Here is a 144179-nt window from a genome sequence, read left to right as displayed (position 1 = left end):
CATTTAAATTCAATTCTAGACATAAGAACATAAGCATTGCCTCTGCCGAGTCAGACCATAGATCCATCATGCCCAGCAGTCCGCTCCCACGGCGGCCCCATAGGTCAATGACCTGTAAGTGATCTATTACTCTAAAGAGTTTTGTACTGTACAGTAACCCTCTAATTGTACCCCTCAATCCCCTTTTCCTTCAGGAACTCGTCCAATCCCATTTTGAAACCCATTCTCATATAGAGACTTTTCCAAACTGGAGACTTCTGATATCTCACCATACTTCAGCCCTTCCATAACCATTCCAAAATTCACAACTATTGAAGAACAACTTCAACACTGGAACTCATCCCTAGAATCTATTGTAAATACTAAACTACCACTAATCACTAAAACAGTATCCATTCGAAAATTTAAAAACCCCTGGTATTCCAAAGAATTATCTCAACTAAAAACACAACTTCGTGCCTCAGAAAGGAAGTGGCGTTCTTCCAAAACTCTTATTAATCTCCAAAAGTTCAAAGATAACGCTTCTTATTATAGAAGCAAACTTACCCAGGCAAAAAAATCTTATTACAACAACAAAATTCAAAAAGCTAAAAACACTTCGGTATTATTTAATATTTTAAAATCTATTAATCCAGAAAAAAAAAATGAAAATATCTAATCCAAAATCAACCCTAACAGCACAAGAACTAGCAGACTATTTCTGCCAAAAGATCGCCATGATTAGACAAAACTTTACAAAAAATACAACAATTTCATCTGCATTGGAAAACACAAACACAAATAATCTCATTCCTACTACTAAATGCTCAAACCTCAGGACACCATCCTTAAAAGAAATAGAAGGACATCTCAAATCAATCAACTTAAAAGATTCTCCTCTAGAACTTTTTCCACCATTCTACCTGAAGAAATTCTTTCATAGCTTTGGCCCTTTTATTCTGTCCCTTATCCAAAACAGTTTCGTTTCTGCAACCGTACCTACCTCTTGGAAAACCTCTATCGTCACACCAATAATAAAAAATTCCAAAACCGGGCAAGACGACATATCTAACTACCGCCCCATTTCTAACTTACCTTTCTTAATGAAACTTTCCGAAAAACTAGTCTTTGAACAACTCTCAGAATTCATAGAATCTTCGAACACATTACATCCCAACCAAACTGGCTTTCGAAAACATCACAGTATGGAATACTCAATGATCGGTCTCGTAACAAATATCCACTACTATCTTGACCAGCACAAATCTGTAGCTCTCATCTCATTAGACTTATCTGCTGCATTCAATACAATTGACCACGAACTTCTACTAAATCGAATGCATTCTTTAGGTATAGAAGGTCAAATCCTTAACTGGTTAACTTCTTTTTTATCAAACCGTACATCTCGAGTTAAATTTAATGACGTATATTCCGCAAATTTTTCTTCTACTTATGGGGTACCTCAAGGATCAATACTATCACCTCTTTTATTTAATATTTTTCTATCACCTCTCATTACTATTTCACAATCACTAGGCTTTACAGCCTTTTCTTACGCAGACGACATCCAACTCATTCACCCTCTCAATCCGGAAAAAAAGGAAGAAATAAAAAGCATCAATGATAAATTAGAACTAATAAAAAACTGGCTAAACAATAATAAACTAGCTTTGAATACTCAAAAATCAAAAATTATGCTATTTACTTGGAAAGGAAACATAACTTCAAAAATACCATTCATACTGGATAACACTCCTCTAGAATCTGTATTTCAACTGAAAATTATTGGGGTAATAATAGATGTAGATCTATCATTCCACAGCCATATTAGCCAAATAGTTAAATCATGTTTCTACAGACTTCAGCTTCTTCGTTCAATTTCTACCTTTTTAGACCCTAAATCAATTAACATTTTGGTTCATTCTTTAATCATCTCAAAATTAGACTATTGTAATTCCCTCTTAATTAACATAACCCAGAAAGAAAAAAGACGGCTTCAAATGATCCAAAACACAGCAATTACATTAATTTACAAAGCAAAAAAATACGATCACGTGACCCCATTATTTATCAAATCTCATTGGCTTCCCATCTCTCACCGAATCACTTTCAAAATTTTATTTCTGGTTTACAAAACACTAATTTCCAACGAACCTTTATTTATATCAAAAATGATTATTCCATATAACTCTGCACGTACTCTAAGATCATCCTCATCAAATTTACTTTCAATCCCCTCACTGAAAATTATCGGCACCAGACGGAATGATATTTTCTCCGTTATGGCCCCTACATTGTGGAACTCCCTTCCAAATTTTATTAAAAGCGAAAAAGATCTAGTCTCTTTTAAGAAAATTTTAAAAACATATCTATTTCAAGACGCATTTGATATATGATACGATATAATCAAATTTGATTCACGATACGATATACTCAAAATTCTTACATTTTACAATAATTAACAAAATTTTACCTTACCCCTTTATTTCCTACTGTTTTTTCCCTTCTATGTAATTTCTAACATACAACAAAATTGTAACTTTCCCCTTTCTCCCTACTCATTCATGTCTGTCTAAAAATTGTCTGACTTATTTAAATTTTATGTAATACCAATATCTGATGGTTTTTAAATTGTACATCGCTTAGATATTGTAATAAGCGATTCATCAAATGTGATTAAATTTGAAACTTGAAACTTGAACTTGAAAATCGTACTCTGCTCTACCACCTCCTCTGGAAGTGCATTCCAGGTGTTCACCACCCTCTGAGTGAAGAACTTCCTAGCATTAGTTCTGAACCTATCCCCCTTCAATTTGTTTGAGTGTCCTCTAGTTTTTGTTGCCCCCGCCAGTCTGAAGAATCTGTCCCTCTCTACCTTCTCTATACCCTTCATGATCTTGTAAGTTTCTATCATATCCCCTCTAAGTCTCCGCTTTTCCAGGGAAAAGAGCCCCAGATTCTCCAGCCTCTCAGCATATGAAAGGCTTTCCATGCTCTTTATAATTTTTGTTGCTCTTCTCTGTACCCTCTCGAGTATCGCCATATCCTTCTTGAGGTACGGCGACCAGAACTGAACGCAGTACTCCAGATGTGGTCGCACCATTGCCCTATACAGTGGGAGGATAACTTCCTTGGTTCTGGTAGTGATACCTTTTTTGATAATGCCCAACATTCTGTTCGCCTTTTTTGAAGCCGCTGCGCATTGTGCCGCTGGTTTCATTGTTTTATCCACCAAAACCCCCAAGTCCTTTTCTAGGTTGCCTTCCCCCAATATCATCCCTCCCATCATGTAGTTATACATCGGGTTTCCTTTCCCTATGTGCATGACTTTACATTTTTCTACATCTGCCATTTATTTGCCCACTCACTCAGCTTGTTCAGGTCCCTTTGAAGTTCTTCATATTCCTCAACAGATCTAACCTTACTGGAGAGTTTTGTGTCGTCCACAAATTTTATAACTTCGCACTTGGTCCCTGTTTCCAGGTCATTAATAAATATATTGAACAGCAGTGGTCCCAGCACTGACCCTTGCGGGACACCACTCGTGACTCCTTTCCAGTCAGAATAGTGTCCCTTTACTCCTACCCTCTGTTTCCTGTCCGCTAGCCAGTTTCTGATCCATCTATGTATGTCCCCTTCCACCCCGTGGTTCCACAGTTTCCTTAGTAGGCGCTCGTGAGGTACTTTGTCGAAGGCTTTCTGGAAGTCCAGGTATACTATGTCAATGGTTGTCACCTTTGTCCAATTGTTCGCTTATTCCCTCAAAGAAGTGCAGTAGGTTCGTTTGGCAAGATCTTCCAGTGCAGAAACCATGCTGGCTTGTTCTCATCAGCCTATTTTTTTCTGTATGTTCATTGATACGGTCCTTGATTAATGATTCGGCCATCTTCCCCGAAACCGAGGTTAAGCTGACTGGTCTATAATTCCCCGGGTTGCCTCTGGATCCCCTCTTCAAGATAGGTGTAAGATTCGCTATCCTCCAGTCTTCCGGGTTTACCCCTGTTTTCAAGGATAGGTTGCAAATCTGCTGCAGTAACTCCGCTATTTCGCCTCTAAGTTCTTTTAGTATTCTCGGGTGGATTCCATCTGGCCCCAGAGACTGAAGAGGTAACCAGTGGAGAGTTCTCAGAAGAGGCCTAACATGTTTAAATTTTGTTTTACCAAAAATCAGGTAGAGCAGCCATATTTTGTATCAGCTGCAACCACTTCAAATGTCCTATATTCAAACCACAGTAAACAGCACTGCAGTAGTCTAATTGTGGCAAAATAACGGATTGGACCAAAATGGCAAGATGATGTTGAGAGAATAAAGCACGTATTGATTTAAGACAGTGTAGTCTCTCAGAGGAAACATTTTCTAAGCTATATTATTTATCAGCTACTAGAAGGAGTCTAAAATGACACCTAATACTGTAGAAGATCTTTCAACAAGCGATGGTTCACCAGATTCCTGAAAAACTTTCCTCTCCCCCTCTCCCTGCGCTAGTGGCTTCCGCTGCAGTAATAGCCCTGAAGCTGTAGGGATTTAAAGGACTTTGGGGCTTTTGTCGCATGGCAGCCACTAGCGTGACTTTGTAAAAAAGGGGGTTTATCAGGAAGATCCTGATGCTCTGGCCTGAACTAAAATAATTTAGTTTTGGTTGTATTCAACTTTATCTGGATGGAGATGATCAGTCCAGTATCCTTGAGAACTCAGAGCCAAATTTCCTGTAATATGAAGATATCATCAGCACATGTAAAGAGAAATTCCCCTTGGCACCCCAAAAAAGTATTCCATGTAGTCATATATATGTTAAAAAGTATTGGCAACAGTGGGGACCACTGAGGGACACCATAGACTGGAAACCAGGTAGAGGATTGGAAGCTGTGGCACAAAAAGATAGCCTAGACATAATTGGCATCACAGAAACATGGTGGAACAAGGACAAAGTCTGGGACACTGTACTACCGGGATACAAGCTATACCGTAGAGACAGAGTAGGACAAAAAGGTGGGGGTATTGCCCTAAACATAAGAGAGAATTGAGTCTACCAGAGAGAACACGCCGGAAACGAACAATAAAGTAGAGTCTCTATGGGCCAAAATACCAGGAACAAATGGAATGGATACGAAGATCGGCGTCTACTACTGACCTCCACGGCAGTCCGAAGAGACTGATGGAGAAATGACGGACGAGATTAAACATGAATGCAAGGGAGGCAACACAATTATCATGAGCGATTTAAATTATCCAGGGATAGATTGGAACCTAGGCAACTCTAGCTGCAGTAGGGAGCTGGATGCTGTAGGCGATTGCTTCCTGTAACAACTTGTCATGGAAAATATGAGAGGAAATGTAATTCCGGACTTAATTCTAGATGGACTACGAGGACCAGCACAAGGTATAGAAGTAGAAGGGACGCTGGGAAACAGTGGTCACAACATGATCCACTTCAACATAAACACAGGAACAAAAAAAATCAATCCAGAATGACAGCCATGGTACTAAACTTCCAAAAAGGGACCTACAAAGGGATGAGAGTCATGGTGAGGAAGAAGATTAGGAAGAGGATAAGCTGTAAATACGCTAGATCAAGCATGGTCCTTTTTAAGGACACAGTCACCAAGGTGCAAAATATATATATACTGCGTATCAACAAGGGTTCCAAGAGGAAAAAGAACAAGGAACCGGCATAGCTCACTGTAACAGTGAAGGAAGTGATCAGGAAGACTTCGTTTAAGGAATGGAAAAGGCCGAAAACTGGAAAAAGCACAAACAACATCAAGTGCCATAAGGCGGTAAGAGGGGCCAAAAGAGACTATGAGGAAAAAATAGCCAAGGAGGCAAAAAATTTTAAGCCATTCTTTCGATATATTAAGGGGAAATGACCCGCAAAGGAAGCAGTGGGGCTATTAGATGACCATGGAATAAAGGGAGTACTAAAGGAGGACAAAGCCATCGCCAGCAAACTGAACACATTTTTTGCATCTGTATTTACCAAAGAGGATATATCCAATATACCAGAATTCAACAGGCTATACACAGGAAATGAAGATGGGAAACTGACAGGGTCAACGGTCAGTCTAGAAGAGGTATGCAGACAGATAGGCTTAAAAATGATAAATCCCCGGGACCAGATGGCATCCACACGAGGGTAATCAAGGAACTTAAAGGGGTTATAGCTGAACTGCTTCAACTAATAGCCAATCTGTCGATCAAATCAGGAAAGATTCCGGAAGACTGGAAGTGGCAAATGTTATGCCAATCTTCAAGAAAGGTTCGAAGGGAGATCCGGGAAACTACAGACCAGTGAGTCTGACTTCGGTACCAGGAAAGATGGTAGAGGCACTGATAAAGGAAAGCATCATCGATCACCTTGATGGACACAAACTGATGAGGACCAGCCAGCACGGCTTCAGCAAAGGAAGATCTTGCTTGACAAACTTACTGCACTTCTTCAAAGGAGTAAATAGGCAGATAGACAAGGGTGACACAGTCGATAACGTATATCTAGATTTTCAGAAGGCATTCGACAAGGTCCTGCATGAAGGTCCTGCATGAATGTGATATACTCACGTGGATTAAAAACTGGTTGGTGGATAGGAAACAGAGAGTGGGGGTAAATGGACAATACTCAAACTGGAAAAGCGTCACGAGTGGAGTGCCGCAGGGTTCAGTGCTCGGGCCTGTGCTCTTCAACATTTATAAAAGACCTAGAAATTGGCACGACGAGTGAGGTGATTAAATTTGCGAACGATACAAAGTTATTCAGAGTAGTGAGGACACAGAAGGATTGCGAAGACCTACAACGAAACATAAACACACTCGAGGAATGGGCTGCGAAATGGCAAATGAGGTTCAACGTGGTTAAGTGCAAGGTGATGCATGTCAGTAACAAAAATCATATGCACGAATACAGGATGTCTGGTGCTATACTCGGAGAGAGCTCCCAGGAGAGAGACTTGGGAGTCTTGTAGACATGTCACTGAAACCGTCTGCGCAATGTGTGGCGATGGCGAAAATGGCAAACAGAATGCTAGGAATGATTAAGAAGGGGATCATAAACAGATCTGAAAAGGTTATCATGCTGTTTTACCGGGCCATGGTATGCCCCCACCTGGAATACTACGTCCAACACTGGTCGCTGTACATGAAAAAGGACATAGAGCCAGATTCACTAACCTGCCCGATCCGGGCAGGTCCACTGATTTCAGCAAACTCCAACATGCAGATGAGGGCGATCGGAGGAACGCCCCCGTCTTCAGGCATGGATTGCTCTATAGCGATCCCCGTGCATGTGCAGACCATATGTAGATGGTCTGAGCATGCGCTGGACCTCTGGGCCGTCAAGCGTTTTGGGGTTTTTTTTTTTCTTCTTCACTTTTAAATCTGAATGTATAGGGGAAACGCGCTTTGGCTAATAGATTTTTTAAAATAGGCGATCAAGGAACTTTTTGGAGCCCGTGGTTTTAACCCGCTTAAGCCCACAGGTTAAAACCATGGGCTTGCAATGCGGGGAAGGGTGGGAGACTCGGGGCAGGCAGGCAGGATGTTCGGATACGGGGCTGAAAGGCAGGCGTGTTTGGGGCGGGCAGGCAGGCAGGGGCGTTCGGGGCTGTAGGAGGCATTCAGGGCTGCAGGAGATCAGGGCTGACAGGGCAGAGAGAGCAGGGTGGCAGAAGGCAGGACATTCGGAAAGGGCTTCAGCGACAAGTCCTCAGCAGTCGCTTTTTTTTTGATCAGCCAGCCCAGTCAATGTTGCAGGGTTTTGTTTAGTGAAATCACATCCCTGCCTACTTTGCATGCTGTTGTCCTCATTTGCATGCGCGGATCGGAGGATGGTCGGAAGACAGGTAAGTGAATCACTGAGTCACAAAACAATCGGTACATGATCGGTTTGCTTTGTGAATCTAGCCCATAGTACTACTCGAAAGGGTCCAGAGAAGAGCGACAAAAATGGTTAAGGGACTGGAGGACTTGCCTTACAATGAGAGGCTAGAGAAACTGGGCCTCTTCTGCCTTGAAAAGAGGAGACTGAGAGGGGACATGATTGAAACATTCAAGATATTAAAGGGAATTGACTTAGTAGAGACAGGGAAATTGTTCACCCTCTCCAAAGTGAAGAGAACGAGAGGGCACTCGCTAAAGTTAAAAGGGAATAGATTCCGTAAGGAATCCGTAAGGAAGTTCTTCTTCACCCAGAGAGTGGAACGCTCTTCCAGAGGCTGTTATAGGGGAAAGCACCCTTCAGGAATTCAAGAAAAGGTTGGATAAGTTCCTGCTGGAACAGAACATATGCAGGTAAGGCTAGACTCAAACAGGTCTTTGACCTAAGGGCCGCTGCATGAGCGGATTGTTGGGCACGATGGACCACTGGTCTGACCCAGCAGCGGCAAATCTTATGTTCTTATGATGGTTTTCCATTAAAGTTAACTATATGTGAAGTACAAGATAGCCAGCCTCAAAACCAGATCAGCTGTTCTGTGGAAAGTACCAAGTTCACCACTGAGAAGTTCATCCTGGAGCACCACCACCATCAGTTCTCCCACACCGAAATGGAAAAGAGTAGTCAAATTTCAAAGCTTTGTTACTAAAGGGACCAGCAACTCAATGACAAGTCTTGAAGTGGTCTGTGTGCTCTCTCCCAAGGTGCCAGCTCCAAGGTTGTGGCCATTAATTCCCTAAAGTAAGGTAATCCCAAACTCTGTGAGCTTTCTGGGCACACATGCTGTGGGTTTGGGTAAGGAATCTGGAGATCCTCTCTTGAGTCATGTTATGGGCTAAGCTCCAGATGAGCACTTATGTTTACCTATAGAAACATAGAAAGATGACGGCAGAAAAGGGCCAAGGCCCATCAAGTCTGCCCACTCTATAGACCCTCCCCTTAATATTAGCCAATGTTCTACCCTGATCCACTTAGGGATCCCACATGGGCGTCCCATTTATTCTTAAAATCTGGCACGCTGCTGGCCTCGATTACCTGTACTGGAAGCTTGTTCCATTGATCAATCACTCGCTCCGTGAAGAAATACTTCCTGGTGTCGCCGTGAAATTTTCCGCCCTTGAGTTTGAGCGGGTGCCCCCTTGTGGTTGAGGGGCCTCTGAGAAGGAAAATGTTATCTTCCACTTCTATACGTCCGGTGACGTATTTAAACGTCTCAATCATGTCTCCCCTCTCCCTGCGTTCCTCGAGAGTGTAGAGTTGCAAACTGTTTAGTCTTGCTTCGTACGAGAGACCTTTAAGTCCTGAGACCATTCTGGTGGCCATCCTTTGGACCGACTCGACCCTCTGCATGTCCTTGCGATAATGTGGATTCCAGAATTGCACGCAGTATTCCAGATGAGGTCTCACCATGGTCCTGTATAATGGCATTATGACTGCAGGCTTTCTGCTGACGAAACTTCTACGGATGCAACCCAGCATCTGTCTTGCCCTTGATGAAGCCTTCTCCACCTGATTGGCAGATTTCATGTCTGCGCTGATGATTACTCCTAAATCTCGTTCTGCTGAAGTCCTGGTCAAGGTCTCCCCGTTCAAGGTATAAGTTCTGCACGGGTTTCTGCTACCCAGGTGCATGACCTTACACTTTCCAGCATTGAAGCCCAGCTGCCAGGTTGAGGACCAGCTTTCCAATGTACGTAGGTCCTGCGCCATACTATCTTGTAGCTTGCCCTCGCTTACCATATTACATAGTTTGGCGTCGTCGGCGAATAATGTTACTTTACCATGAAGCCCTTGAGTCAGATCTCCTATGAATATGTTGAAGAGGAGTGGACCCAAGACCGAGCCCTGCAGCACCCCGCTGGTCACTTCCGATGTCTCAGAGAAAGTACTGTTAACCATCACCCTCTGAAGTCTGCCACTCAGCCAATCATTGACCCATGCCGTCAGAGTCTCTCCTAACCCCATCGATTTCATCTTGTTTAACAGTCTGCGGTGTGGGACGCTGTCAAAAACTTTACTGAAGTCCAGGTACACTATGTCCAGTGATTCTCCTTCGTCCAGTCTTTTTGTTACCCAGTCAAAGAAGCTGATGAGGTTTGATTGGCAGGACCTACCCTTGGTGAATCCATGTTGATTGGGGTCCCGTAGATTCCCTTCGTCCAAGACCGTGTCCAATTGGCGTTTGATCAGTGTTTCCATGAGTTTGCATACTATCGATGTCAGACTCACCGGTCTGTAATTTGCAGCCTCTGTCCTGCATCCCTTTTTATGTAGAGGAACGACGTTAGCTGTTTTCCAGTCCAAGGGGACTGTCCTTGTACTCAGTGAGAGATTGAAGAGCACGGCTAACGGTTCTGCCAGGACATTACCTAACTCCCTGAGCACTCTGGGGTGCAGATTGTCCGGTCCCATGGCTTTGTCCACCTTGAGTTTTGTTAGCTTAAAGTAAACCTCGCTGGGTGTGAATTTAAAATTCCGAAACGGGTCTTTTGTGTTTGACTGTGGCTTCAATTGAGGGCCGGACCCTGGCGCCTCGCAGGTGAAGACCGAGCAGAAGTATTCATTTAGTAGTTCGGCCTTTTCGGGATCCGATTCTGCGTAATTCCCGTCCGTTTTTTTTAGGCGTACTATCCCGTCTGTGTTTTTTTTCCTGTCACTGATATACCGGAAAAAGGATTTGTCCCCTTTCTTAATGTTGTTTGCAAGAGTTTCTTCCACTCGTAGTTTGGCCTCCCTGACTGCCGTTTTGACCTCTGTGGACTTGATCCTGTGTAGCAGTTGATCTTCGCTTTTCCCCGTGCGTTTGAAGGAAGCAAATGCATTTTTCTTCTCCTTAACGAGACGCGAGATCTCTGCGGTGAACCACTGGGGTTTTTCTTTTCTTCGCCATTTGTGTGATGATTTTATGTAACGGCCGGTTGCCTCGTGTATGACAGATTTCAGGGATGACCACATATCCTCCACATTCCCTGTCTCAGTTTGGACCTGGAGCGCCTGATGGACGAAGACTCCCATGCGTGCAAAGTCTGTTCCTCGGAAGTTGAGTACCTTTGTTTTAGTGTTTGATCTATAGAAACCTTTCCTCAGGTGGAACCATACCATGTTATGATCGCTGGAGGCTAGCTTATCTCCCACGAAGACTTCTGAGACGCTTTCCCCATTGGTGAGTACTAGGTCAAGGATCGTTTGGGCCCTAGTGGGCTCCATTACCATTTGATTGAGGCGTGCTCCTCTTATGGAGGCTAATAGCCTCTTGCTGCCGCTGGTTGTTGCTGAAGGTGTGCTCCAGTCTACGTCCGGCATATTGAAGTCTCCCATTAGTACAACGTCCCCCCGTAGAGCGATATTTTCTATGTCTTCGATTAGTTCCGTGTCCTTGTCTTCCGGTTGTCTTGGAGGTCTATATACCACACCAAGATACAGGCATTTTTCTCTCCCTCTGGCCAGGTTCACCCAGAGGGATTCCCCGGTGTACTTAACGTCCGTGATTCTGGTGGTTTTGATGCCTTCTTTAATGTATAGTGCTACCCCTCCGCCTACCCTGCCCTCTCTGTCTCGACGAAGTAAATTGTAACCCGGTATAGCCATATCCCACCCATGAGAGTCCGTGAACCAGGTCTCGGATATCGCCACCACATCTAGGTCGGCATTCACTATCTCGGTCTCCAATTGCAGAATTTTATTGCCTAAACTGTGTGCATTGACATACATGGCCCTCCATCCCTTGTGTTTGCTAGGGCTGTCATGCGTATTATGGGTGCTTACCTTGGACTCAGAAGGGCGGTTGTGTTTCGCCTCCATAGGATGATTCCTTACTGCTCTGGAATGTGAGTGGATACCCTCCCCCAACTTACCTAGTTTAAAGCCCTGCGAATTAGGCGGGCTAGACGGTGTCCAAGTACGTTTTTACCTCTTCTGGTCAGGTGAAGTCCGTCCGGTCCCTGCAGTCCCTGGAGTGCCTTTCCATGGTCCAGGAATCCAAAGTTCATCTCTATGCACCAGTTGCGAAGCCACTCGTTGGTACGTTGGATGCGTTCTTCCCTGGCTCTTCCTCTGTCTCTAACTGGGAGGATGGATGAGAAGACCACCTGTGCACCTGTTTGCTTCAGCTTCCTACCCAGGGCTCTGAAGTCATCGGGTATGTTCTCTGAGGTGTTCCTTGCAGTGTCGTTTGTACCTACATGGATAAGAAGCATAGGGAAATGGTCATTAGGTTTTAGTAGTTTATCGAGACAGGTGGTGACGTCACGAATCCTGGCTCCAGGGAGACAGCAGACCTCCCTTGACTGCAAATCTGGTCTGCAAATTGGACCCTCGGTTCCTCGCAGCATGGAGTCCCCAATGACTACCACTCTGCGTTCCTTCCGGGGGGGCTGATCAGCGTGCTTTGGAGTCCAAGTTGTGCGCAGGGTGTCTTCCCGAGCCTCTTCCGCTACCTCCTCGGTAGTAATGTCCTGCAAGACGTGGTATCTGTTTTTCAGGCTGAGTTGTGGTGAGCTACCCTGTTTGGGACAAAAAGAAGAAAAGGGAAGTGAGAAAAGGGGGTGGGTTTCTCCGTTTTCCCGTGGAGGAGGTTACCAGTTGCCAGGGACCGGCATCCCCTATCATTTCTTGCACCCCTATCGTGGAATTTATAACTGGAGACTTGGGTGTCTCGAGGATGGATCTATCGTGGGTCAGCTCTGCCAAATGGGAAACCTCCTTGATGGCTCCGTCGATGAAGGCCTCGTCCTCCCTGATGCTCCTTAAGCGCTGCACCTCCTCCCTGAGGCTCCATAGTTCCTGTAGGATGTCTTTGTTCAGCTGCTCCATCTCCTCTGTCTGAGTAGAAACTGTAGCGTGGTTTGGGGGGGCGGTCTCGGTCTGCACAGCAACCTCTGCCCACTGCCCTCCTCCTTCTGCACCATCCCCTGGATCCCGCCGGACGTTGGTGTGATGAACTGGATGGTAGTCTTGGTACTCCGCGTCCTCCCTGCCATATCCAAAGGTAGAAAGTAATGAGAATAGGGAGTTGGAGAGAGAATAGAGAGTGTCAGGAGAAGACTATCTGCCTGGATGAGAGTGTGTAAGAAAAGCGTATGTGGAGAGAGTGAGTGTGTATAAGAGTTTAGAGTGTGAAAGAAGTGTTATAATTTTTTTTTTTTTTTTTATAAAGAGTTTAGAGTATGGATTCGGCCTATTAGAGGCCCTTCTCAAGGCCCTTCGCCGCGCGCCGAACGGCTGCGCGCCGTTGGCTCGCCTCCTTTTAAGGAGGGGGGCCCGGGCGCCTACTGCTGATGTGGTGGGGGTGGGCGGAGCTACTCTCGCCTACCCCGACTCGATGAAAGGTTTGCCGCTCGCCTTCGCTGGTTCCCCGAGTCTCAGCACGCTGCTGCTGAGACTCCCAGCGCCTCCTTTCTATCTCCTGCTCTGCCCTCGCTGCCTGTAAGCAGTGGCTGGACCGTCGGCTTGCCTCCTTTTAAGGAGGGGGGCCCGGGCGCCTACTGCTGACGCGGTGGGGGTGGGCGGAGCTACTCTCGCCTACCCCGACTCGATGAAAGGTTTGCCGCTCGCCTTCGCTGGTTCCCCGAGTCTCAGCACGCTGCTGCTGAGACTCCCAGCGCCTCCTTTCTATTTCCTGCTCTGCCCTCTGTATAGATTCCTCCTCAATTCAAACGGATAGTAAAGTCAAACTTCTTGGAGTCATTTTAGACAAGGACTCACCTTTCACCAACAAATTAGTGCAGTTATGCAGAAATGCTTTCATAATCTTAGGCTCATTCGCTCTATTTCTTCTTTTCTTGATCCCCCCTCTCTCAATATTCTAATTCCCTCTCTTGTAATTTCAACCATTGATTATTGTAATGCTCTTTATCAAGGTATAACCCAGAAAGAACTCTGCCGTCTACAACTATTGCAAAACACTGCTGTCAAATTAATCTATCGCACAAAAAAAATTGATCACGTCACTCCTCTCCTCCATAAAGCACATTGGCTACCTATTACTCATCGTCTCACTTATAAAATATTCCTCCTCACCTTTAAAACAAAAAACTCTAACCAACCAGCATTTATAAACAAACTTTTGATCCCATACTCATCATCCAGGACCCTCTGATCTAACAATCAAAACCTATTTTCCATTCCGTCAATTCGCGAACTGTTTTACGATTCTACTCGTAAATCCATTTTTTCAGTTCTTTGTGGAATGCCTTCCCATTAGATGTTCGATTAGAGAACTCGCTTGGAAAATTTAAAACCAAGCTCAAAAATTTTCTCTTTAAAGATGCCTTTACTCTTTAGTACCAGCTTCCACTTCTCAAACTTTTAATTTCTGTGAAGGTCTGAAACAAACGCTTCTTCTGAAGCAATCCCCTCCCTAATGTCTTGCCACTCCCATTTTTTAATTAATTTTACTTCGATGTATTTTAAACAACTTCTCCTCTCCCAGCTTCCCTTCTGTCTCATGCATGTTAATATGAATTTGCCTAGTATTTTAATATATGACAAAATATTAGTTTTATTTACCGTACTCATTTTAACAGTTTTCTACATTTTTTTTTATATTGTACACTGTTTAGACATTTGTTTTGATAGACGGTATATCAAAAAATAAACAAACTTGAACCTGCTTTTTGTGTAGTTTACCAGCCAGCCTAGACCCTCCAGGATAAAATAATCATTGAGGGTAGAGGGAAGGGAAGGAAAGGAGAGAAATGCCAGACCATTAGGGAAGGGAAGAAGATAGATGCCAGACCAATGGGGATGGAGGGAGAGACAGATGCCATATGGAAGGGGCAGAGAGAAGGCAGACAATGGGTGGAAGAGAGTGACAAGATGATGAGGAAAGCAGAAACCAGAGGTGACAAAAAAAGAAAACCTTTTTCTATTTATTTTCTTGTTTTAGGATAAAGTAGTATTGTAGCAGTGTTGATAAACATTTATAAATAGAAAATGGAAATAAGGTGATTCTGTTATTGGACTAATTTTAATACCGTATATATTTGAATATAAACTGGGATTTTTGGGCCAAAAATGGGGGTCCCCGTATATAATTGAGTCATCCCCCAGTGACCACTCGAAACCCTCCCGGAATTCCTGTAGGCCTGCCTTAGGCCGGGACAGGAGGGATCCCTCCCGTCTCCTGCCCAGGCCAACACTAATAATTACCACCCTCCCTCACGTACCTGTTCCCAGTGGTACACCCGGGCCGGCACACAGGAGCGAACTTTTCATACTCCCGGCCGGCCCTGCACTGCTCCTTGATTGGCTACCATGAGAACTGCAAATCCCACGAGAACTTGTGGTAGACTATCAAGGAGCGGTGAAGGGTCGGCCGGGAGCACGAAAAGCTCGCTCCTGCGTGCCAGCCCGGGTGCACCGCTGGCTACTATCTTTACAAAGGAGGATTTTAGCGCATATACGTTGGACCACCAGGGAACAGGTACGCGAGGGAGGGAAGGAGGGAGGGTGGTAATTATTAGTGTTGGCCAGGGCAGGATACAGGAGGGATCCCTCCTGTCCCGGCCTACCACTAGGTGGTTTAAGTTAAGGGGAATGGTTATTGTAATCTGCTGGCTGGGCTAGAGGGCAGAGGGAAGTATGGGACAATCAAGCCATTGTGACATCACTGATGAGGTTGGCTCTTTCTAGGGAGAAGAGGGTACAGGGAAGGAAGGTGGGACAGTGTTCAGAGCCTGGCAGGGAGGGGGGCTTGGTTCACAGCCTGGTAGGGAATGGGGCTGAGGGCAGGGCATTTGAATATTAAGCCGCCCAACTTATATTCAAGTCAACCATTTTTCCTCCTTTTGGGGGGGGGGGAATGATGATCTCGACTTATATTCGGATCGACTTATATTTGAGTGTATATGGTACCTTTTTTACTAATTCATAGACCAAAAAACCTTTCCTCGGGTCAGGACAGGATGCCTACCGTACAGCAGTATACCTTACTGACCTGAAGAAAAAGCTTTTGGCCTCTTCTGAAAGCTAATTGAAAAATGTTATTAGTACAATAAAATGGTATTAACTTATTTTCCATTTTTTATTTTGCTCACCTGGGAAGTAGCGATCATCAAACGGTTTGGTTTGATATAACGGCTAAAGTGGAGAGCGGCCGAACGATACTTAAAGTCCTAGATTTCAAACGTACGGACTTTAATGCTATGGGAGAGTACCTGAAGAAAGAGCTGTTAGGATGGGAGGACATAAGAGAAGTGGAAAGACAGTGGTCTAAGCTGAAAGGAGCGGTAAAAATGGCTACGGACCTTTATGTGAAGAAAATCAATAAAAACAAGAGAAAAAGGAAGCCGATATGGTTCTCCAACCTACTGGCTGAGAAAATAAAGGCGAAAGAGTTGGCGTTCGTGAAATATAAAAAAAACCAAGAAGAGGAGAGCAGAAAGGACTACAGGGTGAAACTGAAAGAAGCCAAGAGAGAGATACGTCTGGCGAAAGCACAGGCGGATGAACAAATGGCTAAAAATGTAAAAAGGGAGACAAAAATTTTTTCAGATATATTAGTGAAAGGAGGAAGATGAAAAATGGAATTGCTAGGCTAAAAGATGCTGGGAACCAATATGTGGAGAGTGATGAGGAGAAAGCGAATGTGCTAAACAAATACTTCTGTTCTGTGTTCAGAGAAGAAAATCCTGGAGAAGGACCGAGATTGTCTAGCAAAGTTACAGGAGAAAATGGAGTAGATTCTGCGCCGTTCACGGAGGAGGGTGTTTATGAGCAACTTGAAAAACTGAAGGTGGACAAAGTGATGGGACCAGACAGGATCCATCCCAGGATACTAAGGGAGCTCAGAGAGGTTCTGGCGAGTCCTATTAAAGACTTGTTCAACAAATCTCTGGAGACGGGAGTGATTCCTGGGGATTGGAGGAGAGCGGATGTGGTCCCTATTCATAAAAGTGGTCACAGGGATGAAGCAGGAAACTACAGGCCGGTGAGCTCACTTCAGTTGTTGGAAAAATAATGGAAGTTTTTCTGAAAGAAAGGATAGTGTACTTCCTTGAATCTAATGGGTTACAGGATCCGAGGCAACATGGCTTTACAAAAGGTAAATCGTGCCAAACGAATCTGATTGAATTTTTTGATTGGGTGACCAGAGAGCTGGATCGAGGACATATGCTAGATGTAATTTACTTGGATTTCAGCAAAGCCTTTGATACAGTTCCTCATAGGAGGCTGTTGAACAAACTTGAAGGGCTGATGTTAGGCCCCAAAGTGGTGAACTGGGTCAGAAACTGGCTGTCGGACAGACGCCAGAGGGTGGTGGTTAATGGAAGTCGCTTGAAGGAAGGAAAGGTGAGTAGTGGAGTCCCTCAGGGATCAGTGCTGGGGCCAATCCTGTTCAATATGTTTGTGAGTGACACTGCTGAAGGGTTAGAAGGAAAAGTGTGCCTTTTTGCAGAGTAGACACCGAAGAGGGAGTGGAAAATATGAAAAAGGATCTGCAAAAGTTAGAGGAATGGTCTAATGCCTGGCAACTAAAATTCAATGTAAAGAAATGCAGAGTAATGCATTTGGGGATTAATAATAGGAAGGAACCGTATATGCTGGGAGGAGAGAAGCTGATATGCACGGACGGGGAGAGGGACCTTGGGGTGATAGTGTCCGAAGATCTAAAGGTGAAAAAACAGTGTGACAAGGCAGTGGCTGCTGCCAGAAGGATGCTGGGCTGTATAAAGAGAGGCGTAGTCAGTAGAAGGAAGAAGGTGTTGATGCCCTTGTACAGGTCATTGGTAAGGCCCCACTTGGAGTATTGTGTTCAATTTTGGAGATCGTATCTGGCGAAGGACGTAAGAAGACTTGAGACGGTCCGTAGGAGGGCGACGAAAATAATAGGAGGCTTGCGCCGGAAGACGTATGAGGAGAGACTGGAAGCCCTGAATATGTATACCCTAGAGGAAAGGAGAGATAGGGGAGTTATGATTCAGATGTTCAAATACTTGAAGGGTATTAACGTAGAACAAAATCTTTTTCAGAGAAAGGAAAATAGTAAAACAAGAGGACATAATTTGAGGTTGAGGGGTGGTAGATTCAAATTCAATGTTAGGAAATTCTACTTTACGGAGAGGGAGGTGGATGCCTGGAATGCGCTCCCGAGAGAGGTGGTGGAGAGTAAAACTGTGACTGAGTTCAAAGAAGCGTGGGATGAACACAAAGGAACTAGAATCAGAAAATAAGATTAAATATTGAACTAAGGCCAGTACTGGGCAGACTTGGGAGACTGTAGGAGCTGTGCCTAGTCCTGAGCACATGGTAGCAGAGTTCTGAGCACATGGCAGAACAGTGAGCGGAGAGTGTGCTAGCAGGAAGAAGCAGAGAGAGGAGCAGAGAAGGCGGTGCTAGCAGGGGAAGAGGCGAGAGCTAACTCCGCCCACCCCTGACATCACCAGCCAAACTCCCCCCATAAAAGGGGACGAGCCAACAGCAGAGAGTTCACAGTGCAAGGCTAGCCGAAGGGAGACTGTAGGAGCTGTGCCTTGTCCTGAGCACATGGTAGCAGAGTTCTGAGCACATGGCAGAACAGTGAGTGGAGAGTGTGCTAGCAGGAAGAAGCAGAGAGAGGAGCAGAGAAGGCGGTGCTAGCAGGGGAAGAGGCGAGAGCTAACTCCGCCCACCCCTGACATCACCAGCCAAACTCCCCCCATAAAAGGGGATGAGCCAACGGCACGCAGCCGTTCGGCGCGCGGCGAAGGCGAGGCCTTAGCGAGAGCGCCTTTGCGAAGAGCCTTTGCGAAGAACCAAACTACATAAGACAACGATACCTTAGGGCAACAAGCGGACCTCTCAAACACACTATCCCTTCACCCTAATCGTACAGGCTCTCATACTAACTCACAGACAGCAACCCTCTCAGACATCTCAAACTCTCAGTCTCTCAGACACCCTTATCTTTCAAGCACTAGATACCCCAATCTTCCAACTCTCAGACACCTAACTTTCAAAATCTCACACCTGCTCACAGACAGATTTTTCTAATTTTCCTAATTCTCTTCCTTACTGACAGGCAGACCTCAATTACAACTCAGCAATGGCAGGGAGGACAAGAAGCGCAAAGTCTACAATCAAGACCAGTATTCCAGTTGCTACGGGGATCCAGGAAGCGACCACGGACTGCGTGCAGAAGGAGGAAGACCCAGGTCTCTGCAGACCGAGACCATCCCCCAGCGCTACACTACAGTCTCTACACAGACAGAGGAGGCTGCGCAGCTGGATGGAGATCTCATGCAGGAACTAAGGAGCCTCAGGGAGGAGGTGATACGCCTGAGAAGCATCTGAGAGGACGAGGCCTACATCGACGGAGTCGTCCAGGAGCTGTCCCAAATCACCGAGCAGGCCCATGACAAGTCCATCCTAGAGACACCCAAATCATCAGCTTTGAAACCAATTGGGATACAGGAAATGGCTAGCGGCACTGACTCCTGGCAGCTGGTGACCTCCTCCACGGGCAAACATAGGAGACCCCCCCCCCTTTTTCAATCTCTTCATCTTCTCCTTCTTCTTATAAACAGGGCAGCTATACATCAACCCCTCAACTCGCCCTGCGGAACAGATTACAGATTCTTCAGGAAGGAACTGCCGATGAGGAACAGGAACAGGAGCAGGCCCAACACACAGCTCCATCTCCAGGGACAACTGACCGGCTCCCCCCAAAGAAGCGCAGAGTAATGGTCATCGGGGATTCCATGCTGAGGGGCACCGAGGGACCAATTTGCAGACCGGATATGCAATCTAGGGAGGTCTGCTGTCTGCCTGGAGCCAGGATACGAGATGTCACCGCCAGTCTGGATAGACTACTCACGCCCCGAAACCACTTTCCTATGCTTCTTGTCCACATAGGAACCAACGACACTGCCAGGAACACACCGGAGACCATCACCAGAGACTTTGGAGCACTGGGTGAGAGGCTGAAGCGGACAGGAGCGCAGGTGGTTTTCTCATTGATCCTCCCAGTTAGAGGCAAGGGAATAGCCAGAGATGAACGTATCCTGAGGACGAACGAGTGGCTACAGGGATGGTGCCGGGATATGAACTTCAGATTCCTAAACCATGGGGAAGCGCTACAAGGGCTTCAGGGACCAGACGGACTCCATCTGACCAGTAGGGGTAAGAACGTCTTCGGACACCGACTAGCCCGCCTGCTTCACAGGGCTTTAAACTAGGTAAGTCGGGGGAGGGTACCCATTCACATATTAGTGCAGAAAGGAATTATCCTGATGAGGTGAGTTGAAACTCCGCTTCCATGTCCAAGGAAGTACCCACATTGCAAACAGTTCTTTGGGAGTCATACCGACTCGGGTAGGATACGCCTCACAGGGACTTAGCAAACACAAGATATGGAGGGCCATGTATGTCAATGCACACAGTTTAGGTAACAAAATTCTAGAATTGGAGGCTGAAATAAGGAATGCCGACCAAGATGTGGTGGCAATATCTGAAACTTGGTTCACGGACTCACATGGGTGGGATATGGCTATACCGGGCTACAATCTACTTCGTCAGGACAGAGAGGGCAGGTTAGGAGGGGGGGGTAGCTCTATACATTAAAGAGGACATCAAAACCACCAGGATCACAGATGTCAAGTACACCGGGGAGTCCCTCTGGGTAAACCTGGCAAGAGGCAGAGAAAAATGCCTGAATCTATGTGTGGTATACAGACCCCCAAGACAACTGGAAGACATGGACACAGAATTAATTGAAGACATAGAGAATATCACTCTACGAGGAGAAGCTGTACTGCTAGGGGACTTCAATATGCCTGATGCAGACTGGAACTCATTTTCAGCGACAACCAGTGGTAGCAGGAGGCTCTTAACCTCCATAAAGGGAGCACGTCTCAAACAAATGGTAACGGAGCCCACTAGGGCCCAGGCGATCCTCGACCTGGTACTCACCAACGGGGAAAGCGTCTCAGAGGTCTCAGTAGGAGATACGCTAGCCTCCAGCGACCACAACATAGTATGGTTCAACCTTAGGAAAGGCTTCCCTAGATCAAACACGAAAACAAAGGTACTCAATTTCCGGGGCACAGACTTCGCACGCATGGGAGATTTCGTCCATCAGACGCTGCAGGACCAAGCGGAGACCGATGATGTAGAAGCTAAGTGGTTAACACTGAAATCAACCATACATGAAGCAACTAGCCGCTTCATAAAATCAGTAAATAAATGACAAAGAAACAATAAACCCCAATGGTTCACCGCGGAGATCTCGCACCTCATTAAGGAGAAGAAAAAAGCGTTTCTCTCCTACAAGCGCACGGAGAAAAGAGAGGCAAAAGTAGAATATAGGACCAGGTCTACAGCGGTCAAAATGGCAGTTAGGGAGGCAAAACTTCGAGTGGAAGAAATTCTGGCAAAAAACATTAAAAAGGGGGACAAATCCTTCTTCAGGTATATTAGTGACAGAAAAAGGAACACAGGCGGGATAGTACGCCTTAGAAGACCGGATGGAAGTTACGTGGAAGCAGATTCCGATAAAGAATACTTCTGCTCAGTCTTCACCTGTGAGGCACTGGGACACGGTCCGCAGTTGAAGGCAACACAAAGCACAGAAGACCCGTTTCAGAATTTTGAGTTCACACCAGGTGAAGTTTACAGTGAACTGGCAAGACTCAAGGTGAACAAAGCCATGGGACCAGACAATTTGCACTCAAGAGTGCTCAGAGAATTGAGCGATGTCCTGGTGAAACCGTTGGCTGAGCTATTCAATCTCTCCCTAAGTAAGGGGAAAGTTCCCCTGGACTGGAAATTAGCTAATGTCGTTCCTCTGCATAAAAAGGGTTGCAGAGCAGAGGCTGCGAATTATAGACCGGTGAGTCTCACATCAATAGTGTGCAAACTCATGGAAACACTAATTAAAAGCAAATTGGACACGATCTTGAATGAAGGGAATCTTCGGGATCCCAGTCAGCATGGATTCACCAAGGGTAGGTCCTGCCAATCCAATCTCATCAGCTTCTTTGACTGGGTAACAAGAAAGTTGGACTTGGAAGAGTCTTTGGACGTCGTGTACCTGGACTTCAGTAAAGCTTCTGACAGTGTCCCACATCGCAGGCTGCTAAGCAAGATGGAATCGATGGGGTTAGGAGAGACACTAACTGCATGGGTCAATGATTGGCTGAGCGGCAGACTTCAGAGGGTGGTGGTTAATGGTACCCTCTCTAAAACATCAGAGGTGACCAGTGGAGTGCCGCAGGGCTCGGTCCTGGGTCCACTCCTTTTCAACATATTCATAGGGGATCTGACTCAAGGGCTTCAAGGTAAAATAACACTATTCACCGATGACGCCAAACTATGTAATATAGTAAGTGAATGCAGTTTACAGAATTATATGGCGCAGGACCTGCTTACATTGGAAAGTTGGTCCTCAACCTGGCAGCTAGGCTTCAATGCTAAGAAATGTAAGGTCATGCAGCTCGGAAGCGGAAATCCATGCAGGACGTACTTCTTGAACGGAGAAACTTTAACTAGGACTTCAGCAGAACGAGATTTAGGAGTAATCATCAGTGCAAACATGAAAACTGCCAATCAAGTGGAGAAGGCTTCATCTAAGGCAAGGCAGATATTGGGTTGTATCAATAGAAGTTTCGTCAGACGAAAGCCTGAAGTCATAATGCCTTTGTACAGGGCCATGGTGAGACCTCATCTGGAGTACTGTGTGCAATTCTGGAGGCCACATTACAGTAAAGATGTGCGCAGAATTGAATCGGTTCAACGGATGGCCACCAGGATGATCTCGGGGCTCAAGGGTCTCTCGTACGAAGAGAGACTGAACAAATTGCAGCTCTACACTCTTGAGGAACGTAGGGAGAGGGGAGACATGATCGAAACATTTAAGTACCTCACGGGACGTGTCGAAGTGGAAGATGATATTTTCTTTCTCAAGGGACCCTCGGCCACAAGAGGGCACCCGCTCAAACTCAGGGGCGGAAAATTTCATGGCGACACCAGAAAGTATTTCTTCACAGAGAGAGTAGTTGATCATTGGAACAAGCTTCCAGTACAGGTGATCGAGGCAGACAGCGTGCCAGACTTTAAGAATAAATGGGATACCCATGTGGGATCCCTATGAGGGTCAAGATAAGGAAATTGGGTCATTAGGGCATAGACAGGGGGTGGGTAAGCAGAGTGGGCAGACTTGATGGGCTGTAGCCCTTTTCTGCCGTCATCTTCTATGTTTCTATGTTTCTATATATGGCCGTTTGGTGGAGGATGGGCTGGGGAGGGCTTCAATGGCTGGGAGGGAGTAGATGGGCTGGAGTAAGTCTTAACAGAGATTTCGGCAGTTGGAACCCAAGCACAGTACAGGGTAAAGCTTTGGATTCTTGCCCAGAAATAGCTAAGAAGAAAAAATTAAAAAATTTAAATTGAATCAGGTTGGGCAGACTGGATGGACCATTCGGGTCTTTATCTGCCGTCATCTACTATGTATGTTACTATGTATGTTTTTATTGCTATTTCTCAGGTTTTTTTTTCAAATTTACATCTGCTATCTTTATATTTTGCACAGTATTTAGGGACATGCAACTGTTTCTGTGGTATTGCATTACATGCAAAGTCTGACTTCCTTGTGGTTCACTTTAACTTTTGTCTACATATTTCTATTTTTAGTTTGTGATTACATATTCCATACTGGGTGTGGGTGTTTGTTCTGTGTGTATGAAAGATATGGTTTTCTGCTAGCATTGTCTGTGCAGGAACGATCTGTACTAGCCTGGCTTGTTTACTTTTACAATCTAATCTAATCTAATGCTTGGCTTTGTATATGGAGACTTTTTCAATCCAGGAAAGCTCGTCTAGAAGGACAGGATAGTTTGAGTTGTTGGTCACCCCTTGCAAAAGAGAATCTATGAAGATTCCAAGATAAAAGGACTAAGGGAGTGAAAATGCCATGAAGAATGGGTATATCAATGGGTATACTGATGTTCTGCTGATTGCAGTGTTTAAGATGCTGCTTTTTCCTAGCTGCACTCTTATGCAACATGTGGATTATTACTAAAAATCATGTTTTTCATATAAAGGAAGGGATTTTTAAAAATGATCAGCCCCAGTTGTCACATATGCTAGGTATGCCACTAATTACAGATGTCCTTATATTGTTTTCAGTTAAAAAAAATAATAATAATAAAGGAAATTAATTCCTGTTTTTATTTCCCCAGTGTTGCTGTACTTGCAGAGTTTAACTTCTTGGGGTTCCAATTCAATTTTTGCCTTTGTGTTTCTAATTTGTGATCCCTTGATCTGTATTTGATGAGGGCCTGTCTTCGCATGTAAAGAAGTCATTTAAATTTGTTTTATGTGTGGTGGTAATGGCAGTTAAGGAGATTGAGGATGGCCTCCTTAATTTCTGCCCTGGCAGATCTGTTTGACTGAATTTTAGGCTGAGGTTTTGATTCGTATCTCACTGGATGCAAGGCCTGAACAAGTTTCCTTCTACTGGAGAGACAGCTTTTGTGTTCTTTAGTGGTATACCACAGTGGAGAGCTGGAAATACCTCAATGCAAAAAGAAAATGAAAACAAGTTCTTGCAAGCAACAGTTTGAATCTAGGACTGGGGTCTAAATAACTGCTGCGAAAATGTTCTTTTGTTTCTGACAATGCTTTCCCCTTTCTTCTTCTTAATCCATACTACTTAGTGCTTCACCCCATCATTACGCAAATTTTTTAAAATTTGAATTTATTCCTCTTTTAATACCTTCACCCAGTAGAAAGAAGTGGTTTCAGCAGAATACTGTTGTTGCAGCTCTTGTTCCATCCTATATAATAAAACCCTAGCCGCGCATGCGCACTCATACCTGCGTGCTTCCGTGATCTCTGATCTGTGAGATGTAGGTCCATGGCCGCAGGAGTGTGCATGCGCGAGTCCCCAGCCTTACAGCATCTACTTACACTCGCTGGCGCTGGACTCCCTGCTCTCCAAAAGATTGCGGTGTCAGCTCTTCTCACGAGCCGCACCAGCGTCGGAGAAGGCTTCTGATGCTGGCGGGGATTGAGAGGAGCCACCGCAACAACTTTAAAACTTAAAAAAAAAATTCACCCGGAGCAGGCCAGACTGCGGGGCGGGCAGGGAAGCACCGACAAAAAAAGACTACAGCCACGAGCCGCTCAACGGGACCAGGCAGGCAGGCAGCCACGCGAGGGACGGCAACACAATTTAAAAAAAGGTAACGTGCATGGAGAAACTGGGCCTGCCTGCGAGGAACACAATAAGGGAAGGGGGACTCTTGGAGCAGGCTAGACCACGGGATGGGAAGGGGAGGGGCCAAAAAGAGCAGGCCACATCGTTGTAAGAGTAGGGAAGGGAGGAGGGGGAAAATGCTGCTATTGCTACACACGGACCTGGAGGGGAAGGGAAATACCGCTGCTCCACAGGGAAGTGGGGGGGGGGAGGGAAATGCTGTTGCTGCTGCACGGGGAAATGCAGGGAAAAATGACAGACAGAAAGCAGGAGGGAGGGAGACAGAAAGAAAGGAAGAAAGACACAGGGGCAGGGAGAGGGTCAGAAAGACAGAGAAAGGGGGCCAGGGAGAGAGAGAAACAGTGGGAGGGAGAAAGAAAGAAAGACAGACAGACATATATTCTAGCACCCATTAATGTAACGGGCTTCAAGACTAGTTTATTAATAATAATAATAATAATAATAATGTTATTCTTATATACCGCCAAAGCCATAGTAGTTCGAGGCAGTTTACAATAAGAGAAGCTGCACAATCAGCGAAGATAGGTACAAAGTAAGGTTTTAAAGTACATGAAGCGGATACAGGGAAAAGAGGGCTGGAACAGGCTGCAAACAATCAGCAAGAATAGGCGCACTGGACAGTCATCAATACATGTAGGCAGAGAACAGAGCGGGAATGAGAGATCGTGGTAAAAATCAGATGGAGTAAAGCGATAGGGCAATGGGAGCTTTTAGGTTACAAATGGTTGAACAAGTTTGTTTTTACTAGCTTTCTAAAACTTAGATAGGATGAAGAGTGCATTATTAAGTTGCTCATATTAAGTTATTTAAGATAACAGAGTTGTTTTTTATTGTGTTTTAACCAGGAACCTTTACCTACAGCAGCAGCCTAGGCTATACTTCCATCTTTCTTCTCCCTTCTTCTCTCCCTCAAAAATTGTGAGTTCATTTTTCTTTAATTTTGTAATTTTTCTTTTTCTCATCTCCATTTTGGGATACTGGAATCCTTTTCTGGCTTCTTCTTCCATGGAGGTCTTCTACTTTCATTTAGGGATGACCTTTTGATTGAGGATTTTGTTTGTTTTGGAGTTTTTTATTTACCAATGTCCAAGCTAACACAAGAGTAGTGGAAGTCCAAGGTGAATCTCCAGCCTGTTAACCCCACAATTACCTTTCAGGCCCTTAGCCTGTAGTTCTATCTCCCCCCCCCCCCCCCTCGGCTCCCAGGACTAACTCAGCAATCATGATCATCATACATACATCCTTTCAAATGCAGATTACAGTATGTGCTAATGATTGTGTTATTTGATCTCCCTGCTTCTCTTTGGGGCCAACCAACTCTCACCGCCCGACGTCAATTCTGACGTCGAAAGGATGTTCTGGCTAGCCAATCGCTGCCTGGCTGCCCAGAATATCCTTTCCGACGTTAGAATTGATGTCGGGCGGCGAGAGTTGGTCGGCCCCCTGGAGAAGAGAAAGAGGGAGATCTCGTCCTGTTCCCAATGGCGGCAGCGGCAGCAGCCTATTCCCCGGCGGCGGTGGCATGGGGGAGGGCAGGAAGGAAGGAAGAAAGAAAGAAGGGAGGGTGACAGGGAGCCAGAAACAAAGCAAAAAATGGGACACGGAATTAGAGAAAGACAGACATAGAGAAAGAAAGAAAAAGTTGGGGGAGGGAATGAGGCCTGGAGGAGAGGAAGCATACAGGAGGCTGAAAGAAGAGAAGAAATATTGGATGCACAGTCAGAGACTGATGAAATTACCAAACAAAGGTAGGAAAATGATTTTATTTTCAATTTAGTGATTGAAATGTGCCAGTTTTGAGAAAGAAAAGATATTCAACTTTAAATGTGAGGGCTGCAGAAAAAAATAGAGTACTTGGAGGGCCGCAGAAAAAATAGTTAATGTCTTATTAAAGAAATGATAATTTTGCATGAGGTAAAACTCTTTATAGTTTATATATCTTTCCTTTTAACTGTTAAAGGAAAATTTTATAAAGTATAAAGAGTTTAACCTCATGCAAAGTTCTTAAATAAGACATTAACTATTTTTTCTGTGGCCCTCCAAGTACTTACAAATCCAAAATGTGGCCCCGCAAAGGGTTTGAGTTTGAGACCACTGGCATAGAACTTAATGGTACTGCGGTATATAAACTGTTATTATTATTACCACTCAGCCCCCAATTACACTGGCTCTGGTCTCCTTTCATTCCCATCTCTGACCTTCCCATCCGTAAAGCAAAACAAAAAATACCTTGTAGCCTAGATAGGCCTCCCCGATCCACCCCCCATCAGCACAAAATCACTGGCCCCCACCACTGTGTGGATTCACTGTGCCGGGGCAGGGTGGTGCCATTTTGAAGATGAAGGTACCAGAAGGAGCAAGTGGCTATCACTCCTGCCTAAATGTTTGGCGTGGGGTCTCGGCGGCTTGAAAAGGGGTTAGGGTGTCACTAGAATCAGGGAAGTTTCTTTTACAGTCAGGTAGGTTACATAAGAACATGAGTTGCCATACTGGGACACACTGAAGGTCCATCAAGCCCAGTATCCTGTTTCCAACAGAGGCCAACCAAGTCACAAGTACCTGGCAAGGAGTAAAACAGTTTTTATGCTGGACCGACTCCATCCTTTTTTATCTTTTAAAAGTGCAGCCTCCAGAATTGTACACAATATTCTAAATGAAGTCTCACCAGAGTCTTATACAGGGGAATCAATAGCGACTTTGTCCTACTGGCCATACCTCTCCCTATACACCCTAGCATCCTTCTAGTCTTCACTGTCACCTTTTCAACCTGTTTAGTCATCTTAAGATCATCACAAACAATTACACCCAAGTCCCGCTCTTCTGTCATGCACATAAGTTCTTCACCCCCTAAACTGTACCGTTCCCTCAGATTTTTGCAGCCCAAATGCATGACCTTGCATTTCTTAGCATTAAATTTTAGCTGCCAAATTTCAGACCATTGTTCAAGCTTTATTTTCCAATGTTATAAGTACCCTAGAATGTATTCCATCAGGTCCAGGCAATTTGCTACTGTTCAATTTGTCAAACTGTCCCTTTACATCTTCTAAATTTACAGAGATTTGTTTCAGTTTCTGTGACTCATCAGCACTGAATTAGTGAGTTGCGCGGGGACAGAAATCCCACCCGTCCCCACCCATCCCCGTGAGGAATCCCACCCGTCCCCACGAGGAATCCCTCTGTCCCCCTGAGAAATCCCCTCCATCCCCGCCCGTCCCTATAAACTTCAGAAATAGTTATTTCATTTAATTATGCTACTGAATTAAAAGCTCTTGTAGAAACCCATTTACACATAAGCAAAGAGACTTTATTAATTTGGAAATAACGGGAAGAATACATACTTTGTAAATGGGTTTCTACCAGAGCCTCTAATGTAGATATAAATACTCAGCTGATACGAACCCCCAAGCTGTCAGCTGAAGACTTCCTTTGCAGTTGGCCGGGGGTCCCTTTTGCCAAGCTTGGCAGGCAGCAGTAGGGTCCCTGAGTCACAGATACTGGCACTTCTTTATCATGCCTAGCATTCTATTTGCTTTCTTTGCTGCCGCCGCACATTGCGCTGACAGTTTCAGGGTCCTATCTATCAGTACACCCAGGTACTTTTCCTGTTCGGTCTTTCCCAGAGTTACACCTGACATACTATACTTGTGATCTTTATTTTTTCTACCTAAATGCATCACTTTGCATTTTTCCACATTAAAATTCATCTGCCATTTATCTGCCCACTTCTCCAATTGATTCAAGTCGCTCTGGAGTTCCTCGCTGTCCTTCTGCGATATGTTTGCCCGGCATAGCTTTGTGTCGACTGCAAACTTGATGATTTCACTGGATGTTCCTTCTTCCAGGTCATTTATGAAAATATTAAATAAGATGGGTCCAAGTACCGAGTCTTGCCTACTGGTTGGGTCAGCCTTACTCAGGGGCAGATGGAGTAGAATGGCATACCTCTTTGTAGTGACTAGATTTTAAGCGCTGGAGGGACAGGGGCTGTCTCTTCCATGAGTCTGCATTGCGTATACCTAGAAGGGCCGCAACAGTATTAGCTGTTTCATATTGCTTTATCATTTGCTAGAAGCAGTTAAGGCAGAAATGAACTGGAAAAGGATGCTCAAGGTTTATTTTGTTTCTGTGAATTATGTCCTCAAAAGGCTCCTGGCATCTGTGGACAGTGAATTTCTGACATCTGCTCCTCCTGCTATTGAGGACATAACTTACAGAAACAACGACACACCCCGGGCATCCTATTCTAGTTCCTTCGTGCAGTAACTGCTTCTGGCAAATGATAAGGCAATGCACAAGCAGAAAGCTGAGCTGGAAGCCACAGGGAGCCCCTGAAGGACACAGTTAAAACTGTGTATAGGGAACGTGAACTTAAACCCAGCTGAAGTGGTGTCCTTGCACAGCCCTGGTTTTTAACTGGTTTATATTCGTTCACAGCGCAATCGGAGTTTCTCCCTGTTGGCAGCGCCATCGCAGTACCACCACTGTTATGTCCATCCACCAATGCAGAGCTCACAGTTTGATTTTCTGCCGACAGGGCAGGGTTCTTAAACTAGTCTTCAGGATATACCCAACCAGTCAGGTTTTCAGTCAAGCAGCCCCTGTTTTTTGGAAAGCTCGGTTGGTCTTCTTTTCCCTACCTGCCCTGCTGCAGCACACAGCGGACCGGAAGTCTTCCCAATGTCAGCGCTGATGTCGGAGGGAGGGAGGGCTTTGCTTAAGCCCTCCCTCCGACATCAGCACTGAGATCGTGGAAGGCTCCCGGTCGGCTGTGTGCTGCGGAAGGACAGGTAGGGAAAAGAAGACACGCCTCGCAGCTCAGTGCATCGGAACCCCGCAGGATCCCTGTGACCCCAGGAGGCGTCCCCACAGGATCCCCGTAACCCTAGGGGGCGTCCCCACGGGATCCCTGCGACCCAAAGGGGGAACCCGCGGGATCCCCACGGGTCCCGCGGGATTCCCGTCATCCCCATTCCCGTGCAGCTCTCTACACTGAATACCATTTCTGCCAAGCAAATAAATAATTTAATTTCTCAGCTTTGGCCTTGGTTTCCTTCCCTGAGTGCCCCTTTTACCCCTTGGTCATCTAGTGATCCAACTGATTCTTTCCTGCCTTCTTGCTTTTAATATACCTAAAAAAGATTTTATTATGTATTTTTGCCTCCAATGTAATCTTTTTTTTCAAGGTTGGAATGGGAGAAGGAAGGTTGGAGGGCACAGTAGACCACTAAGGATTATTGTGCTGATGGGGGCAGGGAGCCCACTAGACCATCAGGCATTTTGGGCTAGAGGCATTAAAGATAGTGACTCGATCACTGTTGGCCAATTCTCCAGCAGCGATTGATGAGTTATCAAGTTTACATGCAAATGCAACTGATCAATTGCTCAGTGAGCGATTGATAGAAGCGTAGAGCCCTAACAGCAGTGACAGGGGAAGCAGACTCATATCACTGCTGTTAGGGCTGCTTTTTTGTTTTAAGGACACAGATGTTATGTGTTACACATGCACAATCTGTCCCATTATTAAAAAAAAAGCCCCCCTCCCCACACCAGGTACCCCTAGCCACTGTCCCCCCCCCACCCCGAACCCAAATAAAATGGCAGGAGGGATGCCCAATCGTTCCTGCCATGTAGAACACCCCCATGCCATGGCCCCCTGTGCTAGGCACCCTGGAACCACTGCCCCCCCCCCCGAACCCCAAAAAATGACAGGAAGGAAGGCCACTCTCTCCTGCCACCAGATGTCCCCATACCTCAAACCTCCCAGTACCTTTTTTAAAACGTTGGAAGCAGGAAGCCCGCTCTCAGGCTCCTGCTTCGGTCCCACCTATCTAAATGACAGGCCTTCCCCTCCCTGGTGTATCATGTAATACACGGGGAGTGGCCAAAGGCCTTGATTGGTTCAGATGCCTGGCCCCTCCCAAGGGATGGGGTCTTAAGTGTCTGAGTCAATCAGGGCTTTAGGCTCCTCCCTCAGTATCCCGGATATGGCCGAAGGGTAGTTTTTCTATTTGGAAAACTAGGATGATTGTCAGTTACTATTTCAGTGTTTGTTTTAGGAAACACACTGAAAATAGAAGGCATGTAAACACAGTACTGCTTAAGTTAAGGCATTTATATTTCTGGTAGATGTACACAGCCCTTTCAGATTAGAAAAATCAGCCCCTTGGTCTGTTTGTGTTAATTTTGCCTGGCTGGAAAACCTTGGCATAACAACTCTTTCCATCGAAACCATGGTATTTCATTTAAATTTGACATAGGGATAAGGTGGTGTACTAAAAGTCACATTAGTCTTGAAAAAAAACTTTTGTAGGTTGACATTGGGTTACTAAGGAACAAGAATGGAGGAGGGGGATATACTGGAAGTTGTGGAATCATGTGGGAGAGACAAGGTGTCAAGGAGATGAATGAGAGGATAGTAAGTAGAGAGGTGTAAATGAAAGATATAGGGGGACAGGAGGCTGGGGAAGGCATGAGATGAGAAATGGGAGAGCTAAAGCATGAGAATGGGAGAAGGAAAGTTGGTAAGAAGCTGAAAAATAGATAAGGACAAGGGTGAAATTTTAGTGGATGGAAAGGCAGAAAATTTAAAAAGGGCAGGAAGAGCTAAGAAGGAACGATCAGTACAGGTCTCCCTCCATATTCACGGGTTTGGCACTCGCGACTGATAATTATTCGTGGTGACATGATAGAAACTTTCAAGATCATGAAGGGCATAGAGAAGGTAGAAAGGGACAGATTCTTCAGCCTACTGGGAACCACAAGAACAAGGGGGCAGTCGGAGAAATTGAAAGGGGACAGGTTTAGAACAAATGCTAGGAAGTTCTTTTTCACTCAGAGAGTGGTGGACACCTGGAATGTACTTCTGGAGGTTGTGATAGGACAGAGTACACTACGGGGTTTCAAAGAAGGATTGGATAAATTCCTGAAGGATACGGGGATTGAGGGATACAGATAAAGGTAGGGATAGGTTATGAAAGGGTATAGATAGAATGGATAAAGGGGATCCAAGAGTGTAGACAAGGATCACCTTACAGGTCATGGACCTGATGGGCCGCCGCGGGAGCGGACTGCTGAGTGCGATGGATCTTTCAGTCTGACCCAGCGGAGGCAACTTCTTATGTTCTTATGTTTTTCATCTTGCTGACTCCACCCCTAAGTGACATCATCCTGAGGTGCAGAGAGAAAAAAGTTAAGCGCTTTTTTCAGCATGGTTGGGTAAACGCCAGTATCAGAGAAGTGTGTGTTTGTTTGAGCGTGGTCAGGCAAATGGAAATGTTGGAGAAGTTTGTGTTTGCTTCAGTGTGGTTGGGCAAACGCCAGCATCAGAAAAGTGTATGAATATTTCAGATCAGTCTATGCTTACAAATACCATGTTTCCCCGAAAATAAGACCAGGTCTTATTTTGATTTTTGCTCCAAAAAAACGCATTAGGGCTTATTTTCGAGGGATGTCTTTTTTTATGTATACTCAAAACAGAAAAAGGCACCAAAGTCTAGTTTCAAAACAATAAATACCAGTGCACCACTATTCATGTGTTCAAATCACATGTTCCTCAGAATGCCACACGATAGAATTGTGTGGTAGCCGTCCTCATTGGAACTTTTTATGTGATATTATTGAACTCGTGTGCAATTATTTGCATAATATAATTTATAAAGTGTCGGTGCTATCTAAAACCAAACGTTTTAAGATATTCCATATGTGAAGTTAACTTAGCTTTAGAACCGGGTCTGCTTCATTCCCCACCGTACTTATTGTAGCCCCAGATAGTATCACTATGGATTAGCGTTATACTACAAATCTCGGATAACTCTGCTCTTCATATCCCCGACCCTGAAGAAAAACTTGAAACACGTTAGTGGGGAATGAAGCAGACCCAGTTCAAGTAACTTGCTAATGTTAAAAAAAGTAAAAAAAAAAAAGGCAGGCAACACTTTCGGCGGGGATTCAGGCTGTGCCGAGTCAGCCCAGGAAATCTCCAAGCCGGTGAGAGGGTTTTTAAAAATGTTGAGCAGCCAAGACAGCAGCAGGATTTGCGAACGAGATGACAGCCGGGCGGTCATCTAAATTAGCCGGGCAGAGCGGCTGGCTAAAAGGCCCTAGGGAGAACACTTCATTAATAAGAAATTAAATAGTGGTTTTTAGTCTTTCCTCATACGAGAGGACTTCCATCTATTCTACATCTCTGACTATATGTAAACCGAGTCGCCCTCCAATGAGAGATGATCTGGTATATAAACCGAAGACTAGATTAGATCCCCTTTATCATCTTGGTCGCCCTTCTCTGAACCTTTTCTAGCACCACTATGGGCTCCTTTTACAAAGGTGCATTAGGGCCTTAACGCGTGGAATAGCGCGCGCTAGCCGCTACCGCCTCCTTTTAATCAGGCGGTAATTTTTCAGCTAGTGCGCGCTAATCTTGTGCTTGCGCTAAAAACGCTAGCGCACTTTAGTAAAAGGAGCCCTATATCTTTCTTGAAATAAGGAGACCAGAACCGATCGCAATACTCCAGATGTAGTTTGCACCATGGAGCGATACAGGGGCACTATAACATTCTTAGTCTTGCTAACTATCCGGAGAATGTGGTGAAATCAATTAGATCAGTGGGGTTTAGAAAAGGTTTGGATAATTTCCTAAAGAGAAGAACATAGGCCATTATTCAGATGGCTTGGGGAAATCCACTACTTATTCCTAGGATAAGCAGCATGAAGTCTGTTTACTACTTGGGATCTAGCTAGGCAATTCTTATGTTTCATTACAATTAGTACTAGGAGTATTATATATATATATTATATATATATATATATATACTCCTTATATATATATACTAGTGTTTAAGCCCGTTACATTAACGGGTGCTAGAATATATGGCTGTCTGTCTTTCTTTCTTTATGTCTCTCTCCCTGCTCCTGTTTCTTTCTTCCTTTCTTTCTCCCTCCTGCAATTTTTTTCTCTCTCTCCCTGGCACCCTTTGCCTGTCTGTCTTTATTTCTGTGTCTCTCTGGTCCCCTGTCTCTCTTTATTTCTGTCTGTCTCTCTCCCTAGCCTCCTTTGTCTGTCTGTATTTCTTTCTGTGTCTCCCCCCCCCCCCACTTTCCTTTGCAGAAGCAGCAGTGCTATTTCCCTTCCCCTCCAGATCCCTGTGAAGTAGTAGCAGCATTTCCCCCCACCCACCCCCCATTCCCTTCTCTCCCCCCCCCACTTTCCTTTGCAGAAGCAGCAGCGGTATTTCTCTTTCCCTCCAGGTCCTTGCTGAAGCAGTAGCAGCATTTTCCCCCACCCCCCATTCCCTTCTCTCCCCCCCACTTTATTTTGCAGAAGCAGCTGTGATATTTCCCTTCCCCTCCAGATCTCTGAGAAGTAGTAGCAGCATTTCCCCCACCCACCCCCCATTCCCTTCTCTCCCCCCCCACTTTCCTTTGCAGAAGCAGCAGTGCTATTTCCCTTCCCCTCCAGATCCCTGTGAAGTAGTAGCAGCATTTCCCCCCACCCACCCCCCATTCCCTTCTCTCCCCCCCCCACTTTCCTTTGCAGAAGCAGCAGTGCTATTTCCCTTCCCCTCCAGATCCCTGTGAAGTAGTAGCAGCATTTCCCCCCACCCACCCACCCCATTCCCTTCTCTCCCCCCCCCACTTTCCTTTGCAGAAGCATCAGCGGTATTTCTCTTTCCCTCCAGGTCCTTGCTGAAGCAGTAGCAGCATTTTCCCCCACCCCCCATTCCCTTCTCTCCCCCCCCCCACTTTATTTTGCAGAAGCAGCTGTGATATTTCCCTTCCCCTCCAGATCTCTGAGAAGTAGTAGCAGCATTTTCCCCCACCCACCCCCCATTCCCTTCTCTCCCCTACCACCACTTTCCTTTGCAGAAGCAGCAGCGGTTTTCCCTTCCCCTCCAGGTCCCTGCTGAGTAGTAGAAACATTTTCCCCCCACCCCCCATTCCCTTCTTACCTTGAGCTGCCCTGCTCCGTTCGGCCCCTCCCCCTTCCCTTCCCGTGTGCTGGCCTGCTGCGGCTGAAGGTTTTTTTCGGCGACTCCTCCTGTTAAAACTCCCCCCCTCCTCCTCCCGCAACCGCTCCTGTTCAAAACGGCCTGCTGAGGTTCGCGGCCGCTGTAACGAACCTCGCAGGCCGCTCTCCAACTCGGTAGCATGTTCCCTCTGACGCGATTGCGTCAGAGGGAACGTGCTACCATGTGGAGAGCGGCCTGCGAGGTTCGTTACAGCGGCCGCGAACCTCAGCAAGCCGCTTTGAACAGGAGCGGTAGCGGCTGTTGCAGGAGGATTCGGGGGGGTGTGAATTCGTGAGCGGCGGCAGGACCATGAGGCGGGATTGAGTTTTTCGGCTTCCCCTATCTGGGGAAACCGCCGTGCCAAACTGAGCTGCGCGTGGGGCCGTAGTAAGCGCGGGGCATGCTGCAGTCTTGGCGGCCACGGACATACGGATCATGGAAGCACGCTGATAAGACTGCGCATGCGCCGCCTACGGTTTTATTATATAGATATATATACTCCTTATATATATATACTCCTTATATATATATATATACTCCTTATATATATATACTCCTTATATATATATATATACTCCTTATATATATATATATATATATATATATATATACTCCTTATATATATATACTCCTTATATATATATATATATACTCCTTATATATATATATATATATATATATAAGGAGTATATATATATATATAAGGAGTATATATATATATATATAAGGAGTATATGTATATATATATATAAGGAGTATATATATATATATATATAAGGAGTATATATATATATATAAGGAGTATATATATATATATATATATATATATATGAGTATATATATATATATATACTCCTTTTATATATATATATATATATATATATATATATATATATATATGGAGTATATATATATATAAGGAGTATATATATATATATATATATATATAAGGAGTATATATATATATATATGAGTATATGTATATGTATATATATGTATATATATAAGGAGTATATATATATATATATATATATATATATATATATATATAAGGAGTATATATATATATATATATATATAAGGAGTATATATATATATATATATATGTATATATATATATATATATATAAGGAGTATATATATATATATATATATATATATATATATATATAAATAATACTCCTAGTACTAATTGTAATGAACATAAGAATTGCCATACTGGGACAGACCGAAGGTCCATCAAGCCCGGTATCTATACAGTACAGTATATAGATAGATATTGCAACATATTATAAGAAGGTATCAGACGATTAACTTTCATCTAAAAGAGAACCCACAATCATTTTAACAGTTTGGCAGCTATGGATTGGCGCAACCCTGCAACCGAATTTGGAGTAAAAGCGGCAAAACCAGATCACGGTAAAGGCAGAAATCAACAAAGGGGTGGGAGTAGCCAGTACTAGAGCAACGCAGACAGGAAGAGAAGATGAGCGTTAAACACTGCGGTCATGTCCCAGCGAGCGCTCACAGCAACGATGCTGTAGTTGGTAGCTCAGCCCAGAAGGGAAAGAGGCTCTTTCATAAACAAATGAGATCGGAAGAGGGCGGAGAACGGAGTCGGCTACCTGCTTCTCAAGCCGAGATTTCAATTAGGTGGGGCTGGAGAGGGGGAAATAGCGGCTGTTAGCAGAGATGCAGAGCGAGCAGGTGGCTGGCGTGGACCCGATGTGGGAAATTAAAAGAAACGCAGAGCATGTGAATCGTCAGCCAGACACATCCCGTCAGGGTTTCCCAGAAGAGTAAAAAAAAAAAAAAAAATCGTTTACACATCTGCAACCATTGCTGGGGACTGTCCGGGAGAAAAAAAACCCAAAAACCACCCACAGCATCAGTCAGGCGCTGATCAGAAGCCGCCCTTTCCTCGTTTCCAGTCTACGGTTGCAATGAGCTGCTGGATGCGTTGCGCCTTCCTCGCGCCCGTCCTGCTGGTGGTATCGCTCTTCTTGCTCTACGCTCGCCTGGAGGAGCGAAAGCCGCGACTGGCGGCGAATCAGCAGCACCGAGCAAATAGTACATCGGAGAGGCGCGAGCTGGTCGCTACTTGCGCCGCCCTACTGCAAGGAGAGACAGCTCCTACTCGGGCCGCCGGCGACGGCGACCCCGCGGTCATCCTAGAGCCCGCCCCCGCCGGGGTCCCCTGCGGCGAGTACGTGACCGAGAGCCATTACGTGACAAAGCCGCTCTCGGCCGAGGAGGCCGCCTTCCCGCTGGCCTACGTACTGACACTGCACCACGAGTTCCGCACTTTCGAGCGCCTCTTCCGCGCTATCTACGCGCCGCAGAACATCTATTGCCTGCACGTGGACGAGCGGGCGCCCGCCGCCTTCCAGAAGGCCGTGCGCGAGCTGGCCGCTTGTTTCCCCAATGCCTTCCTGGTGTCGCGCGCCGAGCCCGTGGTCTACGCGGGCATCTCGCGCCTGCTGGCCGACGTGAACTGCCTCCGCGACCTCCACGCCTCCGCGGCGCCCTGGCGCTACGTGCTCAACGTCTGCGGCCAGGACTTCCCGCTGAAGACCAACCGCGAGATCGTGCGCCACCTAAAGGCGTTCCAGGGCCACAATCTGACGCCCGGGGTGCTGCCCCCGGCGCACGCCGTTCCGCGCACCAAGTACGTGCACCGCGAGCACATCGCAGCCTCGGTTCCCTCTATGCTCCGCACGCAGACCCTCAAGGTGCCGCCCCCGCACAACATCACCATCTTCTTTGGCTCGGCCTACGTTGCTCTTAGCCGCGACTTCGCTCGCTTCGTATTGGAGGATCCGATGGCGATCGACCTACTCAGATGGTCTAAGGATACCTACAGCCCGGATGAACACTTCTGGGTTACGCTGAATAGAATCCCTGGTAAGTGCTTTGGAAGGAGTGTCTTCTCTTTGTATTGTGCATGGGTGTTTATGCCCCCCCCCTAAAAAAAGTGATATATTTTTTCACCTATTTCAGATATACAACAATGTAGTTTTGCAATGTCGTGGTTGTGTTCATGATGTTATTATAAGGTCGCAGGCGATACATTCTTCTGTGTTGCTGAAATGTTGTCACCTTTTGTTCGGTCCTTGAACTTTTAAACGGGGAGGGGGGAGAGATTCTACTCATGCCTCGTGCTATTTTGCTCATCGTTCTGGGGACTGGAGAATGCTAGCATAAACTCAAATCTGTAACAAATTGTTAACTTTGCATCGGCCTCATCTGGGTTTAAGGAAAGAGCCTCAGACTCCCAGCCTGCCACTGCTCATTAGCTTTCAAGCAGGCTGTATTCATGAGCTACCTCATTGGCTCAAAAACCTCCTTCTCCCTATGTTTCTTTATTAATTTTATAACTCCCTATCAATTTTATAATTTCATATTCAAATAATTCATTTTATAATTTTTAATTTATAATTTAGTAATAAATCATTTTATAATTTTTAAATAAGTTTATATATTTAAAAAAACTTCCTCAGAGCTAAACACAACACTTATTTCTATCCCTCACAGTTCAAGGTATCGTCAGCATGCCACACTCTTGTTCAAAAACACTAGGTCTGCTAAGTCCTTGAACCTTGATATCTTGAACTGCAAGGGATAGAGGAGATAAGTGTTTGTAGCTTAAGGCTTTTATGCATATTTTATGCTAGCACTCATCCGATTGCAGTTCCAACCCACTAGCAGGAAGTGATTTTATGGTCACTCTCGAGTACCTCCAGCTTAAGAAAGTAAGTCTGGAATGTAGTGTTTAGCTCTGAGGATGTTTTTTTAAATATGAAAGTTTATTTAAAAATTATAAAATGATTTATTACTAAATTATTAAATGAATTATTTGATTATGAAATTATAAAATTGATAGGGAGTTATAAAACTAACAAAGAAACATAGGGAGGAGGAGGTTTTTGAGCCAATGAGGTAGCTCATGAATACAGCCTGCTTGAAAGCTAATGAGTAGTGGCAGGCTAGGAGTCTGAGGCTCTTTTCTCCTTTCCTTATGGTATCCTTTGAGCTGAATACATTATGATAGCATAACACTATATTGAAAGTTAATTCCTTTTTAATTAGGGAACAAGTGAGTATATTCCCTAGGTGTTTGGAGTATTGAATTGTTGGTTTCCTTGGGGTTGTGTGATTGTGGAGTGTTTCACTTGGTAATTAGGATACACCCCACCATTTATCCTTCCCCATTCAAAATACTGACTATTTAAACCTACTCTCTGTTTTCTGTCTTCATTACTTCCTTTCTCAGTGTATCGCCAACTATCGGCTCCTTTTACTAAGGTGCGCTAGCAGCGTGCACTAAACGCTAACGCCTCCATAAAGCTTGCGTTAGTATTTTTCGTTTAGCGCAGGGTTTGCACGCGCTAAAAACGCTAGCGCACCTTAATAAAAGGAGCCCTATGTGCCATGGTGAGATTCTAGGGGTGCCGTGAGACGCTGGTGCCAACTGACTGCTTACAGGACATGCCTTTTGTCGCACTGTAGGCAGTCAGCCGGCACCTCTCCTGCTGCACCCACCACCAGCGTAGTGATAGTATGCTCAGGGCCTTGCCTGGAGGGCCTCCGTGGATGTCAACGTGAGGATGTCACACATGTGCATGACATCATTGTGTCGATGTCCGCGCACTTGCAAATGCCCTCCAGCCGTGGGCCCAAGTTTAGTGTGCCGTGGCATCAAAAAGTTTGTCCTAGCCCATGACTTTCTAATTTCCTCAGAAGTCTTTCATGAGGTACTTTGTCAAATGCCTTTTGAAAATCAAAATACACAGTATCAACCGACTCACTTTTATCCACATGTTCATTCAGTCCTTCAAAGAAATGCAGTAGATTGATGAGGCAAGATTTTCCTCAATTAAATTCATGTTGGCTTTCTGTCATTATTCCATGCTTACATATATGTTCTGTCATTTTGGTTTTTATAATATTCTCTACTAGTTTACCTGGTCTATAATTTCCCAGATCACCTCTAGAACACTTTTTTTAAAATTGATGTCATATTGGCCACCCTCTAGTCTTCTGGTACTATGCTGGATTTTAGAGAAAGATGACAAAATTATTAACATTTCCGCAATTTGTTTTTCATAATAAAATCTTATTAATACATAATGGTAACCACAAAATTAAACTACACAAAGCATGCTCTTTTTCCCCTCCCCACCCCTGCATAGCATTTCTTCCTCTCTTGCACCCCCATGTGCAACGTCTCCTTCTCACTGTTCACCCTCTCTCTCTCTCTCTCTCATTCCCTCCCTTGCTGCAGTGGGGAAAGAGAGAGGGATCCAGGGTGCATTTCTCCGACTCCCTCTACTGCCACATCCAACATTTTTCCTTCTCTTATAGATCCTGGTTTTTGCATCTTAAATTTATCACTGAAAGGATGATCATGCAATCTGATATTCAGTGTGATTTAAAGTACTTAAGTAAAGGTAAATGCATATTTTGATACTTAAAAGTTTAAGTAAAAGGCATAATGAAAAACAAATTAAAAATTTACTCAAGTAAAAAAAAAAAAAATCCTAAAATAATACTTTTTGAATAAAAAGTAAAAATACTGTAGCTACAGTGCCTGTTCATCAAGGATTGCTACCAGCTTTGTCTCCACTTTGAGCCAACTCATCTAACCAGTTCAAACACAGGCAACTCCACTATTCTTACAGGTTATATTCACACTGAACAGCAACATTTAAGATGAAATGATCCACTGTTTGCATGATAAGGTTTGCAATAGTAAAATCCAGTTCCCGGTGTTGCCATTTCATTTGGTTTACTAAGGAATTGTCATGTATATCTCCCTTCCACTCTTACGTTTTACTTTTAACTGCAAGCATCAAATGTAACTAGGTAAAAGTAGTAAAAACTGGCAAAATTATTACTTCAGTAAAAGTAACAAATGTTATCCTGTACTTCTTTACAAGTAGAAAGTATTAAAACATTTACATAAGTACAGCAATTGCTTAGTTACTATACAACACTGCTGATATTGCTACAGTAAGGGCTCCTTTTACGAAGCCGCGGTAGCGTTTTAACACGCATAATAGCGTGCGCTAAACTGCCGGCCGCGCTAGCCGCTACCGCCTCCTCTTGAGCAGGCGGTAGTTTTTCGGCTAGCGCGGGGGTTAGCGCGTGATGAAAAGTCCCGTGCGATAAAGCTGCTAACGCAGCTTTGTTAAAGGAGCCCTAAATCTACAATCTTTACGCTTTTTAGCATTTAATTTGGTTCTTTTGGAATGATAAGGTGTGGTCTTGGTAGCTCTTTGATCTCTCTCTCCAAATGGTGTTTATAGCTGAAGGAAGCCTGACAAGCGGAATGGATTTGTGGAACTTAATAATTTGTTTCTCATGGTCAATGGCATTCATTTAAAAAAAAAATCTTTTGACTTGGAAAGAGTAATAGAACGATATCATGCCACAATATATCATAACCAGGAGATGTCGCTGTTATTAGATTTCAAAGGATAGTTTTTACAGTTTAACTACATGGTATTACTGACCTAGGGCAATGGGTATTGCTGGGCTTTTCATCAGTAGCAAACCACATGATTCAGTCACTAGGGGCCCCTTTTACAAAGTCACGATAGCGGGTCTGTGCCAAATGCAACACAGCCCATTCAGTTTCTGTGAGTTGTGTCGCATTTTGCCATGCAGCTTTGTAAAAGGGGACCTAAGTGTTAGCATACATAGCATCCATTAAGAGAGCTTACAGATTTATAACAAAGGAAATGAAATATGCACCTGAATCGATAAGAGCTAACCTAATAGGAGTGGGGTGTGGTAACAGGGCAGGAGGGATGCGTGTGGAGAAAGCACACCTCATGGAATTATTTCCAGTCCAGGTTCACACTGTGTATGTGTGGGTTCATTTATATGTGTGTGTTTGTGACCGGAAGAAGTGTGAGGCAGTTTGAAAGGAGCGATTCTATAGTTCCTCTCTTATCAGTGGGTCCCTTATTAAGTGCATTGGGTCATCTTTGGAGCCCTGGTCCAGTCTGGCTCATTTTCAGATGTGATGTGTCTCTTTAGGATCTCTCTCTCTCTCTCTCTCTCTCTCTCTCAGTCTCACTCACTTTCTGTCTCACTCACTCTCTGTCTCTCTCTCACTCTCTGTCTCACTCACTCTCTCTATCACTCTCTCTCTCTCACTCTCTCTCTTTCTCTCTCACTCTCTCTATTACTCTCTGTCTCTCTCTCACTCTCTGTCTCACTCACTCTCTCTATCACTCTCTCTCTCTCTCTCACTCACTCTCTGTCTCACTCACTCTCTCTATTACTCTCTGTCTCTCTCTCACTCTCTGTCTCACTCACTCTCTCTATCACTCTCTCTCACTCTCTCTCTCTCTCTCATTAATGTTTTTGGGTTGTGGAACAAATTGTCTGAGTTTCCATTATTTCCTATGGGGAATTTCACTTTGATATACGAGTGCTTTGGATTAGAAGCATGCTTCTGGAATGAATTATGCTCGTAAACCAAGGTTTTACTGTACCTTGAATGGAGTGGCTTCTAAACATAGATCCAATCGTTTCTTCTAGTATATCTACTATAATCTCATATATAAAGGCTAACTTTAGATCAAGAAGATCTTTACTCAATAATATCAGGAATAAAGACTGTAGGTCTCTAGTGCCCACGGTCAATTACCAGAACTAATCTTGGTTAATTGGCCATGCATGCGAGCTATCATTGATCAGAGTCTTTCCCTTTTATTCATACATTTTTCATATTTATTTAATTGCTGTTTAAACCACTATTTTGTTACTATTGTTCTTTATATTCAATAGTGCTATATGATACTTAGCTCGGGTGTTATGTATCGCCCGGCTTGCTCCACTGTATGACGGAGGATCTCCGTTTCACTCTCATGTAGTACTGAGAGCTTATTTAGGACTGAGCGTTGTATTTTACAAATTATTCTGAGAACAAAAGAACAAAATATTTTTATTTAATTTTTATAAAAATACTACTATACAGTGTTATTTTTTAGTTATTCTAAACATAGAGCCATACTGAGCTAGTATGTATGTGTACCTCATGCAACACGCCCCAGCGGCAGTCCACCTGCCCACTTTGCACTGCTATTATGAGGAGATATTGACTGAGGGTGATTGTATGTGGTTGCATCACTCTCGCAAACCTTAGTATGGCACTGCCTCAACACATTTCTGGACATCTACACTTTGAATGGTGTGGGTTCGGGATATGAATAATATGCTATAAATGGTATTATTATGCTAAATTTTAGCTCTAGCACTTAGAAAGTAGACCATGGTGCCCTGAATTTTGTCCGCCAAAATAGTGCTTACACACCTGGCTGCCTTGCCTGCAGAAAGGGCCTTTTCTTCCATTTGTGCTGTACCACTGCTGAACTGTCAGTGAATGTGAGCTGCATTGTACAAGAAGAGATTTGAAAAAGAAAATGACACAGGGACAAATTTTTCCCTGTCTCCGCGGGAACTCATTTTTCCATCCCATGTCCGCGAGTTCTTTTCCTGTCCCTGCCCCATTCCTGCAAACTCCGTCCTTATGTGCACAAACTTCAAACACTTTAAATCATAAGTATTTGAGACTTGTGTAGTTAAGACAAAGCTTACAGGAATGGGGCAGTGACAGCGACAAAACTCACAGGGGCAGAAAGATTGAGTTCTGCAGGTACGGGGACAAATTTGTCCCTGTATTATTCTCTAATTTGAAACTACATGATCAACCAGCTCTTCCTTTACTCACAGCTTGGATTCATTGAGAGCTCAGTTGGCACACACACACTTTTTTTTCCGTGGCAGATCGGGTATAATTAGAGATAAGGGGAAGTAGCGGGTATGCCTATCATAAGGTGGCTTGTGGTTAGCTAGCTGGGTGAAGAAACTGAAGAGTGAGTATGTTAATACTTCTGGGCTGTGGATGATTGAAACGTGCAAGCTGATGTGGAGAGATTTATGGAAGACTGATTGAGGTAATGGGTCGAGAGAGAGACAATGATGAGGCCTGGGCTGTGGTGATAGCTGATGCCAAGAGGCAAATGCCTCAGATCCAGCTATCAGGGGGGATGAAGGAATATAGTTGACAGCACACTTTGGGGGGTGGGGAGGGAGGCCTGTTCATTTCTGCCAGTTCTGTGCAGTGTCGCTCTTTCACAGAGACAAGATTTATGGCAGATTTAAGAGGGAATTCCCCTAACCCTACCTCTTTAATGTTAGTTAAGAAAATGGTGGGGGGAGGGAGCGGCAAGACCTGCTGGCTCCTAAATTAAGAGAAAATGTATTGAGCCTTGTTATACTATAATCATTGTGTAAATTGGTTTTCTTCAATTCAGGGGCCAGTGGTAGCCCCCATTGAATCTAGGTGCAGCTTCCTAACTCTCTTCTGTAGGTGCATATTTTCTCCCATCTTTTCCAGAGGATGCTGCTGGTTCTGTCTCCAGGACAGTTGCTCTGTTTTCCTTCAGCACTGTGTGGTTTTTAGTGAGTTTGAGTTGCACAAAACACAGACTCCCATGCAAGACTGCATAAAAAGTGAAGTTGTGGCATCACGTGAAGAAAACAAAGTCCTATCCAAGGAGACAAGTGCCTGTGGCAAGAATCTGGGAAAGGTCAGGGGCATTAAAAGACTAGGAGGGGTGGTGGAGAATAGGGGGGGATTGGAGGGATGGTGTCTGACTGAGAGGAGAGAATGGCGGGCATTGAGAATAATTGATTGAAATATGATTGGAGGAAAGTGTGGATTGAGGAAATGTAGTTTGAAAGAGACTTTATGGCCCAAAAGACAAACTTCACTTTATTTACACAGCTGTGAGTGCGCTTCAGTAGCTAGATTGGCACACACATTTATTGCTCAGGGCTCTGGTCACCATCCACTTTATCCAGTACTGGTCTTGGTTCTCACATTGAAGTCCTTTTGATAACGTGGCCCCTGCTTCAAATTCAGTGAAGCTCACTGGAATAGGGATTGGTATGTTGGTGGCTAATCAAATTTGAAACTTTAAACTAGAGCATATTCTGAATTGTAGTTAACCTTGGCTTGTCTGAAGATTGTGTTCTCGTGATTAAGTGATTGGCTTCTCTTGACTTAGTCCATTAAATTGCAAACCATTAAAGTGTTCTCCCCAGAAATTTTTGTCCAGCCGGGTGGCATGAAAAAGTAGCCAGGTGGGGTGGGGCGGGACAGGGAAAATTAAATATGTACTATTTTTATTAGTTAATTTATTATTATTATTTTCCAATGCTCAATATGACTTCCTTTTTTAAGGTTTGACATTTGTGCCAGAATACTTTTACTAAATTTAAGAAGTATCCAATTCTAGAAGTGAATAATTAGATATTTGCCCTCTATGAAATGGTATAGAGGTTTAAAAAAGGGAAATGCATTAATGAAGTCATTAGGTTCAATCTAGCCATTTATTTCTGCATGAATTTAACACAACAACAAAAAAAGATAAATATAACTCATCCAGTCCTACAAGAAATGGTTCTATAGCACCTCTAATAATGTTTTGATCACTAGGTTCCTTCCTGAGGTCTCACTGAGGATATGAAATAGATGCGATCCCCACTTCCAGACCTCTTTCACATAATTTATGGAGAGATGTTACTGAGCCTTGAAGAAGACCTGTGTGATTGCACTACAGCAAAACAAAAAAGTAGCAGATAAAGATCAAAGTGAGAGCTAGGGCAAAACAGTTTAGGTAAAGATGCAGGTAATAATTAGCAATGTATTAAAAATATTTTATTTTTATTTGCTTATAATGTCATTTGAAAGCTGCTTGATGTTAATACAACTTTAATTTAATTCTTTATAGTGTGTGTGTGTGTGTGGGGGGGGGGGAAGAACACCTACGTCAACAGTAAAGTTAGAATAGGGTCATTAAATCCAGTGGCGTACCTAGTATATATGACAGCCAGTGCTGATCATTTTTTTTAACAACCCCCTCTATATAAAAAAGTTATTTTTACAAATAATCCATAAGTCACACAAGGGTGTACCTAGGAAAAGGCAGCATCTTAAACACTGCATTGAGCACTAGAACACCAACATATGCATTGTAAAACTAAACTAGCCAGATCATGCACAGTCAATTGATCCTGTACAGTCCTCTCTCTTTGCCCCTTCCACCCAGCCTCTGCCCTCTCTCTCTCTACCCCTTCCATCTACTGTCCACCCTCTCTCTGCCCCTTGCATCCATTGTCCACCCTCTCTGCCCTTTCCATCCAGTGTCCGCCCTCTCTCTGTTCCATATGGCATCTTCCCCCTTTCTATGTCCCTTCAATAAATTGTATATCCTTTGCCCTTTCTCTCCTTTGTACATGATTCATTTCAGCTTCACCCCCTATCCATTTTTTTGACTCCACCCCCTTCCCTATGCTCTGACATCTCTCTCTTCTTTTTTCCTTCCTTTTTCCCACTCCACCCCATGGTCTGGCATCTCTATCTTCCCCCCTTCTCTCCCCCATGCCCTGGTATCTCTCTCCTCTCCTATTTTTCCCTCTCCCTCCTTCTCTGGCACCTCCTCTCCTTTCTTTCCCTCTGATCTGGCATTTTATGTCTCCTTTGTTTCCCTTCCTTCCCCCATGCCCTGGAATCTTTCTCCTCTTCTTCCATCTCCCACTCCATTATCTGGCATCTCTTCTATATCTTTCTCTCCTTCCTTCCTTTCACCTGGTCTGGCATCTGTCTCCTCCCCCTCCCCCTATATGCTCTGACATCTCTCTCCCCCCCCCCCATGGTGTGTTAGCTCTTTTCCTTTCCCTCCCTCCCGCCCATGGTCTTGGCATCTCTTTCCTCTCCTCTCCCTTCCCTGGTCTTCCTTATCCCCTCTCTCTCCCCAATTGGTTTCAGCAGCAGCAGTTCTCTTCCCTCCCTCCCTCCCCAGTTGGGTGCAGCAGCAGCATTTATCTTCCCATCCCTCCCATCTCACACACCTGTCGGCAGAGTCGCTACAGACTAAGACAAGTTTTAAGCTTCCCTCCATCACTGACCTATCTTCCATAGGTCAGCGACAGAGGGAAGCTTACAACTTGCTGCTCTTGCTTGCTTAAATCCTTCCTCATTGCCAGGTCTTGCCTTCATGGAAACAGAAAGTAGGCAGGACCCGGCAGCAAGGAAGGTCCGAAGCAAGCAAGAGCAGCAAGTTATAAGCTTCCCTCCATCGCTGACCTGTCTCCCGCCTTAGCCTGTAGCAAATTCATGCTCCAGGGCTCTAACGTGTGCGTGCCAGCTTCCCTTCTCTACTCCCCCTCCCTGTTATAACTTCCAGTTTCGGAGGGAAGAAAATGGGAAGCCGATATGCACATGTTAGAGCCCCGGAGCATGGGTTCAAGTAACTTTCTAACGTTAAAAAAAGTAAAAAAAAAGGCAGGCAGGAGTCAAACACTTTCGGCGGCAATTCAGGCTGTGCCGAGTCAGCCCAGGAAATCTCCAAGCTGGTGAGAGGGTTTTTTAAAAAAATGTTGAGCAGCCAGGGCAGCAGCAGGATTTCTGATCGAGATGACAGCCGGGCAGTCATCTAAATTATCCGGGCGGAGCACCGTGCTAAAAGGCCCTAGGGAGAACACTTCATTAATAAGAAATTAAATAGTGATTTTTAGTCTTTCCTCATACGAGAGGAGTTCCATCTATTCTACATCATTTATGTACACTCTAGTCTCCTGACTATTTGTAAACTGAGTCGAGCTCCGATGAGAGATGACCCGGTATATAAACCGAAGACTAGATTAGATTAGATCCCCTTTATCATCTTGGTTGCTCTTCTTTGAACCTTTTCTAGCACTACTATATCTTTCTTGAGATAAGGAGACCAGAATTGAACACAATACTCCAGATGAGGTCGCACCATGGAGCGATACAGGGGCATTATAACATTCTTTGTCTTGTTAACCATCCCTTTTTAAATAATTCCTAGCATCCTGTTTGCTTTTTTGGCTGCCGCTGCACATTGAGTGGAAGGTTTCATTGTATTGTCTACGATGACACCCAGATCCTTTTCTTGGCCGCTAACCCCCGAGGTGGACCCTAGCATCCGGTAACTGTGATTCGGGTTATTCTTTCCAATGTGCATCACTTTGCCTTTGTCCACATTAAATTTCATCTGCCATTTGGATGCCCAGTATTCCAATTTCCTAAGGTCTGCCTGCAATTTTTCACAATCCGCATACATTTTAACAACTTTGAACAGTTTAGTGTCATCTGCAGATTTAATCAACTCACTCATCGTTCCAATTTCCAGATCATTTATAAATAAGTTGAATATCACCGGTCCCAGTACAGACCCCTAAGGCACTCCACTGTTTACTCTCCTTCATTGAGAAAAATGACCATTTAACCCTACCCTGTGTTTTCTATCCGATAACCAATTCCTAATCCACAACTGAACTTATCTCATGACTCTTTAATTTTCACAGGAGCCTCTCATGAGGAACTTTATCAAAAGCTTTCTGAAAATCTAGATACACTATATCAACTGGCTCACCTTGATCTACATGTGTATTCACACCTTCTACGAAGTCAAGGTGGGAAGAAGTGTTTTCAGCAGCAGGCTGGCTAATCTACTGAAGAGGGCTTTAAACTTGAAGCGATGGGGTAGGATGATCAAAGCCCCTGGGTGAAAACAATTATAAAATATAAAATTGTGGAACACATACATAAACATGATTTAATTATACAACATGAGTTCAGACAAGGAAGATCTTGCCTCAGACAAGGAAGATCTTGCCTCAATTTGCTTGACTTCTTTGAAGGTGTGAATAAACGTGTGGATAAAGGTGAGCCGGTTGATGTAGTGTATCTAGATTTTCAGAAAGCATTTGACAAAGTTCCTCATGAGAGGCTCCTGAAAAAATTAAAGAGTTGGTTATTGAATAGAAAACAGGGGGTAGGGTTAAATGGTCATTTTTCTCAATGGAGAAGAGTAAACAGTGGAGTGCCGCAAGGCTTTGTACTGGGAATGATGCTATTTAACTTCTTTATAAATGATCTGGAAATTGGAATGACGAATGAGGTGATTAAATTTGCAGCTGACCCTAAACTGTTCAAAGTTGTTAAAATGCATGTGGACTGTCAACATTGAGAAGCAGCGCCAAAGTGCGCTCCCGCTCAGTACTGCTTAGCGGCTGAAGCCTGAACTCACGGCAGTGACCGACCAAGTGCGCAGCGGGGTAGGAGCGTAGAAAGCTCACTCTTGCCTGCAACACCTCTGAACTACCAGGGATTCCAGCGGCAGAGGAGGTAAGTTGGACAGGGCAGGGAGGGGGGACAGGTTGGAGAGCCTGAGAGGGAGGGAGGGAAGGGGGATGTGTGCAATGCCTGGCCGGGAGGGAGCTGGGAGTAGAGCCTGATAGAGGAGAGAGGGAAGGGGGCTTTGTGCAGTGCCTGGCAGGAAGGGGGAGTGGGTGTAGAACCTGACAGGGGAGGGAGGGGGCACTGGATGCAGGACACTTGAATATTAAGCCACCTGACTTATATTCACGTCAACTATTTTTCATCCTTTTGGGGGGAATGGGGGTCTCGACTTATTTTTGAGTATATACAGTACTTTTACTGCACTAATAATGTTTCCTGTAGTTCTTTACAAGTAAAAGTGACAAAACATTTACTTAATTACAGTAACTATTTACATGCATTCAACCAGTCTTGTATAGTCTTTACCCTAAAAAGCAGACCTGTTAGGGGAGCCTGGAGGAAATAGACTTCACAAAGTTTAGAGCAAGCTTGATAGCTATCACTGCAGATAAGACCTGAAGGTGAAGGAGAAAGGCAAGTTACAGCAGCTGTGTTTGAAGGCAAATACAAAGAAGAAAAAGCAGCATATACTACAGGAAAGTAACGAAAAGAAAATTGGATAGGGAACCGCTGGGCCATTTATCCGAGTTCCAAGGCTAGAGATAAATCTCATAGCAACTGCAGATTGGAATCATGGGAGAATTGTTTTAGAGACTTTAAGCCACTGTTGTACTCTGTTTCACTCTGTTCTCTTCGGAGAGCTCAGGTTACAACAGCAGCATCACTTCCTTCTCATTCTGTACATCTTGATTGAATGCTTTTCTTGGTAGTCCACTTGTTTCTAAATATAAGTAAATATACAATTTGTCATGCTATAGGTTACTAGGATCCAAATTAGTCATCAAAATTCAGATGTCCTAAAGGGATTTTCTCATATGCCCCTGGAAAAAATGCCTGGCTGGCCATTAGTTTCCATAAGATTCATAACCAGATTTTTAGAGCTAAATTCTCTGTATCTGTGTAGTTAATTCCCCAATATAACCGCCTAATGGGTCATTCCACATCAATTGGACCAATTCTGAAATTTGTCCACGTTCAATCTCCTCCAAATTAAATAAAATTTTATATGGACATTCACTAGGTTCTCAAACTAAATCTGGATTTCTATTGGTTTGAGATTTACAGACAGCTGAATGGAGGTCACCTTCAGAGTACCATGCTCCGCATAACACAAAACAGCCACTTTGTCCAGGCGTTGCAGCCCAACAAAACCTATCAAAGGACTGAAATTTTTTGGATTAGAACAGCCCCTGTAAAGTTTAGAATCTAACATGAGATTGCCTCGCTTTTTATAGGCCAGCAAAGTATGTGAAAAATGTTACAATAAGAATTTAAGGCCTATTTTGACTCCTCATTGCTCCTGACCTATATTTTGATTCAGGCCATAACTGGACCAGTAGTCATGGCCCATGACTCACGTCTTGGATTCACACTAGGAGGCTTTGCAGCCAAATGGAAGCAAAGATGTAATGACAAAGACGTGATGTCACTTTTTTAATGCAAATTTTCACCATTTTTGGGTGCAAATATGTAGTTTTTAATTTTTTTTTTTTAATGTCATTTAAAAGAGCATCTTTTTTGCTGCATAAGCCACACTGTTTCATCTTGAACCTAGCTTAGGTCAGAATTAAAATCCCCAAGACGTGCATCATATGCATGCGCAGATTTATTATTTACTTAACAGTTTATATACCGCATAAAACTATGCGGTTTACACATTGCTTACATGCATATTATCCTGGTCGCTCTTTAGTCGCTGAACATATGACACAAATCATAAACAAACGTAAATTTCCCATCCCCCTTCAGGAAAAATGACATAGTATTAGTACAAAAATAAATGTAAACCAAGAAAGGGTGTCAAATAAATCAATATAGAAAAAACACACCCTTAATGCTCAAGATTTCATATCGAATCTTCCCTAAAAGGGAGAAAAGACCTCGGTGTCTAGGGGCTCTCAAAATAGCTACCCACATAGACAAGCTGGTTTCAAATAGAACTTGAAGCCAGCAGACACATCCTTGGTCAGAAAAACTCCCAGAAAGGATGAAGACGCGATTTCAGTGACACTTTCTAAAAACAGTCTATTTCAATAATAATATCAGTCTTATCAGTCTTAACACTCGGGTCACTTATCTGAAACACGCTGTCTTCTCAATATCTTCTCAATCGATAATATGAAAACTTGGGGCTTGAACACAGGAAAAAAACGGTTTTTTTCCTGTGTTCAAGCCCCAAGTTTTCATATTATCGATTGAGAAGATATTGAGAAGACAGCATGTTTCAGATAAGTGACCCGAGTGTTAAGATTGATAAGACTGATATTATTATTGAAATAGACTGTTTTTGGAAAGTGTCACTGAAATCGCGTCTTCATCCTTTCTGGGAGTTTTTCTGACCAAGGATGTGTCTGCTGGCTTCAAGTTCTATTTGAAACCAGCTTGTCTATGTGGGTAGCTATTTTGAGAGCCCCTAGACACTGAGGTCTTTTCTCCCTTTTAGGGAAGATTCGATATGAAATCTTGAGCATTAAGGGTGTGTTTTTTCTATATTGATAGTATTAGTACAAACATTGTCAAATCATAGTTTCAACAACTCCAGACTCCGTCCCTTCTACCTTGTTGCACCGTATGCTTGGAACAAGTTGCTTGAATTCTTACAGTGGACTCTGTCTCTGGCAGTGTTCAAGGCCCAGTTAAAAGCCCACCTCTTCCAGACTGTTTTCAACTCTTAACTCCTCACCTTTGGGTTCTGCATCCGTAACCCTATATGTCATGTCTGTCTGTCCAAGTTAGATTGTAAACACTTCTTAGCAGGGACAGTCTATTAAATGTCAAAATGTGCAACTTTCAGCACTATATAAGTGTAAATAGTAGTAGTACTAGGGAATGGCTTCGGCCTCTACAGAGCTGCATTTTCCCCACGCAAGAGAGGATTTGGAGTGTTCCATGGCTCCTACAGTTAGTGAGCCACAACTTGAATACTATGTGCAGTTCTAGTTGCCATATCTCAGAAAAGATATAGTGGAATTTGAAAAGGTACAGAGAAGGATAACAAAAATGATAAAAGGTATGGGATGCCTTCCCTATGAGGAATGGCTAAAGAGGTACTCCTCAACTTTGAGAAGAGACGGCTCAGGGGCGATATGATAGAGATCTATAAAATACTGAGTGGAGCGGAAAGGGTAGATGTGAAACCTTGTTCACTCTTTCCAAAAGTACTAGGCTAGAGGGTATGCAATGAAGCTACTAAGTAGTAGATTTAAAATAAACTGGAGAAAATATGTGTAATTAAACTCTGGAATTCTTTGCCAGAGAACGTGGTGAAATCAGCTTGACAAGGTTTAAAAAAGGCTTGGATAACTTCCTAAAAGAGAAGTCCATAGGCCATTATTGAGATGGCTTGGGGAAATCCACTACTTATTCCTAGGATAAGCAGCATTAAATCTGTTTTACTGCATGGGATCTAGCTGGGTACTTGGGACCTGGGTTGGCCACTGTTGGAAACAAGATACTGTGCTTGATGGACCTTCGTCCATGGCAATTCTTATGTTCTTGATTGGCTCCCATGGGATAGATCTGTCACTGGAAGTTTTTGTGAGACAGGATACTGAGTCCTCTGCCAGTGACCATGTGGCTGATGCTCAGGGCTTGGACCCTTGGTCCCTCTGGAACTGCATGTGGGGATGAGATATCAAGAGCCTTTCTCTCTGGCGTTCATATTACTCCTTCATCCAACATATCTCCTCAAGCACTCCCAGCCCACTGTGGGTGTCCCAGTTGTGCCTTTGAGTGTACAGGTAAACCGTTTCTAAACAGCACAAGCTAAAGGGGTCCTCTCATGGTGACCACTGTTCACCTCTGTCTCCAGGGCCATCGAAAGCTGCAGGCTCGGTTCTTTCTTACTCTTTTCTTTGCCTTGGAATTTTGGAGGAAGAGGAGATTCCAGGAGATGACCCTTCTGTGGTATAGGTGTTCTACCGAGAGGAATTGCCTTCCCTTATCATTTGGGCCTTGGAAGTCTTTGACATCAGCACTCCAGACGTTTCTTCTCCCACTGCCACTAACCCTAAGATGGTTAGCACTAAAAGGCATTTGAGCTCCTTTCCAGTGCATGAGGCCATAGAAGAAATGATTACTGCACAATGGGCTTCTCCAGACTGTGGTTTGTAGATAGTAAGGATTATGTCTCACCTCTGCCCTCTTCTGCTGGAGGAATTGAATAAGTTGCCCAAGGTGAAGTCTGTGGCAGTGTTCAATAAGAAGACCACTGTTCCAGTGAAAGGTGAAACAGAGGCCATGTAGGGCTTGAAGAGCAGTGCTGGAGTTTTATTGTGGTGTTTACTGCACAAGATAAATGCTGGTCTTAAAATTTTGCGCTATCTGCTTGCATTTAAATTAACTTACTATTGAATTTTGCTTTTTGCATTTTCACATTAAGTATAACATGGGGTTTTGACCAGTGATGATCTGCTTCATTTGCTAACTTTAAGCAGCATTGTGGCTTTTTTAAAAGTCTCTGAGGTCTTTTCATCCTCTAATAAATTGAAGTGGTTTGAATCATTATATGGGTGTGTGTGTGTATGTTGCATTTTTTTGTGAATATACACTTTGAAGTTCCATATCCATGCATTATTGAATATGCCCATTGTGGACTTAGATGAAGGAGTGAATTGATGGTGTAGATTGGGCCTTACTTCTGTTCAAATAGTTTTAGCATCCACATGGAAGCAGCAGTGCACTCCTGATTGGAGGTTGGTAGTTGACAAATTAGAAGCTTGGTATGGGATGTATAAGATGACTGCCATACAATGTCATTGTATAGGATCATTTAATAGTACTTGGCGGTGCTTCCCGGATTGGAGACACTAATGTAACTGATTGGTAGGCAATGTAATGTTGTAGTCTCCCCGTCTTGATGTGCTAGAAGGGAAGGGTGGGGGAGTACAATATTTACTGTTTGGCTCTCTGTTTCATTATGGCGAGCAGGTTTATTGATAAAACCCTTGCACCTGCTATGTTGACAATGTCTTCTTGTGTCTTTGGCATTTTTGTATTTTTGACTGCTAATATTTTAAATAAAAATAAGTAAAAAAAAAAAATATAAAGATTCTCAAGATCCAGTCCAAAGAACAAAAATGTCTGCTGTAAACTGCATATATAGTATTGTTATCACAGCTATAATTTACTATTAATGGTGTTACCGTCCCTCTATTACTTTAAATATTATAGTGAAGTGCTCAGACCAAGTAACCTAAAATATAGTGATGTCACTACAATGAGGTTAACAAGGGGACCATCATCGCCTTCACCTGTCCCCTGCCCTCCCTTAATGACCACAAATATTTTCAGATAAACTTGATGTACTTATCTGAATAGGGGGGTAGTCGTTTTTCGTTAATCCTCATTGATGACTATGTGCTAATAAATTTCATGTGCTTTGTTAAAATCCTAGAACTGTTCATTCATTCGTCCAATCCCATCCCCCCGACTCGAGTTTCACCTCTTCATCAAGGAGGGACACTATTGAAAAAAATCAAAGCCAAGTTCAAAATTCACAACTCGAACTACTTATTACATGTTATAATAAATCAAATCAACCCTGATATTTCTGAGTACCATATACTAAATGCCTATATACTCGCTTACTCTTAGAACTCTTAAAAAACCTTTTTTTCCTGGTAATGGCTCACTGAGACAAGTCTCAATCAAAGCAACATGCCAACTGAATTTATCTACTCTGCTCCTAAACTTTTAAAGGGAGCTAACCGAAAGAGGCTGCCGATATGAAAACCAGAAATAAACACTAAGAGCAACCTGAAGTCAATGGAAAATGCAGAATGGATGTCAAACTATTAAACTGCTAACCAGTCTATATCTAATTTTAAACCCTTTGGCAACAGGGTCTGCCAGTTATATATGAAGCGTTGTTCTTTTTGGAGTAATATTTTGGATATATCACCCTCAATATTGTGTATTTGAATCAATACTGTGTATTTCAGGTCTTCTAGTGAGTGTGACTGCTCCAGCCAATGGGAAACCAGGGGGGGCGGAGATTCGACTCGTCCTGATGTTACTTAAATGTTCTATGATCTGAGTTTTGATCATACGGATCGTTTGGCCTATGTATATTTTCTTACATGGGCACTGAATATAATAAATCACCCCCCTGGATTCACAATTGGTTCCTGTGTTCAAAATGAAATGTCGTCCACCTGAACACGGTATTTCCACATAGGAAGCCTCCAATACATAACGGCAGACCCTGCACTTACCGCAAGGTTTATGGGGGTTTATGCTGTAAACTGCAGCCATAATTTTATGTATCGAATATGGATTGACCTTGCTCCAACAATCTTCAAAAACTTTCATAAAGAGATTGGTTATAGATGAAGCAATTGTAGCTCCCATAGCTATTCCAGATATCTGTTGGAAGACGCATTGATCAAAATGAAAAAAAAAAAAAGTTGTTTTCCATTGCTATGGTAGCTAGATATACCAAAAAAGTGGTTGGAACCTTTCTGTGCACTTAACCTCTCAACATCCAAGCTGTGAGGGCTAACATTGGCTTCCCTGAACTTGCCTGATAATGTCCCAATGGTCTTGTTGACTGTCAAAAAGGATTCCACTAAAATAATAATAATAATAATAATTTTATTTCTTATATACCGCTATACCATAAGTTCAAAGCGGTTTACAACAAGATACATACAATGAGAGTAAGAGATGTTTACAACAAGAAGTAAGAGATGTTTACAACAATATGCATACAATGAGTGTAAGAGATGTAAGGGGAACAGAAAAAGTACTTTCTGGGATACAAATTGCAAATGGAAGAAAACCAAGATGGTTTGAATCAAAAGGAAGTATCTAGTCAGAGATTGGGGTGCAGGGGAAAACAATTTGGGTGGAATACCATTACAAATGGGAAGAAGGATGAGTTAATCTAAAATCAAGAGAATTGGGGATTGGGATGAGGATAGCTGAACAGATGGTTTTGAATGGAATAGACTTGCTGTCTGGTGTGAGGGATGGACTTTAGATCCTTTTACTTGCTTCCCACTTGAATTCCATCTACATTTGTCAGAGGTGGCTCCCAAGTCTTTCATTTGAAAGGAAGCTCTGGAATAAGAGAGCATAGATGAAGTTAAGAGGTGATAGGCTCAGGAGTAATCTAAGGAAATACTTTTTACAGAAAGAGTGGTGGATGCGTGGAACAGTCTCCTGGAAGAAGTGGTGGAGACAGGAGACTGTGTCTGAATTCAAGAAGGCGTGGGATAGGCACGTGGGATCTCTTAGGGAGAGGAAGAGATAATGGTTACTGCGAACGAGCAGACAGGGCCATGTGGCATTATCTTCTATCATGTTTCTAAGACCGACTCTGTTGGGGCTTGCTGGTATGTTAATGCAGTTGGAGTTTATCATTATGATGTGGAAGGTAAACCCATCTCTGTATAGCCTTTAGTTCATTTTATGTGAGGATTGCTTCTATTGAAGTCCCCCACTATGTCATGGGACCTTAACATTGTACTTACCCAGCTGATGAAAGCAGGGCAGGATTAATTCATTGAGGGCCCCTAGGCACATAGGTACACTGGGCCCCCTGCCCCACCCCACTCCGCCATGCGCCCAGGCGGAAACAGGAAGCTGCGTCGGAGGGAAGCTTTGGGCAAGCAGCACCGCTTGCACAATTACAGTTCCTGTTACCTTTCTTACCCGTGTTGCTTGCTTGTCTTACTTTCCGTTGATGGGGGGGGCTCGAAATGGTCAGGGGGCCCGATGAAGGAGGGCATCAACATTGTTTTTTCCAAACGGCGATGGGCCCCTCCAGCATCGATCGGCAACGCTGGCGAGGAGGAGAGTCGTCTACGCCAGCTGACTGCCTACAGGACGTGCCTCTCGAGGTGAGAGGCACGTCCTGTAAGCAGTCAGCCAGCACAGATGACTCTCCTCCTGGCCGGCGTTTCTCATCCTCTCCCCGCACCTCCTGGATCCCTCCACCAAAACAGGTCATGATCAGATGGGCCTCCAAGCATTTGCAGAGGTTGACACGATGATATCACGCATGCGCATGACATCATCGCGTTGACAAACGTGCACTTCCGGGTGCCTTTTGGCTGGGGCACTGGATTTAGTGTGCCACCGGCTGGAAAGTTTGTGAGACTCTGGTCTACATTTGTATTTCTAGTTTGAGGCTACTTATTCTGTATTTGGTATTTGTGCTCTGTGTGTGTGGCCAAGGCTAAGTATTCTTTTAGCATAAATTTTCCATGTAGTGATCTGTAGTACAGCAGAATCAATTAATCAGTAAGAAATCAACCAGCAAAAAAATTTGCTGGCAAAAAAAAAATAAATTTATCTCTGAAGCAGCAGCAGCAACTGTCCTGAGCTGCAAACCCCCTCCCTCCAGCCCCTAAGTAGCAGCAGCTGTGGCAGTGGTTCTGAGCCTTGAACCCCCTCCCTTCCCTCCAACCCCGAAGCAAGCAGCGGCAGTAGTCCTGAACTGCAACACCCCCTCCCTCCTCCTGCCTGGAAGCAGCGGCAGTCATCCTGAGCTGCGAATTCCCCCTGCCTCCCTCTTTTCCTCTAGCTCCAAAAGCAGCGGCAGCGGTCCTGAGCCACAACCCCCCCTCCCTTACTGAAGCGGCAACCGATTAACAGAGGCAGCACTGAAAACAGGCTGCTTGCAGCCAACCCCAGCAGGGCCTTTACTCTGCCGTGTTGGAAGTGACACGTCAGAGGAAAGGCCCTGCCGGGGCTGGCCTTGAGTAGCCTGTTTTCAACGTTACTGCTGCTGCTTTGGTAAGTTAGGGGGGGGGGAGTCCAGGAGGCCAGACCTGTGTGGGGGGGAGGTGGACCAGAAGTGTATGTGGGCCTTTAGGGGTCCAGTAGGGTGCAGGGAAGGGGAGATGAATGGATGCTGGACCCATAAGAGGAGGGAGAAGTGGGGGGGGGGGGGGAGAAAGTGATCCAGGAAGAAGGGAAGAACAGATGCTGGATCTACAAGTGGGGAGGGGGGGGGGGATGTTAGAGTGAAGTGGGAAGGGAGGCAAAACTATTTTTACAGTAACTCTCAAGCAACCAGAAACTACAGTTATCTGGCATACATCAATCCTCATGGGTGCTAGATAACTGAGAGTTTACTGTAATTTGGCTTGTTCAGTTTTCCCAACAGATGTATTCATGCTTTAGGGCTGACAGTAATATTTATGACATTGCCTTCCTGTAGGTAGGGTCCTTATTTTGGAATTTAACGTAGCATGGTAGATTTGCTGTATTAATCCTGAGTGACTTTTTCTATAGTTGTATTAACTTCTCCGTATGCCCAGTATTGAGAAGTTTTAGGTTAGTGAAAGATTAAACCAGAATCAGAAATGTCTTTGTGTGGTGAATTTTACAGAGAAAATATAGTGCTGCCTGTATGGGGGCATGGGAACAGGTACTGCCTGTGTAGAGTGACAAAAAAAAAAGTGTTAGATAAGGAAGGAAAAGAAAAGGATGTGTTGATTTTGTTTCTGATTGATGTGTTAGCTCTGTGTGTCTGTGTACTATGGAGGCAGAAAGAATGCTAGCTTATATGTATGTGGGATGGGGTCAGGAACAGGGAGGGGCATGATGGCTGTAAATATGCAAGTCAGAAAGATAGTAGTATGCAAGGGGGGTTGCAAAAGAGAGGGATAGGGGGTGTGGTGGGGTCAGAAAGAAGTGGCAATTGGGTAAGGGGAGAGAGAGATGAACAGGCTGGCCATGTTTATTGGAGGAAGAGAAAGGGTCAGGTCAGCTGTGTGTGTGTGGGAGGGGCACAGAAATATTTTGGCTATAGGTGTGTGTTTGGTGCAGAAAGAGGAGGCAGTGTGTGTTTGGGAAACAGAGGAAGGGACAGGCTGATCATGTGCATTGGGGAGGGCAGAGAGAACAGGCTGGCTATATATGTGTGTTGGGGGGGGCAAAAAGAAACATTTTGTCTGAGGATGTGGGTAGGTAGTGTGCAGAAAGAGGTGGCAGCATTCATGGTGGGAGCGGGGTAACAAAAGAGTAATGGACTGGCCATGTTAAGTTGGAGGGGGAAGAAGAGGGATGGGATGGCTGTGTGTGTGTTCTGTACATTTTAGTTTAGTTTAAAGTGTATTATGTGGCTAATGACTAGCAAATATGACAACCTTGTGAAATTTGGTTTGGTGTACCATGAGGATTACCGTATTTTCACGCATATACCGCGCACCTGTGTAAAACGCGCACACAGGTATAGCGCGCAGGAAACCTAAATTTATGTAAAGAAATTATTATATACTGTGCACACGCGTATACCGCGCATGCTGCTCCATGAATTTAAATCTCCTTCTGCCGTCCCAACTCTCCTCTCATCGCCCTGCCCTCTGCCCCGAGTCTCCTCTCGTCCCGACTCTCCTTTCGCCACCCTGCCCCGAGTCTCCTCTCGTCCCGACTCTCCTTTCGCCCCCCCCCCCGACGTCCGATTCATCCCCCAGCGCCCCCCCCCCCGCACGGAGAAGCTGCCTACCGTTGGTTCCCAATGCCAGTGAGCCCTGCTGCTTCCTCTGCCGGTGGTCCCGCCCCTTCTCTGAGTCCTGCGCTGCTTCCTCTGCCGGCGGTCCCGCCCTTTCTTTTACATCAGAGAAGGGGGCGGGACCGCGGCAGAGGAAGCAGCGCAGGGCTCAGAGAAGGGGCGGGACCGCCGGCAGAGGAAGCAGCAGGGCTCACTGGCATCGGGAACCAACGGTAGGCAGTTTCTCTGTGCAGGGGGGGGGGCGCTGGGGGATGAATCGGACGTCGGGGGGGTGCGAGCGGTCCTTCGGGGTGGGGGTGCGAGCGGTCCTTCGAGGTGGGGCAGGGGGATGAATCGGACGTCGGGGGAGGGGAAACTATGTAAAAAAAATTTGTACAACGCGCTCACGCATATAACGCGCATGGTTATGCACGGTTTGTAAAATCGTGTATAACGCGCGCGTTATATGCGTGAAAATACGGTAGATGTCTCAGAATGAAAAAGTTGAGAACCACAGACTTAGGGCATTGCCTTTTTGTAGGTAGGGGCTTTGTATTGGAAGTTAGTGCAGGCATGGTAGATTTTATCTAGGCCGGGGGTCGGCAACCTGCGGCTCCAGAGCCGCATGCGGCTCTTTTCCACCTTTGCTGCGGCTCCGGTAGTGTGTCACGCAGGCATGCAGCTTAAGTCCGGCGTCGCGGCGGGAAATAGCCATGCTGAGCAGTGAGCTCAGCACATACACAGATGAAAGCCTTGCTTGCTGATTGGTCCGGCGGCCCCGCCCCGCCGGACCAATCAGCAAGCAAGGCTTTCATCTGTGTAGTGCTGAGCTCACTGCTCAGCATGGCTATTTCCCGCCGCGACGCTGGACTTGTAAGGTACCTGAAAAAGAAATCATCCTGGCCGGGGTCGGTGTCATGCTCCGGAGATCTACAGCCTTCCTATCTCCCTCTCCCTTCTACCTGCTTCCGGCCACATCCCCTGCTCCGCGGCTCTCTTCGGCAACTCAGCAGCAGCTTCTGACGTCGGGGCCTACCCTCTGCGAGTCCCGCTTGTTTCAACTTCCTTTTTCCACAAAGGCGGGACTCGTAGAGGGAAGGCCTCGATGTCGGCAGCTTGTCTTGATCACTGCTGCTGACGAGTTGCTGAAGAGAGCCGCGGAGCAGGGGGGTGTTGCCAGGTGCAGGTAGAAGGGAGAGGGCTAGATGCAGGACTCGTGGGTGAGGGAGGAGAAGAGAGAGAGAAAGAGAGAGGGGAGGGAAACAAAAGGAAATCTTTCATACTGGGCTGGGCCAGAGTGGAGGGAGGGTGGAAAGATTCTAGCTACAGGGTGCAGTAACAAAGGAAAAGGGGGGAAAGCTGAAAATGGAGATAATGACACAAAGAAGAGAAAGGGTAAGCAGGACCTACTGAATAAGGATAGAGATACAGAAGGGACATGAAGAGGAGGTGAAATAGAGACATGCTGAAAAAGTGTGTGTGGGGGGGGAGATAAAGACATTGAAAGGGCAAATGGTGAACATGGGGTAAAGACAAGGACAGAGACAAATGAAGATTCTGAAAAAGTGGTGAGATAGGGATATAGGTGAGATGGACACAAAGAAGGGTGATGCTGGAAAATAGGTGGAATGGTAATTCTGACAGACACAGAAGGGAAATGCTGGATCAAGGAGAGATGGGGCTCAGGCTGGATGGAATGAGGAGAAATGCCTTGTTGGCCCGGAACTTCCTCTCCTACGTCAGAATTGACGTCAGGGAGCGGAATGCTGGTCAGCGCAACACTTCTGCAGGGAAAGCTTGGGACGGCGGTGGCTTGGGGGCTGTTCCCCGATTGCGGTGGCAGCAAACCGAGTGGCTTGGGGGACGGCACGGAGACAGAAAGAAGGGGGAACAGGGAGACAGAAAGAAAAAGTTGGGGGAGAGAATGAGGTCTGGAGGAGAGGAAACATACAGGAGGCTGAAAGAAAGGAAGAAAGATTGGATGCACAGTCAGAAGAAGAAAGTGCAACCAGAGACTCATGAAATCACCAAATAGCAAAGGTAGGAAAAATGATTTTATTTTCAATTTAGTGATCCTGTATATAGCATTAAGATAAGAAACAATATATGCAGTGTTAGATTTGTTTTATAATGGTTTTGCGGCTCCAAGTTTTTTTTTCTTTTCGAAAACGGGTCCAAGTGGCTCTTTATGTTTTAAAGGTTGCAGACCCCTGATCTAGGCCCTGAGTGACTTTTTTGTGGAGTTGTTTTTCTTCACAATATGCCTGGGAATAAAAGAGTGTATGTTGATGTTAGCAAGATTATATTAGAATCAGAAATGTTTCTGTATGGTGAGTTTTATGGGAGAAATTTTCTAGCTCTACATCCGTTGCTGGGGAAAGGCCAGGGAGGGAGTTCTGTGGAAAAAGAACTTGTTTGGCTTTCATACTTTGAGGGGAAGCATATGTGTGCTCCTGGGGGACTGTGTCTCTTTGTTTTACTTATCAAGACTGTGCAGTCGTATAGCTGACAGCATGCTTTGGGGAAGGCAGACTTCTGGGACTGAGTTACTGAGATTTCTTTGCCCACAGATACAAAATAGGAAAAGAGCCTTAGTAAATCAGTTTCTAAAACCTGGAAGGGGATTTCTTTCCCTCTTCCTCTTCTTGCTCCCTCCCCCTAAAAAAAAAAATCCACTCTGGACAGTATTAGAGGGGTGAGGAAGGAGAAACCAGAGAGGTCTCGACTGCCGACTCCTAAGTTTTTAGGCTGGCTCCTAGATTTAATAATAATAATAAATTGTTGATGTCTGATGTATTCAGTGTGATGAGACTGTGTGGATCCATTGTTGACTCTAAAGACGTTATATATTGCATATCATTGGTTATTATTTCCTCTGGCAGCTGTTTTGCTGCTAGTTTTCTTGTGTAATACACAGCAGTATGCCCTGTTGGGAATATTTCACTTTGAAAGCACTGCAGGCAAGAAAACATTACTGTAATCCTGGCCAGGGTGCGTGTCAATACCCAGAAATATATCTGGCTGAATTGCATAGACATGTAAACCTGCTGAGGCCATGGGGATGAAGCTGAGAAGACACCGATATTGGGCATTTTGAGGACACAATGAGTTGTTCAGAGGAAATATATTCCATACCTACACTGGTACTGTGACATGATAACAGTAAGGAGCCTATAATATCTAAACAAAACATAGTATGGGCTTGCAAAATATTTATGGGTACATTAAAAAGTAACAAGAGGTCATAGCCTGAAACTGAGTGGCAGCAGGTTCAGGACAAATGTCAGGAAGTTCTGTTTCGCACAGAGAGTGGTGGATGCTTGGAATGCTCTCCCGGAGGAGGTTGTGACAGAGACTACTGTTCTGGGTTTTAAGCGCAAGTTGGATGCACACCTCCTTGCAAATCATATCAAGGGATACGGGAAATCCGGGTCTTCAACAGGGAGCACCTAACTGGGCCTCCGCGTGTGCGGGTCACCGGACTAGATGGACCTAGGTCTGATCCGGTGAAAGCATTTCTTATGTTCTTATGTAAGTGAGAGAAAATGAATTGTTATGCTCAGAATTTTATTTTTTATTTTTTAACTGTGAAATAATCCTAGCTAGAGATGTCTAATGTGATTAACCAGTTTGGGTAGGAAATGATGGAACATTTTGATATATATTTATTTAAGCTGCTATTTAATATCAAAATACGTGGCGGGGCATAATGAAAATAAATGTCTAAGTCCGTTTTGGGCTTAGGGCACTAGTCCCCCAAAGTCAGCAGTGTCCGAAGTCCATTCTCGAAAAATGTCTAAAAATTTTTTTTTCTGAAAATAGTCTACTTCTTCGTCCAGCTGTTTGTTCATCCAGACCCCTAGTAGTCTATCTTTTATACTACATTCTCGTCCAAAAAATCGTCCAAGTCCCAAATGCCCAGAACAAGACTTTTTGGGTGTGGGAGGGGCCAGCAAAGTGATGGACTGGCCACTCAGACATGGCAGCAGAGGAGTGGGGCACCTTACAGAACACTGCTGTGAACTTCACAATAAGGGTGCCATATAAACATCTCACCACAGCTCCCTTGTAAGTCATGGTGAACCCCCAAAACACCCCTAAAACCTACTATACCCATCTGTCTACAACCTCAATAACCCTTATGGCCGCAGGTGCCACCTATATGGCAATAGAGTAGGGTTTTGGGGAACTTACATTTTCCATCATGAATATTGTGGTTAGAGTAGCTTATGGGCCTGGGCTCTCCTCTGTATGGTTCACTAGCACCCCCATCTCCCCCTCTCCCGACTACTTAAGCCACCTCTGTGCAGCTCTACTAGGCTTTCCTATGCCAGTTGCTGATGTTCTGGAGGCAGGTATGTACTTTTTTATTCCAAATTTTATGGCAGTGATCACTGGGGGAGTGTATGGGGGGGGGGGGGGGTCTGTACCTTGTTTCTGCAGTGGTTATCTAGTCACTTTGGATACCTTCTGGGCACAACATACAAGTTCCTGCCCCTCCAACAGAAATTTGCCTCTGAGGGAATTGGCTAAGAGAAAAGCTACAGAAAATGAGAAGAGATGCTAATCAAGGCAGGAGAAGGGGGTTCTTTTGTGGAGGTGAAGGAGATGGTGGGGAAAATTTTTGTAATAGTGTACAGTAATGTATATTAATGGGCATTATGGAGTTTATTTAATAAATTTTATTTTATTATGTGTTTTTATAATGCCCTGCCTCCAATAAGGGTAGAATATAAAAGCTTTCCACTGAACCATTAAAAGAAGGAAAAAGAACTCAGAAGACCCTAGGAAGCAGTATTAATTGGAGAATGACACAGGGACAAATTTTTCCCCATCCCCACAGGAACTCAATTTCCCCGTCCCATCCCTTCAACTCTTCCGCAAACACCTAAAAACCTGGCTATTCTCAAAACTGTAACACTTCCCCCCTCTTAGGCCTCTCACCTTCCCCCTTTACACCTAACTCTTTAATCTCTCCACTGTAGTTCCTCTCTCATCTTTCTTCCTGTAAACCGTGCCGAGCTCCGCATTCGTGGAGATGGTGCGGTATATAAACCCAAGGTTTAGTTTAGTTTAGTTTAGTCCCTATCCCAATCCTATAAGCTCTGCCTTAAGTTTCAAGTTTATTGTACATTTGATTAATCGCTTACTCAAATTTCTAAGCAATGAACATATCATTAAAATTACATACAATTAAGGGGGCAGCAAAACAAGGAGAAACTAAACATACGTAACATGTTAAAGACTAACAGTACAAACATGTAAAAACAAGAGGAAAAGATGGGTAGAGAAATACAAATTGCTGATAGAAAAGAAGACAATTATGGTAAAAAAAACAATAGGGGGGAATAAACAATGAACCTTAAAAAGGTTATGGAAATGAAATGAAACTCCTAGTCAAGTTTTTAAGTATCAAAAGCATCTTTATAAAGAAAGCTTTTTAGTTTGCTCTTAAATTTATCTAAATTGTTTTCTTCTCTTAAGTAAATGGGGAGGGAGTTCCATGTTTGAGGAGCTGTAACAGAAAAAATAAAATGCCGCCGTGTATTAATAATTTTAAGGAAGGGAATAACTAAATAATGTTGATCAATAGACCTCAGTAATCTGGTTGGGGTATAGGGAATCAATGATTTGTAAATGAAAGCCAGAGTTTTATATAACAGAGACTTGAAGGTAAGCAGATTTAATTTATACTGTATACGATGCGCGACTGGGAGCCAGTGCGCTTTCTTAAGAAGGGGAGTGACGTGATCAAATTTCTTAGCTTTATAAGCTCTGCCTTAACCACATAAGCCTCGAACACTTAAGATTTTAAAAGTGTTTGAGCCTTGTGCAGTTGAGGACAGAGCTTGCAGGAATGGGGCAGGGACAGGAAAGAACTTGACAGCATGGGAAAATGAGTTCCCCTGAGGACGGGGAAAAATTTGTCCCCATGTCATTCTCTAGTATTAATAGAGCAGACAAACTATTGCTCCACTACTGTATTACTCAGAGGCTATATTACCGATTAATAAAGAAAAAAAAATACTGGAGAGAGATATACAATGGGGCTCATAATCGAAACAGAAATATGTCTAACAACCCACCCAAATCGGCATTTGGATGACCTAAAAGACAGGTCGTCCAAATGTTGATAATCAAAATGTGTTTTTAGATGTATCCAGAGACTTTTTAGGCCTCTGAATCCCGCTGTGCACCCAGAGCTGAAAGGGGCATTTTTCAAGGAGTGGTTAGGGCAGGACATGGGCCAACATAGACTTAGTCATACTGCAGGGATCATCAAAGTTTTACGAGACTGCCTGGATGGATTGACAATTTTTGAGTGCATGATCATGGCAAACACTAATTGTAGCTTGATGCTTTCCTTGCTGACTCTACAGGTGACCCCCCCAACCCCTTCATAGTCTGCCTGCCTAGTAGATAGGCTGGCCCCAAGTAAATGAGTTTTGTTCATAAAATAATTTACAAAATAAATCCTGAGAAAATCAGAATTTTTGATGGCCACATCTCCAAATGCTTGTCAATACAGAACTTTTTATACATTCAAGTTTATCATATTGTATTGGATTTTTTTTCTTTGTACCATTTTTGAAATTCCGTTAAGATGCTGAAGTTAACTTTTTGGTTGACTTTAAAATTCATTGGCCACAGACTACATAGTGTGATTTGTTTGCTTCATAGAAACAACTTGCCAGATAAACAGCTTGCCAGATAAACCCAATTTTTAAGTACATTATTATTATTATTATTGTTTGTAAATGAAGATTCTCTGTACTTACCTCAAGTGTTTAAAAGGGCATGGGTTACAGGACTCTGGAGTTAGTACACCCAGCCTTCACTCTGACTCCAACTCCTCTACACAGATGCTTAAATGTTAGGCTGGGGTGCTCATCTGGACAGCCTCCACATTCAAGGAGTCTGTTTCTTCTCATGAGAAAACTCTTCATATAGATCTCCTCAAGCTCTGAGCAATACGAAATGCTGTCCAGACTTTACCGACTCTTCCAACAAGTAGTCCTCATCCGAACCGACAATCAAGTTCCATGTTCTGTCTGAACAAACAAGGAGGCACAGTCTTTCGACCCCTTTGCATGGAAGCAGCTCACATGTAGACATGGGTGAATACTCACGGAATTCTTCTCAGAGCAGTTTACCTAGCAGGGAAGCAAAATGTGTTAACTGACAAAGGGCTTGATTAACTAAGCCCACCAGTTGTGTCCTGACCACTTTGCAACCCTGACCTGATTCACTAACCTTCCTCCTGAGCATATCTGCACCCAATCCGCGCATGCAAATGAGGGGAAACGGCATGCAAAGTAGGAAGGGCCTCGATTCACTAAACAAATTCAGGTACACTGACTGGGCTGGCTGATCCAAAACCAAGTGACTGCTCACGTCCTTTCCTGCTGTCTTGCCCTGAAATTCCAGCCCTGAAAAAACCCTGCTCTCTGCCTCTGTGTGTTCATACAGCAAGTCTCTCTGCCGCCCTGACTCCAGAACACGCCGCAGTGCAGTTCCGCTTTAAACCCGTGGGTTAAAAGCATGGGTTCACAAAAGTCAAAAATAAAAAAGCAAAATTTTCTTCACGGAGAGCAAGTGCATGCACAGACCATCTACTGGCAAAGAAGATGGTCTGCGCATGCATCAAGATTGCTCTGCAGCGATCCATGTCATCGGTATGTAGAAAGATTTATGGATGACTAATCAGTTACATAAACAAATACGTGCTTGTTTTAGTCAGATGCTAGGGAAAACCATAATCTTCTTACCAAGGTTCGTTATTTTGCTAGTTTATACTAAGAATAGAGACCCAGGCGTTATGAAATACTTTTATTATGAAAATAGAAAAATATAGTTCATAAGCCAGCAGCAATAACGAATTATTGTTCACAAAATATCCGAATACATGCATATATCTCATTACATAATTATCACACCACACTTGCTAGATAAATGAGTAAAACTAATTCTTACACTCTAAATAATTCCTTAAAATAATAATTCCTGATTAGCAGCAAACTAAATATATCGCTTATCAACACAGATGCTTTACAAATCCTTATCCTAAAGACAATAGGATTCCCTCTCTAACCCAGCTGAAAAGACTTATAATTTCTTATCCTCACCATCCAATTAGGCCGTAGCACAGAATCAGGTGAACTGGAAGACATCTTTCCTCCACTCAGCAAATATGGAGATCCTTCTGTTTAGGAACAGTCCGTCAGCAACTGGAGAAGCTGTAACTTAGGTTGGCAGCAAAGGTTTCCTTTAGGTGATGGAATCCAGATCTGTTTAAAGTCCGGTTTCTCTCTCTCTCAGGCAGAGAGTCACAAGAGGTAACTTTTCAGGTCTTAATTATTATAGAAAATGCAGAGTAACCTATGATAAGATGCGAGTTCCCTCACATCCTGGCACAGACTAAATTATAATTAGCACATTTCACTTGGATCTCGTCTGATGACCTCTCCGGACCAATCCAGAAACAGAACTTAGATGAACAGCCTTTCTGTATAGAGTCTCGCTCAGGCTGAAACAGAGGCGCCTTCGTTAGATAAGACCAGCACATGAGCCATAACTCCTCCAAGATTCACGTAGGTAGAGCATGTAGGCATAGCTGGATGCCTTTGACTAGAATACAGTTCTGGTACATACCCAGAATGCATCAGGCAGAAACAGCAAAAATGTATTCTTCTTTCTCTTCTTGCTAGGTTCAGGCTGGAATGATTTCTTGCAGACAATGGTTCAGGCTTTATGACGTCAGAGAGGCCTAACCTTCAGGTGCAAATAAGGAAACACCCCTACAGGTGTAGGGTGTGCCTCCAATCGCCCCCATTTGCATGAGGACGCGTTGTGGATCGGTGGGCCAGGAAGACTCGGCCACACATCGCACACATAAAAGGAGGTTAGTGAATCTGGCCCAAACTCATCAGACTCCTCCAGCCTCACGAATGGCCTCTCAGCACAATGGTCTTGTACAGATTTTCTCCAAGTGGTGGACTCCGGACATGTATCTCTTTGCTTTCCCCCACAGCTATAAGCTCCAGACTGTATGTCCCTAGTTGCCTGGAATCTGATGCCTTTATCTTCAGTTGGGGGGCAGTAGATTTCTTTACACATTCCCTCCAATACCTCTCACTTTACTCAAACTTTGCCTGGATCAGGAACTCATGATGCTCAAAACATAGGGGTGTCAAACTCAATCACATAAGGGGCCGAAATCTAAAACACAGGCTAAGTTGTGGGCCGAATTGTTTACTAAGATACTTAGGGGTACTTTTATTAAGGTGCACTAACCGATTTAGTGTGCAGTAAAGATTGGCGCACGCCTATCGGCATCTTAGCACTTAGCATGCGCTAAATCGGTTAGTGCATCTTAATAAAAGACCCCTCAGTCTTAGTAGAAGTCTAGGATTACAACCTCTCCAACCCCATGCCAGCTCTGTGGTGTAAACAAAATAAAAAAAGACTTTTCCTTAGCAACAGCAGCAGATGAATCCAGAGACCAATGGGATAGCACACATCTACCAGCAAGTGGAAATAGAGAAACTGATTAACAGGTGATCCTTTTGGCTGGCATGCCTCCTGCATCTTCAGTATGCTCTATCTCCAAGCAGGTGATGGTTGCTATTCACCTAGCTCCTGGATTCTGGCTGTGACTGAGCAATTATTTTCTCCTGTTGAGGTTTCTCTTCAATGAGACAGGGGTGTCCAGCTGAACGGTGCCGGCTTTAGGGATTACACCTGGGCCTTCCCAGGTCCCTGCCTCACCCTTCCTCTAATGATAGAGGGTCCGACTGGGTCTCGAGTTTTCTTCTTTCCCTTCACTGTTAAAAAAAAAAAAAAGAGACCACAGTGACTATTAAACATTTCTGCCCTCATAATGCTGAGCAACTGGCATCTTCCGGCACTATCAGCAAAGTTGTGAGTATATGTTTTATTTTAACTTCTTTTCTAGTTTCTGGTTGTGGTGGATCTGCGGGTTCGGTGTGAGTCTACAGAAGGAATATGTTTTTTATCAAACACTATATTTTGTAGAGTTGTGGAAATGGTTTAGCGACTGACAAGTAAATTTACATTTGTATGAAGTTTATTCAGTAAAGGGCTTCGGGTGTATGGATAGAACTCCATTGATGAAACTGGTGCCTTCCTGCATGTTGTAGGCACGTGCTTGTTTCATACTCTGGCAGCAGTGCCACAGCGGTAGTGGGATTTCTCCCCAAAATGGACTCTTCTTGGCAGTTCCCGCAGCCAGGTAGAGGTGAATATTTGGATGGCTCCGGGTGTGTTCTTCGCATAGCCGGTTCCTGATCAAGTGCAAGAGGCACGTGCTTATTTTCCTAAGTTGAGGAGAACGAATCAGCATTCATTTATTTCTCTCCAGTGTTCATTTTAAGCATTTTATGCCATGACAGTGGGAAAAATATTTTAATGGTTGGCTCCGGGTAGGTTTTTAATGCACTTTTGAAAGAGCCGGCTCATTTCGGCATGAAACAGGCATGCGCTTGGGTCTCCGGTGCTAGCGGGAGCACCACAGCGTTTACGGGGGTTATTTTGCAGCTGACTTACGTCACTGTATCCCGCTGCTTCCCTGTTTTCGGGGTTCTACGTGTTGGGAGTGTTTCAACAGCTTTTGCCACTGTTGCATTGATATACCTTGTGTGTGTTTCCCCACTCTCTCTACTCACCACTCTCTCTCTGGACTCATTCAAAATCTAAAACACACCCAAGGATAAAAAGAAAAAAAAGAGAACACCACACAAGAGGTGATATCAATCCAGAAGAATATTGGTCACAATATGAACTACAAGTGGAAATAAAAGAAGAAATTGATTTCTGGGAACACTGGATGAAAACTAGCACAGCCATTTTAGATGAAATAGCCCCTAAACTAAATAGCAAAAGCTGCGCAAATAAATATAACAAATGGTTTGACTCCGAACTTCTAAAAATGAAACAACTAGTAAGACGACTGGAAAGAATTTGGAAAAAATCAGAAGAACTGTCAGACCGGAACAACTGGAGATCTAACATAAAAATCTACAAACAACTGATAAAGGACAAACATAAAGCATTCTACTCTTCTAAAATCAACTTACCTAGCACTAGTTCAAAATGAATCAATACGAAAGAGCTGTTCAACTTGGTTACGAACTTATTTGACACCACACGCCACACTCAAATCGTGCACAATATTAAACTACCTTCAGCAAATGATTTAGTACAGCATTTCAATTCAAAAATTAAAAACCTAAGAAACAACTGTTCGACAAATGACACTAATGGTAATCAAATAGCTAACATACAAGGAAATGAAATACCAGCAGACATGATCTGGAGTTCCTTTCAAGATTTAGAATGGAATAATTATATCAAACTATATAACAAATACTCTAAATCATATTGCAGTCTGGACCATGTCCCCCAGGAATTATGAAAGTGTCTCCTTTAGAATTTAAACTGCCGTATCTCTGCTAAATTACTTAGTCCATAACCTAAAAAATGGAAACTTCCTCACTAATAATGGTCACATAATAATAACCCCAATTCCAAAAAATAATAAAGAATCATCAGCGCTGGTAACCAACTATAGACCAGTAGCATCCATTCCATTCATCATAAAAATCATGGAAGGATTGGTACATTCCCAACTGATGGAATATCGTGATCAGTTCTCTCTCTTGCATGAAACTCAATCTGGTTTTAGACCTTTGTTCAGTACTGAGACAGTAATTGCGGCTATGTTAGATAATCTGCGTCTCTTTTTTAGTAAGGGCCTTAATGCCCTGATCATGCAATTTGATATGAGCCCTGTCTTTGACCTACTGTATTTTCACGCATATAACGCGCGCGTTATACACGATTTTTACAAACCGTGTATAACCATGCGCGTTATATGCGTGAGTGCGTTATCCCCCTTTTTTTTTTTACATAGTTCCCCCCCGATGTCCGATTCACCCCCCCCCAACCCCCCGCAGGATCCGCTCGCACCCGCACCCGAAGGACCGCTCACGCTGGAACACGCACCCCCACCCCGAAGGACCGCTCGCACCCCCACAGCCTCCCCACCCCCCCCATCATGTAGAAGTTTCCTACCGTCGTCCTGCAGCTTCCTCTGCCGGCGGTCCTGCCCCTTCTCTTAGCCCTGCGTCTACGCTGCTTCCTCTTCCGGCGGTCCCGCCCTTTCTCTGCACTGTGCTTAGCCGCCCAATCTCAGGTTTTTGCCATTATGGGTCGGCAGAAGGCAAATTGCTGCACATTGATGTCAGCAGCATGAGAGTACCCTGTGTTTCATACGGGTATCTTCTTGTCTCTCATGGTCCCTGAAGGGTGAGTCTATGGAGGTTTAGAGGTTTTCTTATTCTTTGTGCCTCTGTGCAGCGCTGTGTGTGTCTGGTAGCACTATAGAATTGTTTCCTGAACATAGTACGAATAGATTACGAATTGGGGGAATCTCTAGGGTCATAATGGCACTTCACATCTTTCTGTGGGCAGAACAGTCTTCTATTTCTATGGTGCCAGGGACTGCAAGTTTCAAAGCTTTTCGCACAATTTCTCAGGTCGCGATCTTCTCGTGGCACCAGCTAGACAGTCCCTTACACTGGCAGGAAGAGCTGTATGGCTTCTTCTAACCAGGGACAAGTTACCTATTCTCCCAAACCCACACAGTAGCAAACGCTATGTGGCTGTTGGAATCATCCCTGAAGCTCTCTTTAGGGATGTGAACTTTGTCTGATAACGATTAGGGTGCAGATTGTTTCCCATGGGACAGTCAATGCAGCTTCCAGCTTACTTCTGGTATGTCTTCACTTCGCTTTGAACTTCACGATATAGCGGTATATAAGAAATAAATTATTATTATTATTATTAAAGGCAGTAAGTTTTTGGCTAACATTGCATGGAGTTAGTACTATTTTCAGAATTCCAACATACTCCATCTTAGATCGCAAAGCTGGATTTTTGTGGGAAAGTTCCTTTCTTCCAGAATTTACAGCTCTTGTCCAGCCGTTCCCCGACTGAAGAGGTCTTCACTTCCTCTGGTAACTCTTTATGCTTTCTCGTGAAAGGAGAGACACTATGATGTCAGGTCAAGGGGCTTTGGGCATTTTTCAGGATGTTTGCAACTTTGAATCCTCCTCCCATTTCAGATTCTTTCTTGGAGTCACCATGTATTGAGGTTCCAAAGGTTACGTTCGTGCGAGACCCCTTTAAGTGTTACTGGTGCTTGGGGCAGTAGTTTTAGTTCTTCCGGAACTAAGGGAAGTTATTCCATTTACTTCATAGTGCCTAAGATGGGGGAATTGGTCAGACGGGGGCTGGATCTCATTCTGGTAATTAGTGTCTCAGAGTTAGACATTTCCGGAGAAAAAACTGTGAGAATATTTAAAATATTCCCTATGGACACCAAATAGCACTATCTTCGCTTGGCTCTCATCGAGCAGTGCTATCAGTTTTGGCAGATGCCATTTGGCCTAGTCATGGCTCCACAAACATTTTAGAAAATGAGGGCAGTAGTGGCATTTTGGCGCAAACAGGAGATTTAGGTACTTTCTTTCTTAGATGACTGCTTGATTCAGTTGTCTTCCAGCCAGCTCAATTTGTCGGACATAAACAGGTGATTTCTTTTATTTTAACTTCTTTTCTTCAATTCTTTGGATGTGAATCTTCAAATTTCCAAAGAGCTCTTTTCTCCTGTACTAATTATTGGAATATCGGGGGATGTTGTTCACAAAGGAGAGGAATGTGTTTCTCCCAGAGACTGGAGCGACAGGTTAGTCTCAGGTTTGCCGCCTTCTTCAGTCACCAAGAACAAGAGTATGGGATTTTGCACAGGTTCTAGGATCTATGGTGGTGACCTCCACTAGGAACTTTGGCTCGCTTCACGTGAGAACACTTCAGCAGTCGCTTTTGTTCCAGTGGTTCCCAGTATCTCAAGGCTCCAATTGTAGTATATAGGAGGCTCCTCAAGCATCGCTCAATATCATTTGGTGGCTCAGCTAGATTAATTTTTTCAAAGGCATGCCTCGGTCTTTGCTGGACTGGCTCATAGTCACCAAACATCCCAGGCTATCAGGTTGGCTCAGTGCCTTCAGTCCTCAGCGCAAGGAGTCTGGTATTAAGAGGAGATTCAGTACTCGTTCATTATTCTGGACTGAAGCATGGTCAGGCTACTGTTTCAGGCGTTTCAGACCATTCTTCCGGAATGACGATAAAGGTCTTTTAGGACAGTGTTATGACTGTGGTATTTCTCTACAGCCATGAAAGTACGTGATGTACTCAGTTGGTGAGTAAAGTAATGGTTCTACTTCAATGGGTGGAATCTCATCTTCCTTTTCTGTCAGCGAATCATTTTATAGGACAGGAAAAATGTTTAGATGACTTTCTCACCACAAAATCTGAGCAGGGACCGTCTATTGTGTGTTAAAATGTACAGTGCTGCGTACGCCTTTCAGCACTTTAGAAATCTACTTTAATAAAACCCTAAGCACGCATGCGCACTCCTACCTCTGTGATCCCTGCGTCTGTGATCCTTAGCTCCGTGCCAGTAGAACCTACTGCACATGCGGAGTTTGAAATGGCGACCATGGATGCAAAGAGGCGGAGAACACACCGGTGACTCCCCCCTCCGCCCTCCCTCACTACTCTAAGTCTTGCACAAACCGGCTGTAGCGAACCTCGCAGGCTGCTCTCCACCTCAGTAGCACGTTCCCTCTGAAGCGATCCCATACGTACAGGCTCTCACTTCCTTCTTCCTGGGAGGAGGAATGGGGAGGCAAGCTTTTCTTCACTGCGTTTCTTAAAAGTATGTAGCATTCTCCGCACTGTAGCTTTCTAATGACTTTTAGTCGTTTACATCACCTCTTTGTATTCTTCAAGGGATGCGACAAATGTATGGCAGCGTCCAAAGCCTCCATCGCTTTAAGGGTCCAGGAGGACATTCTTTATGCTTATTTGATGGCAGGGAAGTGGTTGGCAGAAGAACTTCATGACTATTCAGCCAGAGCGATGGCTACTTCTTGGACTCAGTCCAGAGGTTTTTTCCTTGGAGGAGTTTTGATCTCAACATTACCGGTTGGATGTGGGGGTGCATGTGGAGGCTGTGTTTAGTGCCTCAGTTGTTGCGGAGGCGGCGTTTGCTTCCCACCCAGATTGAGGATTGCTTTGCTACATCCCATTGGTCTCTGGATTCATCTGCTGCTGTTGCTAAGGAAGGTCTGATAATTTTGTTTTTCCTTCATCTTGGTCCCAGTTTCTATTTCTGCTTTTTGTCTTATCTTCTACTAATTTTCTTTCCAGTGTCTGCTGTAACATTTTTTCTCTTCTTCTCTCATATTCTATTCCCTCCTTAAGCCTGTCTCAACGTATTGATTTTTCCCATTCAGCTTTCTTAACTTTTTTTACCTCTTCTCACCATTCTTTTTAAATTTTCGGCTACCTCTCAATTTTCCATCTCCCCTTGCTCCCTAGCTCTCCCATTTCCCATCTCACTCCTTTCCTTCTATCTGCTCCCCATTACTACTACTATTATTTATCATTTATATAGCGCTGAAAGACGTACACAGCGCTGTACATGTACCATGGGGAGAGGAAGAGAGATGTGGTAAAACATTTTGCTCCCTCTCTTTTCTTTTGTTCTTCCCTACCCCCCTTTCTTGATGCTGAACATTGAGATGGACAGAAAAAAAGAGAGATGCTGCATTTCTCTCTCCCTTCAACCCCCAGGCCTAACATTTCTCTCTTCCTTCCACCCCAGGCCTAACATTTCTCTCCCTTTCTTTTCCCAACTGCTTCACATTCCATCTCTTCCCCTATCTGCCTGCCTACCTCCCTCCCTCCCTCCAGATCCACAATTTATCCCTTTCTCTTCCCAACAGTTCTCCCTTCAAGTATCTCTTTCTCTCTTCCTCCACACCACCTCAGGCCCAATTTCTCTCCCTCACCCTGTCCTCTGTTTCTGGCCCCATCAGCTCTCCCCCATTCCCAATGTGGCACTCTTTTAATACCCTCCCCCAAACCCCCCCTAAAAAAAAAACAACCAACCAAAGAACCAGTTAATCCAGGAGGCTTCCTTGGCCCAGCATGTCCTCCCCCCTTCTCTCTGCATGGTCCGATGTCGCCATCACACAGAAAAATTGGCCCACATCAATGCTCCTGGAACTTTCCCTTCTCATGACCCAGCATGTCTTCCCTCCTGCGATGGTCCAATGTTGCCATCATGCTGAAAAATCTGACGAAAAATCATGCTGAAAAATCTGCAGCAAGGTTGTCTGCAGCTCCCCTTCCTGCTTTCCACCTGCTGTGGTCTGTCTCCAATGACACAACTTCCTGTTTCCACCCGGGTGGACCACAGCAGACAGAAAGTAGGAAGGGGAGCTGCGGACAACCTTGCTGAATCACTGCCGAGGCCGGCAGATTTTTCAGCATGATGGCAACATCGCACCGGCGTGGGAGGGAAGACGTGCTGGGCTGTGAGAAGTGGAAGTTCCAGGAGCACGGCTGTAAGCAACATAAAACGGCCAGGCAGGCTGGATTCAGCCACCGGGCCTTGTGTTTGACACATGTGTCATAGCACCTTGTTGGCCATGCCAACCTTGGCTTTCTTTCCTTCTACAGCTGTCCGCCTAAGAGTCCTGCTACTTGCAACCATTCCCAATACTACTAACACAGAACAACAACGCTCTCCTTCATCTGAATCCTTGTTCGTTAGCACTCATAGCATGGTTTCCATCACCAGACAAATAACTGCCTTCAGTATCTCCACTGCTGTCTCTAATATCATTTGAGCATCTTGAAACCATCAACTCAGCAATGTTATTACTTTAGATGGCCCAAATTTTCTGCCTGGTGCCTGCTACATTTGCTTGAACCTGTTACATGTCCATTCCCATCCATTCTGCACTATCTTCTTCATCTCTGTAATTCTGACCTCAAGACCAACTCAGTTCGAGTACATATCGGTTGCCATCAGTGTGTTTCACGCTCCTTTAGATCAGAAGACATATTAGTTTCAGTCCCTTGGTATAGGTTCATGAAAGACCTTTTACACACTAAGGGCTAGATGCACTAAAGATAGTTGACTTGATCGCTGTTGGCTGATTCTCTGACCAATTCTTCAGCAGTCGAGTGATGCACTATCAAGTTGCATGCAAATGATTGCTCTGGAGGTGACCCTGATCAATCTCTCAGTGACACATGCACAGAGCCCTAACAGCAATGACAGGGAAGCAGCCTCCTGCCACTCCTTCCTGCTACTAGAGGTTCCCCCACTGTCCCCCGCCACCCATAAAAAAGGAAAGAGGGATGCCACACCCTCCTGCAACCCTACCCAGAACCTCTGACATATCTTTTTAAAACATTGGAAGCAGGGAGCCTGCTTCAGCCGTGAAGAGCTCGTTGCCAAAGCCCTTCACAAGCTGACTCCAAAAGCCACGCAGACGTGCAATGTATTATCCAAAATCAGACAATATTTTATTTAAACAAAGTATAAAAATGCAACAGCAAAAGTAGGTTAACAAAATATATTGTCTCAATTGTAACACATTGGAGAAATCATTAGAAAAATCATACAAACAGATGCCAAGGCAAAAATATCTAGCTGCATCGATTTTTATAACCTTCCTTCATGGTTACACCCTTTACTCTTATGCCAATCAAAACTTGTCTTGTCATATTGCAAATTTGCTCCTATCTACCATATCCTATCATTTCCAATCCGTACACAATTCCACAGTTTTTTTCTATAGTTCTGTCTTTTCCTTATTTGGCAATTTAAAGTTGTTGTTTTTTGTGTTACCTGGTGTCAGGTCCAGCCTAGGTAAAAAGTTCAGTACATTCCTAAGGCCTGACACCTATATCTTTACATATGTGCTTCTCTGTAACAGGAACCATATATCTTCTTGCTCACATGATCCAAGTTCAAATACATGACAGGCCTGTATTCTTCCAGCAAAACCTTGTTGTCCTGCAGGGCCTCAGCCTACTTCTTTAATGAATTAAACTTAAGCAGGTTGAAAATGAAATGCAGGGCAGGCCTGCATATAGAGTCTTGACATTAGTTAGTTTTTTGTTTTTTTTAAATATCTTTATTGAATTTTCAAACTACAATTTTGCAACAAGTAATTCATATACATATAATAGTACAAGAAAAGCACAATAAACTTTTCATACATTAATGTACAATTATATTTACCCCCCCCACCCTCCCACCTAATATTCAAATAAAAATAAAAACCTTCAAGAAACTATCCATAAATTCCCTTAATCAGATTCCAGTTCCTCTCGCTCCCACCCACCCTAGATATGTATGTTTATAGGTCAGTGAAATAAAATCAATTATCGTTCCTTAAAAAATTTAACAGATGGCTCCCAAATACCAATAAAATTCCTGTAACGTCCCTGCTGATGGCCATGAAATGTTCCATTTTAAAAATATAACAAAGGGATCCCACCAGAATGTGTAATTTAACCTATCCCAGTTCTTCCAATTCTTTAAAATAAGTTGCATGGTAACCCCTGTCATTATAAGGAGAAGTTTGTTATTTAGAGCAGATATTTGACTTTTAGCTCTCATGAACGTACCAAATAAGATGGTATCGTACATCAATGTCACTGGATTTTCCAATAAATTGTTCACTTGATCCCAGATGGATCTCCAAAATTTAAGTATCAAGGCACAATAGTACAGTAAACGATCCAATGTCTCAGCTTCGAGATGACAATGCCAGCATCTTATTAGACTTGGAACTATCTAATTTCCAAATCTAATAGATGCTGGCATCGTCATCTCGAAGCTGGGACGTTGGATCCAAAATGGGGTCCAAAATGCTCTATGTAATAAAAAAACCATGTTTGTCTCATAGATGCTGACTTTAGTTAGTTAACAAGAGTTCCACTTCATGTGGTACAGAGGGCCCTTCCTCAGCCGCCAGTCCCAAATGACACACTTCCCCTCCCCAGTGCATCGTGTGCTTTCTGAAGGCCAGCTTTCCCTTCAACCTTCTGTATTTTGCCAGGGTCATATTAATATATCCATTATCCTTGTACAGGCTCATAATTCTGGCAGCTTGGGAGTGTCATATGTGAGAATATAATGCCTGCTTGTCCTTGGAGAAATCAAAGTTACTTATCTGCAACAGATGTTCTCCAAGGAAAGCAAGCAAATATATTCTTACAATATGCCCATCTTAACTTTTATTACTGAACTAAAGGTCCCATGAGCTGACATCGGGTGGGAAGACACCGACACAAATGCCCAGTATGAACACTGGCTTAAAATTTAAAGTGACAGTGCACTTAGTAGTGTCCGCTGTCCTCAACGAAAACTTTCTTACAGGTAAGTAACTTTGCTTTCTCTGAGTACAGCATGACATGTATTATTGTCAAATACCCTCCTTCCTTCCCTAGGAGTTGTATTCCTTAATGTTTTTCATTATATTACTAATCTAATGCATTCATATTGGGCATGAAGGTACCTGTACTTTGTGTAATGTGGTGCTGCCAAAGGCCTCCGAAATTACTAGAACACGGGGTAACGACTGTGCCAGGTTCCATCAGATGATGTCACACATTTGTGGCAATGTGCCCTGCCATCCTTGGGGAATACCTGTTACAGCTGAGTAACTGCTTTGCCCAGGTGATTACTGTATTTCCTCGCATATAGGCCGCCCCAGTGTATAGGCCGCAAAAAATGCCTATGCATGTTTTAAAACTATTAGATAATGCTGCCCATGTTACAAGCCGTGGCTTATTTAAGAGTTTTAAAACCACATGGGGGCGGCCTATACATCCCTCCCCCCTGGGTAAATATTGTACCTCCGCCGGCTGCCTCCTGCAATGTTTGCGGCTGTGATGCAGGGCAGGTGCGATCTTTTCAACATCCAGGCCACCACCACGCTGCTTCCTCACTCCGATGAGAACTGATGCAAGGCATTGAGGAAGTAGCGCTGTGGTGGCTGGACGCTGAAAAGATCACTTCTGCCCTGCACCGCAGCTGCGACATTACAGGAGGCCAACGAGGGAGCTGCATTATTTTTAAAGGTACGGGACCTATATATATATGGGGAAATACGGTAGACTTCGTGACACTGAATCAAGACATATGTGCTCTTGGGAGTCTTTATCACAGTCCGATGAGCAGAATTATACGGTATACCGTGTTTCCCGCCAAAATAAGACCTACCCCGAAAAATAAAGCCCTAGCATGATTTTCGGGGTAGGTCTTAATATAATATAACCCCCAAAATAAGCCCTAGTCGCCAGCAGCAGTGCTTCCCGGCGTGCCTCCCCCCTCCCCCGCTGCGCAGCCGAACCCCCATTGACACTTCCATTTCTCCTTCCCATTAGAACTCCGCCGACCACAAGACCGATATACCTTGCAAACTGCAGCATTGACAAAAATCTAATCAGGCTGCTTTGTGGCCTTCTCTTCTCCCTCTCGGGCATTCTGTGTGCCACGTTGCTGATGACATCATCAGTGATGCAGAAGGGGAACGCCTGGGAGGGAGAAGGCCGTGAAGCAGCCTGATTAGATTTTTGCTGATGCTGCCATTTGCAAGGTATATCGGTCTCACGGTCAGCAGCTTTCTAATGGGAGGAGGGATAGAAAGATGCTGCATGGAGGGATGGGGGCTAGGAGGGATTGAAGCTGTGCAAGGGTCTTGCACAAGGGATGGGATGGGAGGGAGGGAAGGCACAAGGGGATGGGTGAGAGGGAGGAAAGATGCTACAAATGGAGGAGGAGGGGGAGAAAGGAAAAAGGAAGAAATTGGGGTGTAGGAAGAGGAAGGGAAAAGATGATAATTGTACATGAAAAAAAGAAGACCTACCCCAAAAATAAGACTTTAGCTGATATTAGACAGTGTCTTATTTTCGGGAAACACGGTAAATATTGGCTCTGAAACCTTGAACTGTCTGTTCCCTATCACAGCCAATTAAAAAAAAAAAAACCCATACACAGATGATAAAGATTCTTAAGTCTGCTAAAGGATACAAACCCAGGTCTCTAAAGTTAGGTTGCAACATAGCCAGCACTATAAGCATTTAAATATATTTCTTTTTTTTTTTTACCAGTGACAGTATCCAGAACAAGCTACATTTAACTTCAGGCAAGTAACAGTATCTAGCGCAAGCTGCAATCAACTTCAGGCAAGTAAAAGAGCCAGCCAGCTAGGTAATCCAGCTAGTCAGTTAAGAATCACTATCTAGAAAGATTGTTACAGAGAAGCAGTTCCTGCCCCACTGCACTGTGCTACCGCGCAATGCAGAATTTGCCACAGAATTCCCAGGGAAGCATAATTACCCAAGGTCCTGCACAGAATTTGGTAGCGGGCCCACACTCCTTTTCAAATTACTATCACCGGCAGAAACAGCCTATGTGGATTTTGCAGGCTTCCCTTTACCATGGTCCCGCCCTCAATGATGTCACTTCCTCTTTCTTTGATGGTAGAGGAATGCCTGAAGAGCCAGCAGCAGGATGCCATTGACTGAAATCGGTGTGCTGAGGTAGTGAAAAATGGGGCAAGAGTGAGAGATTCTGGCTGTGGGGGACCATGGGTGAGAGATGCTGGCTGGGGACATGGGAGAGGTGAGAGATGTTGTCCTGGGAGGGGGCGAGGGGCTGAGAGAGAGCTGCTTTAAACCAGGGATCTCAAAGTCCCTCCTTGAGGGCCGCAATCCAGTCCGGGTTTTCAGGATTTCCCCATTGAATATTGCATGAGATCTATGTGCATGCACTGCTTTCAATGCATATTCATGGGGGAAATCCTGAAACCCGACTGGATTGCGGCCCTCAAGGAGGGACTTTGAGACCCCTGCCGTAAACCAAAGCAGTGTACAAACAATATACAAAATAAATACGTTTGCACCTCAAACATGAATTTCAAGCAAAATACAAGGCTTAAAACCTCTCTCCTAGAAACATATGAATGCTGATTCCTATAGTAGTTTTCAAAGTCTCCACTCAAGATGAAATCTAAACATAGAACCTCTCTTGTGGATTCACATAAATGCTGACACATATACAGTAGTGTTTTCAGAAGTGTTTTGAAACATCTCTAGGTTTACACAGTCATGCTAAGAAAGGGAGGCAGACGTCTAAAGCCTTAATTTCCAAATGGATTAAAATGGCCATTTCCTCAACATATGTGGGGGGGCTGTGGTAAACAACCACTGATTGCATTGAAAGCACCCCCAACAGGGTTAGGCAAGAAGTATGCTAAGCTACAGATCGAGAGTGAAGCCACTGTGTGTGCCAAGAAGCAGCACAGTTAGCTCCACTGGAGAGAAAGTTGTACTCTGGACCAGGGAAGCTGACTGCGTGATTCTTACATGTCAGGAGAAGTCTTTGTTTAAAATGGCTCTACCAATTGTCAGTCTGTGCTTGCTGCTTCTGGGCATGGAAGGTAATAATCTCCTGTGGGTTTAGCAGATGGGCTGTCGACTGCATGGTCTGACAATCCCCAGTTGGCCTCATTGGTTCACATTCACACAAACAGGTGTTAGTTTTCGGGTTGAGTCAAAACCAGGCGATATTACAAAAAAATCTTTCAAAATTACATTAGCATGTTAAGAATAATCAAATTTATCTGGAAATATTTTAAAGATAACATCAAGGCAGAAATGGGGTCAGAGAAATTTATCAAAGAGATAGGTTTTAATTGACTTCCCGAAAGTTTGATAGGAAAGTGCGTTTGAAATAAAGTTGGTTAAACATTTATTTCCGTTTGCCCTGCTTGGAATGATAATGTTCTATCAAGGAATCTCTTGTAGATACAGCCCTTCAAAGATGGAAAAGCGAACAAGTAAGCACTACGTGTACAAGTTGGGAGAATTGTGGGCAAGCCACGTGCAGCGTATGAATGGCTGCACGCGCCGTCCCTCCACGGAGTGGCTGCTGGGAGAAGATGAGCTTTGACAAAGTAACAGGGATGGCTTAGGGAATGGGGGTGTCGTGTGGGTCGGGCGGGCGGACAGTTGGGCAGGGATCCCCGCTTCTTCTGTAGATGCTTTGGTGGATGGGGACAGGCAGTGATCCCTGGCGGCGCCTGCGGCTTCATGTGGATGAGTTTACATAAAATAGCAATTTAGTTAATCTAGGGCAGTGGTCTCAAACTTGAGGCCCGCCAGGTACTATCTTGAGGCCTTGGTATGTTTATCATAATCGCAAAAGTAAAATAAAACAGTTTCTTGATCATATGTCTCTTTAGCTATAAGTTACAATATTATTATTAAGGACTTAGCCAAAGAGAAAAGATTTATAAACTATAAAGAGTTTTACCTCATGCAAAATTGTCATTTCTTTAATAGACATTAACTATTTTTTTTTTCTGAGGCCTCCAAGTACCTACAAATCCAAATTGTGGCCTTGCAAAGGGTTTGAGTTTGACACACTGATCTAGGGGAAAAGAAAGAAACTAAAGGAGACTTAGATTACAAATATAGATTAAATAAGGGTAGGGGAGGAAGAGATCACTTTACGGTATTTTACAAAGGGGGGAAGAGGGGGGGACAAGGTAAAAAAAACAACAATGGAGACAAACATTTCCTGACTAGAAGCACACAAAGCCGGCATTTTAGCAAGTCGTTTTTTGAAAAATGCTTCTACAGTAAGAAAAAAAGTCTGGGTAAAGTAATGCATTTTAAAAGAGCTTTGAATTTCATAGCAGAAAGCTCAGACTTCAATTCCAGTGGAATGGAATTAAGCCCAGGTTCTTGAAACAAAGATATGGATGTTTTTGCTGATTTAATCTAGTTTGGTGGAGCGTTGGACATAGACATGAGTCTTGGGAAAAAAGAGTTCACATAGTGTATGGTGTAAAGGAACTTTGAGCAAAAGTGTGGGGTGTCCATTGTTTGATGGGAAGCAGTATAACTCTGAAGGTTAGGTGATAGGCGTTGGGTAACCAGTAGTGCTGCCCGATTCACGATTCGAATAGCATTCCACCGATTCATTTCAGGTGAATCAGTTCGAATCAATTCAAAAACAAAAACGGCACTGACCCTCGCCCCCTAAAGCAGGTTCGGCAGCGTTGCCTCTTGCTGGCCGGCCGCTGCCGCTCCTGCTTTAGAGGGTGAGTGGGGAGTGTCAGTGCTTCTGTCCAGCTTCCCCCCTGGCCTCCCGGCATCAATTTACCTCATTTCATCAGCTGCATAAGATCAGCCTGCATAAGATCGCTAGTGTTAGTGATTCTTGCAAGCTGCCATCGGGTCTTCTGAGCTAGCCATTCTCTCTGCATGGTCCCGCCCCCCCCTGATGTCAGAGGAGGGGGCGGGACCACGGCAGAGAGAAGGCAGCCTTGGTAGACCCGATAGCAGCTTGCAAAGATCACTAACACTAGCGATCTTATGCAGGCTAGATGAAATGAGGTAAATTGAGGCCAGGGGGAACACGCAGGCCCTTCGGGGGGGGGGGGAGGGAGGGGGTTGTACAAGCCTTCAGGAAGGACAGGCAGGTCTTGGATTCAGGCCTTCAGGGGGGGACAGGCAGGCCTTCAAGGGGGACAGGCAGGCCTTGGGTGCAGGCCTTCAGGGGGGACAGACCCTCAGGGGAATGGGCCCTGTTATAGAAGTACACGGAGGGAGGGAAGGGGGGGGTTCAAAGAGACGTGCATATGCCGGACTTTGGAGAGAAGAAATAATGGGTCTAAAAATAGAGGAGAGGGAGAGAGATGATGGGCAATGGGATTTAGGGAGGGAAGGAACAGAAAGGGAGAGAAGTTGGACACAAGGGATGGTGTGGAGGGGGGGGATAGAGATACTGGATAGGAGGGTAGTTGGGAAAAGAAAGGGAAAGATGGTGGAACCTGGGGTGGTAGGGAAGGAGGGAGAGATGCTGGATGAAAGGGTAGTTGAGAAAAGGTAGATCTGTGGATGGAGACAAAAAAAGGAAAGATGCCAGACCTCCGGAGGAGGGAAGGGAAAATGGAAGGGGAGGACAGAGATGGAAGATGGATGGTTAGCATGGAGAAAGGAGACCCTGGCAAGCAAGTTATCAGAAGACAACTAGAGCCTGGGACCAACAAGATTTGAATAAGGACCAGACAACAAAAGGTAGAAAAAATCATTTTATTTTCTGTTTTGTGATTACAATATGTCAGATTTGAAACATGTATCCTGCCAGAGCTGGTGTTAGATTGCAAATGTGAGCTAGGATTTAACAGAGAGAGGAAAAGTCTTTTTTGTTTGTTTACACCAAAGTGTCAGTGTGGTTAGGAGAAGGCAAAGGGGCTATAAAAAGGGTGAAGAGGTTATAAAATAAACCCACCAGGATGTTTAAAAACAAACAAACACCCAATTGGGCAGGAAAATCGAATTGAAAAATCGATTCAATAGGCTGAATCGAATCGAATTTTTTTTTTCTGAATCAGGCAGCATGAGTAACCAGTGATTCCTTTTCAAAAGAGGAGTTATATTGTCATATATTTGGGCCCATAAATAAGTTTTACCACCGTGTTCTGAATTAGTTGGAGACAAAGACCCAAAAAATAATTTAACCTAGAAAGAACTAAGGAATGGACTAGTAAACATTGGCCTAGATTGGGGATGTCAAACTCAAATACACAGTGGGCCAAAATTAAAAACTTGGACAAAGTCATGGGCCAACCTTGATATTTATTGAAAAAATGTCTACAATTGAGGAAGTTTTTCCTTCTCAGCAAACTTTAAAAAAAAACAAAATGATAAGATACCGGTAAACCCAATAATAATTCCAAAAGGAAACTGTAGACAATATGTTTTTTTAAATGATATGTTAATTACGCAAGGTACAACTAGCCCATGATTGATGTAAAATAGCTGAGCCAAACTTAAAACGGAAAAAGTACAAAAGGATTAAAACCAAAAGGGATGAAATAAAATACCATGTGACAACATATGTTTGAAAAAGTGTAAAAATATAATCATAATAAAAACCATTACATGAAGCAGAGAAAACAAATAGGAATACGGAAAAACACTAGCACCAGAAAAGAATGATACCAGAAAACAAAACGCCAAAATTAGAACGTGATCAAAAGACTATGGGGTCCTTTTACAAAAGCTAGTGAGGTTTACCTAATGTTCCAGTGACAACCTGAATGCAAAAATACTTTTATACAAATTGAAATAATATTACCAATACAATTGAAAATATCTTTTGTTTTTAAGCTGGTCATATCATACAAACATACAAGCTTTTTTCACACTTCAGAGAGTGACCTGTTTTTTTTATATTGATTGCGCAATGACTGGATGGTAAACTCTTGCCCCAAGAGGGGTTACCTCCCCCTCTTCAGAGTTTCAACTCTCTGAGCAAAATTTTTGGAAAGTAGGTCTACTCTGGAGTTTGTTGTTTTACCCAGTCAGTCTCTTTATTTTCAGCCAAACGACTTTACTGACTCCTGTTATAGGATACATTATCCCTGTTTTGTGTTGGAAACAAAGATGGATACAGGACAGAAAGTGAAGGAGAGAAAAACAGTCAATGAATATAACTGTCCTGGAAACACAGTTAAGAATAGTTAGAAGTTAGAAGCGCTAGTGAGCCCGATGGGATAGGTCAGGGGGGAGCTCCGGCAGTGACTTCCAATTTTGACTCAAAAAGGCATCTTTTTGTTATCCTGCTTTCGCGCATTTGCCCCCTACCTATTAGTGATATGGCATCGGGTAAACCATCCAAAAGAAAGAGCGCAGAACCTCCGTCTCCGGTGAAAAATGGAGCGCTTAAGCCTGACGACGTGGCTACCGCCGCCGTTTGAGATCCGCGAACTGCTTGTTGACACTAAGCAAGATATTAATGACATTAAAGCCGATATCGCCTCTTTAAAAGAGGAATTTGCGGAAAAGGATCCAAGATGGCCGCGGGTCGTGGTCTGCTGAACGCCGTCGGCAAACCTTACTTCTTAAAAACTTACTTCTACGGCGTTGGTGCTGCAGAGTTTTCTGTCATGCCAAAGAGAAGGGGAAAGGGAGCTTCTTCGGCCTCACGGCGTCCCGGAATAGCCTCCTCCGGTAATATTGAGGAGTTGCTGCGGCGGATGCAGGGCGTCATCGGAGCGTCGGTATCGCCCCCGGCTGAGACGCTTCCTGATGGACAGACTGGAGGGTGTCTCCTCGGGCTCACGAGATCACATTGAGCCCCGATGCACGAATCCCTCCTCCTAACCCTCGAGCCGCTAGCTCCCCGGGAGTGGGGAGGCAGCCGGGAAGTCGGCTTGGGCCCCCTCCCAGAGGCTGTGGGGAACGGTGAGAAGAACATCGACTCAGGCTCACAAGGATCGCAGTATTGAGCCTGAGTGTACACGAGGAGATTTCCATCTCAGAATCAACCCCGACACAGGAGATACGGAGAAGGAGAAGGTCCCTCAGCTGGTGAGCCTAACTTATCACTATTAAACTTGCAGACATTCAATATAGTGAAACCCCAAGAAGTTACATTGGGGCTTTGTGGGATCTGATTGCTAATTTAACTAAGACAGTAAATACTATCATCTTCAAATAGAGGGAAAAATAAAAATTCAAGAGAAAGAAGTTTTTCAGTTAAAACAAGACTTGGGAGAATCCAAATTAGATATTCAAAGTATTAAAGATCAACTTAAATCTCCAAATTGCTTCAGGACACTTTAATTAAGGATAATATAAATTTAAGAAGAAAGATAGAGACATTTTGAAAATTTCTCTCGGAATAATAATTTAAGATTGATTAATTTTCCACGGATCTCGACAGTGACTCCAAGAGAAATGTTAAAAAGGTATATGTTGGAGATATTGGAAGTATCGGAAGATTTATTGCCTCCTTTCACCCAGGTCTATTATCTACCTAATAAAACTCAAGATCTTCAAGAAGAAAAAATGAAGGGACCAATTGATGTATCAGCTTTGCTTGATTATCTGATAAAGAAGTTTGCAACACCTGCTACATTGATTGTGACCTTGGCTAGTACGATGGATAAGAATTGGCTTCTGAAGACTATTCTTTAAAAATAAAGAGAAAAAGTTTCTTGATTTAAAAATACAGATGTTCCCAGACTTGGCAAGAGATACACAAAGACGTTAGAAAGGAGTTTCTATTATTAAAACCTGGTGTTTTGGCTCTAGGGGGAACTTTTTATCTTCGTCATCCCTGCAAGTGTATAGTTCATTACAATTCTCAGAAATATGTTTTCTTTGAGCCCAACCAGCTAACGGCCTTCCTCTCCTTGTCCCGCCTGGAGAAGGGGTAAGAATGAGGGCTTCAATAAATTAGACGCCTGAATATCAGTATACCATGTACAGCTTATCTTTAATGAATAGGTTTCTTTTAGTTCTGTTTAATATACATCATGGATCATAATTGTGGACTTGAGAGATTATACAAAAAAATTTTTTTTTCTATGTAAATTTATGAGGTCTATTTCTTTGCTCATTTGATGTAATCACTTTCTGTACAAGATTTATCTTGAATTGTAAATTTGAAATTTATAAATAAATAATTAAAAAAAAAAAAAAAAAAGAGGAATTTGCTGCCGCGCAAGTGAGATCGGAGCTGTTGGAAACCAGAACGGTGGCGGCGGAATCTTCCATCAAACAACTGTTTAAGCAAACCTTGCGCATCACTTTACTGGAGCGTGCGCTGGAGGCCACAGATAACCATGCCAGACGAAACAGCTTCTATCTTCATGGGCTTCCCGAGGGTCGGGAGGCTTGTGACTTGGTTGACTTTCTGGCAGCTCTCCTACCACAACTGCTGAAAATTAATGATGACTTCAAAATTTCGTTCGATAGTGCCTTCAGACTGCTGCAGCCTAACACCTTCTACAAGAAGTTCCCTAGACCCATTCTGGTCTCCCTGCTGAAACATCATCAAGTTCTTAAAATCATGCAGCATGCGAAGCTCCACTCTCCATTTATCCTTTGAAGGCAATAAGATCTTCATACTCCCAGACCTTGCAAAGGAAACCGCCAAGAGGAGGAAATTGCTGCTATCATATCGTCCACAGCTTAAAAACATGGGAGCCAAATTTGGCATGTTCTACCCAGCACGACTTCGTATCACTCATAACAACGTCACTAAAGATTTTCATAATCCTGTGGATCTGGCTGACTTTATTGAAAGTGTGAGACCTACTGCGATTGATAAAACCTGAAATGTGATTAGACTATCATATGGGCTTACTGTTAATATGCACAGAGTTCCTGGTTAGTCACTGTAACCTGTGTAGTTCTTTAGCACTATAGATATTTTCCCTATACTGAAGTATTCTCCATGTTTATTATGATGCTTTTCAGTCTCCTTGCATCACCGTCTGTAGCGTTGCTGCTAAGGTTTCCCTCTTCCCTCAGCTTCCTGACCCATGGTATTGTTAGCTTGTTTAATATGGTTATATGCTTTCTTGCAGTGTATTATTTGCAGTGCATGCAGGTGTTTTATCTAACCTTACATGAGTTTGTCTTTCTGTTTCCTGTTTCATCATGGTACATGATTCTCATTGCATTTCTAATTAATCTCTTGTTTTCATCTACTTTTATACCATATCAATGTCATTAACATGTTTTTCCTTAAACGTAAAAGGGTTTCATAATCCTGTGAAAAGACTCAAGATTCTACGTTACACAGAGCAGCATCAGCCTGATATTGTGTTTTATCAGGAGACACCTCAATGCTCTTGAAGCCTTAAAAGTTGCTCCATCATGGGCACGCAGAGTCTTTGCCGAGTCGTTACCATGGCAACTCCACGAGGCTCTTGTGTTTTGTATTAGTGTAGTGGGACAGTGCGATTCCTGTTTCTTCACTGCTCTGTTCTTTATCTTTATGAGCATGCGCCACCCACTAAGCGGGTCACATGTGCGTCATTCACTATTTAGCGCATGCGCTTTGAATATAAAAGAGCCACCAATAAGGACACTGCACATTGCTCCTGCCTCGGCTGCAAGAGGAAGCCAAATTAAGGTCTGTAACTTCTTTTGTGCTTGATAGTGTGTTACAATGGTTTTTTTTCCTTAGCTAGGTTTGGAATTTCTCTTAACCAGACAGCTTAGCTAGCCTCCTTCTCATTTGAGTTTTCTGACTATGTTTTTTGCTTTCTGTGATGAGTTGGAGTTGTGCCGTTTGTGGGTGGGTCTTGCCTTAGCCCAGATTAGCATTAAGCAGTAGTTTTTAATAGAAGATTTTTGAGTTGCCCTAACTTCATGAGGTGTATTGCTTTACATTGAATATTCCCAACCTGACGGGCGGAAATGATGTAGTTTGTGGGGAGGTTTAACTTAGGCCCTAAGTAGTTTATAAAATTCATTTGAGCTACAGTCCCCTAAGAATAGTTACCACACCACGTGGCTTTGTTACATGAAGATTAAGCAATGAATCTGTAATGGATATAATTTCAATTTATAAGTGGTGTTTGGAGTATATTTCTTGAGGTTGACATATATTAATTATTTCATTTAAATATGGTGGCATAAATATATATAGTTTTTAAGTTAATATCGATTTTCACATTTTGTTAAAGGTGACTAATTAATAAATTTTAATTGGTTATTAATTTTTGATAATTAATTCATGAATTATTTAAATACTGACATATAGCTATTTATAAAATACACTATTTAATTTCTTATTGTATTTCATGTATGTATTTGATAGTTATTATATGTATATATATTTTACATGATTGATTATAAGTATTTATTAATTAATTGATATTTAGAGGTTTATTTTTTAGAGATATGGTGTTTAAAGAATATTTCTTGATATTTAAAGTATTATTTATTGATAGTTTTTAATATTAATGATGTATTTATTAGATAAAATGTGTAAGAATATATATATGATTGATTATATTTATTCATCAATTAATAGCTAATATGTTTTAAGATAGATTGTGTTTTTAAGAATGTCAAATTTTCTATGGGTTGATTATCATTTATTAAAGTTTGTATTTGTACATACGATTTGTTTTTAGTGATGTATATGAAATAATTATTTGATTATTTAATTAATTTTTTTATATATCACAAATGAGTTGTATAATATATGAATATGGATTCATCAAATATGTTGGTTTCTATTATCTTTTTATCATTGTTTGTGTTCAGGGAGGTATTTATTGAATATTCATTGAGGTAATCATGAAGGCATGTATTGATTTGTGAATGATAAATGAATTTGAATGATAAGTAATAGATTAATTTAAATATTTATATGGGATTTGCATTTTTGCACATTCAATATAAATTTTATTAGTTAAAATGCAGTTTTTCAGGATGTTATATAAATTTATGATAATATGTATATTAATTCTTTAATTTAATTTATTGTATTGTACAGTGCTCCTTGCTGGAACCCTTGATAAAGCCAGTTTGGCAAAACGGGTCCCGTCGGGCATTTGAGCATTGGAGCAAGAATGATAAGAAAAAAGAAAAGTTTTTGAATAAAGAAAATTGAAGAACGTCACAAGTTGGTCTGTTCTGTTTTGAATGGTTCATCCTGCTGAGTGAGGATTGCACACTGTTTGAGTTGTTCATTTTACCTCACTTCCTATCTTCAAGAACCTCTCCTGTAGTGCTTACTGTTAATATGCACAGAGTTCCTGGTTAGTCACTGTAACCTGTGTAGTTCTTTAGCACTATAGATATTTTCCCTATACTGAAGTATTCTCCATGTTTATTATGATGCTTTTCAGTCTCCTTGCATCACCGTCTGTAGCGTTGCTGCTAAGGTTTCCCTCTTCCCTCAGCTTCCTGACCCATGGTATTGTTAGCTTGTTTAATATGGTTATATGCTTTCTTGCAGTGTATTATTTGCAGTGCATGCAGGTGTTTTATCTAACCTTACATGAGTTTGTCTTTCTGTTTCCTATTTCATCATGGTACATGATTCTCATTGCATTTCTAATTGATCTCTTGTTTTCATCTACTTTTATACCATATCAATGTCATTTTAACATGTTTTTCCTTAAACGTAAAAGGTTCATAATCCTATGAAAAGACTCAAGATTCTACGTTACACAGAGCAGCATCAGCCTGATATTGTGTTTTATCAGGTAGACACACCTCAATGCTCTTGAAGCCTTAAAGTTGCTCCATCATGGGCACACACTCGCTTATTTTCTCCTTCCTCTGGCAGGAAGAATGGTGTCATTACGTTAATAAGGAAACTTCCTGATATCAAAATTGTTTCCTCATCACATGATAAGGAGGGTCATTGGCTTAAAACCAACGTACTTGTTGGTTCTACTCACCTCACCATATACAATGTGTACGCTCCGAATCAGGATTATCCTTTCTTTGAGACACTAGCAATTGAACTTGGTTCTTCTACTCCCAACCCTGGAATAATCTTCCACAACAGGTAATTGAGGCCAGCAGCGTGTCAGATTTTAAGAAAAGATGGGATTGGCATGTGGGATCTCTTCATGGAGGTAATTAGGGGGTGGGCCATTAGTGTGGGCAGACTAGATGGGCTGTGGCCCTTTTCTGCCGTCATGTTCTATGTTTCTATGTTTCTATTTGTTAGGTAGTGACTTTAATCTTATACTGTGCCCGGAGAAAGACAGAAAATCGAAGGTTGCCTGTTGTAAAATCCAAAGCATGGTACTGTCTCCAGGATCTGTTTTTCCAGTTGAACTTGTTGATCCTTGGAGGATTCAGTATTTACCTGCTTTTCTCCACCACATGCATCTTATTCCTGTATAGATTTTTTCTTAATTAGTTATTCTTTAGTGGATAAATTGGAATCCTCTGATATACAACCAATATCTATATCTGACCACTCCTCAATTAAACTCTCATTTAAAAATACTGTTTTTTCAAAATCCAAAGGTTCCTGGAGATTTAACTCATCACGCTGTCGGATACTCCTTTTGTTGAACATGTAAATACTAATATTCGATAATTTTTTTGATCTTAATCCGGTGAAAGACACCTCCTGGCAAATTACTTGGGACGCTTTCAAGTCTTACATAAGAGGTATATTATAGCTTATGCTTCCAGGAAGAGGAAAGATGATAGAGTGTGCCTACAGGTCCTTGAGACAAGGATATCTGCTTTGGAAACTCCCATTATACTGATCTTTCCAATCAATCCATTCAAGACCAACTATGTAAATTACGTTATGCATATAATGAAAAGCTCAAACTACTGCCTCCTCAGAAATTTTCCTTGCAAGCAGCGAATTATTATGCCATCACCAACAAAGCCAGTTCATCATCTTGCCAACTATTTGAAAATGAAGTCCGAAAAAACTAACACATACCAGCTATCAGAACTGAGTTAATGATACCTTATTGGATAGCTCTGATTTCTGTAATCATTTTCAGAACTATTATAAAGATCTCTACGGAATCCCCACACTCTGATATGATAAATGTTTATCTACAAACCTCAAGGGTCCCAAGTTGGATGACAATAACACCCTCACTCAGCCTATACATTTGGAACATCTTACTGAGATTCTACAATTCCATGGCTAAGTACAAAACACCAGGGCCGGATGGTCTCTCGGTAGAATTCTACCTTGCTTTTCAAGATATACTTCTTCCAATCTTGCTATGCTATTTCAATCATCTCATCGACCAGGGTTCGGCCTCTGGTTCGTTCACAGAAGCAGTGATAATCGTCCTTTTAAAACCTGACAAGGATCCCTTGCTTGTTCAAAACTATCGTCCTTTATCATTGATAAATGTAGACGCAAAACTTTATGCTAAATTATTGGCTTATAGAATGCAACTAGTATTACCTAAAATAATCAGTATTGATCAGAACGGATTCAAGACAGGGAAGAATGGCAAGTGACAACACCAGACTTTTCTCTCATATAATATCTTTGGCACCATCTATCATGCCTTCTAGAGTGACAATGGTATTGGATGCAGAGAAAGCCTTTGATCGAGTAGAATGGCAATTCATGTTCCAAGTCCTATCTTGGTTTGGCTTTCATCGTGATTTTATACGAATTGATTCGAGTCCTGTACTTTAATCCATCCACACGTCTCTGAATAAATGATGTGTTTTCTGAAGCCTTTACACCATCTAGAGGTACACGGCAGGGGTGTCCTCTGTTCCCCCTCTTATTCAACTTGGCTTTGAAGCCGCTCCTCATCGCTATCAGAACCAATCAGTCCATACTTGGCTTTCAGATTGATGATTTGACTGTAAAGATGTCGGCGTATGCGGATGATGTCCAACTATATACTACTTTGGACTCCCTACCTCATATCATTCAAACAATAAAGTGTTATTCATCTGTATCCGGCTACAAATTAAACACCACGAAAATGGAGGTGATGCCTCTTGCTGGAAATCCTTGTGGTGATATAATCTCTGCTCTGCAGTTGAAATATGCTCCAATGAAATTGAAATATCTTGGGGTTTATTTTTGCAACTCACTCAAAGAAACTTTGGTTTATAATGCTACCTATATTTCACAAATCATTCATTCCACTACTTCCCGGTGATCACCTCTAAAATTGGCTTGGTGGGGTCGTTTGGATTCTCTGAAGATGGTTTTAGTACCGAAAATAATGTATATTTTGTCCATGATTCCATTTTTATTTTCCCCAATGTTTGTTTTTTTTTTAAATTTATAATTTTGAATACTTACAATATCCAACAATTCAAAAGAAAAAAGGAAATCACATAAAACAATACATAATCAAATCATGCATACAAAGCTCCTTTCAAGCCCACATTAATGGGGAGTATATCTTGCTATTGCTAATAAAATAAAGTTCAAGAAATATAAAGGATAATGATTCTTGGTTCATATTAATGAACCCTGAGTCATTCCTTAAACTGGGATACTGCTATATTAATTCTTCTCATATTCCTCAGTATGGTGAAACAAATCTCATTTCTATTTCTTTTTCTTTTCTCTTGCAATTAGGAATTGTTGTAGTTGCATTGGATCCCAAAACGAATATTCGATATCTTGTAGTTTAATCATACATTTGCAGGGAAATTTCAGGTAAAAAGATGCATCCAGTGCCAACACTCTATCCTTCAATTTCAAGAATTCTTTCCTCCTCAACTGTGTGGTTCTGGATACATCCGGAAAAATCCTGACCAAATCCCCACAAAATTTTGTTAATCTATTTTTGAAATAGAGTCTCATTATCAGCATTTTATCCATCTCACTCATGCATGTTATTACCAGGGTGGACCGAGTCTGAATCACATCCTGTGTATCTTCTAAAAATTCAGTCAAATTTACCTCTGGTGTGGTCAGATGGTCCTCCCCCCTGGGCAGATTCAAGTTTTTTTTGAGGAATATAATAGTAATTATTTATTGGAAAATTCTCTGCATTGGTCATTCCCAATACTTCTTTAAGAAACTTCCTTAACAAAATCTCAGGTGACAATAAATGAGTTACTGGAAAATTGACCAAGCGTAGATTTTTCACTCTGTTCATATTCTCGAATAGATTCAATTTTAGAATGTATTACTGTTGAATCTTTAACAGCTGATACAGAGACAGCTTGCAATTAATACATTGATTTTCCACCACATTTAGTCGTTTTGTCCAAAAAACCTAAGTTAGCATCCACATTTTCTAATTTAGAAGAAACTAACTGAGAATAATCTCCCATTTGCTTCATCGTTATCCTGAGAAACCCTTCAACTCTGGATATACCTAGCCATAAGTCCTTTAAGGTAATATCCTGTGTTTCTTCTGTTCGTGTGGTTTCATCCACTCCACCAGAAAATGTCAAAGATTTAGGTATTTCAGCATATACTAATTTACTTGAATGGGTGGATGAAATCACTTGAGCATCAGATATAGTGGGGGTTATATTCCCACTATCACTGGGTACCGGATGAAGGGGAGGAGTGCGATTGAGAGGACTTATTGAGGCTCCTGACAAGGAGGAATCTACATCTGGTGGTACCACTGGTGGATTGTCCGAAAGTAATAATAAGTGTCTATCCATTGGGCCCGATACCACTGGTGTAGAACTTTTAGGTTTTATCTTTCTTTTTCCCATATTCTAAAGTCATATAAAAAGATATAGAAAGATTTTGTATATTACCAAACCGGCTTCCAGCTCCCGGACTCCTCGTGACTCCAAGGGGCTCCCAAGGGGCCTGGCGTGCCCCTTAGGGCACGCCCCGCGGCCGCAACCGCGGCGGCGGCTTGGTTTTAACGCTGAAGAGACGGACCCGATGATGTCAGGGGGTCCGTCTCTGTGAGTGCCTGTCAGGTAAGGAAAGTTAGCAGCAAACCGCTGCTGCAGGAAGCCAGGAACCGCTGAAAATCCAGCAATAATCCCCTCGGGTGTATCCACTCAATGGTTTACAAGAACTTTGAATCCACAATGGCCAAATTTTTATGGAATAATAAAGTACCCCGCATTGCTTTGAAAAAGTTAAAATGCACTAAGGAGAATGATGGGGTCAACTTCCCAAGTCTTTACGATTATCATCTGGCCTTCCTATGCAAGCAAGGATCTAACTGGCTTTTGAAACCGGTCTCTGCACTTACGCCTGCTTGGTTACAAATGGAACATCAACTATTCAATAGAAACTACCTCAAATTTGTTCCCTTTATACAAGCGGAGGATAGAATTCGATCTAATCCTATATTAGCCTCCACCAAAACTGCTCTTTCTACTATTGATAGTCTTGCTCATCTCCCATGGAATAGCACTTTCAGTTCTTCCTTGTGTTGTAACCCTCATTCAAAGATTCAAGGTCAATACATTGAGTGGAAGTCTTGGCGTCGACAGGGTCTCTGGTCGATTCATCAGTTGAGACCCGATGGTAACTTTATGGAATACTCAGCATTGTCCGCTACTTATGGCCTTGAACCAGCTCAACATTATAATTGGCTACAATTGAAACATTGTGTCTTGTCGTATCTTAAATTCAATAAAAAAGATTGAACTTAAAAAAGAAAAGAATAGTTAGAAGGAAGTGCAACCAGAGACTGGGAAAGGATGATTATAAAAATAAAATCACCAGACAGCAAAGGTAAGGAAAATTATTTTATTTTCATTTTAGTGATCAAATTGTGTCAGTTTTGAGAATTTATATCTGCTGTCTATATTTTGCACTATATTTGTCTATTTTTCTGTAGCTGTTACGGAGGTGACATTTCATATTTTAAAGTCATCTGCTTGACCTCTTTGAAAAAAAGCAGAATATAATTGATAATTAACATTTTTTTCTGCATACAGTGTGCTTTGTGTAGTTTAATTTTGTGGTTACCATTATGTATTGTTAATAAGATGATATTGTGTGTGTGTGAAAAATGAATGGAAGAAATCACATTACAATTAGTACTATTATGGGCAGGGGTACTCGATTGATATTTGTTAGATTTAGAGGGTACTTGGCTTGAAGAAGTTGAGAAACACTGATCTGGCTCATTGAGTTTAGCTCAAAGAAGAAAAGTGCCACCCTAATGTGATGTAATATGAAAAGTGATTTCTTACTCAGAGAGGAGATATGATGATGGAAAGTGAGGGGAGTATCAAAGAGGACCAAAACATTTTTATTTATTTATTTATTTATTTATTCATTCAGCTTTCTATACCATTCTCCCAATGGAGCTCAGAATGGTTTACATGAATTTATTCAGGTACTCAAGCATGTATGGAGGGCAGAGTTGGGAGGGAAGATGTCTCGGAAAAGCACATCTGTCTTAGAAACACTTAAAATTTGTTTTTGGATAGCCAGAGGAAGGCTACTAAAATGGTGTGTGGTCTTTGGGGATCTCAATCTGTATATTTTGGAGGAAAGGCGGGAGAGGGGAGATATGATAGAGTCTTTTAAATACCTACATAATAAGTGCATGAGTTGAGTCTCTTTCATTTGAAAGGAAACTCTGCAATGAGAGGGCATAGGATGAATTTAAGAGGTGATAGGCTCCGGAGTAATCTGAGGAAATACTTTTTTATGGAAATGGAGGTAGATGCATGGAACAGTCTCCCAGAAGAGGTGGTGGAAACAGAGACTGTGTCTGAATTCAAGAGGGTCTGGGATAAGCAAGTGGGATCTCTGAGAGAGAAAGAGATAATGGATACTGTGGATGTGCAGACTAGATGAGCCATTTGGCTTTTATCTGCATTCATGTTTCTATGTAATAATTTGAAGATTGCTCGACTCTAAAGGAAAGAAACTAGATGTAATGTAATGTAATACATGTAGAATTTAATGCCAAGGGACTGAATGAGAAGAGTCAGTGTGGCAAGAAATATGTTGAATAGAATAGGCCCAAGGATTGACCTAGAAAATGCTGCAAATGAGAGAATGGACTATTGCATAATACAACGGTCAGGTTACATGGAATGTCCTATTGTGATTAAGTAGTAAACAACAAAAGAACCGTTTCGTTGGCAAATGTTCAAAAGTGTACTGTGCAAGTAAGACTGGTTTTAAGCAGTCTAACTTGTAAGTTCAGCAGCCTCCAATGCACAGAAGGGTTCTTGATGGCTTTTACCAACTGCAGTAGCAGCCACTGAGAATCCTATGCAAATGCATTACAAGGAGCTCATTAGTATTAAAATGAGCACTTCTCCATGTACTGCATAACCAGGAATACCCACCTTTTAGTATGTAAACATTTCTGGCAGATTGGTGCTGTCGGTAGCATGAAGGTAGGAGCATTTCACTTAATTTTTAAACATTTTCTTATCTTATATGGATTCTTAACTTTTATGTATGTAATAATAATAATAGCAGTTTATATACTGCAGGACCATGAAGTTCTATGCGGTTTACAATGATTAAAAAGAATGCTACAATTGAGTAGAACTTACATAGTTGGAGGTTAGTGACTAACAGAATATGAGAGCGGTTGTGGTGGAATAGATTGTGCGGATCAGCTCCTTAGGTAATTCAAGAACAGATATGTTTTTAGGTGTTTTCTAAATTCACCATAGTAAACCTTTTTGGATAAAAATGGTATAGAAATTTTAAAAATAAATAAATTTTGCTTGACTTTTATAGTCTATTAAGAGCGGCCATGTGTGTGTTTGTGCACATGTATGTTCTACACCTATAATCGCTGTGGAGCTCAGGGGAAAAGAAAAGACAGCCAATCTCACCCTAGCGAAAAGGTTTGGCTTCAGGTTTTTGTTTTTGCTCTTGCTGGTGCTAGCCTCATGTTCGGAGCTCCGGCAATCACAGCTATGCACTCACTGTGCCTGTGCATAAGAACTGTGCCTACCATTTAGTTCTTGTGTGCAGGTAGTAGGCTTGTTCCTCCTCCTTTTGCCTCCAATGCTTTAACATAAACAGCATGCATATACATTTACATGCTGTATATGTTGAACATCGCCCAATAAAAAAAATGCTGTGTAACCCAGTATTTTGTACCATTTTGTAGAGTTCTATTCATCTGCCCCTCTGTTATGCTGAATTCTGTCAGATAATCAAGTATTAGGAATGGTTGACCAAGTCAAATGCTGCACTTAAATCCAGGGAGATAAGTAGAACTTCTCTGCATAAGAACATAAGAATTGCCATACTGGGACATAGTAAAGGTCCATCGAGCCCATCGAGCAACTGTGGCTCAGTGGTTAAAGATACTACATTCATCTTTCAAAGGTTATAGGTTCAAATCTCAAGTATGGTCACATACCCCAACACATTATCCTATTTTTTAGTGGCATTCTGTCATCTAGGTGCATATTGATGATGTCACAACAATGCCAAGATTGTGCATCAGACACGTTCACTTGCCATTATGTGAGTAGTGTATTTCCTTTTATGTTCTTTAACCTTATGGAAATGAGTTTTAGTATGCAATATATATATATTGCATACTAAAACTCATTTTATATCATATGCTTTGCTTGGGTAATGCATTATTAAACATATTTTGAGCTTAATATTAACCTGGAATCCTCTTTAGTCCAAAAAATAGAAGCTTTAGTATGCAATATATATTTTTTTTCATGTGCTTTGCTCAAGTAATGTATTATTAAACATTTTTTCTATCATTATCAAATAGGAATCCTCTTTACCCCACAATAGAAGTTTAGTATGCTGCTTCCAACAATGGCCAACCCAGGTCCCAAGTGCCTAGCTAGATCCCAAATAGTAAAACAGGTCATGCTCCAAGAACGCTTGGTACTTATTCAGATGCAGAGTTCATTGGTACTGCTGCTTGCATAGCCTTGACTCAACCTTTCCCTGCCTTGCAGCACCCCCCCCTTTCCCCCCCCACCTGTGGCATGATCATTGACAGTTCCATATGAGGAATTGACATCAAAACCTGCCCATGTAGTTACCCTCCTTGACGTTTGGAGGAAAATTATGTATTAGAATCAGTGGCCAAGCACTTTCTTAGAACCGCAACATTGGCTCTTAGAGCCTCTTTCTATGTTTTATAAAATTATTTTGTGATTGACTTGAAAGGATAACATACCTTACCAACATTCAAACTTCAGGCCCTCTTTCGGCTGAAACAAGATCATGTTGAGTTTTGACATTAAATAATGGGCATTGAACACCAGAGTCTCCTTTGCTGTTTTGTTTTCCACTTTTATGACTTATATACCAAACACAAAATCTTAAAAACTGTGCTGTCACAACTGATGCAAAACAGGCATAATATGATCATGCTTTCTACTTCCAGCCATAAGTCTAGCCACCATGTTCTACACTAGTGCTGCCCGATTCACCAATTCGAATCGATTTGGGGTGGTTTTTTTTTTTTTAAATCGATCTTGCTGATTCGTTCAGGTCTCCTAAAGCAGGACGACAGCGCTGCCTCTTGCTGGCCGTCCACTGCTGCTGCTGCTTTAGGAGGCCCCTTGGATCAGTCAGGAAGTGCTGCAGTGCATGGGCGCTCTTTGTAGCATCCTCTGGCTTCCCCCTGGTCTCCTGTTCAGCTAATTAGGGCAGCCTGCAGAGGATCGCTGGTGCTGTAGCGATCCTAGCAGGCTGCTGTCATCCTCTGCAGCACGTTCCCTCTTACATGATCCTGCACCTTACGTCAGAGGAGGGTCAGGACCGCGGCAGAGGGAATGTGCTGCTGAGGCCGATGACAGTCCCCTAGGATTGCTACAGCTTCCAGAGGGCGTGATAGGACAGAGTGCGGTATTGGGATTCAAGAAGGGATTGGACAATTTTCTGAAGGTGAAGGGGATAGAGGGATATAGATGGAGGATTGCTACACAGTTCCTGGACCTGTTGGGCCGCCGCGTGAGCGGACTGCTGGGCACGATGGACCTCTGGTCTGACCCAGCAGAGGCACTGCTTATGTTCTTTCAAGTAGTACTGTGTACATTTTCATGTACGGCAGCCGGTGTTGGACGCAGTATTCCAGGAGGGGGCATACCATGGCTCGGTACAGCAGCATGATAACTTTCTCTGATCCGAAAGGAAAATGGTAAAACCAGAGGACATAATTTGAGGTTGAGGGGTGGTAGATTCAGGGGCAATGTTAGGAAATTCTACTTTACGGAGAGGGTGGTGGATGCATGGAATGCGCTCCCGAGAGAGGTGGTGGAGAGTAAAACTGTGACTGAATTCAAAGAAGCGTGGGATGAACACAGAAGATTTAGAATCAGAAAATAATATTAAAGATTGAACTAGGCCAGTTACTGGGCAGACTTGTACGGTCTGTGTCTGTGCATGGCCGTTTGGAGGAGGATGGGCAGGGGAGGGCTTCAATGGCTGGGAGGGTGTAGATGGGCTGGACTAAGTCTTAACAGAGATTTCGACAGTTGGAACCCAAGCACAGTACCGGGAAAAGCTTTGGATTCTCGCCCAGAAATAGCTAAGAAGAAAAAAAAAAAAAAAAAAATTTAAATTGAATCAGGTTGGGCAGACTGGATGGACCATTCGGGTCTTTATCTGCCGTCATCTACTATGTTACTATGTTTGTGATCCCCTTCTTAATCATTCCTAGCATTCTGTTGGCCTTTTTTCGCCGCCGCACACTGCACAGATGTTTTCATTGACTTGTCTACAAGTACTCCCAAGTCTCTTTCCTGGGGGCTCTCTCTCAGTATAGCACCGTACATCCTGTATTCATGCATATGATTTCCATTACCGACATGCATCACCTTGCACTTATTCACGTTGAACCTCATTTGCCATTTCACGGCCCATTCCTGATGTCGCTAAGACTACTCAAGAGCGAAGGAAAGACTTTCTATCTTTATGTCAAGAGACAATTAACATAGTAACATAGTAGATGATGGCAGATAAAGACCTGAATGGTCCATCCAGTCTGCCCAACCTGATTCAATTTAAATTTTTTAATTTTGTTAGGTGCTACATTCCTTTTGGCATATCCCTGTAAGTGCCTGGTTAGGTATCTGGGAATCAAGTATACTTTTTTCTCTCCAGACCACTTGAAGGAGTTTATAGATGTTAAGAAGATTATCAAGGAATGATGAGGGACTTTTTGAAGTAATGCAGTTGTTTAGATAACGTTAAGCCTTTCTTCTGAAAAAATTATACTTAAGTTTTTATCTTATATAGTTTGACCATTCTCCTCAATATTGTGGTCTAAAAGGGGGATTATGATTGTTTTATATTGTAAGAAAGATTTTCTTAAGTGTTCTGAATTGATTTCCTTCCCTGTGTTTAATGGTGCAAGATTATTCTTGTGAAGTTTAATGTAAAACTAGAAATAATAATTTGAAAAAGAGAGAAAAGGAGAGATGGTGGATCTGGGGATGGTGAGGTCCATCGCTGCAGCTGCACGGATGGAAACGAAAAAAAGGAAAGATGCCAGACCTCCAGGGGAGAGAAGGGAAATGGAAAGGGAGGACAGAGATGGAAGATGGATGGTTAGCACGAGAAAGAAGAAAATGACAAATGGACAGGAGACCCTGGCAAGCGAGTTATCAGAAGACATTTTCTGTTTTGTGATTACAATGTGTCAGATGTACCAGAGCTGGTATTTGACCGCGAACGTGAGCTAGAATTTAATAGAGAGGAAAAGTATTTTTTGTTTGTTTATTTTGTTTACACCACAGCACCAGTGTAGGTAGGAGAGGGCAAAAGGGGTGGGGTAGGTGAAGAAGCTATAAAATAAACCCACCAGGATGTTTGAAAAAAAAAAAAATATATATATATATACTCAATTGGGCAGGAAAATCGAATCAAAAAAGCAATTCAATAGGCTGAATCGAAAAAAAATTTTTCCTGAATTGGGCAGCACTATTCTATACTAGTTTCAATCTCTGCTGTCCAGTTTTACTAAGTCCTTGAAAAAGAGAGTTTCAGTAATCAAGCCTACTTGTTAAAAAGGCTTCTTCAGAATCTGTAAACTTTTGGCTCAATATCTTAAATAATCTGATGCATGAACCGTAGGGCTGTGTTAAATGCTTGTGAGTACTTAGGGCTCCTTTTACAAAGGTGCGCTAGGGCCGTAACGTGCGCAGTAGCGCGCGTTAAATTCCCTAGCGTGTTAGCCACTACCGCCTCCTTTTTAGGAGCCGGTAGATTTTCGGCTACCACGCGTTATAGTGTGCAGTAATTTTGTTTGTGCGCTAAAAACCCTAGCGCACCTTTGTAAAAGGAGCCCTTAGTCACAAAGGTTGTTAATCTACATTTCACAGCATCTTGATAGATCATGTTTTTGCTTGACTTACAGGTGTCCCTGGATCAATGCCAGAGGCAAAATGGGAAGGTGATCTCAGAGCTGTAAAGTGGAGTGATGTAAAGGACCATGGGGGCTGTCATGGTAAATATGTGTATATTAATCTTTATTGCTTGGGGGAGCAGAGGGGAATAATTCATGAAGTATTAGCTTAAATGTATTTTCCCCCTAACATTTGAGTTCCCTTTTCCTCAAACTTTTGTATTTTCAGTTTCTTAAAAATGTTTTATTTCTACAGGTATTTCATAACGTTTAACAAAATATTTAGTAAGCTGATCATGTTTTTCTACCTGCTATGCAAAATAAATTTTTTGTACTTGGTACAGCTTCTCCTAAATGTAAAAAGGGCAGTTTTGAGTTACGTGCATGCTTTTTCTATATGCATTTCATATAGCTAATTTTCAGAAAGAAATTCCATAGCATGTGGACTCTGTCAGTGATCAAGTGGGTGTTATCCCTTCCAACTAGCAGATGGAGGTAGAAAAACTGATCTTTTCCAGAAACATCACCAGTATTAGGGCTGGTGTCGACTAGAAAAATCCAGTATTTCTTTTCCACCAGCAGATGAAGGGTTGTTTAGAATAGTTCTAGTCCCCGGCCTACCTCTCAGCAGTGCAGGTGGGTGCCACACAGCTTGGTTGAGCCTAATGGCCAGCCCCAGGGTCCCAGGTCCATCGACTGGACCTGGTTGAGTGCAAAGCACATCTGTACTGCCCCAAATCATCACTTGATGAGGTGTAAGACTGGCCCAGTGGGGGTCCTTCCCACTATGAGCGTGGGATCCTTCCCCCTGTTGGGTACTCCACCCATAGGCTTCCCTGTAGCTCCAGGCAAACAAGAGTAGACTGTGTTTGCCCGACTTAGGGCTAGATTCACTAAGCAAACCGATTGGTTTGCAACCCCCAACCCGATTCACTAACCTTATGACCGATCTGAATCTGATCCGCACATGCAAATGAGGGTAAACCGCATGAAAAGCAGGAAGGACGCGATTCACAAAACTTTTTCAGCAACGCCGACTGGGCTGGCCGATCGAAAAAGAAGCAACTGGTGGGGACCACTCGCACATGACCTTTCCTGCTCTCTGCTGCCTTTTAGCCCCTGCCTTTCAGCCCTGACTTCTCCTGCCTTTCAGCCCTGACTTCTCCTGCCTTTCAGCCCCTGCCTTTCAGCCCCGACTTCTCCTGCCTTGCCGCCCTGCTCTCTGCCCCGAATCTCCACCCTATCCTCACCCCGCAGCCCTGAAATCCCCCTGCTCTTTGCCGCCCAGACTGATCTCTGCTACCCCAACTCTGGATCTCTGCCGCCTTCCCTGCAGTGCGAACCTGTGGGTTTAAAATGGGGCTGCACTACAGTTGAAGTAAGCCGCTGTCTAGGCCTACCTCGAGATAGAGACCTCACACTCTATATACTGGTATCAATCAATAAATATATTTATTAGCAAATCAGTAACAGCTTACAAGAATAAATCATTCAGCATATAAAGTAACAGAATGTGATCTTCAGGCCTAAGGATCCTCTGATGTCTGTTCTGTTTACTTCCGCTTACAGGTCTGGTTTTATACATTTCTTGGTGGTCAACACCACGTTGGTCTAAATCACATGATACATCTTTATTGGTTCTTTTCTTACACGTCATTACATAAGTAGATTCATTTATTGGTTTATACATTTGTGTCACGCTGTACGTCTGTTCAGTTTACCGTAAGGCCTATCCTTTTCCCACAAATGCCCCTTTAATTTACCATATAAGCAATTCCGAGCCTCACCCCCTCCCCTGCTTCGTTATCACAAGACACGTCTTACTAAATGATATTCTAGAGAATTCTATTTCTGACCATGAGATGTGTTCATCCTTTCATAATATCCTGGCTGGTGTGAAGCCCTATTGCCATGCAAAAGAGTTAAGTCTTGCTTGCTTGTTCCTTCTCATAAGTTTCGCTTAGCCCAGCAGTTAACTCAGCAGGGTATTTCTCAATCAGTATATGACAGCTGGCAAATGTAGTAAGAAATGTCTTTTACATTGTTAATATACTGATTCATTAGAGCAGGAGGGAGAAAAGGGGATTTTTTCTTCTTTGAGATCTGGTTTCTTCATCTTTAGCGTTATCCAAAGGACTTAATATGCTTCACCTGTATCATACAAGGACTTTATAAGTGATTTTCCTTTATACCAGAGTTTTCCGTGATTTTCCTCTTCCTCTCACAGTGTATTCCAGAACACGCCGCAGTGCAGCCCCGCTATAAACCCGCAGACTCGCACTGCAAGGAAGGCAGCAGAGGGCAGGAGAGTCGGGGCGGCACGAACTTCCATTTCAGTTTCTGCTCCCCTGATGTCGCACTGTCACACAAGTGACAGGCTGCAAATCAGTAGGGGCCTCAGCTGGAAGAACTGGTGTGTTTTGAAAAAGGTGGTGGGACATTTTTCTGCAACAAGTCAGCAGCACTCACACACCGGTGGGAGGGAGGAGACCCACTGCTCCCCCTTCGCTGTTCCAGCTTTAAAAACTGCCTGCTCCCATTTTATTTTCAGAGCAATGAAGAGGTATGTTCGAGCAGAGAGCATGCGCAGACCATCTACATGCAAAGAAGATGTTCTGCGCATGCGTCGGGATCGCTCAGTAGCGATCCATGCGAGCAGTGGGGGGGTGTTCCTCCGATCGCCCCCATTTGAATATTCTCCCGTCATGAATTGGTCGGCCTGCCACAGATCAGACACGATTGGACTGTTAAGTGAATTGGGCCCTTAGCTCTGTTCCTTTGCTTAGGGAATACAAAAAAAAAGGAAAATATGCCTGGAGATCAAAATGGGTAACAATGGAATCTCAGAAATCTTTGGCAGCAGCCATTTTCCTGTGTCTTTCTCATGATAATAATAATAATAATAACAGTTTATATACCGCAGGACCGTGAAGTTCTATGCGATTTACAATGATTAGAAATGTTACAGATTAGAAATGTTACAGATTAAATGGAATAAACAAAATACAGACTTAGTTATTGATAGTTCTAGTGATCATTTGTTGAGGACTGAGATTGTATAGGTTGGGTTCCTAAGTATTTCAGGAACAGATGTGTTTTTAGGCATTTCCTGAATTCCCCATAGGTAGTGGGCACAAGCAATTGTTCAAGGTCTTTACCCCATAATGCTGCTTGATGTGCGAGAAGATGTTGGTGATGACTTAAATTTACAACCTCTGACCGATGGAGAGACAAAGTTCAGATGAGAGCTTTGTTTGTGTCTTTTGGTTGTGAAAGAGAAAAGGTCTGTTATGTATTTAGGGGCTATGAACAGTTTCCTTTGCAATTTGCCTACAAGATCGTTCCATACATTTGCATGCTGTTTATGATAAGTGGCAAAAGAAAATCTAAACTTTTTCTTATGGGGGGTATTTCCACATCAATTCAACCAATGGCCCCAACTTCACCATTTCAGAAATTGATAATAATCTATCAGAATGGAGATCAATATATAAGATGAAGAACTACAAAATTTCAGACATCTAGCTTTAACAGTTTTCAAGATATTCGCTTTTTATCCAAGGAGGGGTTGTTTATTGAAGCTTCTATACCGCTACTGATGACTGGGAAAGTAAGAACATAAGAATAGCCTTACTGGGTCAGACCAATGGTCCATCAAGCCCAGTAGCCCGTTCTCACGATGGCCAATCCAGGTCACTAGTACCTGGCCAAAACCCAGGAAGTAACAATATTCCATACTACTGATCCAGGGCAAGCAGTGGCTTCCCCCACATCTGTCTCAATAACAGACTATGGACTTTTCCTTCAGAAAATTGTCGAAATCTTTCTTAAAACCAGCTACACTATCCGCTCTTACCACAACCTCTGGCAATGAGTTCCAGAGTTTAACTATTCTTTTAGTGAAAAAATATTTCCTCCTATTGGTTTTAAAAGTATTTCCCTGTAACTTCGAGTGTCCCTTAGTCTTTGTAAATTTTTTTTTTTTTAATTTCTTTATTCATTTTAAAAACAAACACAAAGTGCATTACAATATACAAACATTTGGTACAATGAAACAGCACTTACGGTATATCTAACAAGTAATCATATAAGTATATTTCATCCCCATTTCCTCCCTCCCCAGATGTGTGCGAAACTCCTTTAAAAATTAAAGGCTTACACTAGTGATCAATGTTTACAAAATTCCCAAGTGGGCCCCAAATCTCCTTAAATTTTTTATAATGCCCCAATTGTTCTGAATTCATTCGCTCATATCGATAAACTAGGCACAGGGTTTCCCACCCAAAAATATAATTCAGTCTATCCCAGTTTTTCCAATTTTTCGTAATCAACTGTATAGCAATCCCTGTCATATCAAGAAATAATCTGTTCTTGCTTGCGTTAACTGGACATTTGAGTTGTAATATAGTTCCAAACAAAATATGTCATATGACAATGAGATATAAGTATCTAATATCCTATTGATTGTACCCCATATAGACTTTCAAAAGTTGATCTAGTGTCCCTACATCAAGATGACAATGCCAGCATCTATTAGACTTTGAACTGTCTAACTTTTGCAAACAAACAGGGGTCCAAAAAATTCTATGAAACAAAAAAAAACCAAGTTTGTCTCATAGATGCTAATGCTGTACATCTCATTCTCCAAATCCATGGCCATTGAGTAGCAGAAATCTGTTGCTTTGTCTCAATGCTCCAAATATCTTTTAAGCTTGTTTTTGTTTTTTTTTGTTCAAATATTCAGATATTAATTTATATCACTTGGCAGCCTGGTGCTCCTGTCTGGAAACATAGGCCTGGCAAGCTATACTAATTTTTTTTAAATTTTGCCACTCAGGGAACCCTTTCTGAATGGCATATTTATAATTTTTAACGGAGTGAAAAATCGATCCACTTGTACCTGTTCTACTCCACTCAGGATTTTGTAGACTTCGTTATTATCTCCTCTCAGCCATCTCTTTTCTAAGCTGAAAAGCCCTAACCTTTTTAGTCTCTCCTCATATGAGGGGATTTCCATTCCCTTTATCATCTTGGTCGCTCTTCTTTGAACCTTTTCCAGTGCCACTATATCTTTCTTGAGATAAGGAGACCAGAATTGAACACAGTACTCTAGGTGAGGTTGCACCATGAAGCGATACGGGGCATTATAGCATTCTTACACTTGTTAACCATCCCTTTTTTAAATAATTCCTAGCATCTTGTTTATTTTTTTGGCCGTTGCCACACATTGAGTGGAAAGTTTCATTGAATCGTCTACAATGACACCCAGATCCTTTTCTTGGGCGCTAACCCCCTAAGGTGGACCCTAGCATCCGGTAACTGTGATTTGGGTTATTCTTCCCAATATGCATCACTTTGCATTTGTCCACGTTAAATTTCGTCTTGCCACTTGGATGCCTAGTCTTCCAATTTCCTAAGGTCTGTCTGCAGTTTTTCACAATCTACATTCGTTTTAACAACTTTGAACAGTTTAGTGACATCTTCAAATTTAATCACCTCACTCGTTCCAATTTCCAGATCATTTATAAATAAGTTAAGCAGCACCGGTCCCAGTACAAAACCCTGTGCCACTCCACAGTTTACTCTCCTCCATTGAGAAAAATGATTATTTAACCCTACCCTCTGTTTTCTATCAGATAACCAAGTCCTAATCCACAACTGAACTTTGCCACCTATCCCATGATACTTTAATTTTCTCATGAGTCTGTCATGAGGAACTTTGTCAAAAGCTTTCTGAAAATCTAGATATACCATCATCCGGCTCACCTTTATCCACATGTTTATTCACACCTTCAAAGAAGTCAAGCAAATTGGTGAGGCAAGATCTCCCTTGGCTGAACCCATGCTGACTCTGTCTCATTAAATCATGTTTGTTTATGTGTTCCACAATTTTATTTTTTATAATTGTTTCCACCATTTTCTGCATTGATCCCTGTTAGCTGCTCTCAAGTGCATTCTTCGGACTTGGCTGAACTCTGCTGCAGCTACTATTCAACTCTGGAAGGGCCAGATGATTACTATCCTCTCCTGGGAGCGTAGAGACATTGCAGATCTGGACTCACAGCATGGACGTCATTTCCAATTAATCTGGGAACCTTTCTGGAACACTTTGACCCCAGTAGCGAGAAGTCAGGTTCTGAATTGTTGAGGCTAGTCTTTTCTATTGTTTTCTGTTCCTTTGTCCTGAGGGAGGGTGGTGGTGGGGGGGGGGGTTGGGAGGGTTGGTGCTTTGGTATGTTAAAATGAACTTTTTTCACATTGTTTTCTTATTGTTGTGGTGCTACTCAATAAAAACTTGTTTTCCATAATTGTTTCCACCATATTGGCCAGCACAGAAGTCAGGCTTTCTGGTCTGTAATTTCCCGGATCTCCCTTGGAAACCTTTTTTTTTTTTTTTAATCTTTATTGATTTTCAAACTTTGATAGTGCAATACAATTGGTAAATCATAAACACTGCATAGAATGCACTAATAACTATACAATTATTAAATTAAACAGTCATTTACTCCCATCCTCATCTTAATTATTAATACAATAATACATATGAAGTGATTACAATATTTTAACTCCTCAAAGTACATTTCCCTCCCCCCCACCCACTCACCCTCCCTGGATGTGAAATCTAATGAAAAAGAAAGGAACATGACCCTTACTGTAATGCAACAAAAGTAGTCAATGGACTCCATACATCATTAAAGGACTTATTATTCCCCAAACGTTCCACCATCATTCTTTCATATGAATATGTGGTACACACATTTACCCACCAAAAAATATAATTGGAAACCTTTCTAAAAATGAAGAACCGTGTTCTAAAGACTAAGTACTATGTATCTAGAAACCTGTTTCCTGGTACATACCAATCATACCTCACAGGAACCGCCTGAATGAGAAGATCACAAGCACTGAGAAAGCATAGCATATTTTTCGGTCTATAATACGCACTTGACCATAAGACACACTTATGTGTAGGAGGAAAAACCAAGAAAAAAAAATTGGTTCACAATTTTTTTTTTTTTTTTCCTCCTCTACGCATAGGTGCATTTGGTGTTGGGAAGCCCGAAGCAAACTGCCCCCCCCCCCCCCCGGTACCTTTTTTAACTGGCGGTGGTCCAGTGCAGTCTCCTGCTGGAGGGCTGCTTTTCTCATTGCAGAGTGGCTCATAATGCAGGAGCGCGACCTTTGTGTTTCCTTCCTGGTTCCGCGCTACAGAAGGCCCCAGCGAGAAGGCTGCAGGAAGTTATTTATGGTCGCGGTTGGTGGGGATCGGTTGGGAGGGAAGGCTGAAAGGTCAGTGGGGGTTCGGCTGCACGGCGGGAGCAGCAGCGGGGGCTCAAGGGTTCTGCTGCAGAAGGGATGGGAAGGAGGGAAGCTGGGCAAGGGTCCTGCTGCACGAGGGATGGGAGGGAAAAAAGGATGGAAGATGGGCAAGGGTCTTGCTGCACAGGGGGATGGGAGGGATAGAAAGATGCTGCAGAGAGAAGGCACAGGGGGATGGGTGGGAGGGAGGAAAGATGTTACACATGTGGGGGAAAGGAAAGAGGAAGAATTGGAGTGAAGGGAGAGATGATCATGTACATGAAAAAAATAAGACCTACCCAAAAATAAGACCTAGTGCCTTTTTTGGGCCCCAAATGAATATAAGACACTGTCTTATTTTCGGGGAAACACGGTACATATGTGGGTTTAAGTATATATTCTGCCTAAGAACTGGTTGTTCTCTATGACCTGCGGGCTGTTTTTAGACCAGTTAGGCCAGGCCCTGATTGTTTTATACCTAGTTTCCCAGAATCTGAGTTTGAATTATTTCACATTTGCCTAACTTGTGAGAGCTCAGATGTTCAATGTGTTAGTTTAATGATTAGTCTCTCTGCTCTGATGGAATTGCTGCTGTGAATCAAGCTTTCAATGCCACTAAAAATTATTTCCAGGTTTGTACTTTGTGGCATACAGACCATTACACTATGGGCTAGATTCACTAAGCCCACCAATCGTGTTTGGGATCGTTTAGTGACCCAATTTTTTCCCCGATCCAATTCACTAACCTTGTTGCCGATCAACATTCGATCCAATTTGCGCATTCAAATGAGGGGAACCAGCATGCAAAATAGGAAGGACGCAATTCACTAAACAAAATTGGGAACACCGACTGGGCTGGCCGATCCAAAAAGAAGCGACTGCTGAGGACCAGTCGCTCACGTCCTTTCCGACTGTACTGCCAGCCCTACAGCCCTGAAATAAACCTGCTCTCTGCCTCCCCAACTCTCCTGCTCTCTTCTGTCCCGACATAGAACCTGCTCTATACTTCCCCGACTCTCTCTCTCTGCCGCCCCAAACTAGCTTTCTGCCTCCCCGAATTGGCTCTCTGCCTCCCCGACTCTCCTGCTCTCTGCTGTCCCGACATAGAACCTGCTCTATACTTCCCCGACTCTCTCTCTCTGCCGCCCCAAACTAGCTTTCTGCCTCCCCGAACTGGCTCTCTGCCTCCCCGACTCTCCTGCTGCGACCTGCTCTCTGCCTCTCCCAACTCCTGCTCTCTGCCGCCCTTCTCTGCAGTGCAAGCCTGTGTTTTTTAACCCGTGGGTTTAAAGTGGGGCTGCACTACAGTGTGTTCTGTTCCAGAACACTCCGCAGTGCAGTCTCGCTTTAAATCCGTGGGTTAAAACCACGGGCTCGGGAGTAAAAAGGGGGGGGGAGAAAGTTATGTCACGGGGAGCAAGCACATGCGCAGACCATCTACGGGCAAAGAAGATGGTCTGCGCATGTGTCAGGATCGCTCTTCAGCAGTCCGTCTGGTCGGTGTGGGGCAGGCCTCCGATCGTGTTCATCTGCATAAAGGCTGAGGGTGAATGCATCGGATCGATTCAGGTTAGTGAATCTAGCCCTATGCTTGAATGTCATAAAGGACAATAACTGCCTTCACAATGAATAACTCAAAAGATTAGTAATGCTGTTATGCAGCAACTTGAGGGAAATAATTCCAAAGGAATTTTCACCCTTTACCTCTGAATGCTAAGAAACAGGAAGGCTTAATAACCCTGTTGAGATTTCACAGTTAAGTAGTGAGGTTATTCATGTATCCACTAAGCTCATAAAAACGAATGAAAAAGAGATCCATACTCTGTTTACATGTACTTGAACATTTCTACACTTTGATTTATCATCGTTGACAAAGCATTTGAAAGCTCTTTGCAAACAAAAGTATAGCACGTAACTTTCCCATACCATAGTTATAAAACTGGCTTGGTCCAGATTTTTCTTTTTTTCCCTTAGGTTTTCCTTCTTCTTAGACTGTTGTTAGCTGCTATGTGTAAACAGAAGCTTTATTCAAAGGTGAAAGCATAAGTTTTTGAGAATACAACTGATCATGTCTTTAAATATGCTATTGTTGCAGAAATATAATGGTTTTCGTTTCCAACCTACCACAAATCCTGCGCTTCAGCTTTGTCCCTTAAGTTTTTCCAGTCATTCTGTCTCCCAGCTGCCACTAGTCCCAGTGCCTGCAGTCTGTCTTAGCTATAGCCATTTCGGATGTAGTACCACGGAACAATTGATTGTGCTGTATTATTTATTTTATTTTAATATTTGGATTTATTAACAGCCTTTTCATGAAGAGATTCACCCAAAGCAGTTTACAATACACTGAATAGTAATCAGGTGCTCTTAAGTATTTTCCCTATCTGTCCCGGCAGGCTCACAATCTAAATGTGATACCTGGGGCAACGGAGTGCAAAGGGATTTGCCCAGAGTCCTAAGGAGCAGGCTGGGTTTCTTGATGTATTTGTGGGAATGTGTACGATTCCTGTTTTGTGGAGGCGATTTTAAAAGAATTCTATAACCTATGTACCACAAGCCCCTGGATTAGTCCAAGGTCTCCTAGAAGCAGGGGTGAAAGCTGGATGTTCCTACTTTAGTATAATGAGGTTGTGCTGATACCCTGCTTTTGCTGTGTTATGAGTTTAAATTTAAGGCATATTTTTATCTGGAATGTCGGGGGGGGGGGGGGGATTACATTTCCAGTTAAAACAGAGCAAGATCTTTAATAGTGCCTCTTTTTTTACGCTGATCTCTGAGGCTACCGTTGGCCCTGGAGAAATTTCTGACCATTGCATGGTTTGGATCAATATAGATACACTAGTTTTTTAGCCTGTTATATTAACAGGTGCTAGAACAGATGTGTAGACTTAGGCATTTCTTTCTTTCTCTTTCTTTCGTTCTGTATGTCTTTCTTTCTTTCTCTCTCCCTGCCCCCTTTCTGTCTGTCTCTCTCCCTGGCCCCCTGTCTGTCTGTCTTTCTGTCTCTCCCCCCTGTCCTGTAGCACCCCTTCCCTGCGCCTCCGTCCAGCAGTAGCCCTTCTCCCTTCCTTTTACCTCCCCCTGTCCAGCAGCACCCCTTTCCCTGCTCCCCCTGTCCAGCAGTAGACCACCTCCCATCCTTTTACCTCCCCCCTGTCCAGCAGCACTAAACTAAACTTTAAGTTTATATACCGCACATCCTCTCCATAATTATAGAGCTCGGCACAGTTTACAAGAGCTTAATATAGGAAGGAATAACATAATGGGTTTGGGGGTTGAGAACAGGGGAGAGGAGAGCATTACATTTTTGTGAAAAGCCTAGTTTTCAGGTGCTTACAGAATAGTTGGAAGGAGCCCTGATTCCGTAGTGAGGCAGTAAGATTATTCCAAAGCCCTGTGATTCTGAAGAAGAGGGATTTTCCCAATTTTCCTGCAGAGAGGATACCTTTTAGCGAGGGGAAGGATAGTTTAAGTTTTTGGGTGGGCCTGGTGGTGTCAGGACTCAAAGTGTTCCAAGATAGTGGGATTAGGGGAGGGAGGATGCCGTGTAGGATCTTAAAAGCTAGTCAGGCACATTTAAAATGAACCCTGGAAATTACGGGGAGCCAGTGGAGTTTGGACAGAAGTGGGGATCAAATTTGCATTTTGCAAAGATCAACTTGGCCGCAGTGTTCTGAATTAGTTGAAGTCTTTGAAGACTTTTTTTAGTTAGACTTAGATAGATGGAATTACAATAGTCTAGTCTGGAGAGGATGATGGATTGAACAAGGTCGGCAAAATGTTGTTGGCAGAAGCAGGATCTCGCTTTCCTCAGCATGTGGAGGCTAAAAAAACATGATTTTACCAAGGAGTTGAGGTGGTCGTTGAAGGAAAGAGAAGAGTCGATAATGATGCCTAGAACTTTGCTTGAGAACTCAAGCTGCAGTGTGGCGCCAGAGGGTAGGCAGCTGTTCTAATTTTGGGCCGAACCAGAGTAGTTTCATTTTAGACTCGTTCAGTTTCATTTGAACTGAGAGGGACCAGGATTGGAGTTTCGATATGCAAGCTGTTATATTTTCAGAGAGGTTGGTAAGGTTTGAGTCTGTTTCGAGAAGGACAAGGATGTCATCAGCATACAGTGTTCTCCCTAGGGCCTTTCAGCTGGGTGGTCCGCCCGGGTAATTTAGATGACCGCCCAGCTAAATTCTGCTGCCTCCGCTGCTGCTCAACAACAAAAAAAAAAAAGCCGGCTTGATGATTTCACCTTAGCCCGTAGCGAACTTATGCTCCGGGGCTTTAATGTGTGTGTGCAGGCTTCCCTTCTCTTCCCTCCGAAACCGGAAGTTATGTCCAGGGGGGGGAAGGGAAGAGAAGGGAAGCCGGCACGCACATATTAGATCCCCGAAGCATAAATTCGCTACGGGCTAAGGCGGGAGACAGGTCAGTGAAGCTTTCCATTTGCTCTTCTTGCTGCTGGGTCCTGCTTACTTTCAGTTTCCGCGAAGGCAGGACCCGGCAGCATTTCCCCCAATCGATTGTGATCTTGGGCCGATCAGCCTTCTTCTCCGATGGCAGAATTGACATCGGGGAGAAGAATGCTGGTTGGCCCGAAGTAGGGAGAGCTTGGGGGGGGGGGGGCGGCGGCGGCCAGCGGCTTTGGGGCCTGTTCCCCGATGGCAGTGACATTGGCAGTGGCTTGGAGGAGGGCAAGGAGAAAGAAAGTAAGAGGGCAGGAAGAGAAGCAGAAAAAAAGAAAGGGGGCATGAAGAGAGAGAGAAAGAAAGAAAGGGCAGGAAGAGAGGAAGAAAAAGTTGGGGGGGAGGGGAATGCGGTCAGGAGGAGAGGAAGCATACAGGCTGAAAGAAGGGAAGAAAGATTGGATGCACAGTAGAGAATGACACGGTGGCGGTTTACCCGCGGCTACTGCGTTTAGCCGCGGGTAACCCAACAAAAACAGGGAATGAAAATTAGCAGCCTCTGCGGGGACGGGGACAAGGCCATCACCGCCCCGTGGAGCAGTGAATGGTCTTGTCACCGCATCAGTGATGTCACTTGTCATCAGTGATGCGGCAGAGGGAGGAGAAAGCCAACGCTACTGGAGGGAGGTTTGCTGCTTTCACTGGGAGGGTCGGAAAGGTTCACGGAGGGGGGGAGATAGGAGGGTCAGCGGAGATTCGGCTTGGAGGGGGGAGAAGCGGTCTGCCTCGTGCTCCATTACCTTCTTCGGGCAGCAGCAGCGTTTACAATTCGCTGCTGTTGCTGGCTTCAGGCCTTGTTCTCTGCCGGGTCCTGCCTACTTCCTGTTTTCATGAAGACAGGACCCGACAGAGAGGAAGGCCTGAAGCGGGCAACAGCAGTGAATTGTGAATGCTGCTGCTGCCCGATGAAGTTCAGGACATCGGGGAAGGAGCAGGGAGAAATCGGCTGCTGGCTTGGGGGTGAGGGTAGGGAAAGAATCGTGGAAGTGGAGAAATTGGCACGATGGCTTTGTGGGGGCTAGGGGGAGAGAGAAAGAAAGGAAAAAATTAAGAGGGGGGGCCAGGGGGAGAGAGAAAGAAAGGCAGAAATAAAGAGGGGGTCAAGAGGGAGAGAAAGAAAGGCAGAAATAAAGAGGGGGTCAAGAGGGAGAGAAAGAAAGGCAGAAAGAAAGAGGAGGGACAGGGGGAGAGAGAAATAAAGAGGGAGGCCAGGGGAAGAGAGAAAGAAAGGCAGAAATAAAGAGGGGGGCCAGAGGGAGAGAGAAAGAAAGGCAGAAATAAAGAGGGGGTCAAAGGGGGAGAGAAAGAAAGGCAGAAAGAAAGAGGAGGGCCAGGGGGAGAGAGAAATAAAGAGGGAGGCCAGGGGGAGAGAGAAAGAAAGGCAGAAATAAAGAGGGGGACCAGGGGGAGAGAGAAAGAAAGAGGGGGGGGGCAGGAGAAGAAAGAAGAACCAGAGACTCATGAAATCACCAGACAAAAAGGTAGGAAAAATGATTTTATTTTCAACTTAGTGATCAAAATGTGTCCGTTTTGAGAATTTATATCTGCTGTCTATATTTTGCACTATGGCCCCCTTTTACTAAAAGCAATAGCGGTTTTTAGCGCAGGGAGCCTATGAGCGTCGAGAGCAGCGTGAGGCATTCAGCGCAGCTCCCTGCGCTAAAAACCGCTATCGCAGTTTAGTAAAAAGGGAGGGGGAATATTTGTCTATTTTTGTATAGTTGTTACTGAGGTGACATTGCATAAAGTCATCTGCCTTGACCTCTTTGAAAACCCGCGGAATATAAATGATAATTAACATTTTCTCTGCGTACAGCGTGCTTTGTGTTTTTAAAATTTTATTGTTGGTAGATCATTTTGACTTGGCCACAAAGGTAAGGGGGAGGGAGGGAGGGGAGCTGCTGAAAGACATCTAGTAATCCTTGCAGGCTTGACTGTGCAGGGAATTATTTTTGTAAAATCATGTTTTGTTATGTGACTGCCATTATCTAGACTTTAATTTCTATGAATGAATAGAATGAAAATTATATAAAATTACTTGCTTGCGGGGACCCCGTGTTCCAGCTCACACAAGGAAGGAGGGGGTGAAAGGGAAAAAGTTTCTCTTCCTTGGAAATAGATTCTGAAGTGACCTCATCAAAGAAGACCAGCACCAAATGTACAAGAAATCCCTTAAACAATGTCAAAAGAGCCCAAAATAGAAAACTGTTACTGCCTTGAGACTCCATTATTGAAGGAATCAACTTGAAATCACAGAAGAGACAGGAAAAGGTTAAATGCCTCATGGAATCCTCAGGTACAAAACACAAACTAAATTGTGAATGAAATCAGAGCAGACAGTAAGAATTATAAAATTGATGTCATTATCCATCTGGAAAAAAAGGCGTACTAGAAATAATGCTTCAGCAATACAATTTTCAGAAGTTCTATTTGCTCATGGTAAGGGAGAAGAGAGACTGCTAGTGATGGTGGGGGGACTGATAGAAGATATGAAAGAAGGGTGGTAGAAAGGAACAGATGGTAAAGGAGGGAGGGAAGGGTGGTGGTGGAAAGGAATAGAACAGACATTGAAAGAGGGAAGAAGATGGGTGCTAGACGGGGACGGTGACGGGGCGGTGAATGGGATGGCAGTGGCGGTGACGGGGCGGTGAAAGGGATGGCGGTGACGGTGACGGGGCGGTGAAGGGAACGACGGTGATGGGGCGGTGCAGAAGATGGTGGGCCGGGGACGGTGCAGTGACGGGGACAGATTTTTTCCCCGTGTCATTCTCTAATGCACAGTCAGAAGAAGAAAGTGCAACCAGAAACTCATGAAATCACCAGACAATAAGGTAGGAAAAATGATTTTATTTTAAATTTACTGATCAAAATGTGTCTGAATTTATATCTGCTGTCTATATTTTACACTATGGTCCCCTTTTACTAAACCGCAATAGCGGCTTTTAGCGCAGGGAGCCTATGAGCGTCAAAAGCAGCTCTGGGCATTCAGCGCAGCTCCCTGCGCTAAAAACTGCTATCGTGGTTTAGTAAAAAGGGAGGGGGTATATTTGTCTATTTTTGTATGGTTGTTAGTGAGGTGACAGTACATAGAGTCATCTGCTTTGACCTTTTTTGAGAAAACTCCGGAATAGGAATGATTATTAACATTTTCTCTGCGTACAGTGTGCTTTGTGGATTTTTAAAAATTTTTTATTATTGGTAGATCATTTTCACTTGGTCATTTTAAAAGTAGCTCGCAAGCCCAAAAAATAGCCAATGGTAGACTTCAGAGGGTGGTGGTTAACGGTACCCTCTCTAAAACGTCAGAAGTGACAAGTGGAGTACCGCAGGGCTCAGTCTTGGGCCCGCTCCTTTTCAACTTATTCATAGGGGACCTGACTCAGGGGCTTTATTTTACTTGACTCAGGTAAAATAACACTATTCGCCGACAACGCCAAACTATGTAACATAGTGAGCGGCGCCGATTTACACGATAGTATGACGCAGGACCTGTTTTTGTTGGAACGTTGGTCATCTACCTGGCAGCTGGGCTTCAACGCCAAGAAATGCAAGGTATCCATATTCAAGTTTCATCACGGTGCTCTGGTTTTGGCTCCAGTATTTGTCACTTCCGTTCACCAGGTCTGGCTATCCGTTACCATCTCATATTTTAAAGACTCACTCGTTATAATTAGTGGTGATCCACATGTCTCTTCGTAATGGACATGTCCGATTTTAGCATTTGGATCTTAGTACTATGGGTTTGGTCTTTTCTGGTTTCCTTTCTATAGTATGCTTTTCGTCTGGTGTCTTTTGAGTTTATAATTACATTTTATGACGTATTTTTGTGGTTTTAACTGTATGACATGTCTAAAATCGGTCAAGTTATCCATTCTTTCTATTATTTTTTGTCCCCTCATACAGTGGCAGACCGCACCGGGTGCCAGCCCTAGGGGGGTACTCAGCACAGCTGCCGTACTTATTCTGAAGCAGAGTCGGCAGCCGCACTGAAGTGCAGGAAGGTCCCACGATGACTGCATTTGCTGCCTCTGCCTCCGGAAGACGTAAGTGATGTCGGAAGGGGAGGACCGGCAGCTGCAGTCATTGCGGAACCTTGCTGCAATTCCCTGTGTCTGCCGGCCCACCCCCTCCAATGTCACTTACATCTTACAGAGGCAGAGGCAACAGAAGCAGTCATCATGGGACCTTGCTGGTTTGGAGGGAGAGAGGAATATAGAAGGGTGGTGGAGGGAGAAAAAGGAGGTCAGGGTGGTATGGAAGGGTGGTGGAGGGAGAGAAAGGGGGCTATGCTGATGGAATTGGTGTACAGGGAAAGGAGAGAGAGACATAAGGGGGAAGGATACTGGATGGAATTGGGTTGGAGGGAAAGAAAGGGGGCAGATGCTGATGGAAGTGGGGGGAAGGGAAAGGAGATTGAAATGCCAGACCATGGGGGTTTGGGAGAGGGAAGGGAAGAAGAGGAGAGAGATGCCAGACCATTGAAGGAGGGAAGGGAAGAATATGGATGCCAGAATAATAGGGGTGAAGGGAGAGAAGGAAGGGGAATACAAGGAGAGAAGATGCCATATATCAGGGGCAGAGAGAGGGTAGACAGTGGATGAAAGGAAGAGAGTGTCAAGACTATGAGGAAAGCAGAAACCAGAGAAGACAATGTAGAAAAAAATTATATTTATTTATTTTTTTGCTTTAGGGAAGATGCATCGCTGTTTCTGTGGTGTTGCATTGTATGCAGAGTCCAGCTTCTTGGTAGTTCAATTTAACCTTTGTCTACATTTTTCTATTTTATCCCCCCTTTTACAAAACAGTAGAGCTTTTTTTTTTAGCACTGGCCATGATGGTAATTTCTCAGAATTCTACGAGAGTCTGAACTGTTACCACCATGGCTAAAAACCATATTACAGATTTGTAAAAGGGAGAGGGGTTAGTTTGTGATTACATATGCCATACTAGGCGAAGGTGTGTTCGAAAGACATAGTTTTCAGTTAGGATTGACTGTGCAGGATTGATCTGTACTAGCCTGGCTTGTTTAGTTTTACAATGGGTGTATTGATATACTGCTCACTGCAATATGCAAGATGCTGCCTTTTTCTAGGTACACTCTTGTGTGACGTGTGGATTCTTAACTAAAAATCATGTTTTTCATACAGATGGGGGGGTATAAAAAAATGATGGGCCTCGGGTGTCACATATGCTAGGTACACCTCTGCCTTCATAATTTATATCTAATCCACAAGCCTGCTTTTAGGACCTACAGGGTATGTATCCCTCTGATTCATGACAATTTCACTTATCATATTATCTTATCCATTCTTTTTATTATACAACTGCCCAGATAAGCATCAGTCTTTGACGTGATTGGACCTTGAAAACTAAAGGCAACAGTGTTCTCCCCAGAAATTTTTTCCAGCCATGTAAAACATTTGCTGCATTTAGTGTGCCACAAAAAACATTTGCTCCGTTTAGTGTGCCGGAGTTAAATAAGTTTGAGAGACGCTGCTCTATACCATTTGAAAGAGGGCAAATATCTAATTATTCACTTCTAGAATTGAATACTTCTTAAATTTAATAAAAAATTATGGAACAAGTGTCAAACCTTAAGTCATATTGAGCATTGGAAAATAACTAATAATAATTAACTAATACAAATAGTACACATTTAGGGCTCCTTTTTCTAAGCTGCGATAGCAGTTTTACCGCGCGCTTAGCTCGCGCAGAATTGCCGCACATGCTAGACACTAACACCAACATTGAGCTGGCGTTAGTTCTAGCCGTATAGCGTGGCAATTCTGCACGCGCTAAAAACGCTATTGCAGCTTAGTAAAAGGAGTCCTTAATTTTCCCCACCACCAAATTTCCCTGTCCCGCCCCACCCGGCTACTTTTTCATGCCACCCGGCTGGAAAACATTTCTGGGGAGAACACTGAGCATATGTATAGATTGTTTCAAGGGGAGATAGATGGAAGAATTTCAGGGAAAACATGTAGATGTTGAAGAGAATAGGGGATAGGGGTGATCCCTGCGGGACTCCACAAGTTGGTTTCCAAGGGGTGGATGTGGTGCCATTTGTGTTGACAGTGTAGGAGCGGGAACGTAAGAAGTTTGAGAACCACTCTAAGACTGTGGAGTTGATGCCTATCTCCGAAAATTGATAAATTAGAATATTATGGTGGACGACATCAAAAGCTGCAGAGATTGAATTGTAATAGGGACAGCAAACTTATTATGAGAGTGTAATTGTTGCACCTTTGAGATTAATGAGATCAGGAGGGATTCGGTGCTGAAATTGGGTCTGAAGCCATATTGGTAAGGTAAAAGAATGGAGAATCTCCAGGTAAGATGAGAGCTGGGTGGAAATGATGGCTTCTAGCATTTTAGTCAGGAGGGGGATATTTGCTATGGGACGGTAGTTAGATGGTAAGGAAGGGTCAGTAATGGGGACAAGGCAATATGTCCCATTTCTGCGAAGAATATGCCCGATAGTAAAGCAGAGTTTATAAGTCTAGTGAGGGATGAGATGGCCTGCATGGGAATATTCTCATACAGGTAGGAAGGGAATGGATCCAGAGCACATTTGCAGGATTTCAGTTTGAGACAGAGTTTAGAGAATTGGGTTTCAGATAAGAGTTCAAAAGTAGTCCAGGTTAGGGTAGGTCCAGGTTAGGATAGGGTTAGAGTCGTTGGGGGCCAGAGAATTGTAAGAGACTGCTTGAGGGAATGATCTCCTTATGATAGTGATATTTTCGTTGAAGAATTTTGCTAGGTCATCTGCTGATGGGGAGGAGGGGGCAATGGTGGAATCGTTTTTAGAAGTTAAGGTGCGCCAGATGTTAAATAGTGTACTACTCTGGTTGTTAGATCTGGAAATTTTATAGCCATAGAAGTTCTTCTTAGCTTTTTTTAGTACTGAGTTATAGAACTTGATATTGACCCTCCAGGATTGTCTATCTGAAGGGGATTTGGATTTTTTCTATTTACGCTCCAGTGCTTGACATTTCTGCTTCAGTTTTCTGTGGTACTGAAGATACCATGGGGCCTTACGGGTGTAGGAGTTAGATTTAGTAGATAAAGGGGCAAGAGCACTGTAGGTAGTCTCGGAGAGGTTTACCCAGTTGCGCCAGTTGGATTCTGGGTCGACAGGCTTAGGACAGGAGGGAAGTTGGTTGAGAAATTGGGTCCAGAACAGTTTGTTTGCAATTTTTTTCCGGAAGGAAATAGGATTTGTGGCACGGGTTGGAGAGCCAAGGTGGGACATGAAAATGGGAAGGCAGAAAGAACCTAAAAAGTGATCGGACCAAGGGACATATTCCCAACGAGCATCTTCGACAGAAGTTTTGTGCTCGGTCAGGTCGAGGAAGCTGATGATGTCTAGAGTGTGCCCTTTTCGTGGGTTGGGGAGGACGCAGGAGAGGGGAAACCTAGAGAAGTGAGGAAGTTGTTGAATTTGGTTGCATCCTTGCTGGTGTTATCATCTAGAATAGATGGAGGTTAATATCGCCAATGATCAGTAGTCTCTGAAATTTTAGGAAGGCGCTTGATATGGTCTCATGGACGAGTTTGGAGGATTTATTCCAGGGGGTTGGTGACCGGTATAGTAACAAGATACCTAAAGGGAGGGGGTGGAGTTCGTCGTTGACTGAAGCTAACATGTATTCTAGTGCAGTGTAGCTACCCTTTTTGAGGAGATGAACGTCGAAGAATGATTTATAGAGGAGTGCCAGCATCCCTTTCCCTGCTCCCCCTGTCCAGCAGTAGACCTTTTCCCTTCTTTTTACCTCCCCCCGTCCAATAGTACCCCTTCTCCCTTCCCTGCTTCCTGTCCAGCATCCGCTAGGCCAGGCAGTCTCGGGGATTTTGCTAGGCTGGCCCGCCTTGCATTATCGAAGTGGGCTGGCCTAGCAAATGCCCCGCGGCTGCTTGATGAAACCACGGCTGCTGCCACTGCTGGTCCGGGGGTGAGAAGAAGAGGCATCCCGGCAGCGGCAGCGTTGTCAGAAGGCAGAAAGTCAGCCAGGGTCGGAGATCGGGACAGGAAATCAGCTGAGGCAGGCACTGCACATGTGTGGCACAGAGCACGGAGATCGAAGTGTGCATGCGCGCTAAGGGTTTTATTATAGTGGATTGAGGAGCCCCCTGTTTGGGCTCTCAATAATTGGCCTCACGACACTCAATATGCTGGTATAAGTAATATATTTATATTATTAATAATAACAGGTTACAAGAACAAGTCTTTCAGCATATGGAGCCGACAGATAATATACATCAAGTGCTTGAGTATATCTGGGTGTCTGTCCTGCGTAAGGCCTCAAAAGGCTGTCCTTTTATATATTTTTGACAGTCTGAGATCACGTTGGTATATATTACATTTTTAGTTTCCATTGGTTACTTACAATCTTCATTTCACATACCAGTTTCTTAATTGGTTAGTAATTTTACTTTTCTTGAGTCATACTTAGAAACATAGAAGCATAGAAGATGACGGCAGAAAAGGGCTACAGCCCATCAAGTCTGCCCACTCTGCTTACCCACCCCCTGTCTATGCCCTAGTGACCCAATTTTCTTATCTTGACCCTCGTAGGGATCCCACATGGGTATCCCATTTATTCTTAAAGTCTGGCACGCTGTCTGCCTCGATCACCTGCACTGGAAGCTTGTTCCAATGATCAACCACTCTCTCTGTGAAGAAATACTTTCTGGTTTTGCCATGAAATTTTCCGTCCCTGAGTTTGAGCGGGTGCCCTCTTGTGGCCGAGGGTCCCTTGAGAAAGAAAATATCATCTTCCACTTCGACACGTCCCGTGAGGTACTTAAATGTTTTGATCATGTCTCCCCTCTCCCTACGTTCCTCGAGAGTGTAGAGCTGCAATTTGTTCAGTCTCTCTTCATACGAGAGACCCTTGAGCCCCGAGATCATCCTGGTGACCGTCCGCTGAACCGATTCAATTCTGCGCACATCTTTACTGTAATGTGGCCTCCAGAATTGCACACAGTACTCCAGATGAGGTCTCACCATGGCTCTGTACAACGGCATTATGACTTCAGGCTTTCGGCTGACGAAACTTCTATTGATACAACCCAATATCTGCCTTGCCTTAGATGAACCTTCTCCACTTGATTGGCAGTTTTCATGTCTGCACTGATGATTACTCCCAAATCTCGTTCTGCTGAAGTCCTAGTTAAAGTTTCTCCATTCAAGAAGTATGTCCTGCATGAATTTCCGCTTCCGAGGTGCATGACTTTACATTTCTTAGCATTGAAGCCTAGCTGCCAGGTTGAGGACCAACTTTCCAATGTAAGCAGGTCCTGCGCCATATAATTCTGTAAACTGCAATCACTTACTATATTACATAGTTTGGCGTCATTGGCGAATAGTGCTATTTTACCTTGAAGCCCTTGAGTCAGATCCCCTATGAATATGTTGAAAAGGAGTGGACCCAGGACCGAGCCCTGCGGCACTCCACTGGTCACCTTCGATGTTTTAGAGAGGGTACCATTAACCACCACCCTCTGAAGTCTGCCACTCAGCCAGTCATTGACCCATGCAGTTAGTGTCTCTCCTAACCCCATCGATTCCATCTTGCTTAGCAGCCTGCGGTGTGGGACACTGTCAACGCTTTACTGAAGTCCAGGTACACGACGTCCAAAGACTCTCCCAAGTCCAACTTTCTTGTTACCCAGTCAAAGAAGCTGATGAGATTGGATTGGCAGGACCTACCCTTGGTGAATCCATGCTGACTGGGATCCCGAAGATTCCCTTCATTCAAGATCGTGTCCAATTTGCTTTTAATTAGTGTTTTCATGAGTTTGCACACTATTGATGTGAGACTCACCGGTCTATAATTCGCAGCCTCTGCCCTGCAACCCTGCTTAATGCCCATTTACTAACATCATTTTAACATCAAGGTCATCAATTTCTGGGCAAGAGTCCGCCCATTCCAGGACTTTTCTTGTATAACAGTTAATTATCCCAGGACAAGCAGGCAGCATATTCTCTACATGTGGGTGACGTCATCCACAGAGCCCCGTCGTGGACAGCTTTTCAAACAAACTTGATTGAAGATCTTCAAAGTTTGCTAGTGCTGCACCACGCATGAGCATGTGCTTTCCCGCCTGAGTCAGGGCGCGCGTCTCCTCATCGTGGCCGTAGTTCTTAGTTTTCCGCGGAGCCAGAAAGCCCTGTCTCTCAGCTCTGCGTCGAATCTAAGTGCCTTCTTGCACCACAGCTTACTTTCTTGTTTTTTGTTTGTGTGAGTCGCTGTGCGGCGCGTCAAAAAAAAAAAAAAAGATTTGTATTTCTGATTTTTTTTGCTCGTTCAGCCCGGGGGATCCTGGGTTTCCATCTGACCACCTGGCCTCGTGTGGCTGCGGCTAGCTTTTTCCTTGTGTCCCGGCCTGTTACCAGGTTTAAAAAGTGCACTCAGTGTGGTTGGATGATTTTGATTACTGACCCCCACCGTTGGTGTATCCTGTGCTTGGGCTCCGACCACCGTACCGAGTCCTGCCCACGTTGTGCCGCGGGCTCTTCGTTGTCAGTGTACCTGGATCCTTGAGCTCTTCGACAGGATGGAACAGCCCACAGACAAGGCCTTGGCCTCGAAGGCCTCGGCCTCAAGCAACTCGCCCTCGGCCTCGAAGACCCCGTCTGCTCCGCCTGCAAAAGCCTCATCCTCGGGTAAGTCTCCTCTTCCTCCTTCAGATTCCCTACTGAAGAAGCCTTCCACAGAGTCTCTGGCATCCCAGGTAGTGAGTGCAGTCCTGCCAGCCTGTACGAGACCTCCCTCCAAGCGTGCCTCCACGCTACAGGAATATTCTTCCTCGAGGTTGCCCTCGTTGGAGTGCACTGCTGCACCTGCCCGACCAGATCCATTGGTCTCGGTGCCGATGTTTGAGGACATGCTTATGGTGATTCTGATTACGCAGATCTCCGTTCTGGCCCAGCTTGCCCCTGCCCCGACCCTGCTCCCTAAGAGCCAGCCTGAGCGCCCCACCGAGGCTCCTCGGGACAAGCATCGTCGGTTGTCCTCGAGTGATTCTTCACCTGTTCCTTCGAGGCCTGCATCGCCGGCTGCCCGACCTCGATCGAAGCACCATTCGAAGCGTACCTCGTCTTCGAAGCATCTGTCTGCCAAGCGGCTGAGAGACTCCCCTCCTTGGCGGGGTAGGTCTCCAGTGCCTCGGGTCTCAAGGTCCGTCGAGGCCTCTATGCACCATGGATTTGAGGCCCGGCCTCGACTGTCTTCCATACCTCCTCGATCCCCAAGTCGAGGCCAGTCGAGATCGAGGACTCCCTCCATGCAGCCACGCCGGAGGGTCTCTTCCTCCCTGGGCTCTCCGAGGCTTACCACACAGTTTTCCGTTCCTCGGACTCCAGGGTCTTCTCCCTCCCGGCAGCTTAAGCGTAAGCATTCTTCGACACCTCCGCTGTCTCTTAGTAGAGCTTCCTCGGCGTCCATGCTTTTGGACATAGATGTGCCGGCGCAGTATTCAAAGGAGGCTTCTCCCTCCTTCTCAGCTGCCCCGAGGTCCAGATCCTCCAGGGGGCATTCTTCTTCCAAGACTTCCTCCTTCACTAGGTTCGTTGTTGACATGGGTAAGGCTCTTCAGCTTGATCTCCAGTCTGAATCCAGATATACCCGGGAGTATTTGGCAGAGATGGAGCTTCCTCATCAGCCCAGGAAATCTCTGCGCCTCCCACTGAACCCAGTCTTGAAGCAGACTTTCTTCTGGAATTTGGAGACTCTTTATGCCATTCCTGCCATACCGTCCAAGATGGAGTCCCGCTATCGGACAGTACTATGTAAAGGATTTGAGAAGGCGCAGCTCTCCCACCAGTCTTTGGTTGTGGAATCTTCCTTGAAGAAATCTAACCCCTCCAAGTTCTACGCTGCTGTCCCCCTGGGCAGGGAGGGGCGTACCATGGACAAGTTCAGCCGTCTGTACCAGAACTCGATGATGGCGAACAAGGTCCTCAATTACAATTTCAATTTTACGTCCTATCTCAAACACTGCATTAAAACCATGCCGTCTTTCTAGGATGATTTGGCTGCCCACCGCCAATCGGAGTTCCGCCAGCTTCAGGATACTCTGTCACAGATTCGCCTTTTTATGCTCCAGGCCACGTATGATGTTTTTGAGTTGTCATCGAGGGTTACAGCCTTTGCGATCACTATGTGTCGCTTGGCCAAATCTGCAGGACCGTCTGGCGAACCTCCCTTGCTTGGGCAACAAGCTGTTTGATGACTCCATCGAGGCGGCTACCAAACGCCTCTCGGAGCATGAGAGGTCCTTTGCCTTCCTGGTAAGGCCGAAGGCAAAGGCTCCTCCTCCTAAGTCGTATAAACTGCCACCTCGGCACTATCCTCAGAAGTCTATGCCGGCGTTTTCCAGCCCGCCGCTCAGATGTCAGCAGCAGCAGAGAGCCCCCCCAAAAGCCTCATGCCCCAGCGGTGGCTAAACCAGCGCCGTCTTTTTGACAATCCTGGTCTGAGAATGCCACCCCCTTTCGTCCATCGACCTTCCCCCCTGCCCATCGGAGGTCATCTCAGTCTTTTCTGTCATCAGTGGGAGCTGATTACGTCGGACATCTGGGTTCTCTCCATCATCCGGGAGGGATACTCCCTTCAGTTCCTGACTGTACCTCCAGATCTAACTCCAAAAGAGTGTCCTTCCAACAGTTCGCAGCTTCCCCTTCTTCTTCGGGAGGCTCGAACCCTCCTACGCCTCCGGGAGGTCGAGGAGTTTCCTTTGTGTCAACGGGACACCGGGTTCTACTCCCGGTATTTTCTCGTCCCCAAGAAGACCAGGGACCTGCATCCTATTTTGGATCTCAGAGCATTGAACAAATTTCTGGTCAAGGAAAAGTTTTGCATGCTCTCTCTTCCCACGTTGTACCCCTTGATGGACAAGGGGGATTGGTTATGCTCGCTGGACCTCAAAGAGGCTTACACTCACATCCCTCTCGCAGATTTCTGAGATTTTGGGTGGGGAATCTCCATCTCCAGTATCAGGTTCTTCCTTTCGGACTCGCATCATCCCCGAGGGTTTTCATGAAGTGCCTCGTAGTGATGGCAGCGGCCCTGCAGACGCAGGGTCTTCAGGTGTTTCCATACCTCGACGACTGGCTCATCAAAGCGCCGTCCCGGCTGGAAGTTATTGCAGCAACCCAACGGACTATTACGTTCCTTCAAAGTCTGGGTTTCGAGGTCAACTTCCCCAAGTCCCAGTTGTGTCCCTCTAAGTCTCTTCAATTCATTGGAGTAGTGCTGGACACGATTCGTCTCCGCTCCTTCTTGCCTCAACCTCGTCAGGATGCCCTCATTCGCCTTTGCCAGAGGGTTTCTCTTCTGTCGACTGTTTCAGCCAGGCACATGATGGTCCTGCTGGGTCACATGGCCTCCACAGTTCATGTGACTCCTTTTGCCAGACTTCACCTCCGAATTCCTCAGTGAACCCTGGCATCGCAGTGGTGGCAGGACCAGTATCCTGTCTCTCAACACATTGCAGTGACTCCTTTGTTGAGACAATCTCTCCACTGGTGGATGCTCTCTTCCAATCTTTCCAGAGGTTTTCTGTTTCACGTGCCCCCTCCGCAGAAGGTCCTCACAACAGACTCTTCCGCGTACGCATGGGGGGCTCACCTTGACAGTCTCCGTACCCAAGGCCATTAGTCCAGCGCTGATCGTCGCTGTCACATCAATCTGCTGGAGCTTTGGGCCATTTTCAACGCTTTGAAAGCCTTTCGTCAATTGCTTCAAGACCACGTGGTTCTGGTTCGGACAGACAACCAGGTGGCCATGTATTATGTCAACAAACTGGGAGGTACGGGATCCTTGTCTCTTTCCAAGGAAGCTCTAAGGATTTGGGATTGGGCGATACGTCACAACATCTTTCTCAGAGCGATCTACATCTAGGGCCAGCAGAATTGTCTGGCAGACAAATTGAGCTGCCTTCTGAAGCCTCACGAATGGACACTCCATTCCTCTACTCTGCGTCAGTTGTTTGCTCGATGGGGGACTTCACAGATAGATCTGTTTGCATCCCCCCTCAACCGCAAGTTGCCTCATTTCTGCTCCAGGATTTACTCTCCGCACCGACTCGAGGTTGATGCTTTCCTTTTGGATTGGACGAACCTGTTTCTATATGCATTCCCTCCATTCCCTCTGATTCTGAAGACTCTCGTCAGGCTCAAGTCAGTCCATGCCACCATGATTCTGATAGCTCCTCGGTGGTTCTCCCTTCTGCTTTGACTCAGTGCCAGGGAGCCTCTACCTGTTTTTCCTTCTCTGCTTTCTCAGAGTCAAGGTTCTCTGCTTCATCCCAACCTGCAGTCTCTACACTTAACAGCTTGGTTCCTCTGACATGATTGCCTCATTCCAATTTTCACAGTCTGTACAGGATGTTCTCAAGGCTTCTCGTAAACAGTCCACTCAACAGTGTTACACTCAAAAATGGACTAGATTTTCTTCTTGGTGTGCTACGCATCGCATGGAGCCACAATCTGTCTCCTTGTCTTCAGTGCTGGATTATCTGCTGCACTTATCTCGGGCTGGTCTCAAATCAACATCTGTTCGAGTCCACCTCAGTTCCATCACTGCCTTTCATCAGCCGATTGATGGGAAACCTCTTTTGGTCCATCTTGTGGTTTCTCGGTTTATGAAAGGTCTTTTCAATGTCCATCCTCCGCTCAAACCTTCCCCAGTGGTTTGGGATCTTAATGTGGTCCTTGCTCAGTTGAGGAAACCTCCATTTGAGCCAATTGATAGGGCTCATTTGAAGTATCTCTTTTGGAAAGTGGCGTTTCTGATTGCCCTCATGTCTGCTCGCAGGGTCAGTGAGCTGCAACCTTTGGTTGCGGATCCATCTTTTACTGTTTTTCATCATGATAAGGTGGTCCTCCGTAGTCATCCTAAGTTCTTGCCTAAAGTGGTTTCAGATTTCCACCTCAACCAATCCATTGTTCTTCCTGGGTTTTTTCCAAAGCCTCATTCTCACCCCGGAGAAGTGGCGCTTCACACTCTGGACTGTAAACGTGCGTTGGCTTTCTACTTACAACGCACTCAGGCTCATCGGACTGTTCCTCAACTCTTCCTATCTTTTGATCCGAATCAGTTGGGACGTCCTGCTTGTATTTCTTTCTGCTATGTTCAGACTGGTCTTCCTCTGCAGGGTCGGGTCATGGGGCATAAGGTCAGAGTCTGTAGCTTTCCTCAGATCAACTTCTATCGAGGAAATCTGCAAGGCCGCCACTTGGTTCTCGATTCATACCTTTACCTCTCACTACTGTCTGGATACCTTTTCCAGACGAGACGGCTAGTTTGGCCAGTCTGTTTTGCGTAATCTGTTCTAAATTGCCAACTCTCCCTCCATCCCTTTATGGTTAGCTTGGAGGTCACCCACAAGTAGAGAATATGTTGCCTGCTTGTCCTGGATAAAGCACAGTTACTTACCGTAACAGGTGTTATCCAGGGAGAGCAGGCAGATATTCTCGCAACCCACCCACCTCCCCTGGTTGGCTTTTTTGCTAGCTACTGAACTGAGCCCACGCCGAGGAGACGCGTGCCCTGACTCAGGCAGGAAGGCGCATGCGCGGTGCAGCACTAGCAAACTTTGAAGATCTTCAATCAAGTTTGTTTGAAAAGCTGTCCGCGATGGGGCTCCGTGGATGACGTCACCCACATGTAGAGAATATCTGCCTGCTGTCCCTGGATAACACCTGTTACGGTAAGTAACTGTGCTTTTTTATATTCTTGATCAATAGTATGTGCTAATCCTCTTGTGTTCACTTCCTTATTTTTATGGTACATCAACAGATGTTCATGTCAGTCGCTATGTGAAAGAATAAGTTCCACTTGACTTGCTTTCTCAGCATTTCGCTTGGCTTGCTTATCTCAGCAAGAATAGATTGTGTAAAAGCTGACAGTTTTATTCAGGGTATCTTTTAGGCCTACTTTCAGGACTATAAAATATATTGTCATATTTCTATTATTCAGGGGATTTCAGGGGATCTGTCTTCACCTCCAGTATCATGGAGGGCTTACCTATCTTCACCTGTACGTACCTGCACAGGTCTTCTTCCTCAGGATGATGGCCTATCCAGTTTACCCATCCACAGTAACCATTATCTCTTTCTCTCTCTATGAAATCCCATGTGCCTATCCCAGGCTTTCTTGAATTCAGAGACGGTCTCTGTCTCCACCACCACTTCCTGGAGACTGCTCCACTCATCTACTACCCATTCTGTAAAAAAAGTATTTGCTCAGATTACTCCTGAGCCTATCACCTTTTAACTTCATCCTGTGCCCTCTATTTCCAGAGCTTCCTTTCAAATGAAAGAGACTCGACTCATGCTCATTTATATCATGTAGGTATTTAAAAGTCTCTATCATATCTCCCTTCTCCTGCCTTTCCTCCAAAGTATAAGGATTGAGATTTTAAAGTCTGGTTTGACTGTTGGCACGGGTGGTTTTGTTTTTCACAATGTGTGAGAGTACACCCGCATTTGCATTTTGTTATTTTGTGATACACATCTTTAAGTCTGTCTCCATACGCCTTATGACAAAGACCATTCACCATTTTAGCAGTCTTTCTCTGGACCGACTCCATCCTTTTTATATCTTTTTAAATGTGCGGCCTCCAGAATTGTACACAATATTCTAAATGAGATCACACCAAAGTCTTATACAGGGGCATCAATAACCCCTTTTACCTACTGGCCATACCTCTCCCTATGCACCCTAGCATCCTTCTAGCTTTCGCCTTCACCTTTTAAACCTGTTTGGCCACCTTAAGATCATCACATACAATCACACCCATGTCCTGCTGTTCTGTTGTTCTGTTGTGTACATAAGTTCTTCACCCCCTAAACTGTATCTTTTCCTTGGGTTTTTGGAGCCCAAATGCATGATCTTGCATTTCTTAGTATTAAATTTTAGCTGCCAAATTTCAGACCATTCTTCAAGCTTCGCTAGGTCTATCTTCATGTTATTCACCCCATCTGTGGTGTATACTCTATTGCAGATTTTGGTATCATCCGCAAAGAGGCAAATCTTACCCGACAGCCCTTCAGCAATATCGTTTATAAAAATGATAACAAATAACTGGCCCAAGAACAGAACTTTGAGGCACATCACTGGTAACATCTCTTTCCTCAGAGCGATCTCTATTGATCACTACCCTCTGTCATCTTCCACTCAACCAGTTCTTGACCCAGCCCGTCACTTTGGGACCCATCCCGAGTGCACTCAGTTTATTTATTAGATGTCTGTGTGGAACACTGTCAAAGGCTTTGCTTAAATCTAAATATGCCACATTTAATGCACTCCCTCTATCCAATTCTCTGGTCACCCAGTCAAAGAAATTGATCAGATTTGTCTGACAAGACCTACCTATAGTGAATTCATGTTGCCGCCAGTCCTGTAATCCGCAGGATTCCAGAAACTTCACCATTCTCTATTTTAAAATCATTTTCAGCAATTTGCTTACCACAGAAGTCAGACTTACTGGCCTGTAATTCCCTACTTCCTTCCACTTTTGTGGAGAGGGACCACATCTGCCCTTCTCCAGTTCTTGGGTACCACTCCTGACTCTAGAGACTCATTGAAATGGTCAGTCAGCGGAGACATCAGAACTTCCCTAAGTACCTTCAGCACCCTCGGATGTACACTATCTGGCCCCATCACTTTGTCTACCTTTATTTTAGCTAGCTCTTCATGAGCACAACCCTCTGAAAATCAATCAGGGCCTACCACTCCTCCATTCTTATTCACAGTTGTCTTCTGCAGTCCTGCTCCCGACGCTTCAGCCGTGAACAGAAATATTTGTTATGCAATTCAGCCTTTTCTTTCCCCTTCACCTTTGAGTCTCACAATGCCACGTTTGCACTTCTTCCTATCACTAATATATTGACCTGCCTATATTCTATCAGATATTTTGGGGGTAGCAATTTCCTGCCTATTTTGATTAATGATCTTGATTTTCTTAAATATGTTCACCAAAGATATAAACGGTTTGTCTTCTTCATTGCTTGTCATCAGGAGCAGGCTTCCTTGTTTTGGACATCTGCTAAAGTGGTATTAAGTGAGAATGTTATAGCATATGTTCCTAAGCCCAACCAACTTCAGAACAGTGGCTCAGGCAGTCCTCCTCACCTACTTAGACTACTGTAACTCCCTCTACTGCCGTATCACTAAGAAAGATCTTAAGAAACTGAAATTGCTTAAGAATACATCAGGGAGTACCGAAGTAGAACAAAGACTGGAATACAATGTTGTTGAATAGTCCTTTATTGTTGGATAAAGTCAAGTACATCCACAATGTCGAACAGCTGACCCAAGTTGGAGGAAACCGACCCGATACAGTTCGTGTTTCAGCTCAAACAAGCTTTTCGTAGATCTTATATGTATGTATGTTTATAAATGGTGCTACAATGGTGAGTGAGGATACTGCGTTAACGTCTCCATGATTATTCGATTCATTATATGTGTAGCGCCAAAAGTTATGTGTACATGGTGGAGCATTAAAAATTGGAAGGGTATCACTAAGTCATGTGAAAATTGGGAGGACAGAGGTATGTAAAGGGTCGCCAATGGTGGACAGTTCATAGAGTACGAGCAATAATGGTGAGCATGCTGGCTAATGGTGTACTAAGGGATAGAACAGGGCTAGACACAAAAACTAAGCCCATATTTACCAAATCAGTAATCAAGCTGTCTCTAGCAGTATTCAAATCCAAGTAGTAGCAAAGAGATAACACTGTTTCTTACTTTAAGTTTCAATCCTAGCAATTTCAAGTCCTGTTTTGGCAAGTAAGAACTATACTAATGTAGGGAACATGGTAGGAATGTTTTACTTATTACAGTTTTTCTTATTGTGGTATATTGTACAGTATTTTGTTTTTTTTATATAGTATAAGCTACTGTGGGTCCCCTGTTTGAGATAAGAGGTGGTGCAACATAAAAATAGGACCTAGACAGCTTCTTAGATATTCCCTCCTATTTTCTGTTCCTTACTCCTCTTGAAATTTTTTTTACCCTATTTAGACTGTTTCCTTACTACTTACTTTCTTGTCACATTGCCTTCAATTCTTGCACCGTCATACTTTGAATTTGTTTCATATAAAAAAAGATGTTTCATTTGTTAGCCATCCCTTATAGGCACATTTTTTCAACAATGCAAGTATTATTTTAGAGAATGTGCATTAATCAGTTCAGTGCAGCCCCTGGCATCTGTGGACAAACAGAACCAGCAGCCAAGGGGGGGGGGGTTTGTAGATGTATTTTGTCAATTCCTTCAAAAAAAAAAAAATTCCTCAAGGTAAAATAAATGTTTACTCTGTACCTCCCAAGATAAAGTAGTGTGATTTCTTTGGTAGTCCTTTTAAAAGTATAAGCTAGTTGAGGGGAAAAAAAAGATATGACCTTTTCTTTTTTTTTGTTTAATTATTTATTTCACCTTTATTACTGTGTCTCACAGTCAACTCAAGCAAAGTTAAAAGAATACTTTTGGGAACTTTCCAATGCTAATATAATGGGGGTAATATTCAAAAGAATATATCTGGATAACTTTGGTAGTTACCTGGATAAGAAAGACTTTACTTTTGAGATCATGGCCCAGCCGGTAGATAAGTTTTGGCCGGGCACATTGGTGCACAGCCAAAACATATATAGATAAGACGATGGTCCGTGGGTGGTATTTGGACAGGATTTTTTTTGTTTGTTTGTAAAAAATCTTTATTGATTTTTCAGTCTAAAAACAGTGCATAAAGGAATACATACAAGTACTGCTCTTACACCTATCAATAAATACATGAGAGAACCATTTTCACCCCCTCCCACTCTGATTCCAGTGTATTCAATGAACTCAATCACATAAGGGGCTGAAAGTAATCTAAAATACAGGCTAAGTTGCGGGCTGAATTTTTTAGTAAGATACTTAGGAGTCCTTTTATTAAGGTACGCTAACCGATTTAGCGTGCGTAAAATGCGCACCTTAATAAAAGGACCCCTTAGTCTTAATAGAAGTATAGGGTTACAACTTCTCCAACAAAATAAATAAAAAAGACTTTTCCTCTCTCTGTTATGTCCTTGCTCATGATTGCTGTTAACACCAGCTCTGGCAGGATACACATTTCAAATCTGACATTTTGTAATCACAAAAGAGCAAATAAAATTATTTTTTCTACCTTTTGTTGTCTGTCTGTCTGTCTGTTAACTTGCTCACCAGGATCTCCTGCCCAATTGATGTTTTCTTCTTTCTCCATGCTCACCATCCATGTTCCATCTTCTACTGCCATATCCATCATTTCTTTCCCCATTGTCTCTCTTTCTCTCCCTGCTTTGTACCCTTGGCCAAACCTCTCTATTCTCCTCCGTGCAGCATCTCTTCCTTCCTCCCCTCCATTATCATGTGCAGCATCTCTTTCTCCCCATGCATCTCTCTCTGCCTTCCACTCTATGTCCAACATTTCTCCATGCATGTCTCTCTCCCCTTTACCAAATGCAAGATTTCTCCTTCATTCCTTTCTACTTCTTTGTTGCATCTCTCCATCTCCTCCACTCCATGTTCAATAATTCTTCTTTTCTTCTCTCTCCCCCAAAGTGCAGTAGCTTTCCATCCTTCCTATCCCCCTGTACAGCAGCTTTCCATTCCTCCTTCCCATCCCCCTGTGCAGCAGCCTCCCAGCTCTCCTATCCCCCTGTGCAGCAGCCTTTCAGCCCTCCCTCCCTCTCATCCCCCTGTGCAGCAGCCTTCCAGCCCTCTTATCCCCCTGTGCAGCAGCCTTCCAGCCCTCTTATCCCCCTGTGCAGCAGCCTTCCAGCCCTCCTATCCCCAGGTGCAACTGCCTTTATCCCCCTGTGCAGCAGCCTTCCAGCCCTCCTATCCCCCTGTGCAGCAGCCTTCCAGCCCTCCTATCCCCCTGTGCAGCAGCCTTCCAGCCCTCCTATCCCCCTGTGCAGCAGCCTTCCAGCCCTCCTATCCCCCTGTGCAGCAGCCTTCCAGCCCTCCTATCCCCCTGTGCAGCAGCCTTCCAGCCCTCCTATCCCCTTGTGCAGCAGCCTTCCAGCCCTCCTATCCCCCTGTGCAGCAGCCTTCCAGCCCTCCTATCCCCCTGTGCAGCAGCCTTCCAGCCCTCCTATCCCCCTGTGCAGTAGCCTTCCAGTCCTCCCTCCCTCTCATCCCCTTGTGCAGCAGCCTTCCAGCCTTCTTATCCCCCTGTGCAACAGCCTTCCAGCCCTCTTATCCCCCTGTGCAACAGCCTTCCAGCCTCTTATCCCCCTGTGCAACAGCCTTCCAGCCCTCTTATCCCCCTGTGCAACAGCCTTCCAGCCCTCTTATCCCCCTGTGCAACAGCCTTCCAGCCCTCTTATCCCCCTGTGCAACAGCCTTCCAGCCCTCTTATCCCCCTGTGCAACAGCCTTCCAGCCCTCTTATCCCCCTGTGCAACAGCCTTCCAGCCCTCCTATCCCCCTGTGCAGCAGCCTTCCAGTCCTCTTATCCCCCTGTGCAGCAGCCTTCCAGCCCTCCCTCCCTCCCTTCCCCCTGTGCAGCAACCTTCCAAACCTCTTATCCCCCTATGCAGCACTTTCTGATTGATGACCCCCCCTCATGAGATATCAGCTTTCGGGCCTCCTGCAACAGCAGCAGCATGAACAGACTAACCGCCAGTGCTCCCTCTTCCCCCGTCATCATTAATGCAGCAGAGGACAAGCCCCAGCAGAGCAAGCCAGGAGAAGCCTGTTCAGACTGCTGACTCTGCTTGCTAGGCATTGCCTTTGCTGCTGCTGCTGCCACCAGAGGTATTGACGAACAGCCCCTGCCGGTACTGGAATCTAAGGACGCAGTGAGAGCTGTAAAAGCGAGTCACATGTTAACTGCGTCTATGGAGATACAGCTGCAGGGGGCGCTCTTCCTGAGCCAGGAGCCTCCTTTTCCCCCTCCCCTTTGTCCTCGCCCTCTTACGCGCTTCTCCTCGCTGTCTCATGGCTGTTCCTTTCCTGTTTCTGACTCGGTAGCTGGTAGTTGCTTCCCTCCGTCGCCGCTGAGCAAAGAGAGCAATCAGGAGGGTATTCTCTCGCGGGCCAATGTGGGCCAAATTAGGGAATTCACTCGCGGGCCAAATTTAATTACCCGCGGGCCAGAGTTTCACATGTCTACCCTATTCAGACTGTCTCTTTACTACTTACTTTCTTGTCTCCTTCCTTCAGTTCTTGCACCGTCATACTTTGATAAATATTACACTGAATTTGTTTCATATAAAAAAAGATGTTTCATTTGCTAGCCATCCCTTTATAAATAAAAAAAATAACCTTTATACAGAGATGACAGCGTGTTTGGCTCTATGGCATATCACCAGGCCTCAAGGGAGATCAAATGCTCCTATATAGCTAAGAAGTACCTTCATCTTCTTACATTTTAGAATATTAATGTATAACATACTGTTTTAAAAGTTACTAGCTGCAACCCAATAAAATTTCACTGAAAGATATTTTGTTCCTACTTCCCCCTCACCTCTCCAGGTCGCGCCTCTTCCCAGCAGGCTTCCTTCTATTCTCTAATGCTTGTACAACCCTGAGCAAAATTTTCTTGTTCCTTGGCCATTCCGTAAACCTCTCTCCCCCAGGATTATAGGCACAGTGTGTTTTTTTAGAGAATGTGCATTAATCAGTTCAGTGCAGCCCCTGGCATTCGTGGGCAAACAGAACCAGTAGCCAAGGGTTTTTTTTGTAGATGTATTTTGTCAACTCCTTCTAAAAAAAAAAAAAATGCCTCAAAGTAAAATAAATGTTTACTCTGTACCTCCCAAGATAAAGTAGTGTGGGGGAAAAAAAGATAAGAGCTTTTCTTTTTTTCTTTAATTATTTATTTCACCTTTATTACTGTGTCTCACAGTCAACTCAAGCAAGTGTAAAGTTAAAAGAATACTTGTGGGAACTTCCTAATGCTAATATAATGGTGGTAATATTCAAAAGAATGTATCTGGATAACTTTGGGAATTACTTGGATAAGAAAGACTATACTTTTGAGATCATGGCCCAGCTGGTAGATAAGTTTTGGCCAGGCACATCCCTTAGCAACAGCAGCAGAGAACAAGTGCGAGCATGAAATCGCACCGCTACTGCCACGCTGTAACCAATAAGGAAACCAAGCGCGTGCATACAAAGGGCGGGAAGGTCCCGGCTCCCTCAATGGATTTTTAGTCATAAACCTTAGCCTCAATAAAATATCCATTCCTTAAACGTACGTTGACCGAACCCACAGTACTAAGACTCCCAAACAGAACCTGAAGTTCAAACAACAGTAAAAAAAAAAACCCATACATACTAACAAGCTTGTTGTTAGGGCCGGTTGAAGCCAGTAAGTGCTGGTTTTGCAGCACTAACAAGGCAGAATGTAGCAACTGTGGTCTCCCTGGTTTTTTGGGTTTTTTTTTTTTAAACAGAGAAGGGAAAGAAGAAAAAATGGAGACCCAGTCAGACCCTCTATCATTGGAGGGAGGGTGAGGCAGGGACCTGGGAGTGCCCAGGTGTAACCCCTAAAGCCGGCACCGTTCAGTTGGACACCCCTGTCTCACTGAAGATAAACCTCAAGAGGAGAAATACAATTGCCATCTCACTGAAGAGAAACCTCAACAGGAGAAATAGAATGGCAGTCTCACTGAAGAGAAACCTCAACAGGAGAAAATAACTATCCAGTCACAGCCAGAATTCAGGAGCTAGTTGAATAGCCACTATCACCTGCTGGGATAATGAGGGATCCAAGATGGCCGCGCGCTGATGAGAGTGAGTGAGACGCTGCCAGAGATCCTACGATATAACATTTACCTTGTGCCCCAGTAATGCCGAAAAGGAGAGGGAAAGGCGCTTCTGGAGCCTCGAGGCGCCTGGAGACTCCCCTTCAGATGTCCATGGAGGATTTTTTGCAGCGCCTGAATCAAGAGGCAGCAGCTGCATCGGGGAGTCGCCCGCTGGAATCGCCGGGAAGGAGTGAGGTCACGGCAAGTTTCCCTGGGCTAGAGTCGACTCTGAGCCCCGACGCTAGAACCCCGCCCCCTCAGCTGCAGCGTGCTAGCTCTCCACAGGAGAGTAGTCAGCCCGAGGAGGCAGACTTCGTTTCCTGGGAGGCTGAAGTGAGTGAAGCACTGGAGGAAGATTTGACTGCGGTGAGACCAACGAGGGGACCTGAAATGGAGCAAGGTTTCCAGAGGGAGAAGACTGCCATTGCTGTGGAAGCTGGGACAATGCAAGCAAGTATATTCTCTGTTCCTAAACCCATGAATGTTACTCTAGACTCTATTTGGGATTTGGTAATAACTCTGGGACAAACATTGTCACCACAAATTAAAGACCTAGAAGAGAAATATTTACAACAAAGAAATGAAATAAATGGACTTAAACAGGAAAATATAGCGATGAAATATAATGTGGAAAAAATAGATAAAAAGATAAGTGAAGTAACTCAAATTCAAACGACACTGATTAAGGACAATCTTAACCTTAGGAGAAAGGTGGAAATGATGGAAAATAATATGCGGTTGAATAAACTAAGATTTTTGAACTTCCCAAAGATTCCTTCTTTATCAGCAAAAGAAGTTTTGAAAAAGTACTTTTGTGAGGTTCTTAATGTTCCTAATGATGCTTTTCCTCCTTTTTCTAAAATATATTATTTGCCAACAAAAAATTTGGAAGAACAAAATCCACCAGAACAACAAGGTCAGGGTGAACAAATGGACATAACATTATTATTGGAATCTTCAATGAAGGAGGTAGCTATTCCAGCTACCCTATTGGCGACGGTGGTTTTATCACCAGATAAAAATTGGATATTACAGCTTTATTTTAAGAATAGACATAAAGAATTTCTTGGACATAAAGTTCAAATATTTCCGGATGTGACAAGGGAATCTCAGAAACGAAGGAAGGAATTTTTGCTTCTTAAGCCTGGGGTCGCTGCAATGGGGGCATCATTTCTTTTACGATATCCTTGCAAATGCATTGTAAAGTACAAATCTTGCAACTATATTTTCTTTGAACCTTCTCAGTTGACAGGATTTCTCTCCAGGAGGGGCCTGGAAGGGGATTAAGAAAATCTTAATGTATAATTTACTCTTGATCCACTCTCATCTGACCGCCTAATTTGTAATTTGAATTTATTCTTTTTCCTTTTAATAGTTTCTCACTCAGGAACATCTTGGATCTTAATTTGGGACTTTAATTTTGATTAAGTAAATAGCAATTTTGCCATATAGATGTTACTTCAATTGTTTATATTATGTTGACTTAATCATATTCTGTACAAGGAGTTTATTCTTGATAATATGTTCAAAATATAAATAAAGGATAAAAAAAAAACAAAAAACAGGAGAAATAGAATGGCAGTCTCACTGAAGAGAAACCTCAACAGGAGAAAATAACTATCCAGTCACAGCCAGAATTCAGGAGCTAGTTGAATAGCCACTATCACCTGCTGGGAGATAGAGCATAATGAAGATACAGGAAGAGTGGCAGCCAATATGACCACCTGTTAATCAGTTTCTCTATCTCCGCCTGCTGGTAGATGTGTGCTATCCCATTGGTCTCTGGATTCATCTGCTGCGTCTAAAGGAAAGAAAATTAACAGGTAAGAACATAATTTTTCTTTGGTGCACAGCCAAAACGTATGTAGATAAGACGATGGTCCATGGGTGATATTTGGATAGGATTTTTTCTTTTTTTTTAATCTTTATTGATTTTTCAGTCTAAAAACAGTGCATAAAGGAATACATACAAGTAGTTTGAAAAACTGCACTTACATCTATCAATAAATACATGAGAGAACCATTTTCACCTCCTCCCACCCCGATTCCAGTGTATTCAATAAAACCTTACACCAGTACATACATGTAATTAATAAACAAATCCTATTATAAGATCCCTTTCCCTCCCACCCACCTCCCTTCCCTGGATGTTCAAATCAAACCAGTAATAGGGGAATAAACCATTTAATTAAAATTAGTAAAATTGGTAAATGGACCCCATGTCAGATTAAACAACTTTTTATTACCCATTAGTTCAGAATTAATTTTCTCGTATTTATAACACAAGCATAATGAATTCCACCAAAAAGTGAAATTTAATCGGTCAAAATTCTTCCAATTTTTAGTGACCATTTGCATGGCAACCCCAGTCATTATACCAAGTAATCTGCTCTTATCTCCTACTCCGCCAATAGATAGACATAACAACGTCCCACAGATTACCGCTTCATACGACAGCAGGAACCGCACTCTCCAGAATCAAATTAATATGTCCCCTTATAGATGTCCTTTGATACTCCATTTTTGGAAAATAGGACAGGATTTGCAATTTAGCCAGAAATTCAGAGTTCTGTGGCATCCAAATACCTTGACCATAGTTATATCACGCCTAATGATTTGTGAATATTTGCATATATGTTCCACAATAATTAGTGACTCAGATACACAAGTTATTGTTTGAATTATGAATGTACTGTTGTAATCCGCTTTATATAAAGGCAGAATATAAATAATAAACCATAGATAAAAATGTGCTGAATATCAGCCCCAATCATTTTAACACTTTCATTTCTACCTTGGAAGACTTCTTTGCAAATATTCTTTTTCTGAAGTATAGGAAAGAAAGTAAAAGCTTCATTGGTGTGATATTTGGATGCAGGTCTAACACTGGGTGAGCAGATTTTAGTTTATTTTCTAGCTTTGTGAACATTGCAAATGGTTTGATCCTGGGGGTGGCTGCCAGGGGAGGGGGGAGACCTGCCTGCCTGGGGGGGCTGCCTGGGAGGGGGGGCTGCCTTGGAGGGGGAGACCTGCCTGCGTGCCCTGTCCCTGCCGGCCACTAGGCCTTCCTGCCCTGTGCCCTGTCCTGGCCTACCAGTAGACCACCAGAGGGAGGAAAGGGTACAGAGCCTGGCAGGGAGAGGGGGCAGAGTGCAGAGCTTGGCAAGGAGTGTGGGGTTGGGTGCAGAACCTGGCAGGGAGAATTTGGTTCAGAATGTTTTTTTTCTTGTTTTCCTCTAAATCTGGGGTGCGTCTTATGGTGAGGTGCGTCTATGGAGCGAAAAATACAGTACTGTTCTCATATCCTCATTGAGTGAAAAAATATTTCCTCCTATTTGTTTTGAAGGTAATTCATGTAACTTCATTGAGTATCCCCTAGTCTTTGTAAATGGGGCTCAATGGGTATGTAATGCAAAGGACCTGATCATGCTCTTTAATAATGTTTCTTATGATGTTAGATTTATGTGCAGAGAACACAACCCACATGTTTGGACATTAACAGGTTTGAATTAAAGTTCACCATATGCTTTACCAGATACTTTCTAATAATATCTGATTATGTTGGTCAGTTATGTGGTCTTTAAGTAGTGGCATAACCGAAGGCTCTTTTTTTATTATTAAATCTTTATTCATTTTTAAACTCACAATAAGTGTAACATAAAATACATACATTTTATACTTTAACATCACTTAATATATCTTCAAATTCTAACTAGCATCAATTATCCCCCCTCCCTTATACCCAACAATTATTCATAAGCGAAAGAAATCATAAAATATTTCCCCCCCACCCCACCCTGGATGTGTATGAACAAAAGGAAAAAAAAATATTTATTCTATGCAGTAATTTCAAGGCTCTTTTAAAGGAAAAGATAGATAATAAAATGATAGAATGTATTCCTTTTTCCCATCGTGCTGTGGATGAATATAAAATAGAGATTCAGCATTTATGTGGAGCTTTACCTTTTGGAAAATAAAAATGAAATTTATAAAATAGTTTGTTTGCTCATTCTTCTCTTTTCTTGTATAGGTCACTACGTCAGAGGCATCTGTATATATGGACCTGGCGACTTGAATTGGCTGATCAATCGCAGAAGCTTGTTTGCTAACAAGTTTGAGCTCAAAGCTCATCCTCCTGCACTGGAATGCTTGGAACTGAGACATCGAGAGAGAGCCCTAAATGAGAGCGAGATTCCTATAGAAGCCAGCTGGTACTTATGATATTCAAGAGACTCTGGCTAGCTGATATTTTTTTTATGTAAAAATTTTATTATTTTAAAAACTATAACAGTGTAGTACATTTGATTGAATAAAGAAAAATATTACAGAGATTACACCATTTTATACCCACCCACCCATCTATCAATTATTAATAATACAAGACAACTTTATTTATTACATTGATATGAAGAATTAATATCAATTTCTCAGTTACCTCTCCCTCCCCCACCCCGGATGTGTAAGAAAAAACTTAAAGAAGAATACATAAACCATTAATGTGAAGCAGCAATTAAAACCAATGGACTCCATACTTTGTTAAATGAAATATTTGACCCCAAACATTCTGCATTCATTCTCTCATATTTGTATGTATTACATACATTTGTTCACTAAAATGTGTAATTTAATCTATCATGGCTTTTCCAATTTTTCGTGATAAATTGAACAGCTATTCCAGTCAAAACCAGGAAAAGACGGCTTTTATATTTATTAAGGGGAGGTTTAATGTGTAACATAGTACCACAAATTATGGCTTCATATGTTAAGGGAATATCAGATTCTAAAACAATATTTATTTGTCCCCAAATTGACTTCCAGAAACTAAATATCAGTGGACAAAAAAATAACAGATGATCTAAAGTCCCTATATCAGCATGACAGTGCCAGCATCTATTAGATTTGGAACTATCTAAGTTTTTGCAAATGAACTGGGGTCCAAAAAATCCTATGTAATAAAAATAACCACGTTTGCCTCATAGATGCTGACGCTGTACATTTCAACCTCCAAGTCCAAATTCGTGGCTAACGAGATACAGAAATATACTGTTTAATCTCAATGCTCCAAATATCTCTGAAACTATTTTTAGGTTTTTTTATTCAAAACTTCAGAAATTCATTTATACCACTGGGCAGCCTGATGTCCTACTAAATCTGTCTGGTAGCAATGGATCTGCAGGCTATAATAATTTTTAAAATGTTTCCATTCAGGGAACCCACTCCGAATGGCCTGCGTCAACTGCAACCACCTATAC

General features: G+C 43.6%; 1 protein-coding gene across 2 annotated transcripts; it reads left to right on the top strand.

Moving 5' to 3' along the window:
• The first annotated feature begins 36437 nt into the window (after positions 1 to 36437).
• GCNT2 (glucosaminyl (N-acetyl) transferase 2 (I blood group)) lies at positions 36438 to 143559 on the top strand. Of its 2 annotated transcripts, XM_033934691.1 has the most exons (4): positions 36438 to 38009; positions 103399 to 103488; positions 109326 to 109535; positions 142958 to 143079. In XM_033934691.1, exons 1-3 carry the CDS (start codon positions 37049 to 37051, stop codon positions 109532 to 109534), a joined length of 1260 nt encoding a protein of 419 aa, XP_033790582.1. In that variant the 5' UTR covers positions 36438 to 37048; the 3' UTR covers position 109535; positions 142958 to 143079. The 2 variants fall into 2 exon arrangements, with proteins under 2 accessions (XP_033790582.1, XP_033790583.1); XM_033934692.1 differs by lacking the exon at positions 109326 to 109535 and having other exon boundaries at positions 36453 to 38009; positions 142958 to 143559.
• The last annotated feature ends 620 nt before the right edge of the window (positions 143560 to 144179 follow it).

This window comes from Geotrypetes seraphini, chromosome 2 (genome assembly GCF_902459505.1).
Source record: "Geotrypetes seraphini chromosome 2, aGeoSer1.1, whole genome shotgun sequence".
NCBI lineage: Eukaryota > Metazoa > Chordata > Amphibia > Gymnophiona > Dermophiidae > Geotrypetes > Geotrypetes seraphini.
The sequence above is the reverse complement of the archived record's forward strand: the minus strand, read 5'-3'. Positions and strand labels throughout refer to the sequence as shown.

Excerpts from the sequence above, each read along its gene's own strand:
- GCNT2 (XM_033934691.1), top strand. The coding sequence starts at position 37,049 with ATGAGCTGCTGGATGCGTTGCGCCTTCCTCGCGCCCGTCCTGCTGGTG. Across the intron at positions 38,010-103,398 it reads TACGCTGAATAGAATCCCTG|GTGTCCCTGGATCAATGCCA; the intron begins GTAAGTGCTTTG and ends CTTGACTTACAG. Across the intron at positions 103,489-109,325 it reads GGACCATGGGGGCTGTCATG|CTGCTCTCAAGTGCATTCTT; the intron begins GTAAATATGTGT and ends GATCCCTGTTAG.